At 38.4% G+C, this 144,179-nt stretch overlaps 6 protein-coding genes and 1 long non-coding RNA gene across 8 annotated transcripts in view; 3 read left to right on the forward strand and 4 right to left on the reverse strand.

Annotated features, from left to right (window-relative positions):
* The first annotated feature begins 1,861 nt into the window (after positions 1-1,861).
* Positions 1,862-2,522, forward strand: LOC134667284 (uncharacterized). The gene is made up of 2 exons (XR_010098621.1): positions 1,862-2,008; positions 2,310-2,522. It is a non-coding gene; the product is annotated as an uncharacterized LOC134667284 (long non-coding RNA).
* Positions 2,523-2,582: 60 nt separating this feature from the next.
* On the reverse strand, positions 2,583-77,175 carry LOC134667259 (WASH complex subunit 1-like). 2 transcript variants are annotated; one of them, XM_063524597.1, is made up of 7 exons: positions 77,108-77,175; positions 72,395-72,797; positions 71,888-72,181; positions 71,150-71,514; positions 44,290-44,416; positions 10,642-12,278; positions 2,583-10,382 (listed from the first exon to the last, which is right to left on the reverse strand). In XM_063524597.1, exons 2-6 carry the CDS (start codon positions 72,767-72,769, stop codon positions 12,099-12,101), a joined length of 1,341 nt encoding a protein of 446 aa, XP_063380667.1. In that variant the 5' UTR covers positions 72,770-72,797; positions 77,108-77,175; the 3' UTR covers positions 2,583-10,382; positions 10,642-12,098. The 2 variants fall into 2 exon arrangements, with proteins under 2 accessions (XP_063380667.1, XP_063380666.1); XM_063524596.1 differs by lacking the exon at positions 77,108-77,175 and adding an exon at positions 72,946-73,085.
* On the reverse strand, positions 73,107-77,095 carry LOC134667247 (cytokine receptor). Its single transcript, XM_063524575.1, has one exon. It carries the CDS (start codon positions 76,797-76,799, stop codon positions 73,119-73,121), a length of 3,681 nt encoding a protein of 1,226 aa, XP_063380645.1. The 5' UTR covers positions 76,800-77,095; the 3' UTR covers positions 73,107-73,118.
* Positions 77,176-79,973: 2,798 nt separating the features above from the next.
* LOC134667281 (transmembrane protein 94) lies at positions 79,974-129,574 on the forward strand. Its single transcript, XM_063524620.1, has 30 exons — positions 79,974-80,217; positions 80,752-81,008; positions 81,469-81,576; positions 82,515-82,663; positions 83,430-83,582; positions 84,416-84,529; positions 85,081-85,175; positions 85,672-85,891; positions 87,581-87,772; positions 89,915-90,099; positions 90,739-90,862; positions 91,362-91,496; positions 92,550-92,695; positions 93,489-93,619; positions 96,976-97,052; positions 97,789-97,988; positions 100,323-100,424; positions 102,440-102,572; positions 103,116-103,262; positions 105,948-106,076; positions 114,162-114,241; positions 114,800-114,923; positions 116,565-116,615; positions 122,804-122,926; positions 123,882-124,046; positions 124,291-124,376; positions 125,741-125,931; positions 127,705-127,798; positions 128,226-128,402; positions 129,254-129,574. Exons 1-30 carry the CDS (start codon positions 80,111-80,113, stop codon positions 129,324-129,326), a joined length of 4,068 nt encoding a protein of 1,355 aa, XP_063380690.1. The 5' UTR covers positions 79,974-80,110; the 3' UTR covers positions 129,327-129,574.
* A 384-nt stretch (positions 129,575-129,958) lies between these two features.
* Positions 129,959-136,096, reverse strand: LOC134667235 (dual specificity mitogen-activated protein kinase kinase 6). Its single transcript, XM_063524561.1, has 3 exons — positions 135,748-136,096; positions 135,461-135,626; positions 129,959-130,974 (listed from the first exon to the last, which is right to left on the reverse strand). Exons 1-3 carry the CDS (start codon positions 135,807-135,809, stop codon positions 130,198-130,200), a joined length of 1,005 nt encoding a protein of 334 aa, XP_063380631.1. The 5' UTR covers positions 135,810-136,096; the 3' UTR covers positions 129,959-130,197.
* Positions 136,097-136,575: 479 nt separating this feature from the next.
* LOC134667233 (DNA excision repair protein ERCC-6-like) lies at positions 136,576-139,796 on the reverse strand. Its single transcript, XM_063524559.1, has one exon. It carries the CDS (start codon positions 139,675-139,677, stop codon positions 136,711-136,713), a length of 2,967 nt encoding a protein of 988 aa, XP_063380629.1. The 5' UTR covers positions 139,678-139,796; the 3' UTR covers positions 136,576-136,710.
* Positions 139,797-140,401: 605 nt separating this feature from the next.
* Positions 140,402-144,179, forward strand: part of LOC134667234 (uncharacterized) — a 12,076-nt gene continuing 8,298 nt past the window's right edge. The window contains exons 1-3 of the mRNA XM_063524560.1: positions 140,402-140,750; positions 141,917-142,095; positions 143,455-143,646. Of these exons, the coding sequence (XP_063380630.1) occupies positions 140,578-140,750; positions 141,917-142,095; positions 143,455-143,646 (544 nt within the window). The 5' untranslated portion in view covers positions 140,402-140,577. The remainder of the gene's footprint in view (positions 140,751-141,916; positions 142,096-143,454; positions 143,647-144,179) is intronic.

The following is a 144,179-nucleotide window of genomic DNA, read 5'->3' on the forward strand; positions in this document are numbered from 1 at the left end:
ATAGTTGTTTGGCCGGATACCGGATACCGGATATTCGGCCTGACCATCGGCCGAATATCCGGTATCCGGCCGCCGAGTATTGGGCCAGCGGAACTATACCTAGTTTTCGATTTTTCAGGTGCGCATTCTGCAGATTTTACCTGTTTCCTAGTAAACGTTCGCGCGCACTCATTTCGAACCTAGAAATGAGTCCGCGCGAACGTGGAATGTTCAAAACAGTGGAATGATAAAATTGTTTTAAAATAATAAACAAGTACGATTATGACCGTGTCTGTTTCTTAAATCCAATTTGTTTACTCCGAAATCAAGCAATGTTACTATCCGGCCGGAAACCGGATAGTGACCTACTATCCGGCCGGATACCGGATAGTAACCGGATATCCGGTGCATCTCTACAGTGTCAGATCATTCACTTGGAATTATGGTAGGTACTTTTTCTATCTTCGAAGAACTAGGAACACGATCTATTCCGAGTATTCGTTATTTAAAAAAAAAAAAGTGTTTTAACTGTGACATTATGTACAAACAGCAACACTCCTAGCTGTCTGTCGGTTGACTTTTACCTTTTGTAATAAGGTTTACATTACGAACTATCAGTTAACAGTCTGGGCGATGGTAGAAGAGAATTTTGCAGTCACATCTGTCTTTATACTCGATATTGACCTATAAGTTTCAACTCCCCAGCAAACTAAATACCTACCTACCTTCCTTTTGGACGCCAATGACCGATATATCCACACCGCAGGTTCAACGCTAAAGACTGATTAATCGGTCACAGACCATATGACAACATAGACCTACGTGCATATGCATAAAGTTCAAATTCAGTTTTGACACTTCGGTGACGTGGCGTCCGCGTGACAGCTTTTGTGTTAGACACGGCGTCGAAAAGCTTAAGGTAGGTACTTAGTTTGCTGGGGAGTTGAAACTGTCACGAGGGCAAACTTTCGTACATTATTACTTATAAATTAGTAGGTATAAAGATAGAAACACTGCGTTCGTATTTAGAATCTCATTTTAATTAATGACATAGGTATATTACATACATCATACATAACATTTAAAACCGTTCATACAACGTTGGTATACAATACTATATTAACATGATCAAAACATTAAAATGGGCACCTGAATATTTACACAATTTAAATAAAACTACCAGACGGATTAGCTTAACTTACGATGTTTAAGTTAGGAATTACATGAGATAAGTAGTTTGCTATTACATTTGCGATCATTTAAATATCTGCCTTCAGGATGTCAGCAAAATGGAAACCTAGGACTCGCAAAAGAACCCTGTCAAATTGACAAATACGGTAATTCGCCAGCAACTGGCCACTTTCAGTGACTGGCCGCCCTAAACTAAAAATGATTACTATTCACCTATAAACAAAATTCATTTTAGTATAAGGTTTCAATAACTGGCCACCTTACTGACCTTACACTAAAATGAATTTCATTTATAGGTGAATATAATTAATTTTCGGTTTGGGGTGGCCACAGTTACTAAAAGTGGCCAGTTACTGGCGCGTTGTAATGAGATTGCTTACAATTTTGAATAGCATCCTTAATCTTATAGAGAATCAGGTTTCCATTTTTCTGCGCACGAAGACGTGCTTAACCCTTTAACCACCAAACATTTATAAAGACGCGCAAAATTAGGTACAGTGTAATATAGACCTTCATGCATTCCAAATAAGTTTACGATGGCGAATAATAGGCATGGTGTTCAAAGGGTTAAGTTACCATTGCACCTTTATGGTTTACAATTTATCACTGAAACATGTATTCAAACAGACGAGGAGCTCAAAATATCTTTACACTGTTCTAAAGTAGCTAGTAAGAGTTTGTGTAGATATTATTGAGCTCCCCGGAAACTTAAGTGATCTCTCTCAAGTTTGTTTAACAATCCATTGATATAAAATGCTGCACATAAATAATACTCGTAACTAACCTGGCTCTAATTAATGGAGGAGTAAGTTTCCAAAAGAAATGTTACGTCGGTATAGTGCATATAGTTTTGTAACAGAGCCCGGCGGCTAATCCTATTGTCTATTGTTAAGTAAAACCGCACGTGCTAGTCCAACGCTCAAAAAACCAGTGTAGGTGCGCTCTCCGATAACGCGCCTTTGTTACGCATCTCGATGACACATTTTAGACTGGTTCTGTAGTGTTCGACTCGCCGGCACTCAGTAACCGAATTACGCAGGTTTTTATGCAGGTGGTTGTGGCACGTGGCACGAGCGGTTTTACTTAACAATAGACAATAGGATTAGCTCGGGCTCAGTTACAAAACTAGGAACTATAAGCGAAGGCTTAGACATAGATCAAAAAATCTACAGACATGTTTATTTTTCCCAAAATAAAAACTTTATGTACACTTATGTAGGTATTTCGTTGTATTGTATACTTTAATTTTAACACATTCATGTGCCGAAAACCCGACTATCGGGTAATTTATGATTTCGTTCCCAGGCCGGACGTCTCGATAGTCGAGACCGTGACACTACTGCTTTACATGAGGGAATTGTTGTGGCCTGGCGCAGACGTCTTGTTTGGCTGGGTGGCACTGTATGTGTTAAAAAAACCTTTTGTAAAATTACCCCTCCTTTATTATATAACTACTATATGACGTATTTGACTACATATTCTTGTACATAAATTACGTCAAAATATTGCATTGCGTCGGCCTAAATCGCAAACCTCGTAATTCCATTTCAAATAAATTGGTAATTGCCACCTTGGACAGCAATACTTATAGTCGCAAACCCCGTAACTCCCCCGGAGGAGTTACGAGGTTTGCGATTTAGGCCGACGATTGACTCAAATAGGAAATGCATTGATTATTAACTATTACAGTAGTTCATTTAAACCAAACAGTCAGAACTTAATAAAATTCTACAAAGGCAAGTATCCCTAATTGATAAAACTTAATTTAAAATACGTACAGATTATATTTTACAGCGTGTTATTATACTTATTGCTACTTTATATACATAATTTAATATTAAATTCAATATAATATCAACAAGTCTAAAAACTCCAAATATTTATGCACCCTGCACTTATAAGCTCTACCAGCCACTATTGGTTTCCAACCTTTCAATTCCATTTTACATAAAATTTCTTAACGCAATCTATCCCCTGTAGTGGACAACCGCGACGTTTTTTCATTTAAAGCACAATTATATTTAAAGAATAAGCTTCCTTGTCAAATGACAGAAAAGTTGAACTGCACAAGGGTTTACTCCCAAAAAACTTAACATCGTCCTTTCTGGTTTCTAATCGTAGAAAATAGAATAAACCAGGACGCATAAAGGCAATCTTATCACAATGTTAATTCCAACCCTCTATCACTTCGGAAAATATTTGGAATTCATAGGTAGTTTGAAAGATCTAGATTAAACTATCTCTACATTTATGTAGAACCATCAAAAGCGAGCCACAAATTATATCGGTCGCTTCAGAAACAAATATACTAATGGCCTGTTTTTGAAACAACCGGTTTTATATTAATCCTACATAGTAGATAGTAGGGAAGTAAGTACCTACTTTAGGGCAAATTGATACCCAATAAGAGTGATTAAGGTGGGAGACATCTTTGTTGGTTGCAATGGTTATGGCATTAACATCAAATGTTTGATCGATGGAAACACGAAAACTTGACACAGTTTTCTGTTGTCCAACTATATTTAGAGTAATTAATAATATTAATATGATATTTAAAATCAGTTAAAATTTTAAAAGCTGCATTAGTTGTAATTTAACATGTTGTAGCCCCGAAAGACATGATTAAAGACTTACTACAAACACTAGTTTTAGGGTTTAAACCGAATAAAAAAAGACTACGTCTCCAAAGTACGAAGATTTTCCTTTATGTTTACAACCACTTTAGTGGGTCTCCAAGATTGTTGGAACTAAGAGGCGCCCGATGCTCAAACGGTTGGGAACCGATGTCCAAGTGTCTAACGCAGAACTTGCATCCCTTTAGCATGAGACCGGTTTTAGAAGGACGGCTGTATGCCCACGACAGGCATTTAAGCATCAGTACAAAATATGTAATTTCACTGTGACCTGTTATTTGGTGTCGTTAAACGGGGCTCTCTGGAACTGTTTAATATTCGTAGTAAAAAGTAGTTTTATGATACAGCTGCCGGCAAGAGTTGGCTGTGCCGAGGCAAACAACTACGATGGCGAAAGGAGATTATGATTATGAAGCTCATATTTTATGTAGTTAATTTCCTTCCAGTTGTTTAATTTAATCTACATTATTACCACCAAAATAATTAATTTGCGGCATTTAAGGTCATTTTAGGGACAGCCAAAGTTTTCCATCAGAAACTTACACTTTTTTATGTACGGTTTTGAGACTATACATATGTAGCCATGAACTAAATTGTATACATAACCGGCATTATAAGTAATTAACGTTTATCTTTAATTAGCGTCAAGGAAAATTGACGTATAATAATAGTAAACAAGTGAGCTGCGTACTACATTATCGTAATTTTTTTATTTCGTTGGCAAATAACTACTGCAAATTGTAACAAGCATAATATACAGCCTTTATTTTAGGTGATTCAATACTCGGAGCGCTCAAATGGCATGATTTTTCCGTCTTTCAGCTTCGTCTCCGATTTCAATGAATTATAGTGCAAGGTCTTAATCATAGATTTTGCGTTGACCGAAAAACACGGAAATAAACATGTCTATTACAAGATCTTCTTTGGCGGTAAGGTAAAGCCTAGCTATTTCTTTACATGACATGCGCAGTAGAACTTCAAACAAGAAACAAGTGACTTTTAAGTATCCAAAGCACCAACCGCGCTCAGAATTCGGAATAAAGTCTCACGTTACTAATCCACGTTTCTGTTCAACCGCGCACAGCTATTCGTCGGAACGTAACTGTGCGCACGCGCCGCACCCGAATACAAATGTACTACCGTCCAGTTTAATGGTAGTATACATCTGACCTCTATTACCGTGCTGTCACAACTAATTTTAAGGCCAAACTATGCAAGGTATAAGCTTAGAAACAAACAAAATAGGACGCTGTAAAGACACCGCCGCCGCGGATTTGACTAATACGCCTATAGACTAAGCCCATCACGTTTAAGGCCGGGATCTTTAAGCTAAGCCGTCACTAATTGGTAATGCAGGGAGGTTCTGTCAGTTATTATAATAAGTCAGTTTAGTTGCTTATTTACTGTACTCATGTATTACATCGGCATTGTCAAGCGTAGTTTGAATACTGTGAACGCCCTTATGAACCGCTTTCGGTAAATAACATATGATCTTTTTAAATTGGCGGATTTTAGTATTGTAATAGAAATCAAGCTCCTGTATAGGTACATATTATTCAAATCAAAAACAATTGACGGCGAGCTTAATGTTAAGTTTGGCAATATAACTTCAACGCATTCACTGCCAGGGGGCGTGGCCTAGAAACAAACTTGTATGGCGGTGAACGCACATGTGCGTCGGAGGCAGTGAATGTGTTAAGTTTGAATAGTTTCCCAATCCATTAGGTCAACAAAAAATAGTTTATCCTTTTATCCATTACATTTACAATATGGAAGATTCTCTGTGGATCCCCTCACAGTTAAAAGGTTAATAATATATGTAGTTATTAGACAAATTGGGCATCTCCCGCTTTTTGTAATTTATTAGAAATGGGCCTATTTCGGGACCGCTTGGGGAGTTAAAATAACATGTTTTTTTTTCTTAGCGGGGTGCAAGCCGGGGTTGCGAGGTGATTTGGTGAGCACGTGTGGAGAAGCCTTTGCACATGTTTAAATAGTGAAATTCGTTTTTATATGGTCCTATCGTATATGGAACGAATTTTATTGCCAAGCGATTTTAGCAAATGTGCATGAGACAATGTCACGCCCAAAACTATTAAAATAAGATTTATAGACAGTCACCACACGGGATTGTTATGCCATTTAGGGTTCTTGCTATATTGGGAATTCTATAGCGTAAGTATTGAACAACCAATTAAGATAGGACCTTAAATGGCGTAAATTTCAAATAAAGTAAACAAGACTTTGTTTAATGAACGAACGCGGTAAATCTAGAGCTCCACATAATTACAATATTTGTAGGTATACACCTAATTAGTGTATCGGGTTTCTTCTTTTGCGTAAGTAGATTATGCCATAATAAATAATAGTATGTTCGTAATTGATAATAATAAGATACGAACGGGAAAGCACATAGCCGGGATTCCGGCTATCAGAAGGTAGAGCGAAATAGCATTTTACCACAATATACTAGAGTAGAGACTCCTAATTACATGCCGATGCTATATTTGAAAACTAATTCACTGTTCACTTTGTTTTCCGCCAAATGTAATGCTAATATTTAATTACAACACATGTACTAAGAGTTAGTTATGTATGCTTAGTATTAGGTACAAGTTATTATTGCAATTAGATTTCCTGTTTGATCATTACTCCGTGCTCACTTGCTACAGGAAAATTAACCTTTAAACCTTTCAAGTTTACTTTATCAATTGTAATTCTACAAGTACCATCACAGGTATCCCGAACCTTATTAAATTTCTAGCGGATCTTCACTCCATTAGCATTATCGATGTTAAATGTGCAATAATAACACAAATGGCCACGCAATCGTTCATATAAAAACATTTCAACAAAGAAATATTAACCCAGACTTTTCGGTTCCGGACAACTGGAACCATTTATATAATTTGTGGGTTTTTAACCTCATTGCGAATTCTGTGGTTTAAATTCATAAAGAACTGTTATGTCAGCATAATAAAGATGTGTATGATTTGCGTATTATATCTAACATCGATTTCTCGGAATCCCAGCAGGATGTAACTGTTATTGAACTGGTTTCTCTTGGATTCCGCAAAGCGGCACAGCAAATTTGGCTAAAATTTAAAAACATAATTTGCATAAGTGGGTGGCCATATATAAGTAATTAAAAGTTTATATATTCATTTACGTAACGCCAAATGTAGTGATAAAGTTAAATTATATTTACCTATGGTTACATTCCTAGATGTTTCCTAAAAGTAGTGATAATAAATAAAAAAAATAATGTAAATAAGTTTAAGATAGAAGCTTAGAAGGCTTTAACTTAAGACCGTGAACTACTTTGTAAATAAACTGCGCCAGCCTTTAATAATTGATTAAATCAATTTATGATTATATATTTACAAAAAAATGCAAGCAAGTCGGCCGGCGTAATTATAAGTTTTATAGCACCGTAAGTAGTGCCGTCATATATATACTCGTACATAACATTATCATATATACGTTGTCTACCTTTATTTATGTTATTGAAACAAGATGGTAATTACATACATATTTATGACTCACAGCTAACTCGTAAACAAGCAAACCTATATTTTTTAACGATTCATTCAATCCTCAAGTCTTTCCATCCAAGTCGGCAATATATATATATATATATATTATATTATATATTCAAAATTAATTAAGCAGATGCTATTTAAACTTACCTACACTAAATGGTTCTTGAAATTGATATATACCTATATAATGGTAATTTTTGCAAAGTATCGGTCATATTTTTTTTTCATTGAGATTAGTAAAAAAAAGAAATAGCGCACCGACAAAAATTGCGAATACAAAATATATTTTCGCAAATGACGACATAATCAATAAGCATGTATAAATTATAATGAAGTCAACTTCTCAGATCCCCTCGTTAACCTTACTCGGAATTAGCGTAGGCACTTAAAACATTCACATTAACTATAATCGTGGACAAAATATGTATTGCGCTGTGTAGTAAATTTATAAACAAAAGACATGTATAAAATAGACTGCCAATCTCCCCACAGTAGCGTCAACACCAGTGTTGCATATGGCGTCCTGAAATATTTTGAGTGGCACTTTGACTACTTCTATTTGCTATTTAACTAATGAGTTAGAAACTCATACATTTATTCATCAGGATAAATGGCGAAGTATACATAATATTGTATATTATGACCTAGAACTGAGCAAACGAGCCATCCACAACAGTGATAAGATACTAAAGAATAATTTGAATTACAAACTGAATAACAATTGCGACTCCCTGATAGGAGTGATGGAAATTGTCGACCCGAAAATGTAACTAAGTAACAGCTCTTTTACATCGTGGTTTGTAGCACTTTATGTTTTACGTATGGAGGCAAATGGCTTCGAACGAATAAAAAAACGACGTCAACGTCAAGTCTACGTTATTTACGAGTCTCTAGCTAAATAAACCTTGGTTTTTGTATGTAATCACTAATCGTCCGCGGCGATAGTTCGCGTCCCTTCTCGGAATTAAAAAAGAGATAGCCCCTTAGTGAGAAATGTGATTATTCTAATACGGAGCCTTTTCCGATATCAGCTGGGCAGATTTATGTGCGCGCGCAGCTTCGGGGAAGCTTACGCCATTATACTTGCATTAACGCGGGGAAAGGCAAGGGAGTACACGAACGGAACAGAGTAACGAGTTAACGAACGTGGTGCATAAAGAACTTAGAAATAGTCAATTATAACGCCGTCATTAAATGCTGTTATTTATTTATCTCCGCGTACTTATAATATGTTATGTATTTTAAAAGTAGTGTCTATGCATTTTCTCTGATCGTTTGTCATGTACACGAGCGACAATTTTACAAGCCTAAAACGGCAACACTGAGTGGATGGAGCAGACTATAATGAAGAGAATTTTCTTGAAGAATGCTACCCGTTTAGATTTATAAAACTGTAACGTGTAGCTTCCTGAAACGAGCAACTAAGAGCACGCAAACATGCGCGGCAATTGAGTGGGGTAATAGTCTCAAAAACGTTTGTATGAAAGTGTACTCTTATACGTTCTTTACTCCCGCGTTATGGTGATGTGAAACTCGCGTCGTTGCCACCTTTTATACGGGAAACCAGTTGTTCCCGATCGCTCTGATAATGCTGTATAAGTAGATCTCCGATAACACACTTGTTACAAATACAAATCTCGAAGTCAGACTTAAACTCTGCCCTGTTATGGCAAAACAGCGTATCTAGATTAGAAATATGTAATAAGATACGCTGTAACAGGGCAGAACTGGCTCTGGTCTAGTTAACCTAAAGCAGGGGTTTCCAAACTTGTTTACCCAAGGGCTACAACAAGGCCTCCACTTCGTTTTTGTACGCTGGTTTTTATAGTTATGTAGTAGTTTTTCGCGGGCCGGATTGAATTGTTTTGTCTCCTTTCGTAGACCAAATAGTTTCGGCTCACAGGCTGTACTTTGTAGACCCCTGAAGAAATTAATTTGGTAATAATAATACCACCCCGATCCCTACACGCATGTTTTATAGGGTTCAGTGAAAAAACTGGCAACCAACTGAGCGCGATAATGAGTTTCGGACATTATCGTTGGGAGTTTATTTCTAGTTAATACGTTTTTTACGGGTTAAACTCTACTAAAAAGTCTAAAAAAACATTCCCGGTGGATGCCAGAATAACCCTCCACCCGTTTAAATTTAGATTTAAACAAAAACAAACACACGGTATCAGTTGGAACGAACACGCGCGAGCGCGGTGTTTGGTCAGTGACGCGTTCTTTAGTAAACAGACGTCACCAGCACCACTGCATTGCATCGGTACCAAATCTGGATCGTGAGGGCTTGTATGATAAAGCAAAGCTCTTTTGATAGCAGCTCTATTGGATAACTTCAAAATCTGCTTTCCCTACTGTATAGTAAATAACGAGCAGTCACGGAATTCGATTTTTGTGTCACTTCGTAGGTCTCATGTCGCTGTCACAGTGGCAATCAATATGAAAGCCGCTATGGATCTCATATTGTCACTGTGAGAATGTGTAATCGGGTCAGATATCAAATTTCTTGGCCTTATACCTAATGAAATAATCATTCATCCATACGATTGATCAACGATTGGTTTTGTATGTTAGCAAGGCAGCATCCTTAGAGCCATAATATGACCTGATTTTTAAAGAGTAAACAATAAAGGCGTTAAAAACATCATACTTAAAACGATAATCCGACGGGAACTGGTATTTACCTAGACTAAAAAATCGTCTTTCTTTATGTAACTATGATTGGAAATCCTGTCTCACGACGTATATCCCAGCGACCTTATTATCTTGAACAAATAACTAATAAGTTATGAACCAGCTCATTACGTTACACACGTTTCTCAGTATATCATAGTAAATACTCAATAAATCTCGCGTCAATTCATAAAATAGTTGCTTCTACGAATGTACTGACGTGGAACGGAGTGGAAATAGATTTGCAGTTTCGGCTAGTGTTCGTGTTAAAAAGAACGCGATGGAGAGTTGTCCTTTGAATATGTAACAAGTAATAGTAATCAGTTGATTCAATTATGCAAGTCTCATGATTGATTGTAATCTATATGTCGGCGCCCGATCGTAAGATCAGGCAGATCGTAAAGTTCCTGTGTAATGTTTTGACTATAGTCACATTAAACCAATATATAGGTAGGATAGGTTCGTTAGGTTGCTTCAGATGCCCGAAGGGCAAACTGCCCAGAAATAGGAGCCCCGCGTAGCGGGGCTCCGTCGACTCAGGGAACGAGTCAAAGATTTTCATGTTTCACGATATGCCTAGGAATTTCACGATATGCCTGATCTTACGATCGGCCGCCGACATATACACGTCACAAGATTGATTTCTGCGTCATCCACGCGGTGAATAAGTGAGTGGTCCCCGAGATACGTAACAAGGCATAGTAGTATCCAAGAGAAAAAACATGTGGTGTCATTCATTGGTGGTCTTTCATTGCTTAAAGTTGTCAAGGGTATCGGGGTCACGATACACTGGCGACTTAAAACTTAATTACTCGCACTCGCGTAACCATGAGAGTAGACTACGTATGATAGCAGGAAAACCCCATAAAGTAAATTAAGCGGAGAAATTGGTTGGTGCTTCTAATAGCCGGGTATCCACCGGGCAACTACGTAATGGCAGCGGAAATTGGAATGTTTGCCGAACTGACGCGAGGCCTCGGACCTGTGAGGTTTACGCAAATATTATTTAGCATTCGATTGTATACAATATTTGCATATGACCGCTATTTTCCGCGAATTCCAAAGAAACACTGAATACAAAATCAAAATAATTTAGTAGATGATACTAAGAAAAATTTTGCTTGAGTTATTAGCACAAGTAGATACGATATAATATGCTTTCCAAAACTCCCATTGACCACTTTTGATGTTTTTTTTTACATTAACAATACAAATACTTATTCTTTCGGTATAACTTATATGGGTCACATTTCAGATCTATAATTAACAAACAATTTAATCGTTTTCCTTGAAGCGTTATGTTAGATAAATAGTTAATTTAATGTGTAATTTATAATTTCACTTAAAATTGCCTGTACGTATACATATACTAATCCCACGCGTACAGGTAAGTATGTACTAATTTTATTGAATACCAACGCTTCAATGAAAACGAATAAAAAATTAACGACTTTTGATAAATACGTGACAGAATCTTTGGAAGAATGATATGGAGATTTGATTCAAGCGCCGGAATGTTTGGAAATACGCAACGCATCAAAACGCACGCATGGTGTCGCAATTTGGGAGCGAACGTGTCAAAAAACTTTAAATGTACCATGCCGTTTATAAAAGTAGGCGCCAGAGGCGCTGAATGTCTGTGACAACAGTGTCAGACTCAAGTGTCAGATCGTAGTACAAATCTCAAGGCAGCTGTCGATCTGAAGCTATTAATAATTGGAAACCACAACCAGAAAGCCTGTAAGATTCAACCTACGATGAGAAGTCTATGATGTGGTTCGATTAGAGGACTATATTCGAGCGTGTCACATAAATTCTTAGGTAAATTAATTTTGATGGAACTGCGGGCGCTAGCGATCCTTACTACCCGTAGTCTAGCACTAACTAGCATAAGCCAAGAAGGGATAAGATTTGGTGACAAAGCTATAGTATCGCTCGTTCCGCTCATGACCGCAGGAGTCCTGCTGTGTTGATTCATTGGGTTTCTAGCCAGCGTGTGCACGAGCGAGCCCCCTGATGCTGTAAGTGTTGTTGCCTCGCTCCCACTCGTCGCCTTGACGCTGTAACGATTGTTGTCTTACTCCCACTCGTCGCCGCTAGAGGAGGCCTGCGGCGTGGACTCGCCGGGCTCAGGGATGACGCTAGCCAACGTGTGGAGCACGGAGCCCCCGTGCCGCTCGGCGCCGGAGATGCCGCGCCGGCGCATGGAGAGCTTGGCGTGGAGGTCGGCCATCAGGTCACCGCCGGATGCAGCAGACTGTAACAAGATCAACTACTTAGATGGCATACATCATCAACATTTGTACCTACCTATAGTTAATTATTTGTTTGACAATGATGCTTCGATTCAATGCAAAGAGTGGTGGCTGTGAGGTTGCATTAAAATATTATTACCCGAGTGCTGGGTTAAGTAAATTAAAGTTAAAATACACTCTTATAGTTAAGTACTAATACGAATGTAGGTATAGCTAACTCAAAGCGTTTAATAATTTTAACAGTTTAAGTGAAGTGATTACAGTTAGAGCGTAATTAATAATCAATTTACGACTATAAAAAGAAGCAAGTAATTAAATAATACTGATAAGTACTAAAACCATCACGATTTATAGGCAGTTAAACAACGTAAAGACGGGGCCAACCGGTCGAATCGAGGACTTTTTCCATTACTTATAAATATTGGTTTTACTCAGAATCTAAAACCCGTTTGGAAAGCTCAAGATCCTAACATAAGATTACTTGGAATTATCGAAAACGGGCTATCTCCTAATAGATAATGGAGCTTGTAGAGGGAACATTTAATTGCGTCTCTTTATAGTGCAGTCAGAGATCATTGGCATAAGGTGACGTGATTTATTTTATTAGTCGTCGCTGTTCACTGCGTGGACGCATTGAGATACTGCAATCAAAGTTTTTATATCGTACCACATACTGTAAATAAATTAAAGTAACGAAATCTTAAGACAAACAGGAAGGGATCGGTGTGCTAAAGGAAATTTACGAAGAAGGGCTGCTGACCTAAGCACTACTTATAATAAGTTAGAATAACGCTTATCTACATTGCTTGTAAACGTCTTGTAGAATTACGAACAGACATGTTGCTCATTAACCACTCTCCAAGGATGCATCGTGCAAACTTTGCAAAATGCTTAATGCTTTGTCTGCAAAATGCGAATATCCAATAAAGATCACCTCATCGATTAGAATAGTCAATGCTTCAACGGGGTTAGGTTTTTTGTTTCTAGATCTGTTACTTTTTTCCTACTTGTACCTAACAGGATGAAAATTTTAGAAAATCTCCATATTATAAAGATATGTACTTCACGTAATATGTTTACTATGGTTGTGCAAGACATTTTTGACGCCTTGGACGATAAACGGCGCTCCGCTTATCAAGTCCACAGTCGTAAAATATTAATAAAGATGTTTATGATTCGTCTGTACGCATCCGACGCCTAAGGTTATCTGACACTTACACATGTATACTGAGAACATAACTAGCTTTAAAATACAATCAAAATGAATGCCTATGGGATAAGCATAAAAAGCCAAGCAAGAGCTTAACAAACTCATAAAATATCGAGGGAAAAATGAGATGGCTGGGTTACCTATGGTGCTGATATAACTAAAAATAAAGCCCAGAAACTTAGGGCAATAAATCGTCGGGTGACAAGCAAAAGTCACTAACTAACACCAATGAAATTATTGGACAATAAACCGTGTTATAAGTGTAATAAAGTGCATTGTTACTTTAATTTTTTTATAGTACTTAGTGACTTTTGCTTGTCACCCGACGAAATAAGGATGTACGTTTCAAATATGGAAGCGAAAGTGTCAATCAGGAAAACTTACGGTAGGTCCCTACCTGGAGTACCTAGTATACTCCAATATTCTATGTATGTACAGCCACCTGCAATAATATGTTACACAACGAAGGCCGCAAAAATATCTGACACGATCTTATTTGTAGAGCCGTAAGAGCGTGTCACATATTTTTGCGGCGTTCGTAGAGTAACATATTATTGCAGGTGACTGTACAGTAGCGTTCAAAAGTGCATGGATAGATGTCGACCGTAATGCCTACGTGTCCATGCACTTTTGAACGGCAGTGTGCTTGTAATTTATCTCTAATCTCTAATTTAGCTCATTATTTCATTAACATTGCATATTAAATATATACTTATACTTTGGGGCATCAGCCACCGCGCCATATTATCGTTCGTACCGCATTGTGTTCCATTAAATTATTATTCACGTGTTAATCAACCAAATGGATCGCCCTTGTGAAGGTCGTGCCTGGTTTTATGGCGGTCTACAAAGGATTTGTATTTGTAGTTCTTTGAAAATTTGGTGGTCGCTCTGCTTTTGGACGATTAGAGCTTCATTTCGCCGTTCCTAATTTTTGCAGTTGCAGAAACTAGTTCCTATTCCTACCCATAGCGTATGTATGACTGTATGTAGGTATGTGTAGGTGTATGTATGTAAACACTTTATTGTACATAAGAGAGATTACAGAAACAATAAATAAAATATATACAATAACCTCTAGCCGCCAATACGTCAAACCTTGCCAAGCAAAATGAAATCTTGATTTTGTTAACACAAAGTTCAAATTAGAATGGAACAGGAGACTTTTTTATAGGTCTCTGGGCGGCTAGAGGATATACAAAGGGAGAACTACTTATCCCTATATATAAGTAGTATACAAAATAATTGATTTCGGAGTTACGAATATTGACGTGGGCTTGCAGAGTAAAATTAGCTTTTTGCACGGAGGACAGATAATAAACGGTTTTAACAACTTTAGCAGGCTGAAAGAGAAAAGTTATACATATGTGACAATTGTGACATATGTCAGGGAGAAACAACATGAAACATAAACATTATGTGGAGTAGCTTGATCTGTTCTGTTGTACCTGTATATAAGTATTTATATGATATAAAATATTTCGTACAAGTTGCCAAATAGTACCAATGTGTGCAAAAGTCGAGTGAACCGCCGCAGCCGTGCAAATAATGCGCTTTTGTGTGTCTATATTATCTCTTGTCAGCGTATTATCCAATCAGGGCCGGATGTTAAAGTAATTTCAAGTCATTTGCCGCCTCAAGCACCCTCTAGCTGCCAATGAACGCTTCCTCCTCGATTCCTCTTTATTGTGCTTAAGATAAACGTGCACTGTCTAAAGTAGCTGTCAATACCCTCGGAAGACCCAATGTGCATTACAATGTACACTTCAATCTAATACGAACCTTTTGAAGATGAAATAAAGTAGCATTTCTTTTGTTTCATTGTTTCCTAAAACAAACGAAAGTCACCCTAATGTATATTATACTATACCGGGTGTGGCCTGTAATATGAGCAAAAAATTTAACTGTAGGCTGTACTCCTCATACTGATCAACATTTGTTCAGCGACTTTTAAAAATAACTTGTAGTTTGATTTTTAATACACTTTAAAGGTTATTCAAAGACTCAATGTATTGCGAATTTTGTTATGTTTAAGGCTTGACAAGCAACGTCAATCACAATAATATGGCGTGGCGATGGCGTCCATTGTACATAATATTTATTTTGTATGAAAAATAGGGAGTCTAATAAATACTTTATAATTTTTAATAGTTGTTGAACAAAAGTGTCAACGTTTAAGGAGTACAATTTATGTTTTAATTATTTGCTCATGTTACATGCCACACCCGGTATAACAAGGTTCGAAATAAAAACTGGGAAACCTTGTATGGTGGGCCTTACGAGGATACACTTGCAGGTAGCTAAAAAAAATGGTGACTTGCTTTGTTTAACCATAAACATATTTGTAGACCAAAGTGTTTATTGAATGGTAATTCTTCATAAGGCGCTTGATTAAGGATAAATTATGGCTCCTAAAGTGCCTTAACTATTCACTGACACTGGCAGTTGGCCATACTTCTTATTGCTCGACTATCTGACAATATGAAACAAAACCTGGCCGTTTTTATGGTAGACATTACAATCGCCATTGAGATAACTCAGCGCTAAAGACATTCCTTTTATGCCTGACAGTACAATCGCCATAGAAATAATCCTGAGCTATAAATATCTAAATCCGAAGGCACATACTCCGTTAATGGCGAAAGTATACCTACTTACAAATCTTTGTGAACTGAAGCTTAGGTGAAATTACTACTAGTAGTATTTTCTCAATCATATTATATTAAAGACATTTAAGATTAATGAAGTTGTTGGTAAAGTGACGATTTTGCGTCTGACCCGAGCTTCGAACCTCACAAAGTTAAAATATGCAGTGAATATGATTATCCAAATAACGTAAGCGTTACTTAATCTTGACACGTAGATATGAGATTGTATGAATCGTCACTCTAAAGCAATGTCAAAAATCGCAAATATTGCGTAAGTACAGTCGCTGTCCAAATTGTGTGGTGTGTGTGTGTGTGTATATGGAAGCGGCCAAGGTGCCCAAAAATATCTGAACACGGACTCTAAGGTCTCGCGATGTCTTATGGCGACTGTACGAAGTAGTAATATAAATATAAAACCTGCCTTTTGTTAAGTCAGAGTTATTTTTTACAAAAACTTTACGCGGAAATGTGTACGTAAGGAATGATAAGATACAATCTCGGTCAATAACACACTCGATAAAAACAACTGGTAATGGCACCGTAAAATACCTTTAATTAGACACGCTTTTGTTATTTACACAAATGTACTCTTTATTTGCGTGCCACAAGGTTGATTATAGCAATAAAGTAATCTATGTCAGTTTGAGAATAGGATTGATTCGTGACAGAATGGGATTAGACACGGTTCTGGCGAGCTTTAGTCGCCGCGGGACGTGAACGGCTACGGAATTCCATCCTTTGTCAACGCTGAATGTGCTTAAAGAACAAAAAGAAAATAGATGAAAGGCGGGCCAATCAAAGATCTACGCTCTGTGTGGGCGGGGTGCAAATACCAGTACCAGACTATGATTTTGACTACTGGAACAACCAAGCCTTTATAGCTCAAGCAGCTTACAAATTACAAACACTTTTGGCACCTGCCACCCCTCAAATTTAAGTAATAATAACTATATATATATAAGTAATTCATACTTAATTACGCGTTTAATATATATATATATATATATATATATGTAGTATGAATTACTTAAGATTCATTGTTATTTATATAAAGTATACATGACAAATGTGCAAAACAGGGAATTTACCATCACGTAGCGCAGGAAAAGTAGGAAAAGATTAAAAAAAAACAATGTGCAAGTTCACGAACGAAGAGAAGAAGAAGGGAATGTAATATAATTTAGAGATGGCCTTCAACACTGATCAGCAGAGCAGGGGGCCGATTTTTGAATTTCGATCGCTCGATTTCGCCACTCGAAAATCGGTGGAAAACGGCAAAATGCTAATTTTTGAAATACGAGAGATCTAAATTTGGAATCTAGTGGTATTGACCACTCGATTTCAATTCTATTAGTAGAATTTAAACGCCTAGTAGTGGAGATATCATTTAACGAAATACACGAAATAGAGTGGTCGAATTTCAAAAATCGGTCCCCTGGCCATTTACTCCTCTTAAATTGAGTAATCCGGCCTAATCATATGTGTAACACAATCGAAACATTCCAAGAACTATTTCGTCTTGCAAAATTGTGTTATGACTTGTGACCTAAAACAGTGTCAAGTATACTTAAAACACTGGATGTTTTGAACTTTCGACTAAGTTTAATAATCAAGTATGTACTTAGTTTAAACCTTTGTTAAGGCATTAGAGCTTATTGAACTATAATCACGTGTGACTTAGCAAAACCCAAAGTACAATCTAACATATATTTGTACGGCGCATTTGCCGTAGCTATTGACAAAACGATGTAAAGAACAGTAATGAGTCATGATCACAATTTGACTGTTATCCCCGGCACGATATCCTGGAACGGACGGCTTCCGTAGAAAACCAACAAAGAACAATTCCATGGATGTTAACTGTTACCCACCCACTAAATTGTGTACTGTTGTCCGATACAATAAAACTGGCCTAACATTAGTGCCGGTGGAGGCAGTTTATTTTATAATTTGTGTTCCGAAATACTGCATATTGCGATAGTTCTTAGCTTTGGAAAATATTAGACTGCTTTTTACCCCCAGAATCAATGGTCTTCATGGCTAGAGACGGCGCGTATAATAAAATCAATTCATAAGAAAATTTACGACGGCACGGGGAAATATTACCGTGGTAAATATTTGAAGGGAAAATTATTGTACACTCGTAGGTACTGAATTTAAATAGATGTAAATCATACCATTTATAAACTAATTGCTTTTAAATTAATAGCTGTCACCTTTATTACCTAGGCAATATATAGTTTAATAAAATACATACATATATCAATTGAGTATAGGAATTTTGGTAACACTTTTCTTCTCTTCTTTAGCTATGTCACAACTTGGTCTAGCAAAGAGGTTCGAAAGTCGAAACACACGGTACTGTAATGTAAGTACGAATGATTGTATAGCCAAGCGAAAACCTATAAATAACATTAGTAACATTATATTTCTCAATTTTATCGTCTACAAATATATCTGTGTGGAGCAAACATATTATATTATACATTCGGAACATTATGGCTTTCTCTAGGCGCCGTCTGGACAAATGGGTCTCGTCGGAGTATTTTAGACATAAACAAAAGTATTAACAACCTATTTAACTTGGCAGGCTTTCAAGAAATTATGTTTATGACTACATTAATATTCGCTGAGTTAAATGATAGGTACCAAGTTCGCCATTTTTACACGACTGCCCAAAAAATGGAATGTATTGTTTTCAGGGTTCATGGTTGTAATTTTGTATGTAGGAGTGTAAGTTTCTTTGTTCTGCCGTAACAGCTAAATTAAATGCCTGAACCGATTTAGGTGTTATAGTTAAAGATATCGTTGGAATCTTTATGTTGCATGATTCCTAACAATAAAGTAGGTAAACAAAAATATCGCAAAAATTATACGAAGTGTATGAAATACAAAAAAAATCATAGGAACTGTAAACTTGTAGAATCTGACTCTACAAGTTTACAGTTCATATGAGATTCGAGAGAGATAAGACTACAGGAGCAAGTAATGATTTTCTACACAATGTTGTAAACTGATTACACTACTGAGTCATAAAATTATCTTCAGATAATTTTCTAGCGAGTGCTTAATGCTCCTTACTGGCAAATAAGGAAAACGCACACGAATTATACATTCAGCGTCTACTACACCATTAAACCATTATCTTCCGTTGTTTATGGTATACCATACACGCTAATATGCATAGTGGGCAGTGCCTTGATGAAGCGATATTTAAACACGCCTGCCTCTGCATATGCTAACTTCATTATTGATCCCATGCAGTTCTAGGGAGCGCACAGTAGTACGATATCTTTCTCATTAGCAAACTTTTGGCATTTTTGAAAGTTAGTTATGAAACATTCTAACTTCCTCCACCATTTACAAAAACTATGTGAGCCAATTATCCGACAATGTAACGTCGATTTCGATCGTAATTTCTAAGTATATATCTAGACACAAACAAGGATAATGCCTAATAAACAACTTTGTTTACGAAAGGAACACCTCTGAACACGACGTCCTAAGCGACTAGATATTCCTACTAACATAAACTCTTTTGAAACCCAAGCAAAATAACGTCTATCCACGTGGGCAGTTTGCACAAACGACGTCATAGATATGTTTACTCTTTTGCACCTTATTCAATTGTAATAGGGCGAATAATGAATAGATATTTCTAGCGCGAATTGTACAATGGGAAATGCTGCTACCATTTATCATTGTTACGTTATCAAGGGCCATTATTGCCCTTCCTAGAAGCGGTCAATTATCGCAATTTCCTCGGAGCATGTAATTATATACACTTGAGGTAGGAGATGCGCGATAAGTATAGTTGTAGGAACTATTGCTAGGTTACAGCTGCGCCTCTGATCCCGTCAATGTCGGGTGAGTTGAACCGTTGGACGGAAGTGGGATCTACCTTTAATGATTTATAGCGCCTAAGACCTGATACATAAATAGTAGAAAGACTAGAAAGTAGTTCATTTGTTAAGGCGACCTTCTCAGAGAATACGACACAAAAATCGGATCTGAAGGAACTTAATAAATCAAACTTTTGCTTATACTAAAGGGACAAAAGCCTACGACAAATGACAAAAGTTTGACACTACAAATCAAACGTAAAACTATGTCTTTAAGTAAGAAACCCTACCACGTTTTACGTATTTTTTAGAGTCCGTTACCAAATGAATCCTATAGTTACCCGGACCACTACTAGTCCAATGTTATTTTGCAAGTTTTTGTGGATAAGAAGTACGTATACATGTATGTCACAAATCCATTCTTTCAGATCTCTTATTTCACACGCCTCAACACCTAAATTGTAGAAATTATTTGAGGTGACCAAACAGTCAAAGCTTCAATCTTTTTACTCAGACATTTAGATCGATATTTGAACGGACTGTTTTGTTAAAGACTCCTTGCCTTACAAGTCTCAAGCCATCTGCCTCGGCAGGGTTCACGGCAGGTAAGGAATCGTTATCATTGGGACGTTAATCTGGTATTTAGCACTAATAGTTTCCGGACCATTAAGGTTCATCCATTAAGTGTGTGTCAGCGACCGGCGGGGTTGTGATAGTTTTTTGCCGACAGGTACCTGGGGTCAGGTAACTACGACATTGGTCCATTTTCGGCTTGCGTAATCTTTATTTGTCCTTTTATTGTACAATAATATTGTGCAATAGGAGGGCGGAAGCCATGGAATTCGATTCTGTATTGTATTTTCTGTATAACTAGTAATGTCGCTGAGGTTTTTGTTAAAAAAGTCATGATGTACACGATGTCATCAGTCATCACTCTTGTTACGCCTTAATGTTATGACTGATTACAAAGGAAAACATGTTCAAAAGTGTAGAAAACTAAATTCATTTATACGGTATGTTGCGTGTTTGCGAGAAGTCGGATGATATCTCTGTGAGCAAGAAACCATTTGTTTTATCAATAATGAGAATAATCCCACTGTAGTTATTTATCGCTGGGATAACAGCATCCTGTCTTCCAACTACTCGGCTCGAGGATACGGAAGGCATTATCATGACGATAAATTTAACATGTCACTTGTCAGGTCAACGCGCCGTTGGTATACCGAAGTAAATCTAACTAGGTAGTATAAGATAGTTACTATAGTTACGTTAGGCCACTAATCTAAGACTGGGTCTCACTGCAACATTATGCAGGGTATTAAATATAAAAGAGGAAGTGGGGGTTATTAGAAACTATATAAGAGTCTTTAAAATTACGATATTTCAGAGGACATAAGATTTTGAAAAAGATAACCACAATTTAAACTATTTATTTCATATTATTTGTTTTGAATTGTTCAAATTAAACGGTACTGCGATTTTTTTTTTAATAGCCTAGCTATTTGAGTGTCCCACTGCTGGGCAAAGGCCTCTCCCCTTAATCTCCACGACTCCCGATTTGGTGCTTCCTCCGGCCAGTTGTTCAGGAAGCTGTCCAGGTCATCTCGCCATCTCCGTTTGGGCCTACCGCGGCCACGTCCCTCTACCGGCATCCACTTGGTGGCTAAGCTAGCCCACCACTCCGGATGCATGCGGTAGACGTGACCGGCCCAGTCCCATTTGAGCCTAGCGGTTTTCTCGCCTACGTCAGCAATGCGGGTTTTGAAGCGCAGCGTGGTGTTTCTTATGCGATCAGTTAGTTTGACACCTAGAAAACTGCGCTCCATGGCGCGTTGGCAAACCTTCAGTTTGGACTTCTGAATCTCTGTGAGTGACCAAGTTTGACCGCCGTAGGTTAGAACAGGCAGAATACACATGTCAACGAGTTTGCGCTTCAGTGACATAGGAAGGTCGCCCTTCATCAGCTCCTTCATGGACCAGTAGCTCTTCCAGGCATTTTGAACACGGCGCTCAACTTCCTTGTCTTGCCTGTTACTGAAAGAGACTAGCTGGCCCAAGTAGATGTACTCGTCAACATAGTGTATGATCTGCCCGTCCACCTCGACACTACTACGTTCCTTGCTATTGGTCATCACTTGAGTCTTTGCGCGATTCATTTGAAGTCCAACCTGAAGGCTTGCGTTGCTCAGATCTTGGAGCATTTGCTGTAGTTCTGCTGCAGAAGGGGCAAAGAGAACAATGTCGTCGGCGAAACGAAGATTTGATAGCCTTCTGTCACCGACGACTATTCCCCTAGCCTCCCAGGAACTGCGAAGGTACTGCGATTATCTAACAAAAATGCGTGAACAGCGATTTCTAGAATTTCGGGAAGATATTATAATCTCAGTGAAACCTGTATTTGTACAACCTCGTTCTTAGAAAATTGCGTTAATTAATTCAAACTACTGTAATAAAATTATCAGTACAAATAAAAACTTAAGGCAAACCAGTTTACAAAGACTTTTTTTTCTTTTAACCATTCTAGGAATTTATCAGAAAATGTACCACGCAGGCTGTTATCAAGTTTCAAAATAAACATCCAACTTCTTCGTAGTTTTAAGTAATTACATACTAGATTAGCATTTACTGGAAAACCAAGATGGCATCTTAAGGTTCGTGTTCTGCCGAGTTTTTTTATTTAAACTTTGATAATATGTCATATTTATAGCTTGCTGTAATATTTGTAAGCTGGAAAGGGGCTTGTTAGATCTAAATGAATAAAAGTTGAGACAACGATTCGTTATTTTAATTGTAACACTAAAATTCAATTTAAACTAAATTTAACTGAATTAATTGCAAGGGGTCATATAGGAAATGTTGACAATTTATAAAAGATAATTTGTGGTGATTCATGCCTAAAGGATAAGGGCTCACAGTTGCCATAAAGTTGACTAGACGCCGCCGACGCTTGGGAGACGCTAGAGTGTGGGGTCTATCTTATTGTACAATGTATAAAATTGTTGGTAGCTAAATATTAATAATCTGAGGTGATCTACTTCGGCTTCGATTTTGGCTTCGTATTATACGCTACGGTTATGTATTTGACTTAATAACGAATGGGTAACAGAAAATTAGGGGTTATACGCGGATGGTCTAGAACGCAAAATGACTAGTGTAATATTTTGTCTATATAGCTATTAGTCTACATTGCAAACGGTCTAGAACGCAAAATGCCCACATTATTTATTCTGTGCTGTTTGGCCTTCGGCCATTTGAAGATACCTGACGAACCTAACCTACCTATGTAAAATTTGACAGTGAGTAATTATTTATAAGTATATAATCAAATTTATTATAGGTAGTGTACAAGATAATATATTAAAGCCGATTATATCATCCCCAGATACATTATTACTTCACAGATAACAAGATTGTTATCAATGGCACCTTTACCGAAAAATTACCTCTTTGTTTTCTCAGTTTATTCCTACAAGATTACACTCATATGCAATTACATGAAAATGGCAGCTTTTTGAAAAAGTGACCCGTAATCATTAAGAACTAGTGAGTGAGTGTAAGTACTTTGCTCAGTAGATAAAATCAGTATTGGCGACAGATCTCTCCCCGGAGGCCATTCTTAAATTGAGTAAACGATCACAGTAACTTGAAATATAATCCCCCCCCCCCCTTTCATAAAACTTCTGTCAAATTTTGTTTTATTCCAATAAACACAAATGTGACGTTCCACGGCAAAAGGTACCATATGGCGGCTGGCGCTTACGTCGCATAGCGCCGCAATAATATTGGAGCGGCATTAATAATAGCGTAAGCGCTAACCGCCATAAGGTACCTTTACCCATGGGACGTCACAAATGATGAAATATGATGGATAAAACGATTATCAACGGCTCATTATTGATTTGCCGATGTTTATGAATAACGCCATAAATATTTAAACGTAAATTAGACTACGCTCGCATTTTTGTACAGAATAATTCAATGCAACTAATTGGTGATTAGGAGATTTGAACCTTAAATGATCAACGTTACAGTTCAGTTCTCGTTGGCGCAGGCTATTGCGTGATCTAAAGGGAAGGTCGTGCCATGCAAACTTGAACTTTTACAATTCGTCATTATCATTAATAATAATGATCACTAACTTGCGTTCCAATTGTTAATAATTATTAGAAAATAGTAGATCAAGTTCAATTGTTCTTGTAGAGAACTGTACCGAGAAATTGAGGAAGTAAAAACAATTTCATCGAATTCTGGCTTTAATTGGAATTCTACTAATGCCCTTCTCGGAACTTGTAGTAATCTATCTAAAATAACTATCTGTTTTCATTTCCACTTTTTATGATGGAAATATATCGTGTGACTTAGTGTCTTCTCTGGGTAAGACAGTTCAAGCGGTATACACTTTTCGTTCCTGAACTTAGGACGGAGGCGGGTTTTTTATTATTGTCTCTTAACGGTCAGATTTGACGTTCGTTTTTGAATAGCTGTACCTAGTTATTGCTATGCCAGTAACTACTTATGAACCGTCAGAAGACCAAAATACATATACGGGTCCTACGCACGGGATTCCCGCTTACCCCTTCAACCCCGCTCTCAGTACAGTCGCCATCAGATATATCGGAGCAGCCAAGGTGTTCACAAATATCTGAACACGCCTCTATTTTCAAGGCATTAGAGTGCGCGTTCAGATATTGTGAACACCTTGACCGCTCCGATGTTTCTGATGGCGGCTCTACATGGCGCAACGCGCATCCTTCCACTTCCTCATCTCGAAATTGTACTGAATTCGCGCCCGGACTGTACGGGCACGTGTCGATAATTGACATATCAATTACCGGCCGCATCGGTCGAGCCTCATTAGCGCGCAAAACGTTAATTGCGTCATTAATCCTTCTTCGAAACAGGCTTTAGGGATTAAGATTCACCCATTTGCTTTTTTGTGCGACTAATTAGTCGGTTATAGGGTCTTATTTACAGCGTAAGCCGTAAGTTGCCTATTTAAAAAATTTAAATAAAAGATTTGGTATTTTTTTTAAACTAACGCATCTCACGTTAAGTTTGAAGCTCATCATCACTATCATCAGATAACCAAGTTAAAGTGGCAATATACGGCCATATTCACCTCAGAATTAGCCGTTGGCATAAAACCTCGATTCCCAGTATCCGCTGTAGCATGTTTATCTTTCGCAACTTTTTATTTGTCAATGTTTAATGGCGCTCCTTCTATCTAACATAAGAGTTAGTTAGCTCTTACCAACATCTATAGACAGAAACGGTGGAATGTTTACCGTGGTGGAATCAATGTTTTGTTTGCGCAAAAAATTACATTAAACAGTTTTTTTCTTAGCGTTTTGATTGTATAGTTAACAACTTTAAATTACTCTACCATATTATAAAGTTTTTATTGTTTAGTAAAATTTTTATGAAATAAGGCAAATACCTATATTTTTTTTTTCAAATTCTGATAAATACGTTTAATTAGCTAATCTGGAATTAAATAATAGTAGGTAATAGCTTTTTTTAAATACCGAATATTGTTCCCCGACTAAGAGAATAACATGGGGAATCAATGTGGGACGAACGGACAAAGTCGTGGGTAACGCTAGTTTTAACACAAAAGTATAGTTAACAGATTAACTGAGATTTAACCTCTACATAACCTCTCCATCGGGTCACCTTTACACGTTACGATATCCTAGGTCCCGTCTAGACATAACGGCGCTTTGTGTGATTCTGGTTTCGTGTAGGAGAATATTAAGTAAGGTTAGTTAGATACAAAGTTGTAATATGTGTGGTGCCGGCGTAGAATGTCACCACCCCTTATCCTCCAGTGGGTGTCGTAAGAGGCGACTAATGGATCCTACGTGATATGCCACAATTCACACGTCCACCTGGGCGTTGGCAAGTCACTGCATTCCCTGTCTTTGCCAGTCATATCGGTTACACGGTCCACTGGTGTCAGGAGGCTGGGAACGAGGGAGTGGGCTTGTAGGGGCGCAACTATTAGCCCACTATAATCTAATCACGCGCAGATGACCCTGGCAAAGTTCTCAATGGACATCGAGACAAAAGTCCTCCGGCGATGGAATGTCAGCGGTGGGGTTCCGGACTCCGATGTATCCGGGCCTTAGTTGGCATTCTGCACGTAGGCGGTCAGACGAGAGTGGTCGCTCCTTGGACTCGACAGAGGCGGGAGGACAGGTTCGGCAGCACGTCTGGTGGCAAAGCAGCCCTATTTAGGATCGCTCTGCTTTCCCCAATCAGGGGAAGGGCCTAGAAAAGGTGGCCTAAACATAGTCCGTCTCACCCCTCACCCAGATGCCAAACCGCGGGCATCCGGACATCGAACTAACGCGGTCGAAAAAGGAAACATACATTTAATTGTAAAAATCTGTGCATCGGGGCGTGGAATGTTCGAACGCTCCTGGATGCTGACACCAACTTGTGCCCTGAGAGAAAAACCGCTCTCATCGCCAGGGAATTGGGCCGGTATAGTATTGACATTGCAGCAATTAGCGAGACCCATCTCAGTGACAGTGGAGAGCTTTGTGAGCAACTAGGTGGTTATACTTACTACTGGAACGGTAGACCTGCCTCCGAAAGGGCAGCGAGTGGGGTAGGCTTTGCTATACGCAACCATATAGCGAGATCATTACAGGAATTGCCAGTGGGTATTAGTGATCGCTTGATGACGCTTCGGCTTCAATTATCATCGATGAAGCACCTCCATCTTATCAGCGTATATGCTCCTACGTTGCCCTCTTCGGACGAAGATAAGGCTAGGTTTTATCAGGATCTCCGTCATATCCTCACTAAAATACCATCAAGTGACAGGATCATACTTCTGGGGGATTTTAATGCTCGAGTCGGCGCAGAGTCTGAAGTTTGGAAAGGTATCCTCGGTCGTCACGGTGTCGGAAAGTGCAATGCTAATGGCTTGGACCTTTTGACGTTGTGCGCAGAGTTTGACCTGTGTATTACAAACACTTACTTTAGGCTGCCCGAAAAGTACAAGACCTCGTGGATGCATCCAAGATCCAAGCACTGGCATCTCTTGGACTATGTCATAGTGCGCAAAAGAGACATCCAAGATGTTCTTATTACGAGAGCTATGAGAGGTGCCGAGGGCTGGACCGACCACCGCCTGATTCGGTCAAAACTAAAAATTACTTTAATAGCACCACGCAGAGCATGCCTCAAGACCCCTAGTAGACTCGACACCAACAAACTTGTTCATGACAGGCAACTGGGAAAAGACATTGATGCAGCCTTTGGTAGTCAACCATCGTCATCTGAGCCAGAGTCAGTAGACGTACAGTGGCGTGCCTTTGCCACAAAGCTGTACGAAATCTCCTCCGAGACTATTGGAAAACCGCCCAAACAACATAAGGACTGGTTCGACAACTCTGACCCTGTAATTATGCGTCTTGTAGAAGAATATAGGCTTGCACTCAAATCTACAGCAAATACACAGGTTATAAGGGCTGCTCAACGACTCTTAAAAGCGAAAGTGCGCGAGCAAAAGGATAAATGGTGGAATGAGCAAGCGAATGAATTGCAACACCTTGCTGATACAAACCAAACGGGCAGGTTCTTTCAGGGTATTCAAGCGGTTTTCGGCCCGAAATGTAGGAAAATAGCACCTATTTATTCGCGTGACAAGGAAAGACGTCTCACAGACAAGCATGAGGTGCTAGCTCGTTGGGCAGAACACTTTAAAGACGTCTTAAACCCTGTCACCCAAAGCGTTGATTTAGCCTACATACGTACCTTGAAGAACCAGCCTTTATCAGATAACCTTGCTCTACCTCCGGATTACAACGAGTACGTAGCGGCAGTGAGGAAACTTAAAAATAATAAGACACCAGGATCAGACAGCCTTCCCGCAGAGATCTTTAAGTACACCGGACCAAACGTTAACAACAGGTTGTTTGAACTGATACTGAGGATTTGGGAATCAGAAACTGTTCCTCAAGTTTGGAGAGATGCCTCTATTTGTAAACTGTACAAGGGTAAGGGTCAGATGTCTGACTGCGGTTCTTATCGAGGCATCTCCCTTCTATCCACTGCCGGTAAAATCTTAGCGCATATACTTAACACCCGCCTAGGTTGCCTAGCAGAACAGCTCTTGCCCGAGAGCCAGTGCGGTTTTCGACCTTATAGGGGCACTATTGATGCTATATTTGTTCTAAAACAAATCCAAGAGAAAAGCTTAGAACAAAATTGTCCCCTATATATGTGCTTTGTAGACCTTGAAAAGGCTTTCGACCGCGTGCCGCGCGAAGCTCTCTGGCTTGTTTTGCAAAAAACTGGGTGTCCCGAAAAGTTCGTTAACTTAGTCAAACAGTTTCATGAAAATATGATGGCTACAGTTCGACATGAAAGCGAGTTTTCGGAACATTTTCCAGTCACCAGCGGGGTCAAACAGGGTTGTGTGATGGCTCCAACTCTTTTCGCGTTGTATTTCTCCACAGTACTTGAGGACTCACTTCTTGCGTGCTCTGGACAAATACAACTTAGCGTTCGTTCTGACAGAAGTGTATTCGACCTGTCTCGATTTAAGTCTAAAACGAAAACCAGAAAGCTCTCCGTTCTCGAGATTCTCTATGCCGACGACGTTTGCTTGATGGCCGATAGCATGGAAGCGCTTCAGTCCTACATGGATGCTCTGCAAAGGTCGTGCCTTAGATTTGGTTTAGTAATAAGCATATCCAAGACTCAAGTGCTTAAACAACCAGCCCGTAATTGCGAAGCGGACACTTCCAACCTAACTATAGAAGGGAAACCCCTAATAGCTCAATAGTGGGACCGGATTTTTGCAATAAAAGTTTTGATAATTCTAAAGTTGAAAAAGTGATACTTATCTGATATGGGACATATTTTTAAGCATATTTGCAATATATGATGAAAAGTTAGAACGAGCGTTAGATATAAATTAGGTATTTATATATTTTTAGTAATGATTTTTTAATATTGAATTAAAGTGCAATGTTTAAGTTCCATTGTTTATAATATGTATGACGCTTTATAATGTAAAATTATTAGAAATTTTTTTAACGTGCTTCTTTGTCAAACTACAAATTAGCTTATTATTTTGTCGATATTGAATTAAAGTTTAATAAATCCACAACAACATATCTATTTTTTTAAGTTAATATGCAAGCTAAAAAGCTAGAAGAATAAGATATATGCTTTAGAATTAATATGCGTTTTTTGTCCTATAAGATCTAATATTGAATTAGAGTCTGTAAAAATAAGTCTATTACTATAAAATAATATACGCAGCCATATTATGGAAAGTAAGAAATTTCTGTGTGTAGCTTGCATTGTAATAGTAAAATCTAGTTAAAAAGGCGCGAAATTCATACATACGCCGCGCTGGTCCGTCAGTCACCGGCGCGGCGCTCGAGAGCCTATCATAGCCTACCTATATCTCGCCCCTCGCCCCACCTCCCGCTCAGTAACACTGTCTGTCTTTTCTTATCATTAATTTGTTTGTTTACCTTGCACATATAAAAATAAGATGCGGACATTACGTGAAATTAAAATATCTTATTACGTAAAAATACCTACAGCTGGTCAATCATATCTTGTCAGTAGAAAGAGGCGGCAAATTTGAAAAATGTAGGTGCGAAGGGATATCGTCCCATAGAAAATTTGAATTTCGCGCTTTTTTTTAGTGACAAGATTGGCTTGACCAGCTTATATTTCATTATCTTGACTAATATTGTAATAAAAATGTTTGTCAAAGGACTGTCTCATTTCAAACATAGACAGAGAGAATCATCATACTATCTTTGACTTACACTAGTACTAGCACCCAAAAGAAAAGGATGAATATAGTTTTATGTTTTTATTTACTGACAAATTGGTTTGACCTACTATACCTATTTCTGGTTCCTATTGTCATGTCCTGTCCTATTCAACGTCAATATCATAATATGTATATTATAAACAAACTGCTCAATATTACACGGTATACATCCTGAATACTTATACAATAAGGTAAGTGGCCTCACTTACCTTATTGTATATTCCGTGTGGGCCATATATGCCTATATACAGCCCACCTTAAATTAAAATGTTTTTTTTTTTAATAAACAGGATATGAAGTATGAAAAACTCACTCAAATAGGTTTCTCATTTATTTAAGAGGGCGTAGAGGAGGGTAAATTTTCAGATTCTGTCAAATTACCCCATTTCACGCACAAACGCAGCTCACGCACACTACCTCAATTTACTGGGACAGGTCAGTGACCCCTAATGTTTTTTTAAAGGTGCTGTTTCGAGTTTAGTGTTAACTACTGACCTCCTTTGAGGAATTAAAATTGTCAAACTTTCCTTTGTGAGAAGACAGAGAAAAAACACTTTTTATATATAGCTTTCCTTGTTTGTTCATGTCATGTCATAGGTATGTGACGTATTAGGTAATTATTTATTTTCGTTGTTGACTTTTGTATTAAGATAGGTACAAACGGCGACGCTCTTAACTGTCCATCGGTAGACCTTATGCCTTTTGTAATAAGGTTTATGAACTGTCAGTTAACAGTGTGGTGGTGTGCGATGGTAGGTATGCGGTTTGTAGACATAGACCAAATTAAAACTAGGAGTTTTATTATTAAAGATATAAGAAATCGTCTATTTTACCATGATTTTACCTACTCGAAGTGAACTACTTATATCTAAAATTATCCCTTCATTAGTTATATAATGTCTTGTAACATATTTTTTACAACTTATTATATTTTACTTATAACTTAATTTTTAATGCTCTATTGATAATAAGGCTTTAAAAACATCTAATAGAATGCAGGTACTACGCTTATACTTTTGTAAGTCAGTAAGTGATGCTTACTTAAAACTTATCGGGAAATCAAAAAACTCATAATTACCTATATTAAAATATTTAAATTTACTATTCCATCTCATACGTTCAATAAGGCCCGGGACCGGGCCTTGTCACCTGCACTGACAGAGGGCCTTTTTAGCCCCACATAATATTAAAGAACTGTGTCCCGGATAGTATGGGTTCTGGGCCATGACCATGACGCGTCCCGAAGTAACTTATATAGGGCGTAATCGTTAAGTGTAGCCAGGCTATAATTTCGTAAATATAACAGATATCAGAAAACTTCAAATTGTTATCGAAAGTGCGTTACCCAATGAGTAAAATTACATTAAGGGGTCATCCATTAATTACGTCACACGTTTGGGGGGGGGAGGGGGTCAAGAAAATGTGACATGTTGTGACATGGGGAGGGGGAGTCACAAACACTGTGACGTCACTTTAACTTCATCACTATTCATCAGTAACCGAAAATTAATTTATATTTTTTTATTCGCAGTACATTTAGATAATGAGGTTTTGGAAGTATGTAGGTAATTTTCGTTCCTAATTGGTTTTGTGTTAAAATAAAATTATATATATTAATTTTACCAAAAATATTTTTTTTTTAAATAATGCCGAGTTAGTACTGCCGATTTCGTTGAAAACAAAATTACCTAAAATGTGACGTCACACCAGGTGGGGAGGGAGTTGCAAAATGTGACCAAGTGTGACAAGGAGGGGGGGGGGGAGGGGTCAAAATACCTAGAAATTCATGTGACGTAATTAATGGATGATCCCTAATAACTTTTTTAAATAAAAGCAGAAATATCCCAAACATTAACTTCAAACCCTCCCATACATTTAGTACGACGACTCACCCCTCACTGTAATAAAATAATAAAACTACCGTTTATGAAATAATAGATTTATTATTTCATAAACGGTAGTTACATATACAGGTTACGGTAGGTTACAGGTTACGGTATATTACAGTTTATCATCGCAAATAATGAATCTCAAGCAGTTTTATCTCTTACGACACCAACGTTCCTTGAAGGGTGAGTCGTCGTACTAAATGTATGGGAGGGTTTGTGAGTTAATGTCTTAGAGTAGAGTTAATGTCTGGGATATTTCTGTTTTTATTTAAAAAAAAGTTATTAATGTAATTTTACTCATTGGGTAACGCACTTTCGATATCAATTTGAAGTTTTCTGATATCTGTTATATTTACGGAATTATAGCCTGGCTACACTTAACGATTACACCCTGTATATCATTAGATAGTTCATAGCCTATATCTATAGAATATATCGTTCTTATGAGCGTATTTGGTGGGCATACCTTATAAGTTTCAGTACAGGAAAAAGTACATATGAGCTGTACTTTTAATTGTTAGTACAATCGGTATCAAATAGATAGTGAGGGCCAAAGTGACCAAATATAGCTATAGGATCTAAATGTGAACGAATAGGGTTAGGTGAGGCATATACCTTTATTTTAACTGAAATAATTTTATAAATAATCAGGATATTATTACCAATTCAATATAGATTTCTCATTTGTTCATGTTTCTTCATATACCAAAATAGTTATAAAAATATTCCGGCGCTTTTGAAAAATACACGTTTTATAAAAAAACCATACCATGTTGGTTCAGAACCGGGCCTTGTTACTTGCACTGTCAGTGGGCCTTCTTAGTCATAGTACAAGTTCAAGAATAACAGAGAATATTACCGGGCCTTATTACCTTTTATCATGAATTAATTTCATCTTCAATTTAAATGGTCTAGTAAAATAAGGCCTACATGAGTCATGGAAAAACAAATTGTATTTTATTTAGAAAGTACCTGTATGTTGTTCATAATCTTCAGTAAGCTGACCTCTAAGAGTCTATCTATTATAATAATTAATGTAGATTGACAGTTTACTTAGCAAATTGTACTTTTACCTTTAGGTTTTATGTCGGAAATATCTCACCCAATTTGTACTGAAACATAAGCATTTGAGCGTAATTAATGATGTTTACTGATTGTTAATCTTAAATATACCTACTTAATATTATGAAGGGCACTTATATTATTTTAGCGGACCGAGCGGATGTATATTTTTGTGGACCACTTTTTTATTTAAATAATTAAATTGTAATTCATTTCATAAAAGGTTATTACAATTAGGGATATAAGTAGATACCTCACCTATCTTATTACAAAGCATTACAAAAATGTCCAAAGGCCAAAGCCACGCTGATAAGACATAAGACCTTATAAACGACCTCATAAATATAAACGTTTACTGAAAAAAACCAAAGGCATTTCTAATAATTTTATTTCGTTACTGAGTTATCGTTTTGCACCGAATATCAATGAAATAAAAGCACGTTGTTGTTTGATAGATACATTTATATAAACATCGTCACATAAAACCAATATAGGTACTCGTAAACCAGATCACTGCTGGTATTGGCTTTAAATATCGTTCTTTAAAACTCGCTGAGACTGCAGGTCGAGTCTTGATTTCAATTTCTTGATGATATATCATTGAATTAACTTTCAGAGCTCGTGATAGCTCTTACTGGAGTCAGTTATGTAACGCTGCCATACATGACCCAAAAATTTTTTATTAAGCTATGAGCTTCATCACATCTGATATTTGAGTAATTCTAAGCATTTCTAGCCTGAAGTGGGGGGGAGGGTGGGGTACAAAGACGGCCGCCACCCGTCATCTTTAAAAAAAATCTACTCTGATCCTGGTGGGTACTAGGGCAAGTTTGGTATCATTTTCGTATAAACCAAAGACGTAGAATGCATTGCTGATATTTGTTTTTTTCAATTTCATAGTAATTTTACAAGAAAAACGTAAAAAGGTGAAAAATTTGGTTGGAGATTTTTGCTACGCGGAGCCGAAACTACAAAAGATAGAAAGTTGAAATTTGCACACTAGATTACATTTATAAAGTGTACCAGAGATAAGAAGCGATTTTGTGAAATTCAACCCCTAAGGGGGTTAAAAAGGGGATGAAAGTTTGTATGGGGTTCAAGTTTTATTTTAAGCTAGGAATTTGAAACTTCGTAAAACGATATATTATTAAAATACAAGAAAACTAATTTCAGCGTTTTTGAAAATTCATCCTCTAAGGTGGTGAAAAAGGAGTTGGAAGTTTGTATGGATATCAAAAAAAATTTCGAACGCGAGACTTGAATCTTTGTATTTGGGGATATTATTAAAAGACAGGAAAAGTAATTTCAGCGTTTTGTAAAATTCATCCCCTAACAGGGTTAAAAAGGGGTTGAAAGTTTGAATCCATTACAAATCCGAGTAGACACACATTTCTTATTGCCTCCCAGGCTTGAAATGCTTAGAATTACTCAAGGAACATATGTGATGAAGCTCATAGCTTAATAAAAAATTTTTGGGTCAACTTTATAACTGCTTCCGCTATCTCAGAATAGCAACAGAACTAGTTGAAACTAAGAATTTTATTGCTGAAATTATGTGAACAACATTGCTCTGTCTTCATAAATAAAATTTTAATAATTTATATTGCTAAGGCTAAAATGTGAAGAATTTTGTTGATAAATTGTTTATCTAGTATATTGACATTATGTCATATATGTTTTTAAAATGACGTAACATGAATACCAGCACAATGAAAATTTATTCCAATAAGAAATAACAAATCTTCAAACTTTTTTCATTTTAAGTGAATTAGGAAGCCGCTAATTACACTGATTTGGTTGTATTCATATATTTAATTAAATAATTTGTTATATTTTTTAAGTATTATGACTTGTGAATAAAAAGAAATCGAAATTTTAATGACTGTAGATCTCCGTGTGACGTTATTTATTTACCCTATTTATTTTGAACACAGTTTTTCACTGGTATCATCATTCGTATACGGATATGAATTTCTGTCAATATATATTCAAAAACGAAATGTCAAACTGGGAGATCCTGGTACGCGTCCGCTTCGAACCAAGCCCAGCGGGCATCTGATTGAAAGGAGAATTTGACAGATATGGCGGATGTATGGAAATTTTACGAAAGTTTACGTTTACGATTGAATTTCTCTGTAGCCTTTAAGAGGAAAAATAGGAAAAGCCTGATTCGTTGTAGTCCATTTATCTGGCTTTCGAAATCACTCGATTTTATAGCATGAGCATCGATTTTTTTATACAAATTTTACTAAACGCTGACACTCGTTCATCTCGTTTTAGGTACAACTTTGCATAAGTGTATTTATTATATTGTAAAATATTTCAGATTTTCAAGGGTGATTCGTTGTAAACACACTCTTTGGGATAATAATGACATTTATTATAAATTTTTTTATCAAGAGATGTGAACGCTAGCGACTAAACGGTGACTGCCTTTTTCGCTGATTTTGCTCGATGCAGTCTTAAGTTTCTTCATTATACCAAAATAGTTATAAAAATATTACGATACTCTTGGAAAATATACCTTTTATAAAAGTCCTATTATGGGCCTTATTGAACACTAGCAGTGTATTACTTAATCCCGCAAAAAATAATCATTTTGACAGTAGGTAATAACAGATTTTATTGTTTTTAACTTAAGAGTTATACATTTACAAATAACAATATTTGATACTTCATAACAGGAGGATTTATTTATAATAAGTGAAAATAATTATTTTGGGCCTTAATAACTAAAGATATAAAAATTGTCTAGTTTACGCGAAAATAGTAGGTAACTAAACATAAATCTCTATTAGTTACAGTAGTATCATCTTTTAACATCTGGGGGCACGGCAGTGCCTCTGCCAAGACGAGGAAAGCGCTAGGGCACTATCTACCTTTTCTCGAAGCGCTTCATCGTTTTTTGGAACCCTCATAACTTGGGGTTGGATTATACCAGATAAACAAAGTTCTCGGACTTATTAAGCATATCAATTGCATAGCTCTTATACTTTAGATTTTATTCATATCTAAAAACTTCGATTTCGTCACTGACTCACTCACTTGATGATCATCAATACCGGGTACTTCCTGAAGTCCTCTAAGAAGCTGAAATTTGGTATGTAAGATAGTTTTAGTACACAAACAACAAATAAATTCAAAAACTTGAAATTTTTTATCCTAAGGGGATGAAGAGGGGGTTTAATTTTGTATGGGGAATCCATAATCGCTGAACCGATTTAGTTGTCAAAACGCAGACGTGTCTATTTTCCGCAAAACGGAGTCCATTCGACCTGACTCCTTCTTTCCGGGGTGCATCTGTACCTATTGCCGACAGCCTGGAACTCCTCGGCATGGAGCTGAGTTCAGTCCTCAGCTTCGGCAGCTTCATTGAGTCTAAAGCACAAACTGCGGCCAGAAAGCTGGGCGCCCTAAATAAGGTGAAGCGATACTTCAAACCTGGACAGCTTCTAACACTTTACAAAGCTCAAGTCCGGTCGTGTATGGAGTATTGCAGCCACCTGTGGGATGGCTCAACTAAATACCAACTCGCCGCTTTGGACTCAGTGGAGCGCAGAGCCAGGAGGATGATTGGCGACAAGAAGCTAACGGCTAAGCTTCAGTCTTTGGCCCATCGGCGGAAAGTCGCCAGCCTGTCGGTATTCTACAGGTTGCACTTCGGGGAGTGTGCCCAAGAGGGATTACTAATATGTTGCATAAAATTTATTGTCATATTTTACTTTCGCATAGCAACCCTTGGCAGAATCATCATTTCGCAGAATTACTTTTTGCATAAGTTTCATGGCATACTGTTGTTTCGCACAATTTTGTAAAGCAGAATAATGCAATGGCATAATCTCAATTTGAAGAATAATACTATAATCGAATAATTGTTTTGCCGAAAATTGCGTCGCATAATATGTACTTGGCATACTGTCTTTTCGCACAATTTCCTTAGGCAGAATAATTCATTGGCATACTGTTGATGAGAATAATATTTTGATGGATAGTTAGTTTCTCGCCGAAATAGGTACCCTACTACACCAATGAATACCTACTCCAACAGTACCTATTGAGCAGGGGTCGCAGTTCTAACCTAACCTAACCTACACTTCTGGAAGCAGTTTCTTTTGAGCAGGGGTCGCAGTTCTAACCTAACCTAACCTACACTTCTGGAAGCAGTTTCTTTTGAGTAGGGGTCGCAGTTCTAACCTAACCTAACCTACACTTCTGGAAGCAGTTTCTTTTGAGCAGGGGTCGCAGTTCTAACCTAACCTAACCTACAGTTCTGGAAGCAGTTTCTTTTGAGTAGGGGTCGCAGTTCTAACCTAACCTAACCTACAGTTCTGGAAGCAGTTTCTTTTGAGTAGGGGTCGCAGTTCTAACCTAACCTAACCTACAGTTCTGGAAGCAGTTTCTTTTGAGGGGTGTGTAATGATCCGTATAACAATTTTTGATATATTTTCAAAATATATAACAACTTTTGATATAATTTCATGGTGTATAATCACTTAAGCGGTATAATGAACTTTTGATATAACAACAAAATAACTATTTTCATGGGATATAATGTTTAATCGATATAAAAGCTATTCGAAATAACGTTTACTGGATATAATGAATATTTGTTATAAGTATTTATGGTATAATGTATTCAAATGTATAATAATAAGTTGAGGTTATAATAAAAAAAGTCGGTTCTGGCGCTTCGCCGGCCGCTACCGCGGCACGCTCGCTTCGCTCGCTCGGCTCGCGCGCTGTAGGGTCGCAGTTCTACCTAACACTCCTCCTCGCTTCGCTCGTCGTCGTACCTAACTGAGACCTGCCTTAAGTTCGAATACGTAGGTTGTTATAATAGTAGTAAATATTACAAATTATACCAGTACTACATTATGCCAACTGAGCGTTATATCGAACTTAATTATATACGCTGTTAATGTTAGATTAGAAGTTGTTATATTACAAGTTCATTATACTTGACGATAGTTAGACTCTTTAAGAATATACCATGTATTGTTATAGCAAAAGTGCATTATGTCCCTCAATCGTTATATCGACTAAAAATATATCAAAAGTTGTTATATGGACCGTTACGCACCCTCTTTTGAGTAGGGGTCGCAGTTCTAACCTAACCTAACCTACAGTTCTGGCAACAATTTCTTTTGTGTAGGGGTCGCAATTGTAACCTAACCTAACCTATAGTTCTGGCAGCAATTCCTTTTATGTAGAGGTCGCAGTTCTAACCTAACTTAACCTGTAGTTCTGGCAGCAATTCCTTTTGTGTAGGTTCAGTCAGCGACATGAGTATTATGCGGTAACAATTTCGGCAGAACTTTTATTCTGCTGCATAACATTCTGCGAAATTCAAATCTACAATATGAGCAATATGCCATAAGAAATTCGGTGTAATGTAATTTATGCTACATACAATTCTGCGTATGTAAAATCGACGATAGTAGTATTCTGCTATTCAAAATTCTGCCAAATGAATGTTATGCGACATGACAGTTATGCTAATTATACAATTATGCAAAAGTATCATTCGGTTAAAAATGTTTCTGCGAAACCTGCTATGCGAAGTGTATTTCGGACAATCGATATTATGCAAGATAAAGGGAAGCCGCCCAAGAGCTACACGAGCTTATTCCACCGTCCCCATTCTACCATCGGACTTTTAGACGCACGGCCGGTTTCCATCCTTACTTGGTAGATATTCCACCAATTCGCACGAAGCGCTTTGCTTCTACTTTCCTTATGCGCACTGCCAAGGAATGGAATTCCTTGCCGGCGTCTATATTTCCGTGTTCTTATAACCCGGCAACCTTCAAATCAAGAGTGAACAGGCACCTTCTGGGCGAGCTCGCTCCTTCGTAGGCCACGTCTACGCCTCGGCTAGTCTGTGGCCATGAGTAAGCCCATTCATAATAAATAAAAAAAAAAAGTTGAAATTTGGTATGTAGATAGGTATTGTTATGGGGAAGGATATAGAATAGAATTCAACCTCAAAGTTTACCCTTACGGGCTGAAGGCAGATTTCAACCCCAAAGTTTATCCTTACGGGGTGAAGGGTTTATATGGGGAATCAGTAAGAAGTACATTGTGTAACAGATGCCCCCAGATACTTATTTCAGGATTTTTAATAGTAAATCACCCCCAACCCTTTAAATTAGGGGATGGAAGATTGTCATAAGCAACTTACAAAAAGAAGTGAAATCCCACCAAAAACATTTTGATGTAAAATGTTGCCCAAACGAAACCATAAGGCTCGCACTGTCAAAAAGTTATCAGATCTCTTGCCAAGCTTCTAACTCTACAAGCCCTCTAACTTTACTAGCTCTACACCAAAAGTATGTGGCTTGGCCGTTTCGTTTCTACAAGAACTACTGTATGTAAGTATAATACAAAAACCGCCCAAATGCCAGTCGGACTCTCGTTCCAAGGGTTCCGTACATTACACAATTTTAACAATATATTTTTTTTAGAGAAAAGTGAGTAAAATGTCTTTAAAAAACCCGTAGGGATGGGAAAACTAGGTACTTAAGTCCGACTCACGCTTGACTGCACATTTCTAATAGGTTTTTCTGTCATCTATAGAAAAAGAGCTAATATGTGTATTTTTTTCATAATTTTAGACCCAGTAGTTTTGGAGATAAGGGGGGAGGGGGAATGGTAATTTTTTGCGTATTTTCTTAAATAACTTCTAAACTATTTATTTTAAAATTATGAAAAAATATATCTGAGGTTCTCACAATGAGCCCCTTAATTTGATATATAACAAGATATAGTGCTTTTTTCTTCATATTTTGACTAAGGTGTAGAGTTAGTGAAGTTAGGGCTTGTAGAGTTTGAAGCTTGGCTCGACAAGAGATCTGACAACTTTTTGACAGTGCAAGTCTTATGGTTTCGTCTTAGCAACAATTTACATGAAAATGTGTTTGGTGGGATAATTTTTTACAGTATAAATATTTATTCGTAACAGTAAGTATTATCTTTTAACATAATTTTTACAGTACATCTGGTGCTACATTACGACATCGGTGCTATAATAAGCACATTAAAACACTCCCATTAGCCGTGTTTTAAAATTCGTCACTCGTTGCAAAATATCTATTTTTCGCACTTCCTACCTACTACCTATGTATTAACAAAAAAAAGTCAATAGTTACTTTTAAAGGCAGTAACTATTTAGTTACTGCCTTTAAAAAGTATAAGTGCCTCAATGTTATTAGACTTTTTGATTCTTTAAAACGTCTTTAGGTCAATAAAGCAAGTGAAAAATTATTATAGTTAGACCAAGAAAAGTCTGCAGCAATTTTGACAGCCCACGCAGTGTAAGTGTTATTTATAAGTCATAATTTTATAGAAGTTTCTTCAAATCGACCTTATTAATAAGAGATTAAAAATATTCAAAATTATCTTAAAATATTTTAATCTAATAATTATTTCATCTCATACGGCCCGGGACTGGACCTTTTTACCTGCACTGACAGTGGGCCTTCTTAGCAACAAGTACAAATTCAGAATAATTGGGAATAATAGGGAGCAACTGTTATTTTTTGAATGCTGGGCCTTGTTACCCGCCGGGCCTCATATGCCTGCACTTCACCTACCTTATTTGTTTTACAAGGGGAAAAGTTGTTGATTAACCGCTCGTGCTAATATTGATACCCAAACAAGCGAAACATTTTTTTTTATTAAATAGGAGGCAAACGAGCAGACGGATCACCTGGTGGTTAGCGATTACCGTCGCTCATGGACACACAACACCAGAAGGGTTGCAAGCGCGTTGCCGACCTTTAAGATGGGGGTCTTTGAAGGTTTGAAGGTCGTATCGGACAGTTCATTCCACAGTTTGGCTGTGCGAGGCAGGAAGTACATTCACAAATTCAAAGATTTTAAAATTGAACCACGAGCGTAGCGAGTGGTTCGTAAAATTGAACCTTGAGCGTAGTGAAGGTTTCGAGGGACGAAGGTTAAATAAAATTTTCACCACATCAGCTCGTAAAGGCCCTCTTGATTGTTCGAAACGGATAAGAAAAAAGTGGCATTTAATTTGATGCAAATTTTGAGTTGTTTCCATAGGTAAATTGGATCAGTTGGTTGGTAATATTGACTTTAAAATGATAAATATTGAATAACGTTAGTTTGAAATTGATGTTATGATAAAGTCAATATTATCGGAGATGATCGCTCTTAAAAAATATATGTCGCTAGTCAGTTATAACCTAAAAGCGCCAAATTACGCAAAATTATATTAAATGACACCTGTGTATTGAATTTGAAGAATACTTTAACAAGGGTAGTTGTCTGTATGACAATGCACCTAAAATAATTTTCAAATGTATCTATTATTTCTATACTTAACACGATAACGAATTCTACGTAAACGAAACCGCAGGCAATCCCTAGTACATATAGAAATAAATAAGGGAAGGTAAGTTTCCATTAGTGTACTGTGTAAAATAACTATTTACCATTGATAATAATTTTATAAACGCTTTGCGTATTTTTAAGGGCACCGCGCTAACCGCTAGCCCGCGACCGTCGATCGCTGCCTCCTGCCCCGGCGCACAGCGCGGCGCGCGAAAACGCCGCGCGTTTGAAATGTAACTTAATATAAGCTCGGAATGCATACTTACGTATCAGTATTTAGTGTCGCCGTGATTTTATATTTCTAATCTTTTGAGTGAGAAGTAAGATCTTTATTATGACCGTGTAATATTAACTCTACAAACTTTAATTCAATATTGGCTATACTGCTTAACCAGAAATCAATATCTAGACAAGCACATTGCCTACATTTCTAACTTTTTACATGTATACTAAGTTGATAGGTAATATCGTAATTTTGCAATATCAGTTACTCTAATTCTGTATTTACATAATAATTCGTGTTTTTACGTTCACCAGAAAGCAGCTGTTCCAGATTTCTAAAAACCGAATATTGTGAATAAATTAAAGTGTTATTGAATATGTTAAAGTTTTTTGTAACTTTAATTTTATATTTACCTAGTTATTTAGCAAAAATTGAAATATTTAAATATGGCCGAACGCTCCACCTAAAATTTTCTAACTTTTTACATGAATGTTATTTAACATGCTTACAATAACATATCAAAAAAGAAAAAACTTTAATGTTATCAAAACCCATTTTTGTTCCACCGCTGGTCTATAACCGAAGTGTCCACTTTCAAGTATCTTGGGAGCCAGATCAGAAAGGATAACAGACTAACCTCCGAGATCCCATCTAGGATTGCTAAGGCTGCGTCCACCTTCGGTCGGTTAACGCATCGTGTCTGGGGATCGCATGATCTAAAGCTGCAGACGAAGTTGTCGGTGTACAAAGCCATGGTTCTTCCGATTCTTTTGTATGCTTCGGAAACATGGTGTTTGTACAAAGGCGACATTCGCTTGCTAGACACGTTCCACTTACGTTGTCTACGTTCCATTCTGCATATAAAGTGGCAAGATCGCGTTCCCAACACTGAAGTACTTCGTCGTTGCAAGATGCCTGGCATGGAGGCGCTCTTGATGAAGGGTCAGCTAAGGTGGTGTGGGCATGTTTGGCGTATGAGTGATTGCAGACTACCGAAATCCGTTTTCTACTCCCAGCTATCAGCTGGTAAACGGAAGCAAGGTGGGCAGCACCTACGTTACAAGGATGTGCTTAAGCGCCACCTAACTGCCTGCGGTATACCACCTGACAAATGGGAGGAGCTTGCTTCTCAGCGGCCAGAATGGCGTTCCCGCGTTAAGATGAGCGTAAAGAACTTTGAAGACGCTCGTCTCATTGACCTTGATGCGAAACGTCAGATACGTAAATCCCGGCCGAAACCCTCCTATAATTATACTTACAATAATTCTGGTCAACTTTACTGTCCCACCTGTTCGGCTTTGCTAGCCATATCAGAGCTCACGCTCGTAATTAGCTAGGGTCGCCGTTGCCGATTACGGCATGGATAACTATATGTAATATGTGGAGCGTATCAGTTAACAATTCTTAACATTATGGCATATTCAACATTAGACCTTATTTGAACCTTTTAAAGCTGAAGCGTAACTGTTGTGGAAAAACTGGGTACTTTGCCTACTAATTTTATTACTGGTAGGTATTTCTGGTATCGATAATAGCTAAAAATGAATGTAAATAATTGAAAGCTTTCTTTAAATATGGAATATGATTACTATAAAATTGTGTAATGACTTCTTATTTAATCTATTTAATGAATTTCATGATGACCTCGAACAAGGAGTGAATTATTTTAGACGCTAAACAATGATATCATCACTCACAACAAAGTATTCACAGAAGTCGCTCTGGGAATTATGATTTCACACCACTTTATTAATGGTCCAATAATATTGGAACTATAATTTTTGAAGTTAAAATAATTATAGTTCAAAGCTAACATACAATATCCCAATTCAGCATTTTTACAATATAATGAAATTGGTTTCACTGACACAAAAGAAAACGGACATCGAAAAAGCCACTATGTATGAATGTAATATAAGGCGACCAACCAGCAGTGACACATCGCAAATTACCAATTCGAAAAAAAGCCATCAATATCTTCGACTTCAAACGAAAATCACCATAACAACATAACCCTCGCAAACAAACAGATTCCACACACCCCCCGATGATGATTAAGACATACCCTCGTCTGGTCGTGCGATCCATCATGAGGTTGCTGCTTTTAACAGTTGCGGCGCGTATTCGATGTAGGAAGATCCTTACGAAGATATAGTGAAGTTTAAGAACAGTGGTAGTCAAAATATATGCTGTCACTGTTAAACCCTTCACTGTGGTTACCTAATTGTTTGATCAGAATTTTTTAATACCCGCTGTTTCTATGTCACGACGTAGTCATTAATTCGTTCAAGCAAAATGTACGATTTTCTAGTACCCTAGCTTAGCTCATTATCCTGATTATTATCGCATGACTACATTATCGAACTTAGGTAGCGAAAGCGCCACCGACAAGCAGTCTGGTGTATCTATTGTCACATCACGCACACATCGCGCCATAGTTTGTATCTTCGTCACTATTAGACTACGTGACTGGTGCGCAAATCGGTTCTAATACAATTTTTGCGAGTATGTATTGGCGTTACCTGGAATTACGAGACAGTCAGTAGACACAAGTGACTACGGTACCTTTCCCCTAAGTTGCTAAATACTTTCTGTATATGCCAGGTCAAGTTTTTGTATGGATCGTCTTTAATTTTGAATCTTACAATTTATTTAATTTAATTACACAAACGGGTCTACCGCGATATAATTTCATTGTTTTTACCTTAAATTCCGACGTTTCAGCCGAGTTGCACCATCATCATCATTGAGTTGAATGGGTAGACCCGTTTGTGTAATTAAATATGTGTACAAAACGCGAGAGTTTAAAGTGTTATCTTTTATCTTACAATTTGTTCTCAACTTCTCATAGCAGCAATAGAATTATCTACACTTTGTAAACCTATTTACGGTCTCCCAGATACAGCTCGTTTTTGATTGGTCGCAAGTTCAGGTCACACTATACAGTAATGTGAGATAGCAATAAATTCTTACCTTGGAAGGTGTGGAAGAAGCAGCCGGCCGCAGCTTGGCTCGACCAGCGCCCCCGGCCTGTCGTATAGCGGCCATCAGATTCGAGTGGGCATCCCCAGCCGGCGCAGGGGCTTCTCTGGCTTCAGACCTGTTTGGACAAAACAGATTCACGTTATATTACACTCATTTACATACTTCGTACCTAAGCTAAGATGTCAGGGTGTAAAGTGGGATGTGGTCAATTACATTGCATACCAAAAGAGCTCAGCTTAGTTGCTGAGTATCAACTCTTTCAAGATAGGTATATCGCTGAAATAGAATGCAAATAATGCTACCATACAAAACATTTGAAAAGAATCTTAATAAATGCTTTCCAGGAATACTATTTTGAACATGACCGGTTGAGCCAATAATGTATATTTTCCAAAAATGTTTTTTTATTATAAGGACTTAGGTGCCGCAAAGGTAATACGCCCTGTTGCGTGTATGGTTTAATGAACCCTCTATTAGTTCTATTACGCGTAACCCGACACTCACTTGGCCGGTTGTTTTGTAATAAAAAGAATATATAGCATTTGCCGCGATAATAATAATGGTCCAACTAACTATTGACCTATTTTTGTCCTTCAAATATTTTATTTTGTGAGTAGCTCATATTTCGATATGCGCCGATAAGTTTTATTCAAAGCATCAGAACAACTCCCACGTTGTTTATGTTTACGGCTGGTATCTGTTTATTACTAGCAATCAATTATCAGGCCTCTCTAAAGAGTTATAAAGCTAATTACACGAAACATCTTAAAGGTTTATTTATAGCAATCGACAAATTCGAGGAATGACTCAAGTTGAGGATTCTTTTGAACAGTCGGATATATATCGTATATCATAATACGTTTATATACTGTGTGGTCCGTGTGGAGCGAGTACTAATTCCTACATAGTTATACTTCACTGACTCAGTGACCCAAAAAGCATCTTGCCTCTGACACAAAAGAACGCCACTCTGCCCTATTCTGCGCCACTTCACTCCAATTAGTTACATAGAAGGAATTGTACCTACAACTAGTTAGCCGAAAACGCTAGGCGATGGCCGATATAAGTAGAGTGAAGCAAACATCTTTTACGATGTATTTACCGTCATAACACGAATGAGATTGATGTAAATGTGTTAAAATAGCCTAGAAAGTTATATTCCGTTCTGGGCTATTATATTAGTGTTCAGAGGGCCTACGGCGAACCACGTTCCACGTGTTGCCTCTCCTGTCGCACTTGTAAATTCGTACGTCAGTGTGACAGGGAGGCAACACGTCGAACGTAAAGTCTATTCCAATAGAACTTGCAAACTATGTAAACAAACAACGCAATTTTGATTTATCACTATTTCTCTTTGAATTTTCACACCACCTCATCAAATACCATTGAAACCATACACATATACACTATTGAAACGATCCGTTCCGTAAAATACATAAATATGTAACTGTATCTTGGATATTTAATTAAAAGTTTAAAATGGTTTCATAAGTTAGGTTATTAGGACCTGATGGAATGGCGGTTTTGTTTCTTTTAAATTCTACAATTGTCTATGATGGGTAGTGTTGTGACTAAAGTTTGTAATATAAACCCGCTACACACTACCCAACCCACGCTCTGTACAGTCAGCAGCAGATATACGTGAGCGGGCAAGGTGTCCAAGAAAACATATACACTTCAATCGTCACAAAAATAAGGACATCTAAGATGTCATTTTCACGTAGGCTTTCAGTTCGTCACAAATACCTTAACTTCTGAGTTTTTCTTTAACACATACACCCTTATTTAATCACAATGACAATAACGGTTAAAAAGTCAGTGGTAACTAAGCACTCAAATTCAAGCTGCTGTCATTAATACCTACACGCACTGCCAATCACGTACGTCAGCAGCCAGGGTGCCACCAGTTGCTAAGCAGTTGTTATTTCAATGGTAACTAAGCATCAACATTTTATCTGTTTAACTTTAAAATAAATACTGTAGCACTACGAATTGACACCTCCTTTCTTAAAGAAGTATTTTATCGTTAAGTGTCAAACTTAGACAATAAATAAGTAGGTTCTACTAGAATGATCGGTTTTTTTTATTTTAACTGTCATATGCGGCTGTTCTTCCAAACCGTACATCATATTATATACCTATGTTAATATATTTATTTAGCCCACTTATTGTAGTAAAATATATACAGGATGGCCCATTTAGATCGGCCAGTATGGGAAAATCTGATACTATATAAGATATACACCGATCTCTTTTTAGGAATCATGTCATCGGTTTTAGTAACACGAAAAACTACATTCATACATTTAAAAAAATGTGTACTCAGCTCGGGAATCAAACCCCGAACGTTTTGAAAAATAAAACTAAGACTATTTCTATTTAGATATCGATTGTGTAGGTCTTAAGCAATAAATGTTACTATGAAACATGATGTCTGAAATTAATAAAATGCATTGTTTCCATATCCTTTAATTTAATTTAGTCAGTTTTCGAAGAGACCAGCATTTTTAGGGTTCCGTATCCAAAGGGTAAAATGGGACCCTATTACTAAGACTCTGCTGTCCGTCCGTCCGTCCGTCTGTCACCAGGCTGTATCTCACGAACCGTGATAGCTAGACGGTTGAAATGTTCACAAATGATGTATTTCTGTTGCCGCTATAACAAGAAATACTAAAAACAGAATAAAATAAAGATTTAAGTGGGGCTCCCATACAACACACGTGATTTTTGACCGAAGTTAAGCAACGTCGGGCGGGGACAGTACTTGGACTATATCGTTGTTTTTGCCTTTTTTTGCATTATGGTACGGAACCCTTCGTGCGCGAGTCCGACTCGCACTTGCCCGGTTTTTATTTTTAATACTTACATTTTGCATATTTTTTTTTAATGTATGAATGCAGTTTTTCTTGTTACTAAAATCGATGGCATGGTTCCTAACATGAGATTGGTGTATGTCTTATAGTTTTAGATTTTCCCATACTGACCGATCTAAATTGGCTACCCTGTATGTACTAAAATACGATGCCCCGAATCGATCAAAGAACGAAGGAGAAAATAATTGAATTGAAACGTAACACGTTCACCGTCTCAATCTGACATGTAAACTTTATGGCTTTGTAATAGAGGCTAGCCGTGGCCATACGTGACGAACACGGGCAGTAAAGGTGTTAAACATAATCCAACCTAGCAGTAAATATCAAATGGCATTCCGCACAGGAGTAATCTAAGTAAACCCCACTGCGGGTTCAAACCTACAACGTCCTGATAGAAAGTCGTACATACGCTACATGTGACATTACGAGTATCTTCAAAAATTATATAAACTAATGCGAAATTAACATAAAACCAGAAGACACAAATTAATAATAGAAATGAAACCCAAAAAAAAAAAGCTGTAATCTCTAGGTGCGTACGACTGAGATTTGAACCCGCGGTCTCTGCTTTGAAAAGCAAATGCCTGTTACTGAGACCACAACGTGCATTGACAATTGGCTCTAAATTTGGCTTCAGTTAGCTTTTGCTATGTGTCATTCGTCTTGACGATTCTGTTAAAAGAAATAGTTTGCAGTAAGTTGACCGAGAGGCTCCTGTCAAATGGTTGAAGGGTAAAACGTGAGATAGATGTATGTGATGACAAGACTGTACTGCTTTCGATGATTGTCAAAACGCTTTACCTGAAATTAGCATGGCTATCTTTCATTCAATATTCGACCATACTTGTATGCTTTAAAGTCTATTTTTCCATATTGTTCAGATATATTTGACACTTTGACCGCTTAGATACCATTGGTTTTTTGACAGCTAAGGTATCAATGACTTGTTGTAAGTGTAGAAATTAATGAATAGCGACTGTTAACATATTTGTGACACGTTGAGCGCTCACAAGTAAATACTACCATGACAGTCAACAACTTTTTGACAGTTTAAACGTTTACCTCTCTTTGAGCACCTGGAGTGTATAGCGACTTCTGCTGCTGACTGTACCTACCGCCACGGTTATAAAATACATCAATACATGATTCTTAAGTACTAATTTGTCTCCTGATCGTGATTATACAAATTAAAAATAAGTAACTACTTGTTTTTTACTTTTGGTATTTTATTATTCGATATGGTTTGACATTAGTAAAGTAGTATGTAGGAGTCCTGCCCATCACTAGTAAATTGATCATTCAGAGACAATTTCAATATGGCGGCTTGTTTACATAGTTAGCAAGTTCTATTGAAATAGACTTTAGGACTTAGCAGACAGCAAATGACGTACTATTTTGCGAAATTTAACAATTCCCTTGTCGAAACACGCCTACTTAAGTTAAATAGAGCTGAAGGTGATACAAAGGAGAGACTAATAAAAGATTAAAATATCGCGACTTTTAAAGCCTGACCAGGAATATAATTATGATCACGCGCCATGTTGCGGAATTTCACTGGAACTAATGTTTTCATTAACTTTGATATAACCTCAGGACAGGCTGTCAAAAACGTAACCATATATTCACAATCTTCCAATCATTTCAATACGCAGCATTTTAGCCCTTAAAAGGAACATGGCCTTTATTTACAATTAACGTAGTAGTCTGGTTCAATAGTTGATACTAAATGTAGTATCAATCGATTGTCTTTCTAATTAATTATATCCACATCCACAATTGAACAGATGTTTCAAAGAAGGTCATTATAACATTACTCGCAATAAGCACTACTTATTAAGAAGTGTGTAATGTTACTTAAGAAGGGTATTACGCAAAATGTTAGTATTATGTAACAACAAAGAGTATTATTCGGTATTACAGAAAACAGGAAGCTTTTTCCTACAACGCCGGATCACTTCTGCGAGTTCTGGGTATCCGAGTCGTTTCCGCCCACGCCGTTAACATATACCCGATCCATTTATTCGGTAGATTAAATTATGTATCCCGACCGTACAAATGCATTTAAGAGCTAGCAGTATTTTTTAAAGCTTTTACAGTACATATGGTCCTACTTTCCCGCACAAGTGCGGGAAACAGCACTTGCCGTGCGTATGTCAAATGTTTAAAGGGCCATATGTACTGGAAACCTTCCTATACACGTGCGAATAAGTTATTCGCAACTCTTCGAATTTCCTCTTTTCGGCACTTGTATCGGCAGTTGTTGTATCGTAAATAACTATTATGTGAGTGGACCTAGAAATGGACATTGCAAGGCAACACCTGCTTCCTAGTTAACGAGTGATGGGTTGTGGGTTATCAACGTGAAAGAGCATTCATTATACCTATTACACTTTTTACGCCGTCCAATTGAAAGAGACAGCCACTGTTATTATCACGCTATCACTTTAATAATTGCGACCATTATATGCCTGCAGATCTTTCTAAAACGCGAGAATGTGATGCTAAGTAATCATTCTTTTTAATTACGAATGAGTAGATTATGTTTCAGTGCCTCAGGAAATATCTATAAACTTACGACAAAGTTACTCTGCCGAAGGTGCGTGCGTGTGCTTAATTGAAGAGTATTTTTTTATAAGCCTAAGATAATAGACAAGTTTTGATTAGGTATACAAGCCAACGCGTACGCGTAGGTATCAACGTAAGCTGAACGACCACCGCTGCTATTTTTGAAGAGTACATTATTGTACACATTTACCGGTAAATGTTACAGATGTAATACCGATCGATAACTCGTGTGGGCGATAAGTTAAGCCCGCGTAACCGACCAGGGCGATCCACAGTGTTTCGTCTAGAACAAGCTAGGTGGACAAAAGTCGTTATCAAATTATCTCTAATGAGTCATTAGATATGATAAACAACATGTTGAAACCCCCAAACCCATTAATAGATTATGTCTAACTTTCTAATTTTATGAGCCATAGGGTGCAGAAGTCAGCTAATGAGGTAAGTACAATTGCACAATTTAATCAGTTGCAATTTTGTGATGCGTTCAACGACATCTCTTACAAGTAAAACGTTATTTTATGAAAAGGTTTGGTAATAGATCTTATAACTGAAGGTAAGCACTTTATATTTTTCATAAAAACATGTTCATATCAGTTGTAATAATGCTCGTATAGAGCAATAAATATGCACTTAAAAACGTGGTGAGATTTTCTTCATTTTAGAACTTTGATAGACTAGCAAATACTTGACACCGCTTGACACCGGTCTAGATTTTTGATATTATTTACTTGCATAATTCTATTTTATGATGGTGTATATTTCATTTTGCAGAAATTTGCAGAACATTTTTTTTTAATTTTTTTTGCAGAACACGTTTTCTCTATTTTAAGGAAGGGGTTTTTGAAGAATGGACAAATAAGGGGAAAAACTACGAAAATTTCCACCTTTATCAGTTTATATTGGTAAAATATGAGTTACGAGATTTCAAAGAAGAGTCTGAGAGACGGTTAAAAGATATTTTAACCAGTTATTCATCAAAGCTGAATACCAAGTGGAATAGTGCGTCAAGATTTAAAGAAGCAATTTATGAAAAAGTTTAAAAGTGGTATGGATGGCCAAAATATAGAATTACGAGTGTACATAACTAGACCAAGTGCATCAACGTCGTCTGAAAATGTTAATCCTGCAGGAAGACCCAAATTAAACTTCAAGAGTTCCCCTTTTAAAACGGAAAAAACGCTGAGTTAAAGATCTGGTACAATTACGTACCTATTTTTTAACTGCTGCCGAAATCCCGATTGATTCGTGATCGGCAGCAAATAGAACACGGCAAAAATGTTAAAAAATATTAGAGAAAGTCCACATAAGCCAACGTAGTCTTGTTCTTACGACAGCAGTAGGTACTTCAATGAATTCTAGGCAGCTAAGTGTTAATGAGGCATTAGCATATTATATTGAGTCAAAATCGACAAATACAAACTTACAAGCAGACTAAAATGTGGTCAATGAAGGCTGATTATCATAAATATTCATCATATCATTATTTGTCCAATGCAAAAGGTACAAGCGTGTTATATCCTTCAGAAGAACTTTAAAAAACTTACGCAAAACAAGGAAAACAATTATTATTCTGATATAATACATGAGTTAGAACAGATTATAAGTTATTAATAATTAACAGATTAATTATTAATAATAAGTTAAGTTTTAATTAATTTTCTATATTACATTTTTATTTTTTGTATATTTTAAAGTAAATACTATGAAAATAATGTATCTAATGAACTGTAAAATTTTGTTTATTATTGTGTTAATAATTTATTTGCAAAAAAATATATAATTAATTTAAATATATATTTTATTTTAATTTTTTTACTTTTTTTCATGGTATTTTAAAATTTTTAGTAAATTATATTTAATTAAGCAATACTAACCATAATACTACCCAAAAACACAAAAAAATAATTTTGTCCACCTAGCTTGTTCTAGACGAAACACTGTGCGATCCATTTGCAATTACATACGCATACGTGCTGTAGCTAGGTACAGCGAAAGCTAAATTAGCTTCGGCCGACCTTTACTATCGATCCGTCGCCAGACATGCGAGCCAGGTAGGGCTGTTCTAACAACAATGTTGCAAATATGTTACTGTGTTACACATAACAGATCAAGCCTGTTTTCCAGAGGGATAGACAGAGAATACAGATGTTCTTAATACGTCTTTAAGCCCTATTTTGATTACGTTATTTTATTACAGCTTCTATAATGTCCTTCATTGTTCATTTTTTTTTCATATGTGGTAAAGATATGACTGCTATATTTGGCATGATATCACAGTTTTCAATTCAATAGCATGAATCATTTGGTCAAATGCCCCAATATACACGTAAATATTTCCCTAAAGCCGGCCACTGGCTAACCGCCGGACGATATCGGCCTGTCAGTTAGAACAAAAACTTGACAGTTCCGAACAACTGACCGGCCGATCTCGTCCGGCGAACTGTTAGTCAGTGGTCGGCTTAAGGAAATGTTTACTTTTCTCAGACGAATAATCGGAACTGTTTTTCGTTTCAGTATTACTCAAGAAAGCGCGTGGCACGCGAATAAGGAAATAGTTGCGCAGGAAATGAAAATAGCATAGGTATCAGAATAAACGCTGCAGTGCGCTAAGGGATTTTTCAAACATGTTTTTGTTAAGGAACGCGGGTGCCTTTCTTTACACTGCTTTCAACTTTTCATCGATACCCCTTGAACAAGTCCTAAGTTTTATTGAGTAAAAAAAAATACATTGTTTATTACTAAATACAAATTTTAGTTCACCTTTCTCCAAAATATAGTAACTTAACCACCTACCAGTGGCGGCGCGTCCATAAAAGCCGATTCCCACCGGCTTGCCTGTTTTTGGACGTTTGAGTAAAGTTGTAAAGGAAATATGTAAGCCAAATTAGCCCCGGCTTGCCTATGGATATGTTTGACGCGCCGCCACTGCCGCCTACATAAGTTGTAAGTGACACCAGTGAGTGAATCTTTTAAAAACTTTCCTTAAGTGCCATTTTTACTTACCAATTATTGTGTAATAAGACTAAGGAAATAAATAAAAGGTGACGCAGTATTCCAACCTTGAAACTGCGCATGACGGCCTGACGGGCCGCGGTCAAAATTCTCCGTAATAAAAGTGGAGTCGACTTTCGCTCCCCGCAAGTTACGATGATCCTTGCACAAGGACAGTGTATCTACTTAATTAAACTGGCAAAGGATAGCCTGTAACTAGAATAAGTTCTGAGAAGATGCGGATAAAACTCCTTTTTGTTGATGAAGCAGATAACTTGGTTGGTACTTGGTAGGGGACCGGTTTGGTTAATTTTGCGTTGTTTTTGTAATCGAAAAACATTTCTACCTACTTAAAGCGAAGTAGTTTATGTACACTGTCAGTAATTATAATTAGAACGCATGGCTTTTCAAAGCTTCTTGGTTTGATAAGTAGAAAAAACGGTTTTTTAGCATATTATTTTCCTCTATGTACTACCTTAACAAAGATTTAAAATTATCACCCCTAAAATAAAGTAGAATATGTAAAGTGAGAATTATCCCACTATGTATATGCGAATGGCTACTTTCCTATAAAATGCATATATTGCATATGTTTATATGTTATTACCTACTATGAGTATGAGCACTAGACTTAAGCTAAGTTTGTGCAGCGCTGCAGACGCGATCGATACAGCTATAAATCTGGGTAACGGGTACTCGTTCTGTTGTGCGACGGAGAAATTATTATTGGGCGATTGAATCTGTGGGTTCTGGATTGAATGTCAAAGTTTGGATTGTAGGTTTGCACTGAAAGTGGCTGAAGGTTTAAATTATTGGGAAACTTACCTACCTTTCAGGCTTTGAAATGTATATGAATTGTATATGAAAAACGCGCGCGGGGCCATTTAATTAAATGTTGGTAAGGATTATCAAAATTTGCAAGAAATGCCTACCTAACATTTAACATTAGAGACTCTCAGCTAAGAACTTAAAATATGGTAATTCAAACAAATTAATACAGTACCCACAAGATGGACAGACGATCTTGTTAAGGTCGCCGGAAGACGCTGGATGCGGGTCGCTTCCAACCGGCACGTATGGAGGTCCAAGGGGGAGGCCTATGTTCAGCAGTGGACGTCTTATGGCTGAGATGATGATGATGATGATGATGATGAATACAGTACAATTTCTTTTCGACACTTAAGTACAGTACATGAGAATTTTTTGAAAGAAAAATATTCAACAAATTATTGAACCAAATCATTCTTGTATACAAATGTTGTGTACTCAAAACCATTACAAGCTGTAACAATTATAACGAATCGACTGTAATGGCATTAGTCATTGTTTATTAGAGTTACACATACACACGGCCACTACGGCCAGTGTCCTAAATATCAATTGGCTGGGCGGAGACCAACTAAAAGGGTAACTGGCCTTGAGGCTTGACCTGAAGCGCAGAATGAGACGTAGATCTAGATATGTTGCGATCAATGAGATAATATTTATAAATAAAGATAGAGGCCAAATCAAACATACATTTGGTCAAATCAAAACGATATCTAAATTATATCAGTCGCCCGTGCATTTTGCTCGTACTTGTTCATCTATGACTCTATGTATTCGCGCAAGCAAGACGCACGAGCGACTGGATATCATTTTGATGTCACAATGTACGTTCGAATTGGTCTCATAGAAACGAATTGGCCGACGCCTGCACAACGACAGATGTTCGCGGGAAACCCCTACTGAAATATTAACGCTGCGTTTCTAGGTATAATGTGTTTGAATATACCGCGTGACGTATCTAAAGGCTCCTCTTCACGTTGGGCCAACGCCAACGAGGGACGCAGCCATGCGGTAGAATGAGATAGCAATATCACTTGCTCCCTCTAACGCATAAATGCGTCCCTCGTTGGCGTTGGCGTTGGCCCAACGTGAAGAGGAGCCATAAAACTGCGCCAGGCAATTGGAAAATGCTCTAAATCAGCGGTCGGCAACAGGCGGCCCGCTAGCCTCTTGTCTATTTTGTATGTAATACAGTGAAACCTGGTTAATTGGCACCTGGATAAATGGAAAACCTCAATAATTGCAACCAAAAGTCCGGTCCCGGTCCCTTGAGACCAAAAGGCCTCTATAATTGAAATTTTGGAACCTCTATAATTGCAATTTAGATTTTAGTGCTTTTCGTAATTTTGCCTCTATAATTGACCACATCGCAACTTAAGACCTCTATAATTGACACTGTGCTAAAAAAATCCGTTATTTTTGCTCTTGTTTTTACCTCTATTATTGAAACGAGTCTTACTTATTACCTCTGTAATTGAAATAATGTAGTTGTAGACAGCAGAAACAATATTTTAATAGCAATGATCATTTTATTTATATCTCCATCCAGAATTCAATTTATTTATTGGGTATCTATCACAGCCTGTAGTAGGTGAAATAGTTTTGATCAATAAAAAACAAAGTAGGTATGCTTTTTACATTCTAATAAAACTTTAAACTTTCTTTTACAATTCAAGGGAATTTTTTAAACCCAAATGATAAGAAAATAAAGTGGTAATTAATGTAGTGTAAAAGTGCAAGTATAGACAGAAGCAATATATAGACCAGAAACCCAGAACGTAAGCGTGTAAATCTACTTTAAATGGTTATTTGCACCTCCATAAAAGAAATTTGTCAGAACGCAACCTCTATTAATGAAAACCTCTATAATTGACACAACGATTTTTTGAACCTCGTTAATTGACGCGACCTGCTTAAATGAAAAACCTGGTTAATTGAAATAAAATGGCCGGTCCCTTGAGATTGCAATTATCCAGGTTCCACTGTATTGACAAACGACAATGTCTGCTAAAGTCACAAATATTACCAAAGCGCGGCCCGCGTCAATTTCGTTAACTACTATGTGGCCCTTGGCTGTCTATAGCCAAGTATAGTAAGTATAGTGTGTAGTGTGTTGGTTGGTTGGCTGTGTATAGGTTGCCGACCGCTGGTCTAAATAAAAAACCGGGCAAGTGCGAGTCGGACTCGCGCACGAAGGGTTCCGTACCATAAACCAAAAAAAAAACGGAAAAAAATGCAAAAAGAAAACGGTCACCCATCCAAGTACTGACCACGCCCGACGTTGCTTAACTTTGGTCAAAAATCACATTTGCTGTATAGGAGCCCCACTTAAATCTTTATTTTATTTTGTTTTTAGTATTTGTTGTTATAGCGGCAACAGAAATACATCTGTGAAAATTTCAACTGTCTAGCTATCACGGTTCGTGAGATGTAGCCTGGTGACAGACAGACGGACAGACGGACGGACGGACAGCGAAGTCTTAGTAATAGGGTCCCGCTTTTTACCCTTTGGGTACGGAACCCTAAAAATATTGTAGATTGCCATTTCTATCATTTACCTATTGCTTACTTTCCTTAAAACCTATATTTATTTATTTATTTATTTATTAGTCAAATAAGTAACACAGCATTACAGTAAAACCAAGGCACTGTGAAACTACAAAATAAAATACAATAAGTACAAAGAAACAAATAAAAACCAAAGACAAATTAAAAATATATATTATATCAGCTATTTTATGCCACTGACAAGAAAGATGCGTACGCGCATCCTTTCGTCACTACTCCGGCATAAGTCATGCCATTCAGTTATCCGATGCGTCACAACGCGCGGCCGCCGACCATGGCCATATATGACGTCGCAGGGTAAACAAAAAAGGGACGCGGGGATTGCAATGCTTTAAGGCTTATTTATCTCAAAAGGACTCCTTGACTCGGACCAGAATGTAATCGAATAACAGGTAATGTCATCGTGCAATAGTTGATGCTTTTGGTGTGCTGTGTAAAACTATGACAAAATTGAATAAATATTAGCTTACTTAGGAGTCTGATTATCCGTCGTAGGAGTATAATAAATAATCTATCCGTACAGGTAAGTTTTTTAACGAAGTTATAGGTATACAAAGTTTGAATTAGTTATAGGTTTGTGGATGGGAATTATAACATGGTACCTAATGTTATTTCGCTACACGAAAACAAAGGACCGAATATAGTTTCTTTACATAACATGGCATGATTGTTATATTTTCTAGACTTACAAAACATACCAGTTTATTAATAGCCGGTACGTGCTAAATTGCACTACACCACAAAATTAACAATAAACGCCTTGTGGCTCGTGGGTTTATTATCGACCTTTAGTTATGTACTGAACCTACCTAAAGTAATACATACATGCGGCAATGCGTAGCTCTGCCACTCACCTAATCATACTAAAAATCCATTATCATTACCGTGTGTTAGAAATTTCCTATTATTTGTTCATTTCATAGGTTATGTTGGCGACTGGCTGGCGTGCGACCTCTTCTATCTTTAATTTTTATACTTTTGATTCGAATTCCATGTGACAGTCAGTCTGCCTTTGACACCGTTAAATTTTGTGCTGTATTTTCGTATTGATAATATTATTAAAGTAATTAACCTGTACTAAGTGTTTCCATCATCTCATCCCATTATACAGTATACCCGTTATAGCTATCAGGTATTACATATATCCTGAACTGTATTTTTTTGACTTGCAAGCTATATTTCCAAATACAACATAAATTCGACCATAAGTATTCCGTGTCTTTAATTTCTGGTCCATCAAGTATCATTTATAGTTCATGTCCCAAGTATTCCCTTTGTCCAACAGCCGTTTTGTAAAGAAAGTAACAAAGCATCGCATGGCTTGTGTTCTTCGAAGCGAGGGCGGGACCAAACTGTTTCCTGGATGTTCGTGAAGCGAAGTCGGGAGTTTGTTTAGTAAGTAAATTAATTAGGTTATTCTGAACTGAACACTTATTTGGTGCCTTACTGGGAGACCGAGCTTCGCTCGGAAAACATATAAAAACTCAAAAATGCGCGTTTTCCCAGAGACAGGAGCTAGCTAGATCGATTTTTTGCCCCCTAAAAACTCCATATAGCGAGCCGTTTCCGAGAGTCCCGAAATATAGGTATAAATAAATAAATATACAAGAATTGCTCGTTTAGCAAGGTATTACATATGTTAATTATTTTTATACATAGACAGTTAATTATTTAATTATATTAATTACTCCGGTTTAATTCAAGTTGGTAGGTTTTCGGAGAGTTTTCCTTAGGTTTTCAATGCCCTCCGTTTACAATGAGAAATTTTCTCGATGACGCCGAAAGTTCTCGGGAATAGGCCAACTCAACTAGCAACACTTTTAAATTCTATTAAATGCTTTAATTTATTTAAACAAACACCTTAGCCTACTGGTTTACAATAATCATATATGACGTTTAGATAAAAAAACCGGGCAAGTGCGAGTCGGACTCGCGCACGAAGGGTTCCGTACCATAAAGCAAAAAAAAAAACGGGAAAAAATGCAAAAAGAAAACGGTCACCCATCCAAGTACTGACCACGCCCGACGTTGCTTAACTTTGGTCAAAAATCACGTTTGCTGTATGGGAGCCCCACTTAAATCTTTATTGTATTCTGTTTTTAGTATTTGTTGTTATAGCGGCAACAGAAATACATCATCTGTGAAAATTTCAACTGTCTAGCTATCACGGTTCGTGAGATACAGCCTGGTGACAGACAGACGGACGGACGGACGGACGGACGGACGGACAGCGAAGTCTTAGTAGTAGGGTCCCGTTTTACCCTTTGGGTACGGAACCCTAACAACCTTTGAAATGTATACGAGAAATGATAATACGACAACTAGATCTTCTTGGTTATACAAGGACGGCCAAGGTTCACCTTAACGACCTATATTATATCACATTAGTAAGACATTTTTTTTGCTAACTGTATTTTTATTGCAAATCATGGCAGCTACAAGCGATACGTGGAAAGCAAAACGAATCAAATTACTTGCGTTAATGCAGTCGGTGACTTGCATAATTTGACCCAACTTACTGACAGATTCAATAAAAGAGTGAAAAAATTAAAGCCAGCTGTACACTGTATACTATAGAGGGTGTTTTATTTTAAGTGTTTTCAACAAAATATTTCTCAAATACGACTATTATGAATTTCTCCTGTATCGCGGATCGACTCAGTTTATTATACTTAAGATACGATTTTTTTTGAAGTGAAAACTTCTTTAGCGGCGCTGAGCACTTTTTGAGGTGGGGAAAAAAATATAAACTCGATTCAGCGTAACGCGTAACGTAACGCTGACGTCATGTGTCACGGACAATGTTATTCACCAAAGAACTTTAGTCATAACGTATCATAATCAGGTCAATTATTTAAAACTGGACTTTTATATTATGCAATAAAGCTCAATGTTCTAATATTGTAAGGGCTGAAATACGAGGATCTCACAGTTACATTCTAACTTTATATCACTCAAATATAATTCAATAAAGCTACATCTTGATGAAATCGCTAATAAAAGTGAACTCTAGTACTGGTGAATAAAACTCAAAACCAAATCATGACCAAATATATTTAGATGCGAGGTCTGCAAGGTAACTTTACAATTTTTATTCGAATATTAAACAATTAACGCTACAAATTTAAGCTCACTGGCCAGCAATATCGAAACTAAAGTTTTTCAATAGAAAGGAGGATGGGTCAATTATACATAGTGCTGCAGACATTTTGGACTAGTCATTGAGTTTTCACTTCTATCGGCACTCCCGGAGTGCAACCCGTTGTTTTTTTTCATATACCTAATAGGTATATCCGGGAGACCGAGCTTTGCTCGGAAAACATATAAAAACTCAAAAATGCCCGTTTTCCCAGAGATAAGACCTAGGTAGTAGGTAGATCGATTTTTCGCCCCCGAAAACCCCCATATAGCAAATTTCATCCAAATCGTTAGAACTGTTTCCGAGATTCCTATACATAAACAAATAAATAAATAAACAAGATTTGCTCGTTTAACAATGATAATACGATAATGACAATATTTTTTCATTATATATAATAAAAAAATAGGAAGAACATTTACATAGTTTGTCAAATTAAAAGGCAAACTTTAAAAAATAACTACTCTGTATCCAGCCCGCGTTCTATTTTTATTGCCAAAAGGACATAACTGATACTGTTTCTGCATTTAAATAAGCCTTTACATGTTCTGTTTATTATTATAGTCTGTATTGACTCACAGCTAAAACCCATTACGCATACAATTATCCAACTCGTGGGTCAATCAATGCAATCCAGTGCAATCTATCTAGCCTGAGCTATTTTAATAAGTTTAATAAATAAAGATAAGAGATGACGCCGCCTTCTACCGCGAAAAAGAAAAATTGATATTTCTACATCAGCCTCTCTATCGCTCGAATATGCAAGAGCGATAGTGGCAGATAAAGAAATTCGCGGTAGGTCCTCCGGCTCCATAATATAAAACTTCGTATGCTATATTACCATTTTTTTTCTTCAACTATAAGTCTACCTTACCGAAATCATGATCAAAATACATATGTTGATTTGGTTCATATGTATATAACTTATAACAATAAATGGGTATTTTACGTATTACTGGTTAAAATTTAAATATTTATCAAAATTTAATTATTTATATACAGGGTGGAAAGGCACGACGATCCTTTCCGCAAAAGGGGGATTGTTTAGCCTAAGCTCTATATTTTCTCCATAGAAACTATGTTAATATGGGAAACCGTTTCTAAATTATGGCCTTTTAAACATCCATGCAAAAAACTACTTTGTTCTAACCCTAACAGGTGACAGGGTCAATGAACTTACTTGTAAACAATCAGTATACTACAGGAAATTATGCTAATTTGTTGCTCTGTAACGATTCTTAGGTCTGCTTACAACACGGTAAGAATCGTTGCAGGATTTTCGCTTTCTTAGTGGTTCCACTTCTTCAATACTTGAATGAAGTAGTTATGTTATTCCTTAATATTAATAATACTAACCACAACATTGTTTACAAAGACAGTTCAAATTGTGACATTGACAACCACTTAAAAGTACGCAATCGTCTTATAAATATCTCTGGTTTCCCTGACTGATAAAAAGGTTTTAGTTTCTTAACAGGTTTCACAAAATTATTTTCGAATTATTGGAAACTATCTAAAATAATAAAAAAATACAAGTATGTTGTGTTTGATGCACTAAATGAACTTGCAAAAATGAAATACTAAGAATAAATCAAGAATAAATACTTCTTAAATACCTAACTAACAAACCTTCTTGCGTGGTAGGAAATAGGTAGACAAGACGACTGATGTTTGAAATTAAATTGTCATTGAACTTTACTTATCTAATGTCATATTCTTCAAATAAAAATGCCGTTGTTAGTTGCTCGTGGTTATTTAAATTTGTGGAGGTGTGTAAAAGATATGGTGTACCAAACGGAATGCGAAACTGCGGACGAAATGAGACATTAAAGGCTAATTGCTGCTTTTGATAATCTGCGGAGGAAAAATGACGAAGAGCATACATTATAACATGGGCAATGTACGCGGGCTCGGGTGCGGGCTGCGGCGTACATTATAAGACACGGAGGTACATTTGAACACCGTATGTGAAGAGAAGATAAGTGTTAAATATTGGCAAAAAGTAATTATCTAAGAAAGTAATAAAATTGTTTGTAATATTTTTGCATTCATTTGATTTATTTGTCATTTATGCGTCATTCATACATCATTGCGATTCTGTCAACGATCGGAAAAAAGCGTAAAGTCCCGAGCTTTCCCGACGGAGATCCTTAATCTAGCCGTCATGTGCACATGCTATAGGGTTATCACCACAGATAAAAAGTAGATAATTTGGTATTTTTATTTTTTACTCAATTAACGATTCTTACCATTACCAATCTGCTCTGTATCACTTAAACGACCTAATACTTCCGGGAAGGATCGTCGTGCCTTTCCACCCTGTATATAAAATTCAGGTTGCTCTGGCTCTTACACTACACTATCCTAGTGTAGTGTAAGAGCCAGAGCAACCTGAATTTTATATTTCTCAGCCAATATACCTACATAAGGTTTACTCGGATAATTCCGAATGTCGAAATTGTCGAAAACTGTCGGATAATTCCGAAAAGAGACTTTTATTATAATGGAATTCAGGCTGATTTTCATCTGAATTTCGGAATTATCCGACATTCGGTATTACCCGAATACACCTTATTGTCAACTGTAGGTATATATTATTTAGGGATTTTGTTTGCTTAATAACCCTGTAATCGACTTCATGTACCTACCTAAAATACATTTTTGAGGTTTTTTCAAGTTTAATAAACGCCGTACCTACTCTTAGTTTATTTTGCGTTGCAGTCCGAATTATGTATTCAGTTTTTATGGCAAGGTCAATTTTCATGCACACCGCAAAAGGAATCGCCCTCAACCGGTCGGCAGGACAATACATCAATTTGCATGAATTAAATATGTGTATGTATCACCTATATGCTAATTGTAACGTATTGTTAGACATTAGTCTTTAGATATATGTAATAAGCGCCGGCATGTGTCAATGAAGTATTGTTCTATTAATCTTATTACCTATATATCAAATTAATTATTAGTATCTTGATTTATTAATTAGATATTGAGTAGGGGAGGTTTCTTAAGAAGTTAAGACGATCTGGTAGCTGTACTCACTAGCCAATTTAAAAAAAACAACGCTGTATACTTATAACTTACAGTCTTATTAAAATATTAAATTTTCACTCCAACAGTGAAAACGGTCTACCTCAGAATAATATAATTGGTAAGATCAAAACCATCGTAATGTTTCTAAATACATGTTCTGATAGTTATGCAAACAGTGTTTTATCCTTAGCGATAAAGATAAATGACAAATGACATAATCACGACAATCATTCTGCTTCTGATACACGGGTCACCGGTATTATTTTCAATCTATCGATACGCGGTACAGACCACGAACGTTCGCCGGAACCGACCCTTCGAAGAAACCGGCGTCAATCGTCAATTGTCGATAAACAGTCGTTCATTTGTTTGAGTATTTGTTAGCAATAGGCTTTATAAGGCGTGGAAATAAACACTCGCCCAGACCTAAGCTTGACAGTCTTGCCCAAAACAAGATTCAATCACAATTTCTCTATACACTATTTACGTACGTGTCTACAAAAATATTCCGAAGAAACCGAAAAAAAAACACGGTAAGTACCTAGTACCTAGTTTCTGTCATGTCGAACATGCAAAAATAACATCAACTATTCTCTATAAACTATAAAATAAACGCCAAGTAAGTACTCGTATAACGTTAACGACCATTCCAGGAAAAAGCTTTTCTGTAAAAAATAATCTCTTCTCCGAATAAGGATAGCGAGGTTAGTATTCGAAATTTTAAACAGCTCAATTAAAACAAATGAATGTCGAATCTCATGTTGTTACCTTGTATGACGAATGTCGGGCGCCATATTAGGAGAGTCGAAATTCGAATTGAAACAATAGTTTCGCACGAGCGACGGTTTACAAAATGAGCCTATTTATAATTCCAATCGTATGGTTATCAAAATAAAGTTCAGTTTTGATCGGAGGTTTTCTTCAAGTTACAGTTTTGGTTACGTTTATGGATTGCACAAAAACGGGTGGCGCTTGTCGCTTGCGATGCTAAAGTGGTAACTCTAAAACGCGTAAAGAATACATGTGTTGCTTAACTTCAAATTCAGGTAAATCCATTCGACCCTCGCAGTAAATATCTACCCTATTACCTTTTTATTTGTTCCGGATATTCTTAATACCAAACTCGTATTATCTGACAGATGGATTTACCAGAGTTTGGAGTTAAGCGACTTACATACAACCATGCAAGTCATACAACCCTATCTTTGCCGTACAAACGAGCAAAATACATAAGTATAATATAGCATATGTGCTACGTCGCTGAGTAAGCTGTTAGGAATAACCGATTAAGAATTTGGCAGGTTACATATTAGACGGAGGGCTAGCTATTTCTATTGCAAAGCTTTTTATATTTCCATAACTAGCTCTTAGACCATGTTATTACTTAGGGCTCCTGGTCAAGGCATATAGATGTATGTTATGTAGGTACAGGTACTTTAAGTTATTATAATCGGCATCGTATTACAAAGCCACTTCCGTGTCCGATGACACGATAAACGTTTTCAAGAAGGTTCAAAACACTTTGGCACTAGGAAAATACGAAGGCAATAATTATAGGTTATGTTAGTATAATAGTGGGCTCACGTTACTGAGAAGAGAATCTATGAGAGGTTCTACGTATCGTGAAGAAATGAAAATCAAATAGCTGTTACACAGAAAATGGGTAATTTACTAAATTGTTAAGGTTAATGATGAGTAATGGTTAATGGTGCTGCTAATTAGTTGAATTAGTAGAAAGATTGCGCAGGTGTTACTTTAACGAGTTAGATATATTAATGGAGTAATTAATTAAAACCAAATCAAAGATCGCCAAGCGTGGTGTCGCCTAAATGCGAAAGCTTAATAAATGGAAAGTTTCAACTACTTTTAACTAATCGTAATTATTTATTTGTAACTACTTTACAAATTAAAACATCATATTTATGAAATGAGACTATTTCAGATTATATAAATATAGAATAACTATCACATTAATTGATGACATTAAAATCACAATATTTCTTGAAAGGTAATAATATAAATTTCGGAAATAACAATTTAACGATGAAATAAACGTATTTCATGATTCAACTATGGACAACATGGACATAATCAGATTGTTTTGATGCCTAGGGCTAAAAGGCCTGGCTTCAGCCGCGAATGCTAAAGATATCACCTTATCAGGGTCGGTCACAGGACCTGATCACCGTTTCATCTTATGCTATCATATGATAGAAAATACATTTTCAGTGAAGGAATACATCGACCGACTAATCCCAATAATCTCAATAGTTTCCCCTCTGGGTTCGAAGATCAGATGGCAGTCGCTTTCGTAAAAACCAGTGCCTACGCTACGTCAATTCTTGGGATAAGTTGACAAGCGGACTCCAAGCTCCCAGCATAAGCCATGGAAAAATGCCGGGATAACGCGAGGAAGATGATAGAAAATAAATACAACCGCTGTTTTGACAAACTAGAATCATTATTTTGGAAACATCATTATAAAAGAGGTAAAATTCAAGCGAATCCTCCGACAACCAGTTAGCTTGTTTCAGCCTACCTACAGAACGAAAGAATGAATGCTAAGAGGCTCTGTTTGCGAAGTAGAGTATATGTTTACAAACCCCCGGCTTCCCCGTACTCGGCTAACTAGAAACATGCGTGAAAACAAAGTGTTGCTTGACTGCCTCTTGAAACGGTTTCGTTACAAGTACCTACATACTACAATCAAGATTAGGCCAAATAATTTTGTGGCTCTAGTGAAGTTGGCCCCCTTGCACAAGTGTTATAAGTAAGTAAGTAAACACATTATTGTGCGAAAAGAGGAATATTGGTTACATCATCTTATTTATACCCTTTTACTGGAATCAAAGAAGTAATACAGGGTATTATTATACCCTCGATTGCCACCGAGGGTTCCGTACAAATTTAATTCTACAAAATATTATAGTTTTCCGATTCTTCCTTGTACTTGTAGTATAAGACGATATTACTAGCGAAATTCCATAGTTCTAGCTATAGGTCAACGGAGAGTACCCTATAAATTTTTATTCCCTTTCGAGTATCGAAATATACGTTTTTTGCAGCATAAACGACCGTATCTCTTTCTACGCTACCTTAGAAGTTTGGTCTTTTCACAGCTTCAAGGACCTGAGTAGGTATATGCTTTTAATATCAACTCGATGCCTCCACGCGTTTCCGAGATTAAAGGCTCCGTCACACAGGCGCGTTTTGCGGGCGGCGCGGGAGCGGGGCGCGCCGGTTTTACATATAAAACGCTCACGCCCCGCCCGGAAAACGCGCATGTGTAACGGAACCTTTAGGGTCTTGGCAGACAGACGGACAACAATGTGAGACTATAAGGGTTTCGTATTTCTTTTTGAGGTACGGTACGGAACCCTACAAAAAAGTTCGCACTTTTTTCTAGAAATGATCAGAAAGGTCAGGATTATCATACGTTTAATTTTATGATAAGATACACATGGGATCGTCCAGAAATCATAACAAAAATAGGCCAATTATAATCACATGATTTCTGGACGACCCCCATATAGTGCACACATCACTCACTACTTGGTGACTTAATCTACTGCAAAAGAAAGTAGTATTTATTTCCATCCGTTGACCTTTAAATGTTATCGGGGCCCTACCTGATTTTTTATGAACAACAAGTCGCCATATGCGTCAGGTTTTTTGTTATGGTCAGTTATCTATTGGTTCAGCTGACTCGCTGCGAGTTGTTCTAGCCAAACATTCTTGTGGATTGACTTACAATTAGTTACGGAGAAAAGGACATTTTGTACAGATTAGACCTTAAGTAGTTTTTTTAACTTTCGGAGATGCATGCGGTCCGCCTGGTGGTAGGTAAGATGGCCCATGGAGGCTTTGATCTCTAGGGGTGTAACATACCCGTTGCCGACCCCTTAAAAATGTCTACACTCCTTTCTTGAACTAGTCCACTAACACCACTAGAATGGGGAGTTATATTCAGTCGAAACGATCGCACAGTTATTTTGTAAATCATAAGGGTTCTTCACAAGTTTATTTTTATGCAGAAGTTAGTTATGTGTTGAAAATCCGTGTTTATATTTTAAGTAGGTACTTCTTTGAGGGATAGGCCAGAAAATAAGGAAGAATTGAGTCAAATTCGATTGTAAACATTTTAGTAGGTACACAACAGACAAAAATCCCGACGCGCTATGAGATGAGACCGCCACAACTCTCAGATCTCTTAATTAAGCTAATGAAAAGGAATGCGTTTGTATAATAAAGTACAGTCAACGGTAAAAATATGGGTGTACAAATCATTTCAAAAATATGTCCCATAACTCTTATGTCAGTGAATTAAGAACTATGGGACATATTTTTGAGTAAGTTGTCTACACCCATATTTTTACCGTTGACTGTACCTACCGCAGTCACTCAATGTAATATTTTGTAAAGTAAGTAGGTTTTTTTTTTGATATTTTCATGCGAGTTGTTTTGCTACCGGCGTTTATTATTGCGCTATAGTCAGATTTCTCATCAACATGGCAGTATACCTAATTTTAAACCAATTTCCAAGGTTATAATGCTGTTATTAAAAAAATATATATACCTATGTACTTAAAACTACTCGGTGACAATGAACGGACTGCTCTGTGAACAGTTTATTTTCATCAAACCGACACGTTTTTTTAAGACGAAAGTAAAACCCATTATAAAGTAAACACTAAAAACCTGCCACAACTACAAAGCATCCTAGTAAACAAGTAAACAATCCACCGTATAGACGTCTCCGGAATCCTAATTGGTCGTGTTGTAGCTTCCTTGAAGTCCAGAGAGTTACGGCTGGCGGGCGCGGCATATTAATCAGGATAAACGAGGTATAAATCCTACTAAGTGCGGCTTAAGTCAGTGCCGTCCAGCGAAATGATATACATGGAAGTATTCTGTCCGCTCAATTATGACCCAACGCAAACTACCCCGCGATAGGCGGTACTTACAAACTGCTCGATTGGCAATCTCAGTACGCGACCGAGATGACAGTCAGTGACAAATGGCTAAATTGATTTATAAAAACAACGTTTTTGTAATAAAAATATATTCATGTGTCGTGAAGTGGTGCAGAAGTTATTTTAGTTCATACCAAGGACAATGGAATCACTTTTCACTTGTAGTAAACAGATAACTTCAGTAAAATTTGGAAAAAACATGAAGATTTGTTTTCAATACTACCGTGCTAAGCTAAAACGTAACAACTGCATACGACTTTCATAACAACATACGACTTTTTAAATTGCGAGGATAATAGGGATGGTGTTATGCCAAATGAAGTAGACTATTTTATTAACTTGTGTTTGGTTTAGGTATTTTCTATATAATTATAAATAAATTCCTTCTTACAGATTTGTATTTTCCTTTTTTATTTCATGAGATGGAGCTATAAAAAACTACCTAGTTCTTTCAAATTAATAATCAAATTTGGTATTGCCATTTTACATTACTTTCCATTCAGATTCCCACAAGATGCTATTCGCAGAGAACTATGGAAAAAAGCGTCCAATTAGAGAGACATGAAATTGAGTGGATGCCTGGCAAGATATCTAGAATGGTGTACTTTCGTTTGGGCCAAATACATTTCGCCAAATTTCACTTCCCAACAAACTTATCGCAATAATTTCATTTCCCAAAGAAACCTTTAGCAAAGTTACACTTCGCATATAATTTATTTGGTCAAATTATCATTCGGCATGATTTTACTTTGTCAAATGTTATTAGGACAAAAACTTATTTAGCAAACGTTTTTTATTGTCTAATATTATATTCCAAAAAGACATGCTGCGCCGACCCCAAGTGAATGGAACAAGGGCAAGAGAATGATGATTATATTACAATGAAGTATTTGAACAAATTAAATTATAATTATAATTATTTATTATTTTTCAGTTGATGATTATATTCCAAAAAGATGTTTGGTCAAAATTGTCACTTCGCAAATTTGACAAATAAGCATATCTATTTAAAGTAATTTTTGTTATGTTAATATAGGTACGTTAAATTCTACGTAATTTGGGTGGGTTGGGTTAGGTTTGAACTGCGATCCTCACAAAACGGAACCACTATCAGAAAAGTGGGTTAGGTTAGGTTAGAACTGTGACCCTCACAGAATCGAAATGCTATTAGAAAAGTGGGTTAGGTTAGAACTGCCGTCCATACAGAAACGAAATACTGTGTACTAGAAAAAGGTCATCGAAGTGGATTAATTAATTTAATAGAATAACGAGATGTAAAAAAAAATTGCATGTTATTTTAGACTAAAATGTGGTTTAAAAATTGGTAGTTATTTACAATTTTTGGGTTACAATTATTACTTTGGTGTTATTTGCTTTAATAGAATAGCAAGATGTAGCAAATTTGGTTATCATTTTATATTAAAATGGAGTTTTAATTTTAGTGATCATTTACTACATATTTTTGAGGAATGTTTTTTTTGACGTTACATTTTACTATGTACATATATGTAATGATCAGCTAAATACCAGACAAATAAATTCCGCAGCCTCCTATCTATTGGTACCTATGTAAATTGTATGCCGTGCAATATTTTGGGACATGTAAGTTATGCTTAATGATACATTTGACTAAATAATATTTGGTAAAATGAAACTTGTCCAAGTAATTATTTGCTAAACAATAACTTGCCAAAAAAGACTATTGCTAACTGAAAATATGCGATAAGTTGTTTTGCCGAACATTTTTTTGGGAAATGATAATTTGGGAAACATAGTTTGGGATGTGATACTTTGGGAAACGTTTTTGGGCCATTCGTTAGTAAACCATCTAGAATATGTTCTATTCATGAGATATAACCCGTGAGATAAACATACCCGGTCTCCTATATGTAGATACATTTTTCCTATCATGCTTTCACTGAATTAATTTAACAAATGCACACAGAAAAGAGCGGCAAATTTAGAAAATGTAAGCGCGCAAACGGCTGTGGTCCCATACAAAATTTTCATTTTGCACCTTTTTCTACTGACAAACTTGCTTGACCGGCTATATACATATAAAATATTCTGAACTGAAAGTGGGGATTTATTGTGACTCCGCCTGTTCAAATATTTTTGACCCGATTCTTGTACCCATGTAAATTTTGCAGACTGTATAGCCAGTCCGATTTCTAAGCTCAAGTTCGCCATACATTTACTGTGGCGTACTTGATCTTAGAAAAACGGACAGACTATACCTGAACGTGACTTCGCACTGCCATACAGATACATAATAAAATATACAAAATACTTATTATAGCGGAATACATTTATACAACAATGATATATATTTACTTATGTTGAGTTAGTCTGTCATGTCATAACAACATTTTAACTAGTTATTTTTAATCTGCATTAAATTATTATACGTGAATTATTTGACTGGTTCTTCAATGTATCGCATAAACCTATCCCTGTCCAAGTCATATTCTAATCAAATATGAACCGCGAACTCTAAGCGGCCAGTACGTACAGCAAGAAGGTTATTAGCGGATTAATGTCGCTGATTGGTAGTTATTGACATTATATGCATTTCATCTACACTTAGCTATGTACCATTAGAGTAATAAAGATGACTCTTATTTTGTTTACCAGCTTTGATTACAGGCTCTGTAAACGCGTCGTTCTATTTGAATGTAGGCGTAATTGTGTGTGTGTGCTAATTTGGCCCGAGAATTTGAACGGTAATGTTCCTAAAGGCGGTTTCCATACTAAATATATGCGTTCACTGGTGCCGTCAGTGGACAGTTGTAAAAGCTAAGCATTGGTTCAGTATATAAACCACTATAAATAAGGCCTTATTTATGGTCCGAGTTTTATTTTGATTTCGATTTTTTCCGTTTCATTTGGATAACTATGTATAGAGCCAAAGCTCGTTTGAAAAGCTCTTCATTGTGGGTGGAATAAATGCGAAATTCCAACTTGGGACAAAAATGTATGTAAAAAATTATAAATGTAAGTACCCGCATAATCTCATAAACTGTCAGTTTGCTCTATTTAATTTTGGATACGAGTTTAACCCACTTTGCGTCGTATCTAATGACATTACCGCGTTAGGGCTCTTACGAATGAATTTGCTTTATATTTTTATGAAATGCTTGTAACATGAAATATTTTTCTGTTAAATCAGACTACAACGCCTATGCGCTGAAGCGTTTTCGGTCTCAAATCAAATTCACACTATTACACTAAGTTCTGAGGCGATGTGGCTGATAGATAGTAAGAATAACTCCTGCTCGGCAAGGCACAAGATTATCAACAACTTTAATACCAGCACCAGCAAGACTGAGCTTCAATTACATACAAACGCCACGGACCTGGATGTCAAATTATACTTGAGACGAACTCCTAGTTCAAATGCTTTGAAAACAGGTGATGGATTTAAGGGTGCTGACCCAGTCGGTGGATTGATTTAAGCTCTCGTTGTCGTTCCTAGAAACATAGGTCATTGCTTGTCTTAGATGTGCCGCCGTATATAATATATCGTAGATTGCCGTTGCGATTGCTTCCATTTAGTCGCTAGAGCTTTATATAAGTTTAGTTAGTGGTATATATACTGACGCGTGGAGAGGCTACACATATGACAATAGTCGTGTATAGTCGAAGTAAAAACTATGTCACCACTGGTTCCAAATGGAAGATATACCAATGCCGAATTTACCTGGACGAATGTTAATATGTTATGAACATATGAGCGAATGCTATTGACGCCTACTTCGCTTATCGTCGAATATGCGTACACTTTTCCTTACAATACTACTCATAACAGAGATAACTATATCTCAACTGCAACTGTAGGGTAGTAGCTCTATTTTAAATGATAAAAAGGAACCAACCTTTTGCTAGGAGTCTCCTTCGGTGTCGGCGGCTCCATCGGCGGCGGCGGAGGAGGCGGCGGAGGCGGAGGCGGCAAGTCTCTCGCTCCCAACTCCACCGCCGGCAGATTCGGCACTGACACATCCGGCAGATCTTTTATATCCGGCAGATCTTTTATATCAGGCAGATCTTTTATGTCAGGCAGATCTTTCACATCCGGTAGATCTAGATTTGGTAAATCGGGATCTATTATTTCTTTAACGGGCGCCACAGGGGAGGTAACGGCGGAAGGTGCTATAGAGCCGTCTTGGGCTATGGAGAATTGGACATCGCCAGCTATGCCCGGTAGATCCGGTAGATCTGTTGGCATTTCCAGTTCAGGGACCTGTTTAAACAGAGTTGTGTGAGATCTGTAGGAAATTGATAAAAGGCCTTAAGGCTATTAATTAGTTTAGATTTTGAGCTGCCGATTTGGAATCCGCTGGTCTCCCTAATTTCAATCCCCATTAACGAGGTGTATTAAATGACCGGGTGTCATGAAAATTTACGGCTGTCAATAAAAAAAGGATGAATTGAACTTGTAGGAAACTGGCATTTTATATCGAGACAAAACAGTATTAGGTTACGTTTATTACTGGGTGAAAATGAATCTCCAAATTCTGCGTTGTTCTACGAACTCGCATTTAAGTAAATTTACCTGTGTCTCACTCATTTTTGCGAAACGAATTACTAATTTAAGTCAAGTTATTAAAACTTACCATCCCCATTCCGGGCGCGTACATGTATTCGTCGATTTCTCTCTTCAAGTGCTCTCTTTTCATGATAGAGGAAGGCGCTTCTTCCAACAAACTCCTATTTTCGGCACTGGCAACATTCGGCACGTAGGCTGGCGCCTTGGTTTTGCTCCCGAGGTAGGGGCTCTCATCTGTGTTGAAGACGAGTAACTCGCCGACGGTAGTTAACGTATCGACTACGGTTTTCAAATCGAAATCCGGTTTCGGTTCAGGGTTTTTAGGCTTGCCCACTTTGACGTGGAAGAAGTGGAGCCTTTCCTGAAATAAATATTGATATGTAGTTATCTGAATACATCGTTATAAAAGGGTCTATTGTTTTTATGATTGCAGTATAAGGGATTGTTGAATGAACTATTTAATATTGGGTAGCATGTATCTAATTAAGTAATTAGTGTAATTACTTATGAACGACCACCTTTAGCAAGCTACTGAATGAAATAGAATTTTTGACGCGCAAGTTTTGTAACTTACCTGTGCTTGTTTGTCATTGGCCATCCCCTGAGATTTCCTGCTCAGAGTAACCTTTTGAGGCTTATGCTTGTATCCGTTCAGGTCAAATATGGATTGGTAGTGTTCATGCGTGATTGACGCGGGATACTTGGCGCTCGAGAACACTTTGATCGCCGTCTGAATGCCCGTCAATTTCTCAACCTTAGCTTTTGACGATTCTACTCTCTGAGAAAGCTTCAACGCTTTTTCTTTATTCTGTTCTATTCTGAGATTCAGACGCGCGAACACATCTTCGACTATCCCGTTCAGATTGTCAAGGGTGTCTGCTATTTGCAGTATCGTCTCTTCTGTACTCAGATCGCACGGTATCAAATTAATTTTATATAAGCCCTCCATTTTAACTGAATAAGCCAACTAAGCTAATCTGAAACAATGGAAACCGATATCGTATTTATTCTGTTAATTAAAGTCGCATTTCTAAATGGTTTATATTTATGCAATCAAGCGATCGTTAATACCTAATATAATTAGGCGTTAATTAGCGTTAAATGTAAGATTGAATTTGTCCTTACCGACTATGTAATCTCCTTTTTAAAAATTCTAAAATAAATTAATAAGGCACGACAATTATCACTAAACAACACAACTAGATTTTTTAAACGGACAATGTTCAATAATCCTATAGCACATTCAATAATATCTACAGTTCGGTCACTCAGTCTATTAAATCAGTCACTACGTGCACTCAGTTTTTGGGAGTGGTCAAACTTGAATCAACGAGTATTGAATTAAAATTGTCAATGGAAGGGTCTTTGCTCCAGGAGAAGCGGCAATAGGCATCGGGACTCATGTCTGGATCGAGTAGAATAGGCGTGTCCGGAACTGGCGCGCGAGCCGCCATCATGTTGGTTAGGTGCTTGTTCAGCACGGCGTCTTCTGGGCTCACGTATCCACTCGCCGCCGGCTTTGGCTGCTCGCGGACCTTTAAGTTCGGCAGCGACTCTAAGCACTGCAGTTGAATATAGCTAGAATCTTCGCCTTTTTTAGGTGAAGGCAAGGGTAGTGTCGGCAAGCTCTCCGGACCGAAGAGTTTCGTCGGCGACGGGCCGAGTTTTGGCAAGTTCATTAGCCTAGCCTGGGGGTCGTCCGCGCGCACGTAGCCCGCGGGCGGCGGGCTCGACGGCAATAGACCCGTCGTGAAGATCGGCGGCGGCAGGCCCGCCATTACGTAGCTCGAGCTCGCTGCCACGGGCGACTTCACTGGCTCCTGCGGACTCTTGATTGGTGAGCTCAGATCGGTATTTGGATTCACTACAGACTGCACGTACCCACTGTTTGGGTTCTTCTTGAACGCCAGGTCGTTCAAGTACGGAGAACTCTCGCGCGAGCTTTCAGTTTCCGACGCGGAAGCCTCCCCTTGGCTTGCGTTTTCATCCCTCCCTTGTTCTATATCTCGTAATGAAGAATCCGAGGCGGTATCTGATATTGAGGACTGTCTGTCGATATGGCCTTCAGAATTATTGGATAGTGCGGTACTATCCGTATGATCGCTTGAATCGCAGTTGTCGATACTCTGTTTGACATTGGGCGATACGGGAGATATGCTACTTTTACTATTAGGCAGAAGCAGCATTTCATCTGATGATGGTTTCTCGTCTTTGTTGGTTTGGGTCCAGCCGCCGAAACCGTATTTCGTTAAATCTTTTTCGGGGACATTTAAGCCGTTGGGGAATACGGGTTTTATGTCTTCCATTTGTTTCATTTTCTTATAGAGTTTCAGTGATCCATAGCCAACGCCGACAACTAAAAATACTCCCAGAATTATGAGTGTTAATGTGAGACCTCCAGATTGGCCACAAGGCATGTTGTATGTTTGACTCCATTCACCTACATACTCATCTATACCTTTGGTAGTTCTTACAGGTAGTTCTACATAATCTGGATCACCCATCACTCCATGATATTCATCTGCATCATAATTTATTGCTCTTACTTGATAAGACATTTCATCACCCTGACAAGCAACTGTATCAATGTACAGATCTGTTGTGTTACTAATTTCATATTCTCTTTTATTTTTCAGTATCATGACTTGATAGAGATCAACATGGCCTGGAGCGAACCAATTAATGGTTCCCAATGAGTAATTATAAAGGGGTGCACTGTTTATTCTCCCTGGAGGCCCAATTCTTGTTCTTACATGAATCCCATCTTTGGGAGCAATGTTGGAGCAGCGATTTATAGCATAGTTGCAGGCTTTCACTGCAAATGTATAATTAGTGAGACCTTGCAGCCCAGTGATCTGACGATGTGTGAGGGTATCCACTATCACATAATCTGTGGTTTCATCAGACAATGTTTTTGTAATATTGTAATAAATACTTTTTCCATTCTTGTGCTCTGGCGGCCCCCACGTGATATTCACAGAATCATGTGTGATGCCCTTTATCCTGATATTTGTAGGACTTGATGGGGTGTCTTCTAAAGTGGTCACACGATCTGTATTGTTATGTTGCCTGATACCAGAAGCTGTGTCAAGGGCAATAGTAAACTGATAAGTTGTGTAAGGCAAGAGGTTTTCTACTAAGACACTTTTTTGGTCTGGATTATCAATATGTTTAGTATAATTTCTGTTATCATAGCAGGATGTACTGGTCTCAATAACTGGGCAATAATAGATGATGTATCCTCTTAAAAATCCAGCAGAGAATGTGCACTGAACCGCCCAAGTCAGGTTAATATGTGTGGTATGCACTGATGTACTATCATGTGACAATGACACAGGAATCTGATACCACTCCATTCCTTTTTTAGGGATATCACAGTAGGCCCATGTCATACCACTACTCTTGAAGCCTTTATTAGCAGAGATGGCAAATTGGTACAATGTTGAGGGCAAATTTATTGAATGTTTGCTGATGTATGGTGATAAAGTTGTGAAGTTCATACGCCCCGTACAAGTTTGTGTAGTTTTCAGCTCACACCAAAATAAAGTGTAGTTGTCAATTTTGTTATGATTTATTTTTTGCCAAGACAACTCATTAGTGCCATTTTCATGTGTTAGTTTGGTGAATGATTCTACATGTAAATCTTGAGTGTTATCCTCTGAAGGAATGTAAAGAGAGCTGTAGTCTTCAGAGAGCCCCTTATCATTCTCTGACCACACCATCACCTGCAGGGGATCATCAGTTGCATTAAGGCTGACATAGCTCAAACTCTTGTTATCGGGAGATAAAGTTTTATGTTTGTTTCCTTGCCAGACAACCACTCTATATGTAAAATTTGCACCGGCTTCTTCAACATCTGACAACTGGGACCAATAAATTTTTAGGAGGCGGTGATTTAAATATGGCTGCTGGTGGAAAGAGCCTGCAGCTATTTTGGGTGGGCGTGGTGGTTTCTCACTAGTTGTATTGATCATAATAAATGCATAGTCAGACCAGTATTGGTCCAGTTTAGCTTTCTTGGGTTTAATGTAGATTCTCACTTCATACTCCCAATGTGCAAATGGCAAACTTAATTCATATTTGTATGTCCTATTTTTAGGTGGCAAGTCAGAGGCATCAACCTTGTGAAAGTATGTTGTATTATCAATTTCAGATATCTGATATTCAATTCTGTGGTCTACCCCTCCTTTTAACAAATCCACCATGTTATTCGATATTTTCCACTGTATGGTGACACTGCGAGAGTCATTTTGTACAACCTCTAAGGCTGTAGGAGGGTCAGGTTTCACTATCGAGAAGTGGTCAATGGCAAAGTTTTGGGAAATGCTTCCAAAACTATTGTAGGAGGTCAAGTTGAAATAGTACATATCTAACTGTTGCCTGTAAAGGGGCACTCCTGGTCCGGTTTTCGTAGTCCACACACACCAGCTCACATTTACTTCATCGTGTACTTTGCATGGTAACACTGCTCTATCATTTACCAAGAAGGTTAAGTTGTAGTTAACTACCAACTGATTACCTTTAGGCGGTACCCAGGAACAATTGAGCTCGTTAAGGTTCTTGGACAGACATGTGAACTCTTCTACCTCCTGCGGGTATCCATCCACAACCACCTTACTGGAACATTTTTTATTTGTTCTTTTATTGTTACAATAAAAGGTTGTACTCTGTTTTTCTGGTCTCTCCTCATACCATCTGATAGTAGTCTCATTCACTATCGTAGTATTCAGTGGAACATGATTCACCAACAACTCTAGATCTTCAGCAACATCCCCACCTTCAGCCACACAGAAAATTTCCAAAGGATTCCCGTAAAATATCCTTCTGTCCCCAGGCGGCTGCACAGATAACGTGATATTGTTTCCGAAACATTCCGAAAATATACACGGCAAGCAGAAAACTTTGATAAACATGCACCATATCCAAGAGCTCAAGTGTGGGCCCTTGCGCAAACCACTGTTTTTAGTTCTTCTTTCCATAACGAATGTTTTGTACTTGTCAGACCATCACGATACACAGCACAGAGTCGTCTGGACTAAATCGAGCCCAGCGATGTACGCATTCCTTGTTTTTTTATCTCACGATAAATGGCGCACTGCCTACACTCGCGGCGCGGTGACACAGACTGAACTGAACACAGACCACTCGAATGAAGCCACAACACAACACCGTCGCGCACCACTCTCACAGTTCTAAAGTTTCTTGTCGGGGCATGGTTCTACACTAATTAGCCCTGAATTAAGAAGGTTTAAATGAAATTTTAGTTCCCCTATTAGTAAGTACTTACATAAAATAGAAAGAAACACTTTAGTATATTCTTGGAATCGCCAACTTCACTTCAGTCTCGGAAGTATGTGTCAAAAAACAAATCAATAGATAATAATGTCGCCACATTCAAAAAATATATCTGATAAAAAAACATATCAATAGTCAATATATAACAAATAATAAAACTATAATTTTACAATTAGTAGTAGTGGTTACTGCCCTAGAATGATTAAATCTGGTATAGTTATTTAGCTGAATTTTTTCACATTAAATCTGTGGCCTATTTTATAAAGCTACAAGTTACAATTTACAAGCGGAAGTCTCGTTCTAACACATAGGGTTAGAAAGAGACTTCCGCTTGTAAATTGTAACTTGTAGCTTTATAAAATAGGCCACTGGTTAGCATTACAAATTAATAACAAACGTTATATAGACGGTCAAGCAAATCTTGTCAGTAGAAAAAGGCGCGAAATTCAAATTTTCTATGAGATGATATCCCTTCGCGCCTACATTTTTCAAATTTGCCGCCTTTTTCTACTGACAAGATCAGCTTGACCAAGTATAGTTACATTAGTCAAAGACCTGTTTAATTTCAAACATAGTCAGAGATAATCATATTATCTTTGCCTTACACTAGTACTAGAATAGCATCCAAAAGAAAAGTATGAGTATAGTTTTTTTGTTCTTATTTACTGACAAATTTGTTTCGGCAGACTATTAGCCTAAGCGCGCACCACGATTTTAATTTTTGCGACACGATTTTAGAATCGCGCTGTAATTGATCGCAGAAAATTCACTGCGCGCACTGCGATGAAAAGCCCCCTCCAGACTATGCGCGTGAATCGCGGGCGAAGCCGCGAACGCGAGTGTGGAGTCTAGTTCGCTGATATGCGAAATCGACTCCAGACTCGCGTTCGCGGCTTCGCGTCGCGATTCGCGCACGAGTGTGGAGCGGGCTAAAAGTCGACGATTTGTTCATTCTCGACTCGGAGTAATTAACAATGGAGCCGCCATTGACAGGCGTTCCCCTCTGTCGAAAATAGGCGGCCAATGGTCAACCTCATGTCAACCATATGTATGGACTGACGTTTATCTGACATGACGTACCTATACATTTGACGTGCCCCTCCCCCGCAAAAAACGGCAGACTATTTTGTACCGAAAATTTTAGACATGGCGTCTCCGTTGGTTATTTCCTCCAAGATTCTCGACATGGATTTCGTACCAGTCGCTTGTCGTGAAACAATATGCAATCACTGTATGACTTTGAGTATTTATACCACAAAGGATTTATTTTATACCTTCTATTTCTATAATTAAACGGTCAACATCTAGCGTCTCATCTTGTAACTCCATTGGAGAAGCAGGTTCCGATATGTTGACGCTTGGAGAGCGAAATGCCGACTGAGGTCCGGGGTGCGATTTTATTATCGCACTCGCAGTGCGCGCGGGGCCATACAACTCCGTATGCTGCAATTCACTTTGCGACAATCGCGTCGCGAGCAGTCGCGGAAAAATGTGACAAATCACAATTTTAAAATCGCTGCGATTTTTTTGTCGCATATGCGTGCACTGCCATATAAACACATACGTTACATTTCTGCGACTAAATTATCGCGCGACAAAAAGTCGTGGTGCGTGCTTGGCCTTATATTTTAATATATCTCTAAATTTTTCGAATATTTCTGAACGAATTGGTCTGATGTTGTGCTTCAGCCCAAGGGCCCAACCTTTTCTGTTCTCTTTCACGACGCAGCAACTAGTATCATTTCTTTCTCCTCGCTCTTTTAAAATGCCGTTTGTCAAAAAAGGACAACCATACTGTTGACAAGGTGGACTTCAAATCAAGTGTTGCCTTTCTTGACATAGACTTACAATATATAGAGACGGGGTCTCAGCGAGCTGTCACTGTTGCCACTTTTGTTTAGTGTACGATTCAAGGGCCCAACCTTTTCTGTTCTCTTTCACGACGCAGCAACTAGTATCATTTCTCTCACCTCGCTCTTTTAAAATGCCGTTTGTCAAAAAAGGACAACGATACTGTTGACAAGGCGGACTTCAAATCAAGTGTTGCCTTTCTTGATGCGCCCACCCTGTGTATGTGTGCGTAAAAGCGTATATGTGTGCTCTTTTAGGGATGTGAAAAGTCGATTTTAATCATGTTATATATCGATAAACGCTACACAGCGGAACGAAATAGCGATTAATTGAAGCTTCAATATCTTCGTTAAACATAAACATTATTGAAATGCTAATGGATAATGAATATATTATAATATAATAATATAATTCAATTATTGCGGAACACCTATTTTAGGAGGTATTTATGTATTTTAATGAAATATCTGAACTTTCCCTTGGTTTCCTGCTGGGGCGTGACTATAAAATTGTGATCTGATAACCACAATAAAGAATAAAAGCGTTTTTGGTCATTTTAGGTATCGTTAAGCCTTTGAAGTAAAATTAAAATTGCAAGAAATGTCGATAGTTTATCGATATGACTTTATCGACATGGCTACAGCAACGTGGGCCTCATTGTTAATCGTACATAAATCGTACACTAAACAAAAGTGGCAACAGTGACAGCTCGCTGAGACACCGTCTATATATATATATTATGTCTATGCTTCAGCCAGAATCACGTTTAAATATTTGAATTCAGTCATGGCATGAACTTAATTTGTTTCTTGATTTAATAGAAAAACGCTGTGTAACGATATTTATTCAAGTCTAAATAAAACAAAAACTGTTCTTTTCATGCATGTTGCATTATATTACATCATTTTATAAATTAAATTTTAACACTATAAAATTACAAAAACTTGACATTAACACTAAGAAAAGTTTCAGAACGTAACATTATCAGTCAGCTGAGATTTATTTGTATCTCAATCGCAGTACCTATAAATAATCTAATTTTAATTATATGGATTATGGCACTTAATGATTATAACTAAATTAGTAATATGTTAATTACTAGAGTGATAGTAAAGATGTGAATTCGTAACAATATAATAGTAACATGGATACCCGGCAAGCATTAGGGTACTCAACCAAAGCGGCTCTCATTCAACTCCGAGATGGAATCCGTAGTGTTATCGAGGAGCACAAACAGAATAATCAGACCGGGTACGTGTTTACATAACATCTATAACACCCAACACTCATAGTCGCTGCGTAGTAACCCTCAAGTTTCTATATTAATTAACAGGTTAACTTTGAAATTGTTTTGTTACAAAAATAGAATACTCTGCCTTATCAAAACAGCGGCAGATCCCAAACGGTTTTGGATATTTGCTAGTGGCCATTTGTTGATAGCATAATTCATCTATCATTGTGTGTTTGAGATTCTTGTGAAGTTATCATTATCAACACTCTGTTATTAATATTATGTATACATAATCAAAGTTACTTTTATCAATTTATTTATGTGTTATAAAACAAATATATAAAGAAGTACCTGGACTCACTCTTTAATTGCCGTGTATCTACATACAGACTGTTCAGAAGTATTAAAATCGTACTTCAGTAATTTCTCAGTTGAATGAGACTTTGTACATAGGTTAGAAATACCGTAATAGACACATCATATTCATCTATGTCCATAGGGTAGAGACACGTTACATTGAAATTCTAATAAAATATAAACTTTTTTTATTTCAGATATGGATTTATCAAAAATATTATATCATTTTCTTCGGAGAAGGTGTTGTTGTCTGGCGTAGCATACACAATCACATTATTATATATAATCTGCCTTATTTTGACATTTTTTCTTGGTGACTATGTGAAAGCAGATGGCTATTTACTATTGGAGGCTCTGTTCCTTTTTGTGATACTGATAATTAACTTTTTGGTAGCACTTAATGAAGAATATTTATACAGAAATGAAATACCTCATAGAGTTAAGAAAGTTCTAGGTGAGTATTTATTTTACACCAATTTAAAGTTATGTATTGAATGTTAGCGGAAAAGTTTAGGATAATTTTCAAATGTGTATCTTTTTAATCAGACTGACAATAAAGAAAAATGTCCGTAAAATCAACTATAACACAGTACTTTTGTTATCAATGAGTAGATTAAAGTCAATGGTAAGAGATAAGTTTTTCTTATCAACAAAGGTTATCAAACATATCTTGATTTTAGGTAATATTAAATTTTTATCAAAATGGACATATTGATTTGTTAAAATTGTTCAATAAAACTAATACATTAAATACATTCATCATTTTTAAGTACAAAGAAATTATCTGTACATTAAATACATTCATCATTTTTAAGTACAAAGAAAAGATGTTATCTTCAGGTGAAGGGAAAAGGAACCTTTTTTTCCCCGAAAAACACAATGCAAACACAAACAATTTTTTTTTATGTTAACAGAAACACTGGATGATGCCATCGATAGGTCAATATGGAAGGAAGGGCATTACCCCCACTTGTGTGCCCCATTCTCTCCGTGCGTCATACTGCAGTGGACTTACAGAGATGGTAAATACTAGTACAGTCGCCATCAGATATATTGGAGCGGCCAAGGTGCTCACAAATATCTGAGCACGCCTCTATTGTCAAGGCGTTAGAGTGCGTGTTCAGATATTGTGGACACCTTGGCCGCTCCAATATATCTGATGGCGACTGTACTTGGCAGTGTAAAATCAGTATAATATCAGTATTTTTTACATTTTCTGTCTTTGTGATCTGGCGAGAGCGGTTTCCGTTCCTTCACCTACGCACCAATTCGAAAAAGATACTGCTTATACTGGTAATGACGTACCAGAGTATTGCAAGTAGTAAAAGGGTAAAGTATGGCCACGGACTGGATCCACGCGGGCGTCGCCACCCCGCTCGCCGCGCCGCGCGCCACGTGCGTCCAATCCGCAGCCTAAAGGCACATTTACTTATGTCTGCACAGTTCCATTGGTACGATTGGCACAGGATGACTAAAACAAGACTTAATCGTGAATGACGTGAATATTTAACACAAGCCATAGGTTGGAGCGAGACACAGCGATCGGATCTTTCGTTCTATGGTTTTCGCCTTAGCCAAAGCCAGTCGCGTAAGGTCGTGGCCAGGACGTTAGGCCGCGGGCTAGACGCAAATGTTGCGCGGTGCGGCGAGAGGTGAATCTAGGCCATTCATAGAGGCCTGTGCACACCGGCTGCGTGTGCGTGACGTGCACGTGCGCGTGCAGCGTTGTAGTATACAGATCCATATGAGAGACTGCACACCGCTTGCGTGACGTGTGCGTCTGCTGCTCCAACATTTTAGCGCACGCGCACGTGCATGTCACGCATACGCAAGCCGTTGTGCCCAGGCCTCAAGACTGGCCTTGATTTGCCGCTCATGAGACGCTTGCGTCCAGTCTGCGGCCTCGCGATCAGACCGCCTTCAGATCAAATGAACCACCATTCTTCCATGATTTACAAAGGCATGGTGGTGAATCTCCCATGGTCGCTGCTGGTGGAGGGCGATGTTGTGATGCTAAGGCCCGGGCAGGAGGTGCCGGGGCACTGCCGCGGGCTGGACCCCGATGACCCGGAGCTGTTCTTTGGACAGACCTTTCAGCCTAGCTCACAGGTAAAATCTGTTCAAAAACTCACCGTTTAACTAGTGTAACTAAATACCTATAGTTGGTCAAGCAAATCTTGTCAGTAGAAAAAGGCGCGAAATTCAAATTTTCTATGGGACGATAACCCTTTGCGCCTACATTTTTTAAATTTGTCGCCTTTTTCTACTGACTAGATTTGCTTGACCAAGTATAGATGCTTGTAACATGAAGTTTGCGTACCGTCACGAGTTCATGATTATAGTGTTGAGGCCCACCATTCAAAATTTTCCTATTTTTATTTGAACCGTGTTGTATAGTAAATTGGGATGAATTTTGTAGTTATGTTTGAAAAAGCAATGAAACATAATAATTGCTACTTTATTTGGTTTATGAAAGGTTCTAATTAAGTACATGTTATTTTTCACGTTTAATACGATTTCCCATTTAAAACAGTTTTTTTTGCTAGGTCCCCTCAGAATCGTCTTAAACGGGTTGTACTGTAGGAACTTGAAACGGAGTGTACGTGGGCCATACTAAGAACTATTATATAATCTGTGGCCATACTGAAAGTTTCTGGTTTCTGATATATGAGACGATTTATTTTTTCTAAGTGGCCAGTTCCAGGAATTTTCAGTATGCCCTAAGTACATTGTAATGCACACTGGGCCTTATGAGGCTACTCCTTATACCACAACTATCGTGACTTCTCTTCCTTCATTCCAATAGCAAAGTAATTAACAATACCCAGTACTCAATTTGATCTCTAATACGATATTAATAAAGTCTGTATTCCAGTACAAGGAGAACTTCAGCACGCCGCGCGTACGCGAGCCGCACCAGAATCGCTCGTACCGAATGTGCGAGACGCCCTTCCTGAAGAACCTTCGCCTGGCTTTGGAGCAGGCCACGTGCCGGCCACGCACCGTCTTTGAGAAACAGAGGTACCTGGTACGTTATTGATGCATTATTTATGTAAAGTATTGTTAATTCCAAGGTCCAATTCAATTAGGTCCAAGACCACCGGTGGACGGGAAGCAGCGTCCCTCAAATTCGGTGTACTCGACTGCGATCGCCAACCCGCCTGCCAAGCGTGGCGATTATGGCATTCACCCCCCATCATACAGATAAGGGGGAGGCCTATGTTCAGCAGTGGACGTCTTATGGCTGAGATGATGATGATGATTGTCAATTACGCTATATGAATTGAATGTTCATTGTAGTAGTTTTATAGTTTCGACGCCAAATTGGAACTTAATACACCTTTTTTTAACTCCGTTAACTTCGGGGTATGGCTAAGTACATTTAAGGAAACTAAAATACCTACTACTTACTAAAAAACTAAGTAAAATCAAAACTAAGTAAAAACTTAACCTTTCGAACGCCACGCCTATTTTGTGCAGCGCGTCATCGTGAAAATTGACAAAATGCACGAAGGTTGATATTAGGTTGTAGCCGCGCGCGTCAGTTGACGTCTTCTGATGTCAATGGGTTAAAATATCTAGGTGGCATAAAACGGAAATCTTGATGTTTGCTTTTATTTATAGCATAGGCTAATAGAATAACACTCACAGTTTCACAGATACCGCTTTATGAAGCGTTCATGAAGACTGTGAGGTCACTATGCATAAGCGCTCTTTGCTGGTAAAATATATACTACCTACACCGGGACTCAAATACTTATTTGCATCCATTGCATCTTATTTATACTACTGCCACAACAGCCAATGTTAACCCTTATAACTCAGTTAAAAGTTGTAATTTATGAATTACTGATTTTCCAGTGCACAGTGAAAATAATGGAAGGCATAGCACTGCCCCTAGTAATACTGCTGGTCGTGGTGGCGTCCTTCGTGCGTCACGTGTACCAGCTGCCCGGCGTCACGCACTGGACAGAGGTGAATAATAACAATAGGGAATATTACGCAAATCACCGCCTCAATTTCGGGCAGGCTGAAAACCAGCGCTGAAACCACGCAGTAATGGCGGGGCTTCCAGCACATTAGCTGAGACTGTCCTATTGTTACATAACTCACGTAGATGTAATTGAGCTTATTTATACATAATTATATTGTCTAGGTTAAGTATAGCTTAAGAGTGTAAAACCAATTGTAATTTATAACCTTTGTTGTGGCAATAAATGATTTATCTATCTATCTATCTATCAAATATCTGCGTAGGGTGCGCCACTAGCACAAATCTTAACGAACTATGTTTTTCAATTATTTCTATTGTTGGAGTATTGTACAAGGTACAATCTTCATTATATCCCTAATTAATGCATTTAAACAGGTCACTCACTTTTTTGAGTCGAACAGAAAGCTATAAATGTTTCGCGCCAAAACGAGGAATTTCAACAGGAGCACATGTAAGACTGGCGCAGATACCTATTTAATATATCTGTGTCTCACGGAAGGTCTACAATTAATTATGTTCTTTTTCCCTTCAGGTTTATTTCCTGCAGACTGTGGCCGCGTCGCTGCCGCTCCTGCAGATTATTTTCCCTGTCGTGTGGGTCGCTCTCAACTGCTACGGAATGGCGCGGTCGGTACCGATTTTTACAAGCTTTTATTTAACTTGCCCAGTAAGTATGTATGTTGGTGTGGATCGAATCTTAAATACATTTAAACAGGTGAAAAACTTGTAAAAAGCTAAATTTGACCCACTTCCCGATTGCCGATTGATGAAATTATTGCCAAAAACTTTGATCGAAACAGTATTTTGAAGTCATATAAGACAGAATAATAATGTTGCTAGTGCTGTAACAAAAATATGGGACGCTATCTAGTTAATTTGTTATTGTGACTGTAATTGCCACAACGCCGCGCAAGTGCGAAGAGTCTCCATTTCAGCTTGAGAAAAACTGTTTTTGTACATGTTTGGCTTTTCTCGTCGCATTATTCAATCGATTCTCTTGAAATGTTATGAGCATTTTCATCAATTATATGAACATTGTATAGCGATTATTTGCTAAATAGCGACATCTATGACTCACAAAGTCGTGAGAGCCACTAGTTTATTAGTTAAAATTCGCTTTCAGGTTCAAACTCCTTTCTGAAACCCGCCAAAAGTACGTCCGTACGAAATCCTGCTCGATATCAGAGGATGCCAGTGACCCCCTCATTAAAGCGCTCAGCGAATCCAACTTAAAGCCAGAGAGTCTCAAGTCTCTGTGGAAGACGTTCTATAATATCCTGACGGGGAAAGAGGACATGGTTGTTCGTACAGCGAATATTGTGCATGTGTTGGGGTCTTTGTCGGTAAGTGTGATTCTAACGCCCACTTGCACCATATCACTAACCCGGGGTTAAGCGGTTAAACCGTTAACCTAGTGTCAAATTGTACCGGTAACCATGGCAACTCCAGGTTTAACCGGTTAACCCCAGGTTAGTGGAATGGTGCAAGTGGGCCTAAACAGTCTAAACTCTTAGGGGAAAATATTCATAATTCATAATTCTTTATTGCGACCATCGTACAGTATAAGTAGATGTCAAGTATAATATATTTACAATGTCTCACATGGACCTTGTAAGGGCACAGCATAGCTTACTTATAACATATTATTATTAATTTGTTTCTATTGGATGTAACATAATTATTAATTGTATTGTATGTGGAATTATAGTGTGGAAACCCCCTTAATAAATAAGTCAGCTACCCTTTCGCTGGATTCTTTAGCACCTTCTATTTTTTTAATTGAGCGGATACTGCTCAGGACCTAGCAAAGTGGCGTGCTCTTGTGTCGGAGGCCAAGACTCACTTTGGGTCATTGCGCCAGCCAAGTAAGCAAGTAAGATATAATCTTCGTACCGTGAAATTTGACGCTTCACTGTGGTATTACTAGGTACCTATGAGTTAGTTAACTTCCTAAGCCGACTGTGGAAGGATGTCAGAGTCCAGCAAATCTGAATCTCAATTAGCTTCTTCGTCCTCATCATTTTTGTCATTCGGATTTAAACTTCGCACCTGATGATAAATAATAATTAACATAACGTATTGCGGGACAAGTTAGTAAATCACCACTGGAAGATATTGCTCAACGGCATTATATCGTGTAATAGACATGGGAGTTAGGACATTTTGCTAAAAAATAAAATAAAAATAGTACATTATTGCAGAGGCCGGGAAAGGGCAATTCGTGGATGAGTTTCGATTTTGTCGGACGACGCGAAGCGGAGTCCGACAAAGAAGACGAATCCACGAATTGCTATTCCTGCCGAGGCATATATAGTGCTTTTCTCCAAACATGCGAGTAAATAAGCTAAAATAATTATTATTTAAGCATCAAGCATCACTCAAATCAAACCTTCACATCCAAAATGTCAAAAACAATTTCCCTCTTTAATTAATTTTTAAAAGTTAAAAGCACTAACTTATTCTGCCATTCAGTACCATTCAATATTCGTTCATTCAATATAATTGCGCAATATAGTTTGTCAAACCAACTTTTCAGTCAGTAAGAACCAGGAAAACTATACCCATCCTTTTCTTTTGGGTGCTAGTACTAGTGTAAGACAAAGATAGTATGATTCTCTTTGTCTATGTTTGAAATGAGAAAGTCCTTTGACAAACTATGTAAGCTTTATGAACACGGATGAGATTTAAAAAAAATATAAAAATAATCTTTGATTTTATTAAGCAGTATTCGCACGATCATACACGTGAAATGATAGCTGATCGGGTCGTGTAGAAGCGGCTCGCGGCAATAATAATTGGCTGTTTGCGTTTTTTATTATTAAAAAGTAAAAAACACTACAGTAATAAGTTATTACTGTAGTGTTTTTTTACTTCCCGTCCGCTAGAACAGGACAGCTATAGTTTGATGTTTTTTAGTTAGAGTTTGACATTAACGAAGAACTTCCCGTACTATTTTTGCTACAGTAAGGTGAACATTTCCGAGCATATTGGAGAAAATAATATTTACTTATAAAGATATTTTTTAATTGCAGGCCCTATGCTGCGTGGACAAGAAAGGCATTCTATCCTGGCCTAATCCCACAGCGGAAAAGGTGTTCTTCCTGCGCAACTCAAATTCCGCGTCCGCCGCGTCCAGCAAGACCAGTCTGGCCGGCTCCATGCGACAAAGCCAGACCAACCTCGAGCAGGAGCCGAAACCGAACGAACCGTCTACTATCGTTGAGGTGATTTCATTATATATGTATTTTCATAGATATCTATGAAGATACGTTATTGAACTTCTTTGTGGTCACAGACCAACCCCTATAGACCGAGCTTATAGGACGACTCGCGGTCACCGCACGTATGGTGTATAGGTCAAATATAAGATTGCTCGCGCGCCACTCCGATCAGTTGCGCCCAAGATTACGACTTATTAGCAGTGTGCACGAGTCTCAGAAAATAAATCGTAAACTATTGAATTCATTGGGAAATCATGGGATATTGCAGCATAAAATGGTGTGGCAAGTCATCTAAGACTTCTACTTACAAAACAGATGGAATAACATCCCACTGGAAAGTAAAATTCATTATTTCATTGAATAATGTTTCTTGTCCGCGGGGTTCATTTTATACTGGTCACTAAGCAGAGGCGCAGTAGTCCGTCCCTTTTCGTCAACTTGAAAATGCAATGTGCTATCCCTTTCCCTTTCGACTAGTGATGTGACGATGATGGTTTCGTCAGTTGCGGAAACTTCGTGCTTCGTCATGCATGCCGTATTGTACCATTTTAGACATAATATGTAGGTAATATGTTTTTAGAATCCTCTAGGCCAGCGGAGCCGCATGTTATAAGTTGGACCTGATGATGAAAGACGTGCGAGGGAACTCTGTGTTGGTTTGTAATAGACATATGTTGTATGGGTTTTTTAGAATCCTCTAGGTGAGCAGTTAGGTCTCATGTCACGAGATTGACCTGATGATGAACTTCAAAGAAGTGCGAGGGAACTCGGTGTTGGTTTGTGATAGACATATGTTGTATGGGTTTTTTAGAATCCTCTAGGTGAGCAGTTAGGTCTCATGTCACGAGATTGACCTGATGATGAACTTCAAAGAAGTGCGAGGGAACTCGGTGTTGGTTTGTGATAGACATATGTTGTATGGGTTTTTTAGAATCCTCTAGGTGAGCAGTTAGGTCTCATGTCACCAGATTGACCTGATGATGAACTTCAACGAAGTGCGAGGGAACTCGGTGTTGGTTTGTGATAGACATATGTTGTATGGGTTTTTTAGAATCCTCTAGGTGAGCAGTTAGGTCTCATGTCACGAGATGGACCTGGTGATGAACTTCAAAGAAGTGCGAGAGAACTCGGAGTTGATTTGTAATAGGCATATGTTATTGGTCCATTTGAATATGTTTTCAATACAATCTTCTATGACCTTAATAAAAGGGACAAAAAAAAATTTATGATATTTTGGCGACACTTTTTTTCTCGTATCGAAAGAGATTGCGATTCTGAGTGGAAATAATATAAAATTTCTAAACTTTAAAATTCAAGTTCTGGGTACTTTAAACAGAAATGCCCTAATATGTTAAGTAAAATTTTCAGGTACTTTGTTAAATTACTTAATGAAATATTAAATTATTCAATATAATTATTAAGTAAGTTTACTCTAAGTATACTAAATTGGTAACAATTTTACCACAATAAATTTCGGTATCACTAGTAGCAGTACCCACTAACTGTAATGAACATGTCCCATCCCTACGCTTACACCAGTATCAGCGCGCCATGTTTGAAACGACCAATCGCAACGCCGTGAGCACCCCTCCCGCACCTCACAGTTTGGTGATTTGCGTCGGGAACAAAATGAGCAATATTAGGTTTCTAGAGGCGGTGTTCTGTGTTTGTGGTACAATAGCGTTTGATTAAGCGGTTGCGTTAAACAAACGGGTTTACTGCGATATAATTTCATTGTTTTTACCTTAAATTCCGACCCGCTTGTTTGTTGTTGTTGTGTTGTTTCTTTGTCGTTTGTAGACCGGTTTGTGTAATTAAATATTGTGTACAAAACGCGATTGCGTCACGTTTTGGTTACATCCTAAAATTACGCAAGCTAAAACATTAATACTAATTTTTGTTTGTATGTCATGAATGTTATGGCTTAATGCAGCTTGACTAGCTTTATTGGGGGTTATGCCAAATATTAGTGAATCAATCTCACAATCACTGAGAAATCACTTACATATTAAGTGTGTCCTTTTAGCCACGGGATAGTTAGACATCAAGGTTTATAGAAATTTTCTTTACATGTGTCTCGGTTATTTCTTAATATGTAATTGGAAAAACTCATTCTTGAATAACGTATCAATATTTTGTTCCCAGGTTCTAGACCTAACCCACGACCAGAACGCGCCGTTCTGCGTGGAGTTCGACGACCAGCGCTGGCGGCAGCACCTGGCGCGGCTCAAGCCGCTGGGGCTGGCCGCGCTGCTCAACACCTGCGCGCCCGCGCCCCGCCACACCTACGCGCACTTCTGCGCGCATCTCACGTGCGAGGCGCAGTACAGGTGTGTACCATTACACCCTATCAACGAGTATGCTTTTAATTACACTGTAATCGGTAGATTTCCGATCAACTTTAAAAAGTAATGATGTGTCATCGGCAAAAAGAACAATTTCACAAAGATTTTCTACTACACATGTGAAATTATTTATATAAACCAAAAACAGGAATGGACCCAAAATAGAACCTTGTGGCACTCCTAATTGGACTACAGTACCGCTAGACCGGGTTTTGTTTACAACAACTGTTTGTGTTCTGTTGGTAAGGTAAGAAGACATAAAGTTTAGGGCATTTTCTGACAGACCATAGTGTTCTAATTTCAAAATGAGCGTTCCATGATCCACACAATCAAATGCTTTAGAAAGATCACAAAATATGCCAATTGCATCACAAGAATTTTCCCAAATATCATAAATATGTTTAATAAGTACCGAAGCAGCATCGGTTGTGGAACGGCCCTTTGTGAAACCATTTCAAACTTTGGACCACCATTTTCTGAACATGTTTGTGGCGATCGGCAAAATATTATTAGCGTGTGACGACAGCTACACATACGTTTGCGCACGCGCTGGTCTAAATTAAGGATGTGTCACTCTATTATCTATTGTAATGAATCTTATTATAAATGGCCATTTTCTTCCAGCGAGGATCTAGTACCGGTAACTAACCGCCGTTGTCTCTGCGAATTGGCGAAGCAAATAGGATTCACTGAGTCTGTGGAAGATTCCTACACCATCCAAGAGTGTCTACCAATTTTCAGGCATTTAGTAAGTGTTTAAAGATTTGGACTTGGTTTAAGCGTTTGACACAGAAGATACTATACTTACGCAAATACTATACTTTCATTAAATCAATAAATGAATTGGACTAAGAAGCATTTTTTATACCTCTTGTTAGGAGCCGCGTTATTCATTTCTGAAGCAATGATAAGATTGGTAACGTAAAAAAAGTTGATAGATTAGTTACCAAAAGCAAGAAAAATGTTGGAGTTCCACAAGGAAGCATATTTGATCATTTACTTTAAAATCCATTATTATTCAATGTTAGGTATGTTCCATTCAAGTCTAGCTGAAGTTTAGATTTAGACCTGTGCCGGGTTTATCAAAAGCTTGTAACTTGTAATACAAATGGAAGTCCCTTTTTGACAGCTTTTGTTAGAAAGGGACTTCCATTTGTATTACAAGTTACAAGCTTTTGATAAACAGGGCACTGGTCATTTATGAAATGTTGACTTGTAATTATTTACTCTGGTATTCGTTTTCACAGCAAGCGGACACGATACGTCGTGAGACGCGTTTCGTACGTTCCCTACACCTGAGCACACGCGTCAAGGTGCCCCTTCCACACATGCTCGCAGTCGTCGTCAAGGATCAGGCCAACCAGCTGCAGATGCTTACACAAGTGAGTGCAGCGTATTTTTTGCCAATTTAAATTTTAAAACATGCGAACAATTAAAAATATATGAGGATATTAAAACCGTTTAGACGACAACGGTTTCACACACTTGAATTTTTAGTCGCTCATGGCGACATGTTTCGCATGGTTGGCATGTTTGAATCGGATATTAAAATCATTGCCGATGGAGTAATAAAACCGTCCGATATTGCATGCTGCGCTAAAATTACTGCGTAGGCGATAATGACTAATGATAAATGATAATGTGGTCAACATTAGTATTTTATCGTCCTGCTGCCTACCGTCCACAAGGTTACAAGGTGTTGCGGTCAAATCTGCCAGCCAAAGAAACCAGGCTCTATTATATTATTTATATTTAGGTAGTAAACAGCAACCTCATCAATATCCACATCAAAAAATGTTATAACGAAAGTGATCCGTAACAAACTGACCAACAATGACATCTTCTCTGTCGTATCGCTCATGACAGAGCGACCGTGGTCACGTTGAGGCGTCCGCATCGATAGTAGAGGCGGAGGCGGAGGCTCTTGGCACGATCTCCCGCCATCTCTCCCTGTTAGCAGACTGTCTGGCACAATCAGATACGCGGTTTCACTTTTGTTTGGTCAGTCCAACGCATAGCTGATCTGCCGCGCGATCTGGTTCCTTCCACTCTTCCTTGTACGACCAGTCGCTCTATGGAGTCGTTATCTCGTCTAGAGACATGTCTACTGCAGTATAGGCGACTGTACCAGGGGTGCGAAACTCCTGACTTCGGCCAAACTCGCTCCGCTCGGCTCAGCATCGCTCCGAGCAATTATTAGGGTGGGCACCACTTGACTTCCTTTTGCGTGCACGACCACACATAAGATAATCACTTGAATTTTGACAACCCTAACTAGCCGAAAGGGATAGTGCCATATATTAGAAAGGGATAGCGTGATTCGACCCTGAACCGCTGTCAAACTTCGGTTTTGTAGGAAGTTTCCTTTCTGTACGGCAGTTCTATTATTTGTTCTGTGACTGTTCTACAACAATGATATATCTGTCTCTTTTCAGGGCACAGCAGACATTATACTAGACTCGTGCGTAGATTACTGGAATGGGCGTGACTTGACGCCAATCTCGCCGTCTGACCGCAAGAAGATCATCGATTTCTACCAGCGCAATTCGCTCACGGCATACTGTACTGCTTTTGCTTACAAGTAAATAAAACATGTAATGTATTTCACCTGCATTAAAGTATGACCATATCTGGCCAGCGCGACACCTAGCGTGGCATTGGTGAACCATTTGCGAAAATTACTTTGGTTGCTCGTATAGAAAATAGTGTACTAACTAACTCAGTACAGTCAGCAGCAGAAGTTGCTAAGCAGACCAGGTGTTCTAAATGATCTTGACGAATAAGAGCGTGTCAAGGTAATTTTGAACACCTCGCCCGCTTAGTAACTTTTGTTGCTGACTGTACGACCGTTTACTATGCGAGCAGTTCGCAAATGGCGCACTAATCACCTATTATATCTGTGGCACTATCGGCGCATTCGACACATCTGGATAGACGTATAATGTATAAGGGCCCCCCCACATCTGCAACGGCGTCTTTCGAGCGTCGGCGTCTACAATTCTATGGCCGCTGCTCGACGCAACGTCGTCGCAGCGTCGACGGAACTGCGCAGCGACGTCATTTTCCATAGCGCTGACCAGACGCCAACAGACGCCGACGCTCGAAAGACGCTAGATGTGGAGGGGCCCTTAACACATTCAGTGCCAGCGCGAGCTACGCGCTACGAGCGTAGCCGATAACACGGGAAAAACCGTATGTAGCGAAAAGCGCCTACGAACAGTGAACTCCCCTAGGGAGTCGCTGGCAGTTAAAGTGTTAAGAGCTTTCTGAAACCTAAAAAGTCAATCAGTTTTCATTGTGACCTTGAGGTATTACGCCTTCACAAAAGATGTTTAAAAAAAATATACTGATACTATCTCTTTCATGAACACCAGACCGTTGACCCGCGGCATCTCGCCGTCCTTGTCACGCATGTACCTGGAACTGCCGGCAGATAGTCGGCAGTTGTATGCGCCCCATTCCCAACAGTGGGCAGATGCTCCCGCCTTACATTTTCACTCCACCGGTGAGTAGAATATTTTAAGGACCTAGTCAGTGGTAGCAGGCGTGGCTCACTCCGCGATTTCTTCGCTTTGCAACAGGTAGCTACAAGTACATCCGTTCCACACCAATTTTGGTGGCTAGCCATAAACCGCGCGTGGCGCTGTCGCTACCTGATCGCAACAGACGCTTTTTGTTAGAGAGTGAGTCTTCTACTAGTACTATTATTTATTCTGTGGTAGTAGGTATAGTTTGGCAAACCTTTATATTAGTAGTATAAGTCTCTTGTTTTAATTTTTAACTAGCAGAAACGTCTGCGAACGATGCTAAACTCTCATGATGTATCTTGTGATGACTCGCCTATTTTGGAAACAGTTAGACTTATCATTTTTCAAAACACTTCCTACATTTTGACGACCAGTCTGGCCTAGTGGGTAGTGACCCTGCCTGTGAAGCCGATGGTCCTGGGTTCGAATCCCAGTAAGGGCATTTATTTGTGTGATGTCACAGATATTTGTTCCTGAGCAGTGCCGGATTTAGACATTTGCCGCCCGTAGGCTATGCTGATTTTGCCGCCCCTATCCGCCTCGCTTATAGGTTTTTTAAAGTACTTTCCTGTCAGAGGCGTTTAATTTTATAGTACAACACACCATAGCCATATTAAAATGCATATAAGGTGACGTCACAAATGTCACATTCTAGATACAGATTTATATGGGCCATTTTTGTCACTCATTGACGATGCAACCTCTTTATATTTGCCTGATCTGATCGGTGACCGGTGGGTACCGCTGGGTTTTTGGCCATTGAGAATCAAGGTGAGGCATTGGCAGTCAGGCTGGATATAGCTAAGGAGTTCGGTCGGGTCTGGCATTGAGTCTGCTCGAAAGACTATGCAATACAAATGGATCGCTAGCTTTTTATCCGGTAGACGCATATGAGCCGTATAGTAGACGGAAGCTACTCCGATAGCGTGGACATTACCGCTGGCGTTCGACTAGGTTCTGTGATATCATTCAATAATATGGTCAGATGGGTCACAATAAAATGTAGTTAGTTAAAAGAAAACGCGAGCGTAGCCAGCGCGAAATTTTTTCGAGAAAATAGTACGTAGGTAAATTTTTAGGGTCCCGTACTTCAAAAGGAAAAAAACGGAACCCACACTACCCCGAAGATACAAGAATCGACGACCATCCCAAATTTACAATGTAGTCAGATGGGTCACAAACAATGTAGTTACTAAAATGAAAACGCGAGCGTAGCGAGCGCGAAATTTTTTCAAGAAAATTGTAGGAACATTTTTAGGGTTCCGTACTTCAAAAAGGTCTTGACATGACAGAGGGCGGCAAAATCGACAAATTATGCTTGTTATTTAAATTTTACAAATAAATTCTGGTCTACCCTATCTGAACAGCACATAAAATATTTTTTGACCCAAATTTGCCGCCCCCTAAAATCTGCCGCCCTAGGCTTCAGCCTACTCAGCCTAGTGGTAAATCCGGCACTGTTCCTGAGTCATGGTAGTGTTCTATATGTATTTAAGTATTATATATTATATATGTCGTTGTCTGAGTACCCACAACACAAGCCTTCTTGAGCTTACTGTGGGGCTTGGTTAATCTGTGTAAGAATGTCCTATAACATTTATTTATTTACTAGCTGTTGCCCGCGACTTCGTCCGCGTGGACTCTTGAACATTTTACATCTTGTGTACAGTCAACGGTAAAAATATGGGTGTACAAATCATTTCAAAAATATGTCACATAACTCTTATGTCAGTGAAATAAGAACTATGGGACATATTTTTGAGTAAGTTGTCTACACCCATATTTTTACCGTTGACTGTACCTATAATTTTCATCGATGCAAACTTTATAATACAAACTTTTAATATAATGTTAATGCCCTTTTACCAAGTTTGAAGTTCCTAACTTGAAAGCTTGAAAAAAAAATGTTTGGTATTCATACAAACTTTCAACTCCTTTTACACCACGTTAGGGGATGAATTTTCAAAAACGCGGAAATGAGTTTTCTTGTAATTTAATTTAATACTTTTTTGCAAAGTTTCAAGTTCCTGGCTTAAAATAAAATTTGCACGAACACGACGAACTTTCATCCCTCTTTTAACCCCCTTAGGGGTAGAATATCCAAAAACGTTGCAATTACTTTTTTTTGTAATCATCTATTACGCCTTTCTAAAAAGTTTCAAAGCATTTGTAATGGATTCTAACTTTCGACCCCTTTTTAATCCTGTTAGAGTATGAATTTTACAAAACGCTGAAATTACTTTTCCTGTCTTTTAATAATATCTCCAAACACAAAGATTCAAGTCTCGCGTTCGAAAAAAAATTTGATATCCATACAATCTTTTAACCCCTTTTTCACCACCTTAGGGGATGAATTTTCAAAAACGCTGAAATTAGTTTTCTTGTATTTTAATAATATATCGTTTAACAAAGTTTCAAATTCCTAGCTCAAAGGAAAACTTTAACCCCATACAAACTTTCATCCCCTATTTAACCCTGTTAGGGGATGAATTTTACAAAACGCTGAAATTACTTTTATGGTCTTCTAATGATATCCCCAAATACAAAGATTCAAGTCCCGCGCTCGAAAAAAATTTTAATATCCATACAAACTTTCAACCCCTTTTTCACCACCTTAGGGGATGAATTTTCGAAAACGCTGAAATTAGTTTTCTTGTATTTGAATTTGATACGTTTTTACAAAGTGTCAAGTTCCTAGCTTGAAATAAAATTTGCACCCGAAGACGAACTTTCATCCCCTTTTTAACCCCCTTAGGGGTTGAATTTCCAAAAACGTTGCAATCACTTTTTTTTGTAATCGGCTATTATGCCTTTCTAGGAAGTTTCAAAGCATTTCTAATGGATTTAAATTTTCAACCCCTTTTTAACCCTGTTAGGGGATGAATTTTACAAAACGCTGAAATTACTTTTCCTGTCTTCTAATAATATCCCTAAATACACAGATTCAACTCCATCACTCGAAAAAATTTTTGATATCCATACAAACTTTCAACCCCTTTTTCACCACCTTAAGGGATGAATTTTCAAAAACGCTGAAATTAGTTTTCTTGTATTTTAATAATATATCTTTTTACGAAGTTTCAAATTCCTAGCTTAAAAGAAAACTTTAACCCCATACAAACTTTCATCCCCTTTTTAACCCCCTTAGGGGTTGAATTTCTCAAAATCGCTTCTTATCTCTTGTACACTTTATAAATGCAATCTGGTGTGCAAATTTCAACTTTCTGGCTTTTGTAGTTTCGGCTCTGCGTTGATGAATCAGTCAGTCAGTCAGTCAGTCAGTCAGGACACTTGCATTTATATATATAGATAATATTTATTTATTTTATTGCAGATTCGTTATTATTCAACGAGGTGACAGATGACGACGTAATTGATGCTGATGGATATTTCGACATGCAATGCAATCAGGTAGGCTCCATAATTATGTTCATAAAGTTTAGTTTAACTCATATTCTTATACCATTCTATTATTCTATTCACCCGTGTGATAAGGAATGAATTCGAGTATACTCTTCCTAGTGAAACTTCTATTTATATATTATTTTCCTTTCTCATGATGGTCATTAAAACCTGACCGGGAATATATATATATTTTTTTTTAATCTTCGTATTTTAAAGGGAACCTTTATCAAACGGGACATGTCGGCTCCGTTGGGCCTCTACATTACCTACATGAATATATGATCACGCGCCATGTTGCGGAATTTCACTGGAACTATTTTTTTCATACTATACTTAACTGTCACGCTATACATGAGAATAACAGCGCCCTCTTGACAATATCATATTATATTACTGGTAGTCGTGCTCTGACGTCTCAACTTCGACGATATTGATAATTTTTAGTGTTCAAAAGTCAAACTCAAAAGCAAGCTTACTCTTGTTTTTCCTCGTGTTTTCTAAATTGGATTTGCTGCGTAACAATTTATTAAGTAAATCTGTCCGGATCAAACCAATTCGATCTCTTTAGGGCTGATTCAGACGATATGAGAACTCGCATGCGAGTCTCATACCGTTGCGGGTTTTGATCGGTCGGTTGAATTGGACTTAACCAATAGTCCGCAATGTAGTTACATTACAACTAAAATCGCATGCGAGTTCGCGCGCCGTCTAAATCAGTCCTAATTCTATATGTACTTCACAGGTATTCATAGGCATGGTAACGATGCAATACCAGGCCCAATCCGACATGGTGGAACTGATAGAGCGGCTCGAACGAGCCTGCATCCGCTTCGTCCACTTCAGTAAAGAGAACGAACTGCGTTCCAGAGTATTTAGCGAGAAGATGGGCCTGGAATCCGGGTGGAATTGCCACATATCGCTCATCAGCGGGGAGACGCCGAGGTAAAATAGACTTTAAGAGTTCATGATAGAGTTCTTATTGGAATCACTGCATACGTGTTTATGATTAAGTTTTTATTAGATCATACAATATCTCGTCGTTAATTTTTAGCAAAAAGGAGACGCGAAGATAGAGAATATTTGGAATGATTGAACTATAGCTGGAATAGAATCACTAAAGCGGACTTTGGGTTGTTTTGAGACCAGCGAGTACCTTAATTCATAAGCAAGACTAACTAAGGGGTTTAACTATTAGGGACTTTGCATTTTGGACTCTCATGAGATTGTAATATGTATTAGTGTCAAAACATAGGCTACGATGACTGCCCATCAGGCGGGCCGTATGCTTATTTGTTGTACCACCGATTGGTATTAAAAAAATCGTAATCCTCGTTCATTGGTGCATCATTCTCCAACAGAGAGCAGGGTTATATAGTTTTTACAGTCAAAGAAATATGTCTAGTGATACTAATGTCATAAAAAACTTTTTCTATCTCAAAAGAGGCTTACAGGGAAATATGCTTAAACATATGATCAAGTTTGTGCTCTAACAAATGGGCTTTCAATGAATAACTGTCATTCTTCATCCAACACACAACAGACAATTTTAGACCGTATTACCCCTTCATTTGGTTCAATTTACTAGTTAAACTTTCTACGTGTGTTATTTTTTAGTGTGTACTTATTGTATATTAATCGTTGTTGTTTTTCATAAATTATTTTATTTGGCTTTGATCCTCTATCTATATGCCATATAAAATCTCTCAATATTAGGGCTGATTTAGATGGCGCGCGAACTCGTATGCGATTTTAGTTACATTGAGGACTATTGGTTACATCCAATTCAGCCGTCCAATCAAATACCGCAATGTAATTAAACTCGCATGAGAGTTCTCGCACCATGTAAATAGGCCTTTACTGACTCTCTTCTTAGAGTACCTCGATTTGATCAAAATCTGCAAGTACTAAGCTTTTTGTTAATGACAATAAATTAAAACCAAAATATTACTTTGCTAATCCGCGTAAAAAGATAACGTGCTAGTCAATCAGTGCTAACCCGTTATACTTACTTGCGTATTTTTTGCATGCAATTAATTTTCCCACCCTCCCACCGCAAAAATAAATACGCAAATAAATATAACAAACCACCACCAAAAGAATAATACTCGACACGTGTTTCGCCTCTCTACGAGGCATCCTCAGGAGCCGTTGACGGTCTGACGTCCGGCAACGGAAACGGATTCCGTTGCCGGACGTTATTTGCGTATTTATTTTTGCGGTGGGAGGGTGGGAAAATTAATTGCATGCAAAAAATACGCAAGTAAGTATAACGGGTTAGCACTGATTGACTAGCACGTTATCTTTTTACGCGGATTAGCAAAGTAATATTTTGGTTTTAATTAATATGGATTTCCGCAAAGTAACGCCTGATTCTATTAACTAATGACAATAAAACCATACAAAAAGTTCACGCTTTCCTATTATTGATTGTAAACAATTTAGATCAAAGCCAAATAAAATGATAATCTTTTTCTACAGGTGTTAAATCCTAATGTTTAGCGTGTTGCTTACTTGGCGATGCAAGCTATATGCAAACTGCAAAAACCTTCGATACCATAACATCGACATGATTCTTACAGTTTACAGTAAGTGTCTGTAGAGGCAGCGGGATTTTGGGACCAATCATGACAGTAAAACATTTAAAATTAACCCTGGATTGGGCAAAGGGAATATATTTCCTACATTATTTTGAACATTATCTCTTTTACATAAGGTTTAAAATCTATGAAAAAACTAATGACCATAAAAGGGGATGTGTGTGTAACTCTTGACAATTACAATAAAACGGTATTGTTTGTGGGATGCAGATTGTACTAAAAATATAAGTTTGCGTCCAATTATTGCCAAGAATAATTTGGACTCCTAAAAATTAACGGAGAAAAACTTAAGTCAATAAGTCAGACACTAAAGCTGCACTAAAATTCCTTCTATTAAAATACGTCCAAGGCATTAAGTCTGCTATTTGTACAATTGAATGAAGTTTAAAAACATAAGTTAAACAACAGAAGAAAACAAACAACTTACAAGAAACAAGTTTGAAGGAAAATATTGTGAGGAAAGCTGCATACATCTGCGAAGAAATTCAAAGGTGTATGTAAAGTCCCCAATTCGCGTTAGGCTAGCGTGGGGACTATAGCCCAAGCCCTCTCGCGCATGAGAGGAGGTCTGTGCCCAGCAGTGGGAGGTATATAGGCTGAATTATTATTTTATTATTATTAACATGGTTGGTCCTTAAATCGCCCTGTCCATGGAAGTTGACCGCGCCGCGTGTTGCAGCCGAACCGCGTCTCCGCTGTCGTCGCAGACCCTCGTCCGCCCGAGGCCCCTCCAAAGGGCCGTCGACACTTGTGACGCGGTCAGGCTCGGCTTTTATAATAGGTTTGTTTTATGATGATGACCGTTGACTGTCAGTACTCCTTTCCTTTCTAAAATATTACACTGCTTTTCCCACTATAATTAAGTTTACATACAAATAACGAAGTTACGTAATGTGACTTGTAAATAAAAGAACACCAACTTATCTCAATTGGAGCTGAACAACCACCTTCATTGGTTACATTTCGCTGGCCCAGTATTACAGGGTTCTATGTTTCACTTTTATCGAACTGAAATTTGAACATTGTCCTAGTGACGTTAAGTCAAATTTCGACTATCTTGAAAATTTAACATAGAACCTTGTAATAATATATTAGGCCAGCGATTTGTCGCAGTGACTAAAATATTTTTTATGAAGGCCTTTACTGAAAAAGAAAACGAAGTTAATTTGACCTATTCTGTAACAGTAGTAGAAGAAGATTTTAGTCATCCTAGTTAAATCCGAATCTTGATCACGAAACGCAGTACTCAGTCAATTGTCAACATCTTTAATTAATTTCTCTATTAATTTTCTAAATTGTTCATATTTGGGTATCGTCTTGGGTCGTACCATTCGTTTTTCGTCAAGTTCTTAAATTAGTCCTATTCTGCTTTCGTTACGCATTCTACATTGAAAGCCACCGACGATTGTGACGAATGTAGAATGAGTGACGAAAGCAGAATAGGACTAATTTAAGAACTTGATGAAAAACGAATGGGACGACCCAACACGATACCTACCCATATTTGTTCTGAGTCCGATTAACTAAAGTAGGTATTACCTATTATTAGATTGTACACTCTCTCAATTTAGCACTGCACGGCATGACTAGACTGTTTTTGATGCCTAATCCCAACACTTGCGCCATTCGAAACCAAAACTGATCTTATAATATGTGTGTAGAATTAGTAAATTACCCAACTATTGTCCCTACACATATTAATTTATCTGTAGACTATTTACTATTACCTTTTATGTTACCCTCTCAGTAGATGATGTAGTCGGACTATTGACGCATGCATCATTTTTTTTTGTCCAACTGTATGGCATTTTAACACGACTAACTTACACGACATTCATAGAATTAACCGAGCAATGACTAATAGCATTGTACACCGTATTACGTAGATAATAAAGATCAAAATCGATATTTGCGTAGGTACATCTGTTCGTGCATTTTTTTAAACAATATTTAAATAGGATATTTAATAAAATATAATTTACATACATAAATTAAATAACTAAAAATTAATTTATAAGACTATATAGCACGTACAAACACTCGCTCTGAATTCCATAGGTGCAATAATTTTATTTGTTTTTCATTCAAGATAACATAGGTAGTTTAGATATTTTCATAACTTATATTTCAGAGCCAGTGTTTATAATGTACTTAATTTATATAATGTCGGAACGCTACTGCCGGAAGATATTGGGTATATAAGAGCAATGGCGCATAAAATTATCATTAACCATAATATAATAATACAAATATTATTTTGAGATTTTGTTAAAAATTGAAAAGTATATTTTGATAACGCAATAATTATCTAAAGAAAAATATTGAATTAATATACATATATCCAATATCTACTGTTTGTACTACGACATACACTTAAGTTTACCATTCTTTAACCTTTTGACCGCCAAGAAAGTCATGCCAAGGACGCCAACGACGGCTAGAGCCATCAGCTTCGCCGATGCAATAGGGACTTACGCAGGACTCCGTAAAGTTCAATTTTGCTTAACCTCTAGCCGCCCAGAGACCTATAAAAAGGTCTCCTGTTCCATTGTAATTTGAACTTTGTGTTGACAAAATAAAAATTTAATTTTGCTTGGCTAGGTTTGACGTATGGGCGGCTAGAGGTTAAAAATAATCGTGATCGCATGGGCTCCGGGGTACGGCATATTTCTTTGCCGTCTGGCGTTCAAAAGGTTAAACCTTAATATTGCAAAGAAATAAAGACTATACTCCTGGACATTTCATATGATTAAAATATTTGCTTAAATAAAATCTAATCTATATCAATGTTACTAGCACTAACATGGCAGCTTCAAAGGCACTATCCATGTCGGCCCCTGGAGCTATAAACCTAGACCATAGCACCGTCAAATTCGACAGCGAAATCAAAAAAGCCAGGCATTCTATCACCACTCACACTGGGCTCAAGGTATGTCAAAGCAATTTTATAAAAACTGTATAAAACGTTGAACCTTTTAAAAGCTTAAGTTCCAAAACTTACCTATAAACATACGATTCAGAACATAATCCCAGCTTAAAAGTTACATAATATCTGAACCATATAACGAATATATTTAATTCCAAAAGCTACCTCTGCATATATTACATGCATTATATCGGGCCTGTAGTGTGAGAGATTTGAGGCCACAAAAAAGAACATTGTATATTTATCATTCATTGTTATTACTATTACCAAAACAATCGATCTGTTATTAAACTTATTATACTCAAACATCAATCTAATTTAGTGTGACTCTGATTGATGCTTATTTAACGCCACCCAGAAAAGTATGAATAGCTCCATTTTGATTCCTGAATGTACTTTGAGATCGCCAAGAGTTTGCCACTAGACGTTAATTCAAATATATATCTTGTAAATCAATTGCAGATCTCTTTAATGACAGATCTATTATTTTGCCATCAGACCATACTAACCACACGAACCCCAATAATCACGTTCCCTCGCAAACAGTTCCAACGCAGCAGTATAGCGACATCGCACCCGTCAGCAGACTCGCTTCTCGACTCGGACTCGCCGGCCGACGCGTGCCGCTCGCTGTCCTGCCTCACCGACTCCACCGACCACTCGGCGCCCGTCAACTTCGACATGAGCAACCGTGTGAGTACATCACACCAGCAGTATAGCGAGCACCCGTCAGCAGACTCGCTTCTCGACTCGGACTCGCCGGCCGACGCGTGCCGCTCGCTGTCCTGCCTCACCGACTCCACCGACCACTCGGCGCCCGTCAACTTCGACATGAGCAACCGTGTGAGTACATCACACCAGCAGTATAGCGAGCACCCGTCAGCAGACTCGCTTCTCGACTCGGACTCGCCGGCCGACGCGTGCCGCTCGCTGTCCTGCCTCACCGACTCCACCGACCACTCGGCGCCCGTCAACTTCGACATGAGCAACCGTGTGAGTACATCACACCAGCAGTATAGCGAGCACCCGTCAGCAGACACGCTGCTCGACTCGGCCTCGCCGGCCGACGCGTGCCGCTCGCTGTCCTGCCTCACCGACTCCACCGACCACTCGGCGCCCGTCAACTTCGACATGAGCAACCGTGTGAGTACATCACACCAGCAGTATAGCGAGCACCCGTCAGCAGACACGCTGCTCGACTCGGCCTCGCCGGCCGACGCGTGCCGCTCGCTGTCCTGCCTCACCGACTCCACCGACCACTCGGCGCCCGTCAACTTCGACATGAGCAACCGTGTGAGTACATCACACCAGCAGTATAGCGAGCACCCGTCAGCAGACTCGCTTCTCGACTCGGACTCGCCGGCCGACGCGTGCCGCTCGCTGTCCTGCCTCACCGACTCCACCGACCACTCGGCGCCCGTCAACTTCGACATGAGCAACCGTGTGAGTACATCACTCCAGCAGTATAGCGAGCACCCCAGACTCGCTGCTCGACTCGGACTCGCCGGCCGACGCGTGCCGCTCGCTGTCCTGCCTCACCGACTCCACCGACCACTCGGCGCCCGTCAACTTCGACATGAGCAACCGTGTGAGTACATCACACCAGCAGTATAGCGAGCACCCCAGACTCGCTGCTCGACTCGGACTCGCCGGCCGATGCGTGCCGCTCGCTGTCCTGCCTCACAGACTCCACCGACCACTCGGCGCCCGTCAACTTCAATATGAGTACAGTAGAGTCCGGTTAGTACGACTCCGCATATAACAACCAACCGCATATAGCGACGTAAGTATAGGCACTTGTTTGGTTTTAGTACAAGCTACTATGAAAGCACAACCGTTTATAACGACTCCGCTTATAATGACCGATCGCTTTTAACGACGTAAATTGATTCAAAATCCGTCCGTCAAGTCCGGTTACAACGACGAGCGACGTAGTTTTTACAAATAAATTGTTGGTAAGAAGCTTACTCCGTCCCGCGCACCCAACTCTCCTCCCCCTTTTGCATATAGGGAGCAAGATGAAATAGATAGTCATGCGACTTTTCGTAATCTTGCAAACTAAATAAAACAATTCCCATTATTCGATTGAGCTTAAACTTCACACACATAATAAAAAAAAAGATAAATAAGATATAATTATGTAAGTTGGGTGACAATGCAATATTTTGGTAGGTACCTTCGAGCCGATCTGTCGATGGACACAGGAACTATGTGATAAAACAACGTCATCTTGATTAGATCCCCAAGAATTACGACTTTTTATTTTACGGGATTCGAGTAATTTGCGGATGACGAGTGAGTACGCGTACCTTGATGAAAAGTGGCTTCTGCTAAACGTAATACTAACGTAAATATATATTTAAAAAAAAATGTTTTATTTCTTTGATTGTCGCATAAGTATTAATAAATACAAAATGATGTAATTATTTTGATTAAAAAATATATTAAAATTGGCGGCTCGTTTTGTACGACGTCCGGTTAGTACGACGTAATATCAGCGGTCCCTTGAGTGTCGTTATAACCGGAGTCTACTGTACTTCGATTGTATAAAGTTTCATAGTAGTAGCAAGTGTAATTGGTATAAGTATTACTGTAACCGTACTTGTGATATTATAAAATAAATGAGCAACCGCGTGTGAGTACATCACACCAGCCGTATAGCGAGCACCCGTCAGCAGACTCGCTGCTCGACTCGGACTCGCCGGCCAACGGGTGCTTGATGCCCTGCTTCACCAACTCTACCTATTTAAGTTACTTCTTCTTACTTTCTGTAAGTACTTGTAGACTGTGGAATACACAATCGTCTGAAAATAAAAGTAGTTATTCATCCTGTCTGTTGAAACTACTGCACTCATGCTGTATAATACACCGGCATGAACTTGAACTACCCCCCCTTTCATGATAATGATGACTTATGTATATTTATGTGTATTATACTTAGTTACAGTTTTTGTAGTAAATATACTTTGCGTAATCTGTTCGAAGTCCAATTGGGTGATGTGAAAATCCTTTTAATTTCCTTATAAAATCCGTTTGCAAATTGAAAACTTGATAGCGTATAGAAAATAGTGTCTGACCGATGTTTCGGTTTCGGCATAAAAATCATGTTTCGGCCGAAGGTTCGGTTTCGGAAACGTACCTACAAGATTATATTTTCGGTGGTGTCTGACCGACATTTCGGTTTCGGTATGTTTCGGCTTAAACAATCGGTTTCGGTCGGTCGGACTAATAAAAAACAATATTTTACAATGTGAACGATACTATCTGGTAGGTATAGTAATTTTACTCCTTATCGTATATAAATAAACCATATACCAACAACTTAAGTCACTTTTAAGAATGGGTATATAATAAGATTTACATTAAATATTGTTTCAGGCAAAACTCCCTCGCGGCATCGACGCCATCCGCCCCCACATAGAGCAAGTAGACAACGTACCGCTTCTCGTATCGCTGTTCACGGACTGCTCAGCGCGCTCCGTACAAATGATGATACAGATCATGCAGGTGAATGCATACCCTTATACAGTCTGTAAACTTACTAAAACCATTTACTCAAGCCCGTTCATGAATGTGTCACACTGAGCAACTTGTACTATGGCACCGACCCCTAATCGATAAAAAATTTTTTGTTGTTTCATACATTTTGCTGGAAATTTGAAATTTTCTATGGGAGAGTCAATTTTTTTTTGCGCGATTTTGGTGTTGGTGCCAAAGTAAAAGTTGCTCAATGTGACCCATTCATAACCAGAGCTCGGATAGGGTGAGCTATTTGCCTTATATATGACATAAGACATGTCAAATTATAAGGCAAATAGCTCACCCTATCCGAGCTCTGTTCATAACAAAAGCTGTAGTATTTAATTTATCTCTCTTTCTAAAAGATCAGTATTACGTAAATATATAAGCTAAAATAATGAATAACAAGTTTTACATGTCTTATGCAGTGCCTATGTGTAAAAGAACAACAATCAAGACCCTAGAGTATAAAATAATTTTTAAGAAAAAAAAACCGACTTCCATGGGGGCCGATGAAAGATTATTGTAGATGGTACACTATGTAGAAAAGGAGGTAAAACCACCCACTTTTTTACTAGCATTTCGCTTCTGTATAATGGCTCCTCTACAGGATGGGCCAACGCCGGCCACTCCAAGGGACGCAGCCATGCACTATCACTTGCTCCCTCTAACGCATAAATGCGTCCCTTGGAGTGGCCGGCGTTGGCCCACCGTGAAGAGGAGCCATGAGGGTCGTAGTTCTAGCCTAACCTAAGAACCTAACCCACTCCTCAGTTCGAACCTAATCAAACCCACTTTTCAAGTAGCATTTCGTTTCTGTAAGGCTCGCAGTTCTAACCTAACCTAATCCTTGTTCGGTTCTGTGAGGATCGCAGTTCAAACCTAACCTAACCCACTTAATGGCGCATGCCGTGCGGTGTACGGGGGTTTAAGCGGGAGGGGCTAGTAAGATTGGCATCATCGTACTTTATACCTACATTAATTTTATGGTAGGTAATCATAGTTGTTTATTTAGTTAAGGTATCATAGTGGTTTTCTGGGTCAAGGTCCGGGTCCGAGTCCGGGTCAGAGTCCGGGTCCGTGTCCGGGTCCGAGACCGGGTCCGAGTCCGGATCCGAGTCCGGGTCCGAATCCGGATCCGAGTCCAGGTCCGGGTCCGAACCGGATCCGGGTCCGAACCGGATCCGGGTATGAGTCCGAGTCCGGGTCCCAGTCCAAGTCAAAATCGAAATTCGTAATCACCAAACGTGTACCATGCGTCATTGAAGAGTTCTGTTCTGGTCATCATCAGCAGTTCCACTTCATCAAATGCGACAGTTTTGAATGTAAATGCTTGATTTTATGATGACAATACAAAAAAATCTATACGTATGCCTTTAATATTTGAGGAGGTCCCTCGATTCCTTATGGATCCCATCATCAGAATTCGAGCTTGACAAAAATGTGGCTTAAAAACTTAACTTGCTTAACGAACATAACGAAAAGGAAAAATCGCCAAACGTGAACTATGCGTCGTTGAAGAGTTCTGTTCTGATCATCATCAGCAGTTCCACTTCATCAAATGCAACAGTTTTAATGAAAATGCTTGATTTTCTGATGTAAATACAAAAATCTCTATACGCATGCCTTTAAGATTTGAGGAGTTCCCTTGATTCCTCATGGATCCCATCATCAGAACTCGAGCTTGACAAAAATGTGGCTTAAAAACTTAACTTGCTTAACAAACATAACGACGAGGACAAATCGCCAGCCGTGAACTATGCGTCGTTGAAGAGTTCTGTTCTGATCATCATCAGCAGTTCCACTTCATCAAATGCAACAGTTTTTAATGAAAATGCTTGATTTTCTGATGTAAATACAAAAATCTCTATACGCATGCCTTTAAGATTTGAGGAGTTCCCTTGATTCCTCATGGATCCCATCATCAGAACTCGAGCTTGACAAAAATGTGGCTTAAAAATTTAACTTGCTTAAGACGAAACGGGAGCTGAGCTAAAAGTCAATTTTGAGATTTCAAGCTGAATATACCCGTCGCTCTGACGGGGCGTAACCGCGCCGTGAGAGACTGTATTTGTGTGTGTAATGCACGCACACAGACGCGTGCGGTGCGCGCGTACTCGCGCTGGCGCGCGTACTCGCGCTGGCGCGCACCTCACTGATTGCAATTTGCATTGCCACTTTTTGTTACTGCTACTACTAAGTAGGGTAATTCGCCAGTAACTGGCCACTTTTAATAACTGGCCGCCCTAAACTAAAAATGAATCCTATTCACCTATAAACAGAATTCATTTTAGTATAAGGTTTCAATAACTTCAATAACTGGCCACTTTATACTAAAATTAATTTTATTTATAGGTGAATATAATTAATTTTTGGTTTGGGGTGGCCACTGACGAATTACCCTATTGCGATTGAACTTTTTTACTTACCCGGCTTACGTTTACGGAACTCGATATCGAATAGGGTAATTCGCCAGTAACTGGCCGCCCTAAACTAAAAACCGGGCAAGTGCGAGTCGGACTCGCGCACGAAGGGTTCCGTACCATAATGCAAAAATAAAACAAAAAAAAAGCAAAAAAGAAAACGGTCACCCATCCAAGTACTGACCCCTCCCGACGTTGCTTAACTTTGGTCAAAAATCACGTTTGTTGTATGGGAGCCCCATTTAAATCTTTATTTGATTCTGTTTTTAGTATTTGTTGTTATAGCGGCAACAGAAATACATCATCTGTGAAAATTTCAACTGTCTAGCTATCACGGTTCGTGAGATACAGCCTGGTGACAGACGGACGGACGGACGGACGGACGGACGGACGGACGGACAGACGGACGGACGGACGGACGGACGGACAGCGAAGTCTTAGTAATAGGGTCCCGTTTTACCCTTTGGGTACGGAACCCTAAAAATGAATTCTATTCACCTCTATACAGAATTCATTTTAGTAGGTATAAGGTTTCAATAACTGGCCACCTTATACTAAAATGAATTCTATTTATAGGTGAATAGAATTCATTTTTGGTTTGGCGTGGCCAGTTACTAATAGTGGCCTGTTACTGGCGAATTACCCTATTTATGTACTTAGCTTAGTGGTTAATACTAGTATCAAGTAAGTATTTTTTTTTTCAATAATGCTCAGAAACGAAGTATAGACATGACAAATATAAATATTAACGTCTTTGTAAGGCAGGATTGGACATTCTATAGAGTAAGAGTAAGTGTATGAAACAACCAATTCAGCTAGGACTAGGGAATGCTATCTAGATCTCGCAATTTCGAGATCTCGCTAGATCTCGCACGTATTTTCGAAATTTAACCTAGTTGACAGGAAATCTCGATATATGCAATCTTGGTCGAGATCTCGATTAATATATTCGAGATCTCGAACAAGACTGAAAGTGAAATACTTTGTTTTAAGTAATATATGACCTTAAATTCATGTTGTTCAGGTAGTGCTATTATGTGTCCGGCTTTAGCTCTATTATTGTTACGCAGTTTCTAAGTAAAGGTAAATAGTGGTTTAACATCGATAGTTTTTCATAGAAGTAAAGTAAAAATTTAAATTGATTTTATGTTAAATGTCAATTTAATTTGTTGTTGTTATTTTCAAAATATAACATGAGGTACCTTAAATAAGTAGTATGTCGGCGGCATATCGAAAAATCGTAATCCTTGGCGTATCATGAAACGCCACCATTTCCTGATCTAATATTAACCCAGGCATATCACGATCTTCCTTATGAAAGAGACGGCAGATCCATCAGAGCAATGCATTCTTTAATATTCCTAGCTTCATAGCGGGCGCATTGTAAAATAATTGATCGAGAAATCATATACATATTTTCAATGATTTTGTAAATGACTACAGTTATGACTACGGTTATTAGAAACCAATTATAGTTTGTTTAATATTCTTTCTAATGGTATGCATCACCAATTGATCAGTAAAATAGAACCCGAGAAATAATGATCAGTTGAGGTCGGTCGCCCGCCATTTACGTGACGGAACAAAATTCATCATTACTTTGTTATATAATATCATACAGCAATAAAACTTCTGTTTTTGGAAAGCTAATGAAATTTTTCGTATATTTTATATTAACATTAATTGCGGTAAAGTTATAATTTATTGAGTTAGACGCATGTTTTGTCAGTACTTATGCCATCCATGCACGGTAAAAAATCATATATTTTAAATGTTTTGTAAATGACTACAGTTATGACTACGGTTATTATAAAACAATAATTGCACGTTTAATACTCTTTCAATCGACATCTCACACGAACCGATCGGTCCCATAGGACTAAAGACGTGAACAAATATCAATGCTGGTCGGCCGCCCACTTTTTCCTTCCTTTTTTTCGACACGTCCCCCCCCCCCCTCCATAAAATAAAAACCGGTTTATTCATATTCTGGAGACCACGAGGAACACGTCCATACCAGTTTTAGGTATTTAGAAGAGATGTCGACGAAAATCGTGAAGGAGACGACTTTTGTTTAATTTGCGTATAGACTATAGGAATATGCCGTCACGGTGAGGTGAGGTCCAATTAGGTAGGTCCAACTTCGAGAAAGAGGTCAACCGCCGAATCCAACTCGGTTGGGCAGCGTTCGGGAAACTACGTAATGTCTTTTCGTCCGTCATACCTCAGTGCCTCAAGACGAAAGTCTTTAATCAATGTGTGTTACCAGTGATGACTTACGGCTCCGAAACGTGGTCTTTCACTATCGGCCTCATCTCAAAACTCAAAGTCGCTCAACGAGCTATGGAGAGGGCTATGCTCGGAGTTTCTCTACGTGATCGAATCAGAAATGAGGAGATCCGTAGACGAACTAAAGTCACCGACATAGCCCACCGGATTAGCAAGCTGAAGTGGCAATGGGCAGGCCACATTGCACGCAGAGAAGATGGCCGATGGGGTCGAAAAGTGCTCGAGTGGAGACCACGGACTAGCAAGCGCAGCGTAGGACGTCCACCCACAAGATGGACAGACGATCTTGTTAAGGTCGCCGGAAGACGCTGGATGCGGGTCGCTTCCAACCGGCACGTATGGAGGTCCAAGGGGGAGGCCTATGTTCAGCAGTGGACGTCTTATGGCTGAGATGATGATGATGATGATATAGGAATATCAGAATATCACACCTTGAGAGGTTTGCGCAAAATGGCTGGTGTTCGCTAGGCAGATCATGAAATGTCGGCGTTTCATTATATTCCTAGGAATATCTCGATACGCCCGATTTTACGATGTCTATATATCTATGGAATTCTTAGAGATTATTGATTAAAATAACACATTTTTAGTTACTTTGTCAAATTCGATCTCGTCGAGATATTAAGCTCGATCCCGAAAATCTGACTGTCGAGATCTCGAAACACCCAATCTCGATTCGGATTTTTCGTGCGAGATCTCGAATCGCCAATCTTGGAGCGAGATTGCATTCCCTAGCTAGGACCTTAAATTGCTCGACAATTACAGAGCGTGACTGTACCTAAAAATTTTGTAAACCCATAACCATGCAATAAAATATTTTTGATTTTGATTTCTAATTTGAAATATTAGAATCAAAAAGTTCAAAATAGTTTGTACCTATGTAACTACAAAAATGTGTTCCCTCTCAACGGAAAACCCCTCGTGTCTTAGGAGGATCTAGATATTTTCACACAAGACGGTTTATCGATAACTTCTTACATCACTAGATTATCGACATTAAATGTCGACTATTGCCCATCACTTTTCTGGCTGTGTACGTATTTAGAAACTTGACTCCGCCCCTAAAATTAGTGCGATAGGGACAACTGCAGCTGAGGCGAAAAATCCTGCGTAAAAATGACAAAAATCGAGGTTTCGTAGTCCTCTTTTTCCTCCTCCAAAACTTAACCAATCGTAACCAAATTTGGAAATCTAAATGATTATGAAATTATCTGTGTCGGACCGTTTTGCTTTTTTGGCTACTTGATATCAGTTTTGAATACCACGCCTCTCATTGCGGCATAATCAATTAGGCCATTTTGGCCATTTTGGAAGGGCTCTAGCGCCTTAAAAAACAAAAATATCAAAAAAAGCAAAACGGTGCGACACAGATATTGACAATATTAATCTGTGTTGAAAAAATCATTGCTCTAGCTTCAAAAACCACGGAGGAAAACGAGGACTACGTTTGTATGGAGAAATGACCACTCCTGTTGGCTCTTAACAAACATAACGAAGAGGACAAATCGCCGACCGTGAACTATGCGTCATTGAAGAGTTCCGTTCTGATCGTCATCAGCAGTTCCACTTCATCAAATGTCACTTTTTTGGATGTATATGCTTGATTCGTTGATAAAAAACCAAAAATCACTATGTATATGCCTTTAAGATTTGAGGAGTTCCCTCGATTCCTCATGGATCCCATCATCAGAACTGGATTTTGACAAAAACGGGACCAATCTGTATGCATATACATTCAATCAAAAAAAGAATTTTCAAAATCGGTCCAGTAATGACGGAGTTATGGAGTAACAAACATAAAAAAAAATAAAAAAAAAAATAAAAAAAAACATACAACCGAATTGAGAACCTCCTTCTTTGAGATTTGGAAGTCGGTTAACAAATATTTGTTACATGATACTTACGTTGCAGTTACGGATTATGACTTGAATGATATTGTTACTTGCGAACTATACTTGGTCAAGCAGATCTTGTCAGTAGAAAAAGGCGGCAAATTTGAAAAATGTAGGCGCGAAGGGATAACGTCTCATAGAAAATTTGAATTTCGCGCCTTTTTCTACTGACAAGATTTGCTTGACCATCTATCGGGGGGCACGGCAGTGCCCCCGCCAAGTCGAGCGCGAAGCAAACACTGCCGTACCATCCTTTACAGGAACCATTTCGCCGCATTTTCAGGCCCCTATTTGAGAACCTCTGGATAAGACCAGAACGCAGAAATTTTGGTCATCCAGTAAGCTATAATCACATACTTAAAATCCAAAATTTCAAGTCTGTAGGTCATTTAGTTCCGAAGTTAAGCGAAAGCAAAGTTTCGCATTTATGAAACTCACTCATGATCATCAGAATAGAACTAGTACTTCCCATAAACTCAGAGAGCTGAAATTTGGTACAGAGTTAGGGTTTAATGGAGCTTGGAGCACCTGGTTTTGTACCCTTGTGTACCCTTCAACGGCCAAGTCACACAACATTAACTATAATAATAAAGAAATCGCAGTAAGGAACCTTAGACTTGGCACGACTTTGTCTAGATTTCATTACTTTTTAGAGATAAACAAGCAGCTCCATCGAGACTTGGCTAGTTTTTTACAGAATGTTTTTGGTGGGATATATGTATACATATTACGTTCAGCGATGATAAAACCATTTCAAAAATGAATCACAATAACTGATTTCACACAAAAACTTACAGTTACAATTTAAAATGAATTATTATGATACAACTAAAATTTGTGAGTGCAAATATTGTGGGCGCAGATATAACTTTTTAAATTTTATTTTTTTTTGCTTCTGACAGCCAACATGGCGATGATAGTTCCATTCAGCCAAATAATTAAAAAGATTTTGGTGAAATATCATATTATATAACATTTTATTTATTTAATAACAAATAAATATATATTTTTATATCATGTAATAATATTTTTTGTACGTAATAAATGTCTATTGTCGAAATAAAAAATACATACAGTTTTTGAACATCCAAACTCTTTGGCGGTGTCGTATGGATTACGGTCAGGTTTGACGACTAGTCTGTGGTGATTCTCATGTCATGACGTCACGCGCTCCGATTGGCGTTTGCAGTCACGTGATACTGGGCATTAATTTAAATACTTTTGATTATTTTTAATTAATTTATTACGCATATTTACACTTGCAAAATATGATTTTCATCATTCTAATGTTCCCTGCTATGGTAAAAACATAACATGTTATATATTTGTGATTCATGTCAACATGCCTATTCTAATGCAGGGATGTTAATTTAGGGAATATTGTTGTCAACCTTGTCAAACGCTTTAGAAATGTCTATGTAAATTGGATCAGCTCGAGTTCGCATATTTATAATTTTGTTTTGTTGCAGGATTACGGCGAAGTTGTTTGCGTTATGGGTTCCGCGGCCAACTGTCTAAACATGGAAATTTTCATGCAAGCGGATGCCAGGTACTTTCTTGCTATACTTTTTTTTTACTTACAAACTTACTATAAAACAATGAAGAGAAAAAAAAAGATGTATTACGTATTTTTTTAAATTCTTTAATTCATAATTTATAAGAACATAATTTAGCCATATCCTCCTAAGGCCCAGCCATTCAAATTTTAAAACCAATTTGCCACTGAAATTTGAACCCACAGAGTAGGAAATAGAGTTGATTTTGCGTTGTTTGAAAATTGAAAGAAACAATGCAAAAGCGACTCTTCCAATTGAATATGATTGAAATTTTATCAAACTGAAGAAGCAATATAAGACCTTGGGCCTTAGAAGAATATAATTAAGTATTATTAGGGTCGGTTGCACCAAACTGTTCGTATCGTTAAAGAGTTCGCAAAATTTTTATGTATGGAAAGTTTCATAGTTAAGCGCCGGGGCGCGCCGGCTGACGTTGACCAGTCTGTCAAATGTGGTTGGTGCAACTGGCCCTTAGTAATTAAGTAGATACTTCCGAGACTACAGTAGTATCATGGAAGTGACTTATCCGAACTACACTTGTTGCTTGACAGTATCGCTGTGGAACCACTGTATCCAGTGCTGTGTCAGAAGATGCCTCCGTACCAAGTGCCAGAGAACTGCATAGGACCTATCGACCTGGCGCGGGCCCTCAACTCCGTCCCCTGCTCTTTGTCGGTGAGCATTGTATTGTTACAACATTCCCTTTTTTATTATAAAAGAATACCTAAAAACATAGCTTTTACTATAATATTCCTATAATTAAATCTACTTACAAAATTAAACTAACATTAAAATTAACCTACTTAAAAATTAATTGTTACATATTGATTGTTCGTATTCCTCTTTAAACGTATGTATATAGTCCGATAGCAAAGTTTCATATTTTAATTTCTAGTCGTTATTGTCGGACTTTATGAAGTTATGTATGAAACATTTCGGATTTTTTTTGTAAACAAGTATATGTTTTCCAGGGAGTTCTAAGTCTAAGAGATCGAATCTCATAAATATTAATAGTGAAGGAAAACTTTATTAATACTTAAAATATTCTGACATAGATTCGAATGTCATAAGGTATCTAATTTGAAATGAACAAAATTAAGATCAGTTTTCACTATGTAATTGTCGTACCTAGTATGATAAAAAGATAAATTTAATCCTACCTGTACGGATATGATGGTCGTATTTGTCTACGTGACAGCGCGATAAAACGGTGTCCGTCTCTTTCTATCCCGCAGAGTTAAACAATGACAGTTGTTTTGTCACGTGGATAAATGTGGATAAAGCGATCCATAATAGGCTTGCTGAAACTTGTTGATATTAAATTGATCGTATGTGGCTGACTAAACCTCTACAAAGCGATACTAAGACGCGTATAGTAGTACAGTAAAATTCAAAATGTATTCTTTAAGTAGGCCTCAAGGGCTCTGCCACAGTTCAATACAACATTTACAGTGACATCTTAATATGATTTCATGTTACTATATTATAATGATATGAAAAATACATATCAACACTTCCAAATACAACACCCAGCCTGGGTAAACATTAAATTATAATAAACTTAAAATAAACAAACAATGTATGTCAGTAGGTACGTGGTAACTAGGTCGTCAAGCGCAAACGTATGGCAATCCAGTTATAGTTGACGATATATAAAGTGAGCCGATCTTGTTCAAACTTGTTCGAGAGATCGGCTCACTTTATATTTCAGGGCTGTGCACACCGGCTGCGTGTGCGTGACGTGCACGTGTGCGTGCGGCGTTGTAGTATACAGATCCTAATGAGAGACGGCACACCGCTTGCGTGACGTGTGCGTGAGCGGCTCCAACATTTTAGTACACGTCACCCACACGGAAGCCGGTGTGCACGGGCCTTTCGTCAACCTTACCACAAAACGTACAGCCTGGCAAAAAAGAGTAGAAATTAAAAAATGGCAACACTGTAGTGTCGTCCCGTTCTCTTATATAAATTGATTTGAAAGGGACGACATTACAGTGTTGCCACTTTTTAATTTCTACTATTTTTTGCCAGGCTGTAAGACACCGTACAGCCGGCCTAGCCAAGGTTACAATCGCTATCGCTTCGACAACGAAAAGCTTTATGTCTCTCTATCGCTCTTCCATATTAGTGCGACAGTGACAGTTGCGTTTCGATCGCTACTGAGCGTGAGCGATTGGCGTCTTGGCTACGCGGCCTGATTTACTTAAACTGTCAAATTTGCAGCTACTATAATTTGCACACCTATACGCATCTTAGTATTCCTTTGCCTAGGATATTGCTTTAAAATGTGTATTATTTTGCACGCTGCCGGTAAAGTTACAAAACAAATGGCAAAACCAGCCGTTTAACAAGTACTGCAGCAAACAGGTGGGTTTTATTTCCTTGCTAATATGGTTTCAAGTCCAGATAGATTAGGGATTTTTTTTAAATTTAATTATGTATATAGATTATGATTATTATTTGTTACCTGCCGTGACTTTTCACCTGTCGCCAGCAGCAGAAGAAGAGACCATTTCGTGGCATTACCTAGTGCTCTTTCGTATGTTTATCTTTTAAAATAATTTTCTTTTCTGTATTTGTGCTTACGAATAGGTTATATTACATCTATTATTTTCTATTTAAAATGTCCGATAGACACATCTACGTACCTACTGTAATTTCCTGTTTTTTTTGTTGAAAATTTTATTTCAAAAACGTCGTGTGATACTAGACACACATGACGTTTTTCGAAATAAATGTATGTCGTCAAACATATGCAATTCTATGTAAATAATTACTTAATGATACTGAATTAAGTTCAATGAAATTTATTTATGTTTGAAACTTATTTCCGCGGAATAGGACGCGATTTTGAATATTGTTTTTAAACTTTACCTACTGAACCTACCACTTGAGTACATACCTAAGTACTAAATATTGAGGTAATTTCTGTAATAATATTGGTGTCAGTTAACAATATGGCTTTGACAATGCTAAACGGTTTTCTGCTTCTATTATTCATAACAGAATCCCTAGCGACACTGAATGTCTTAAATGCAGTGGCTGATCTAACGTCGCGCCCTCTCGAGGGTCTCATCACTAACATCAAAGATTTTAATCAACTGGCCTCTGAGAACGGTTACAACGCTGAGACACACCAAGTTATAACCAACGATAGATACGTACTGACCATGTTCAGGATACCGGCCGGGAGTAAATGTGCTAAGAAAACCCCGATACTCTTAATGCATGATCTCCTGGAAGCATCCGAAAATTTCATACTCTCCGGACCCGATTCTCCAGGTTTCCTCCTAGCCAAAGAATGCTGCGACGTCTGGTTCGGAAATGCACGCGGCAACCATAACTCTCGGAAGCATCTGGAATTAAATCCCGCCAAAGACTTGGAATTCTGGAAGTTCTCAGTCGACGAAATGGGAATTTACGACGTCCCTGCTATGGTAGACTATATCTTAAACGCCACGAACACACAAAAGCTGATTTATATCGGATTCTCGCAAGGCGCTGGAGCTTTCTTCATCATGAACTCAGAAAGGTCCGGATACGCTGACAAAATTAGTCTCTTCATCGGTTTAGCGCCAGCCACAAGACAATATTACACCAAATCTGTACTTTATAGAATGGGAGCGATTGCCGTAAACACTGCACAAAAGCTTTTAGAGACTGCAGGTATATGGGAGGTTTTATCAAGAGGCATGCCTATCCAAACAGGCGCAAGTACATTTTGCCAAGTAAAAGCCCTGGCTGCGGTTCTTTGTAGCAAGGGATTGTCTTTAGTAGATTCGTCCCATCCGGGCTCCATTACACCGGAGACTTATAAAGAGGTATTTCAGCATGATCCAGCAGGGACGTCGATCCAAAACCTGGCGAAGTACGGCCAGGCCATGAACAACCTGAAATTCGTTAAATTTGATTACGGATCTGAACATAACGCGGAAGTTTACGGGGCTCCTGAGCCGCCGGAATTCGATCTTGGAGCAACGACGGTGCCGACCGTAATTTTCATCGGCAAGTCGGACCATCTAGTAGACACCCGGGACTTGGATTGGGCTGTGGAGCAGCTGCCTAACGTGTTGGAGTACGTCAAGATTGAGGATCCCCTGTGGAACCACTTCGATATGGCTTACAGCCAATATTGGAAGGGCACCATATTTGATAAAATGAAGACTTATTTAAATCAGTACCGTGATGATTATTGAGAATCTCAAAATGAATTAATTCGCCTAATTCAATGCTTACCTATAGTTCGTTTTTTTTAGCATTAAAGACTGTATCGTTTATTATAAATACAACTTTACTTAGCCGTTTTTTCTGGTATTATGTTTTTATTAAAAAATTACACATATAGTTTAATTAGTGCTTTAATAATAAGTAACATTTCGTCCTGGGAGATCACGTAAAGCATATGGTTTGGACAATATTTACCCAATCCTCCCGAGTAACTACAACGATTTCGGACAAATCATCATCATCATCAATATTTAAGAGCTATGCTCTTGTCGGACAAATACTACAAGAAAATTTACGGTTTGCGAACAAGATAAGTATTACACAAAAAAAATCGTACTATGTAAACAGCAATTACATATGATTCGTAAAGCGAAACATCTGGGCATAGTCTAATCATTTCTTTTAGTTGGAAAAAAAGTTTTGGATCTGTGCTTGGTGGCCTTTTTGAAAATATGGCATGTTACTTACGACAACCCCGACTTTGGTATACAATATAACCATCATGGAGCGTTTCTATCGACCTGTTCTAGCCATGGTTCAACGCCATGAATGTCCGTTAGGCTTTGGATTTCGGTAGATTCTTTTAGCTGTTTCCGTCATTTCCCTGGCGTCAGAAATTGACGGGAATCCAAAATGTTGCATAAAAAGTCGTTTTCATGTAAAGATAAAATACACCACATTTATTCTGTGGATGTTCAATTGAGCAATCATGAAAAGGACACTTAGATGGCATATTTTGGCAGCATATTAACCTTTTGTTTCTTTAAATCGTACTAAGGAATCGGTGAAATAGTCTCAAATTAAGCTCGATAGGCTTGTCCGAATTACATTTGCTAGAAGGTATTAAAATCATCATAAAGTCCCTAAAATAAAATAAATGTAAAACATTCTTATATCAGATATGTCTTAAAAATACCCCCAGATTATACCTTAAGAACATAGTAATACAAAATAATACACACGTCAACAGTTAGACCAGGTTTTATCTGTATTTATAATAAACGATACAGTCCTTAGAAAGAACTTGCAAGAAGGTAAGCGATCTTAACATGTCTTTTAATTGAAAAATGCTTTTTAAAAACCAAAAACTATTACTTATTGAAGCAGAAGAACATAAAGATCGTATTAAATTCATAATTGTTACATATTTGCCCTAACTTATTTTTAAAATGTGTTTTTCAATTAAAAGACACATCAAGATTGTTTACCTTTTTTCTAATGCTAAAAAACGAGGTATAATAATTCGAAATAAGCCTACTTAAAGTCTATTTCAATAGAACTTGCTAACTATGTAAACAAACCGCCATATTGAAATTGTCTCTGAATGATCAATTTACTAGTGATGGGCAAGACCCCTACTTACTACTTTACTAATGTCAAACCATATCAAATAATAAAATACCAAAAGTAAAAAACAAGTATTTACTTATTTTTAATTTGTTTAATCACGATCAGAAGACAAATTAGTACTTAAGAATGATGTATTGATGTATTTTATATCCGTGACGGTAGATACAGTGCCTGGGTTGGGTAGTGTGTAGCGGGTTTATATTACAAACTTTACTCACACTCACACTACCCATCATAGACAATTGTAGAATTTAAAAGAAACAAAATCGCCATTCCATCAGGTCCTAATAACCTAACTTATGGAACCATTTTAAACTTTTAATTAAATATCCAAGATACAGTTACATATTTATGTATTTTACGGAACGGACCGTTTCAATAGTGTGTATGTGTATGGTTTCAATGGTATTTGATGAGATAGTGTGAAAATTCAAAGAGAAACAGTGATAAAACAAAATTACGTTGTTTGTTTACAAAGTTAGCAAGTTCTATTGGAATAGACTTTACCTACAGAACGATAACTATGCATTGTCTAACTACTAAATGCATACCGATCTCTTAAAGCTACTTATTTTTAACCGACTTCCAAATCTCAAAGAAGGAGGTTATCAATTCGGTTGTATGTTTTTTTTTATTTTTTTTATTTTTTTTTATTTTTTTTTATGTTTGTTACTCCATATCTCCGTCATTACTAGATCGATTTTGAAAATTCTTTTTTTGATTGAATGTATATGCATACAGATTGGTCCCGTTTTTGTCAAAACCCAGTTCTGATGATGGGATCCATGAGGAATCGAGGGAACTCCTCAAATCTTAAAGGCATACATATAGTGATTTTTGGGTTTTTATCAACAAATCAAGCATATACACCCAAAAAAGTGACATTTGATGAAGTGGAACTGCTGATGATGATCAGAACGGAACTCTTTAACGACGCATAGGTCACGGTTGGCGATTTGTCCTCTTCGTTATGTTTGTTAAGCAAGTTAAGTTTTTAAGCCACATTTTTGTCAAGCTCGAGTTCTGATGATGGGATCCATGAGGAATCAAGGGAACTCCTCAAATCTTAAAGGCATGCGTATAGAGATTTTTGTATTTACATCAGAAAATCAAGCATTTTCATTAAAAACTGTTGCATTTGATGAAGTGGAACTGCTGATGATGATCAGAACAGAACTCTTCAACGACGCATAGTTCACGGTTGGCGATTTGTCCTCGTCGTTATGTTTGTTAAGCTAGTTAAGTTTTTAAGCCACATTTTTGTCAAGCTCGAGTTCTGATGATGGGATCCATGAGGAATCAAGGGAACTCCTCAAATCTTAAAGGCATGCGTATAGAGATTTTTGTAGTTACATTAGAAAATCAAGCATTTTCATAAAAAACTGTTGCATTTGATGAAGTGGAACTGCTGATGATGATCAGAACAGAACTCTTAAACGACGCATAGTTCACGTTTGGCGATTTTTCCTTTTCGTTATGCAAGTTAAGTTTTTAAGCCACATTTTTGTCAAGCTCGAGTTCTGATGATGGGATCCATAAGGAATCGAGGGAACTCCTCAAATATTAAAGGCATACGTATAGATTTTTTTGTATTTTCATCATAAAATCAAGCATTTACATTAAAAACTGTCGCATTTGATGAAGTGGAACTGCTGATGATCACCAGAACAGAACTCTTCAATGACGCATGGTACACGTTTGGTGATTACGAATTTCGATTTTGACTTGGACTGGGACCCGGACTCGGACTCATTCCCGGATCCGGTTCGGACCCGGATCCGGTTTGGACCCGGACCTGAACTCGGACCCGGATTCGGACTCGGACTCGGACCCGGACCCGGACTCGGACCCGGTCTCGGACCCGGACACGGACCCGGACTCGGACCCGGACTCGGACCCGGACCCGGACTCGGACCCGGACTCGGACCCGGACTCGGACCCGGACCTTGATCCAGAAAACCACTATGATACCTTAACTAAATAAACAACTATGATTACCTACCATAAAATTAATGTAGGTATAAAGTACGATGATGCCAATCTTACTAGCCCCTCCCGCTTAAACCCCCGTACACCGCACGGCATGCGCCATTAAGTGGGTTAGGTTAGGTTTGAACTGCGATCCTCACAGAACCGAACAAGGATTAGGTTAGGTTAGAACTGCGAGCCTTACAGAAACGAAATGTTACTTGAAAAGTGGGTTTGATTAGGTTCGAACTGCGATCCGCACAGAACCGAACTGCTATCTGAGGAGTGGGTTAGGTTAGGCTAGAACTACGACCTTCATGGCTCCTCTTCACGATGGGCCAACGCCGGCCACTCCAAGGGACGCATTTATGCGTTAGAGGGAGCAAGTGATATTGCTATCTCATTTTACCGCATGGCTGCGTCCCTTGGAGTGGCCGGCGTTGGCCCATCCTGTAGAGGAGCCATTATACAGAAGCGAAATGCTAGTAGAAAAGTGGGTGGTTTTACCTCCTTTTCTACATAGTGTACCATCTACAGTAATCTTTCATCGGCCCCCATGGAAGTCGGTTTTTTTTTCTTAAAAATTATTATTACAAATATCACTAATACGAGTAAGCCTATAGGTATTTACATATTTAAATGAGTATAGTGAATTAGTCGTCGTGGTGCCCGCGGTTGTAATATTTACAAAGTGTAAGGTACTCCTTTCAAAATAAAATAAAAAAATACCTGCGTGTTTTACTTTAAAATGTACTTATTTCGCTTTAATCTGTAAATATATATTTACGCTTCGGAAAAACTATATTGCGCTTAATATATGTATATAATCTACGACTACTTCTTTCATTATCTAAAGCCCCGTCTCCATATCGTGCGGCGGCTGCCGCGCGAGCCAATGTTCTATGGTTTGCCGCGCGATATGGAGACGAGGCTTAACAGTACTTAAGATTTTATTTACAAATCGCAACCATCTCGAATGGAAATAAAAACGTGTTGGTTGACGTTACCAGATGACGCGTGACGCAGACGTATCCCTCTTCACGTTGATCACGATGTCGCGCCACTTCACCTCTTGCCTATGGAACTCCACGCAGTTCTGGATGTGCGCCGTGTGCTTCATTTCTGTCCTACAGGTAAGATATTAAGGCCGTTATTGGGCTGCTTGCCACTTGTATTTGGTTGACGTTGCCGCGACGCGGACGTTTTCCTCTTCACGCTGATCACGATGTCGCGACACTTCACCTCTTGCCTATGGAACTCCACGCAGTTCTGGATGTGCGCCGTGTGCTTCATTTCTGTCCTACAGGTAAGATATTAAGGCCGTTATTGGGCTGCTTGCCACTTGTATTTGGTTGACGTTGCCGCGACGCGGACGTTTTCCTCTTCACGCTGATCACGATGTCGCGCCACTTCACCTCTTGCCTATGGAACTCCACGCAGTTCTGGATGTGCGCCGTGTGCTTCATTTCTGTCCTACAGGTAAGATATTAAGGCCGTTATTGGGCTGCTTGCCACTTGTATTTGGTTGACGTTGCCGCGACGCGGACGTTTTCCTCTTCACGCTGATCACGATGTCGCGCCACTTCACCTCTTGCCTATGGAACTCCACGCAGTTCTGGATGTGCGCCGTGTGCTTCATTTCTGTCCTACAGGTAAGATATTAAGGCCGTTATTGGGCTGCTTGCCACTTGTATTTGGTTGACGTTGCCGCGACGCGGACGTTTCCCTCTTCACGTTGATCACGGTGTCGCGCCACTTCACGATGCGATTGGTGTATATTCGACATAGACTAGGAATCCTCTAGACCGAGTTAAGAGCAATTATTTCATGCAACCTATGATGCCAAAAATGCGGGGGTGCGCGGGACGAGGTGAGCGAAATCCCGTGCCGTGATTGGTCCGTTCAAAGACACGGACGTCACACAAAGACACTTTCGACTCGAACATGGAGTAAAATTACCGTATGCGTGGCAGAGGAGGTCGCGCGACTATGCTCAGTCTGGAGGATATCTTGTCTGTGATATTCGATTTCGTCACTGTACCTAGGTACCTATATCACTTGATGTCACGTCGTTGTGTATGTGTCCAGGTGGGGTCCCTGTACGCGTTCCTGCCGCTAGCGCTGAGCGCGGGCGGCGCGGCGCTGAGCAGCGCGGCGGCGGCGCTGCTGGGCACGGCGCTGGCGTTCGCGCCCGTCGACGCCGCGGTGATGCAGCGCGCCGCCACCCGGCCGCAGCTCGCGGCGCACAAGCGGGTGAGGTTCTATAGTTCGTTTTATTAGGCTGTATCTCATAAACCGTGATAGCTAGACAGTTGAAATTTTCACAGATGATTTATTTCTGTTGCCACAACAAATACTAAAAAGTATTTGTTGTGGCATTTGTTTTTTGCATTAGATAAAGACTACGCGATCTTGACAGGTCTTCTAATTGAAAAACGCTTTTTTAAAATCGTAAAGATAAACAAAGGGTTATCTTAGAGAATTGTTTTGTCCCCAGATGATCCTGTTCGTATTCTGGTGCTACGCGTGCAAATTCCTCCCCTCCGTTATCTCCATACTAGTACTCTACGGATTCACACTGAGGTACCTGTTTAAAAGCCGTAACACACTTCCGCACCGCACCAAAGTCACGGTGCGCAGAAAGAAATATCTCTTCCTCGCTCTCATTTATGGGTGTGACGCACCGTGACCTTGGTGGGGTGCGGAAGTATGCTACGGCTTCAATATTTGGTAGAGATGCGCCGGATATTCGGGCACGATCCGGTATCCGGCCTACCTGGCCATGATTTTAATATCTAGTGTATTACTATCCGGCCGGATACCGGATAGTAACATTGCTTGATTTCGGAGTAAACTAATTTGGATTTAAGAAACAGTCACGGGCATAATCGTACTTGTATATTATTTTAAAACACTTTAAACATTCCACTGACTTGCACGCGCACTTATTTCGAACCTAGAAATGTGTCCGCGCGAACGTTTACTAGGAAACAGGTCAGACCTGCAGAATGCGCACCTGAAAAACCGAAATGTAGGTATAGTTCCGCTGGACGGATATTTGGCGGCCGGATACTGGATATTCGGCCGATGGTCAGGCCGAATATCCGGTATCCGGCCAAAAAACTATCCGTTGCATCTCTAATATTTGCACAACCAACAAATAAATGAAAACGATTTTTTTACGCATTTTGGGGACGGCAATAGAGTCCATTGTAGAGTTAGACCAAACTAAGGTGGCAGCGATTTTGATAGCATTAGGCTGTGCAAGTGTTATTTAAATGTCATAATTTCATAGAAGTTTGAAGTTAAAAAAAACACTTGCACAATAGGCTTACATTCCTAATAGTCAAATCAGCTTCTTTTTTAGAACTGCCAAAACGATTTGCTAACATGGAATTTATATGAAAACGAATATAGTGTCGTCATGGTAAACTCACCTACTTTTTATATTTCAATCCGATTGATTAAAAATAGCTTTTTTTGTTTAAAAATAGCTGCGATCTATGTTTTTCTAATAATTATCTGGTGCTTTATTTCGTGCACGGTTTGAAATAATTTATTTAAGTACAGGAAACATCCCTATCTGGGCTAGAGTTAGACCAAGAAAAGTCCGCAACGATTTTGATAGTATATGCAGTGCAAGTGTTATTTATACGTCATAATTTCATAGAAGTTTGACTTTTAAAATAACACTTGCACTGCGTGTGCTATCAGAATCGTTGTAGACTTATCTTGGTCTAGCTCTATCAAAGTCTCTGCCAATTTAGCTTGAACTAATTCTAGTAATTTATAAATGAAAATATTGATGCGTTTAAAATGGCTACTCTACTAAACATTACTTTGTTATTAATTAACAAACACATTATGACCTTTATGTGTTGTGATAATTGGCCCAATGAGACGCGAACTCAAATAAATACCAAACTTACCTAAGTCCACTGTTCCAGATCGTTCTGTGAGCAAATATCCGAAGCAACCAACGCGACTGCATGCTGGATCGTGTATCCAATCAACGTGGGAAACTATTCTGAGGCCCACGACTTGGCCAGGAAGAGCTGGCACGGCTGGGGCGACGACTTCTACGACGGGTTCTATCTGGCGCAGCACATCACACTAGCATTGCTCACCTTGCATTTAAGTAAGTTTACACATTCACTACTCATAACAATAGTCGACGTGGCAACTATTCTGGAGCCCACGACTTGGCCAGGAAGAGCTGGCACGGCTGGGGCGACGACTTCTACGACGGGTTCTATCTGGCGCAGCACATCACACTAGCACTGCTCACCTTGCATTTAAGTAAGTTAACACATTCACTACTCATAACAATAGTCGACGTGGCAACTATTCTCAAGCCCACGACTTGGCCAGGAAGAGCTGGCACGGCTGGGGCGACGACTTCTACGACGAGTTCTATCTGGCGCAGCACATCACACTAGCACTGCTCACCTTGCATTTAAGTAAGTTAACACATTCACTGCTCATAACAATAGTCGACGTGGCAACTATTCTGAAGCCCACGACTTGGCCAGGAAGAGCTGGCACGGCTGGGGCGACGACTTCTACGACGGGTTCTATCTGGCGCAGCACATCACACTAGCACTGCTCACTTTGCATTTAAGTAAGTTAACACATTCACTACTCATAACAATAGTCGACGTGGCAACTATTCTGAGGCCCACGACTTGGCCAGGAAGAGCTGGCACGGCTGGGGCGACGACTTCTACGACGGGTTCTATCTGGCGCAGCACATCACACTAGCACTGCTCACTTTGCATTTAAGTAAGTTAACACATTCACTACTCATAACAATAGTCGACGTGGCAACTATTCTGAAGCCCACGACTTGGCCAGGAAGAGCTGGCACGGCTGGGGCGACGACTTCTACGACGGGTTCTATCTGGCGCAGCACATCACACTAGCATTGCTCACCTTGCATTTAAGTAAGTTGACACATTCACTACTCGTAACAATAGTCGACGTGGCAACTATTCTGAAGCCCACGACTTGGCCAGGAAGAGCTGGCACGGCTGGGGCGACGACTTCTACGACGGGTTCTATCTGGCGCAGCACATCACACTAGCACTGCTCACCTTGCATTTAAGTAAGTTAACACATTCACTGCTCATAACAATAGTCGACGTGGCAACTATTCTGAAGCCCACGACTTGGCCAGGAAGAGCTGGCACGGCTGGGGCGACGACTTCTACGACGGGTTCTATCTGGCGCAGCACATCACACTAGCATTGCTCACCTTGCATTTAAGTAAGTTGACACATTCACTACTCGTAACAATAGTCGACGTGGCAACTATTCTGAAGCCCACGACTTGGCCAGGAAGAGCTGGCACGGCTGGGGCGACGACTTCTACGACGGGTTCTATCTGGCGCAGCACATCACACTAGCACTGCTCACCTTGCATTTAAGTAAGTTGACATGACACTTTCCAAATAGGTACTTATACCTAGTTGCAACAGGCCCCTAGACAACATGCCAATCGCTAACGCTACGTAGCGATCGAAACGCAACTGTCGCTGTCGCACTAATAAGAAAGAGTGATAGAGACACAAAGCGTTTCGTTGTCGTAGCGATTGTAACCTTGGCTAGGCTGGCTATTCTTGGAATCTAACACAATTTTAATATTAAGTAAGAGCTTTCATGTAAGCTTTTCCTGCTTGTATTTCAAGTGTCTCTTTTTATACCGATTAACGCAGGTATCAAACTGATGCGGACCCGCATGGCGCTCCGTTGTGTGAACGAGACAGCACCATGTACATAAATAGCGACGACCCGCTCGCTCACAGGAACGGCGTGAGCATCCACACCCACTGTTAAGACCGCCTAAAATAATTCCGCTTGAATATACCTAGTAGCAATTAATTTATATTGAATATTTTTTCTTTGTCCTCAGTTGTCATATCGTTGTCTTTCATACATCGACAATCTTCAATTTGGCAGCGTTGCTTTTGGAGCAACAAGGTGTGGTCCGTCGCCGTGCTCGTTCTGTAAGTGAAGTTTTATATATCTAATACGCTTACCCCCTTTGAGTTAAATTAGGTTTTATCCCCTTCTTACAAATACATAAGTCAAAATGACAGAAAAAGACAAACGATTCATAGGTCATTCAGGCCAGTAACGCGTTTATATGACGCCATTATTAATTACCGTCTATTTAGTGGATGGATAAGTGGACCGCTTCTCCATACAAAGTACTCCCTATTATTTAGTCTCAATCAATAAGGGTCAATAAGGGTCTCCTCACATATATCGACGCGGAAACGCTAGAAAAAAGCTTGATGTCCGCGCAACAACAGCGAAAAAGTCATCGACGCGACGCGTCTTTTCGCTACTACTTATTTTACTACTAGGTACCGTATGTTGCGAGTCGTTAAAGTAGCAATAATGCCAATAATACAATACATAACGTTTCAGAATACTCCTCCAAGCTGCCATAAGTCTGTTCATGCTGCGACACAACTACGGTTCCTGTGAGAACTGGGAGCTATGCTCGCTGCGCTACCACGTTCCTTGGCGGTTGGCGCTTGGCTACGGCGGCTCGATTCTCGCTGTGTTCGCGCTCAACGAGTTCATCAAGTGGCAGGAAATCAAGTGAGTATCATCTCAAATACAAAAGTAACCGACTTTAAAATTGCGTTGAATACAGCGCCATCTATCAATACGTGGTAACTCCAAGGAGTTTAATTCATGTTACGACACAAGTACTGTTCCTGTGAGAACTGGGAGCTGTGCTCCTACCACGGTTCCTAGTAGTTGGAATTATAGGTACCTAAATCATTAACCTTTTGAACGCCACGCCAATCGTGCGCGGCGCGTCATCGCGAACCTTTTCGCAATGCACGAAGGTTAATATTGGGCTGTAACTGCGCGAGTGGACATCTTTGGTGGCCAGATTACCTAAACATTTTTAATATGCTTGCCTTACGACCTAAGCTGTAATTTTTATAGAGGTCATCTACCTAAGCTGTAATTTTTATAAAAAGCAAAATGCATAAAAAACAGCTAAATATGGAGATGATGCAGTACCGTCTTTACCATAAGGACACACGGGGCCTTTGGCCAGGGCCCCCAACCTCAGGGGGCCCCGAAGGACAGACACTAAGGGCTGACTTAGACGGCGTGCGAACTCGCATGCGATTTTAGTTACATTGCGGGCTGTTGGTTACGTCCAATTCAACCGACCGATCAAAAACAGCAATGTAATGAAACTCGTATGCGAGTTCTCGCATCGTCTAATTAGGGTTTAACAGTATATCTGATTACTCATATTAAATAGAAGATCATAGTATAAAAATGTTAGTCTAATTTGATTTCATTAGAAGGGCCCCAAATTCTTATGTGCCCAAGGGCTCCAACATAGTTTAAGAGGGCCCTGAGATTATGTCAATGCTTTCAATTTAAACATGATTTTGAATAGTCTTAATTTATTGTTTTGTTTGCAGGGCCGACGTGCGAAATCAAAGACGAGCCCGATTGGACTTCGGGACGAAACTGGGCATGAACTCGCCTTTCTAGTCAATTTTACTAACATTTTTTAACGTTTTTCGTGGTTTTGCTCGGTCAACCAACCAACCACCGGTCGGTTAGCTGATACCCGGGCACTGACGAGGCCTAAGCGGCTGAAACTACCGTTTTAAGTTAAGGAAAAGTGACATAGTACTTATTTCATTATTTATATTGCGCTCTATTTTGTACTTACTGTTTTACAGTACGCTGTTTTTGATAAACATACAAATTATTATATTAAATATTTCAAAAATAAACATATTTTAATGATAATTATTCCTCCCTCTGCAATATATTTTTGCACTGTGTTTGGTTTAAGAAGCGGCATTTTACAGGCAGCAAACGATGTTCTCGGGGACCTGTCTGGTATCCTCTTCAAGGAATTTGGGAAGGGTATTTCGTATGGATTTGCTTACCAAAGCCGTTGCTACTCAAAACCCTTTCATTTGGCTTTTTATTAAGGGTAAGCAGTTCTCTTTTCGAATGTCTGATACCCGTTGCTAACCTCTTGAATGGGTATTCCATATAACGCTTAGGGCCACCCCACACTAGCGTCTTTTGAGCGCCGGCGTCTAGTCAGCGCTACAGACTCCAGTTGCGTCGAGCAGCAGCAGCATATTTTATTGAATAAAACAAGGCCATCGAAACAAATACATCGTTTATTTAGACTAAGTAGGTAATTTGTGATGTACATTATACACAGCAGTCATCGGCGATCGTTTCGTTCGACGTCCTCGTTAACTATGCTAATTACATGATTAATACAAATCAACACTAGTTACATTTGTTAATAACAATTTTTAATTGCATTTTCCGTTCCTACGCTAATGTTAGTAACTAAACACTTGTACTTAGAGGTAAGAAAATATTTTCGCCGGTACTAGGAGTCTTCGGGCAAGTCTAATATCTCTATGACGAAAGAGCAGACGTCTGTCTCTTTCTGACTGTGCTCTTGACAGAACGGGTGAGCGAGCAAGGCGTCATAGTTGGGCCTCAGCTTGTAGTCTTTCTTCAGGCACTGTGTGATCATGTCATCAAACTCTGCTGAAAATTGATCTTTTGGAAGACTGGGCGGGTCATCTTTGACCACTTGTTTCAACTGCTCAAATGGCGTGCCCCAGGTATTATACGGGAATTTACCAGTAGCTAGTTCTATCATTGATATTCCTAAAGACCAAACATCGCTACGTATATCATATTGGCCGGGATTGCCCGTAGGATCAATCCTCTCGGGAGCCATGTATGGTTTGCATCCTGCATCAATAGTTTTAGCAACAGAATCAACTAAATAACCCGATATACCGAAGTCGCACATTTTGACTTCTCCCTTTCTATTGATCAATATATTAGAAGGCTTCACATCTCTGTGGATTACCTTGAGTTTTGAGTGGAGGTAGTGCAAGGCGCTGACAACAGAGAAAGCTATTTTACCAAGTATGTTCTCAGGTATAGTCCGGTTGTTCTTGTAGACTTTAGCATAGAACTTGTCGAGGCTCATGTCCATGACTTCCATGCAGATCCAGACGTCCCCCTCGCGGAACATGGCTCCGTAGAAGTGCACGGTGTAGGGGCACGCGCTGGCGCGCATGGAGACGTCCAGGTCCATTAGCAGCCGCTTCAGCTCTTGGGACTGTGTGTTAAATGTTGCTGTGATTCGCTGAAACAAGAATAAAGTCTTGAATAAGTAAAATTTTTGTTATTATAATCTTTGGAATTAAAAAAGGTGTATTTTTTTTGTGGTGTATGTAAAGCGGAAATTCGAAGGGCTGAGGGGTGGCACTTTTCAGCCTTGTATTTCTAGTAGCCTAGGAACACAACTTGAAATGAAACTTGAGTAAATAAAACTAAATGAAATTGTATGTTATATTCATTTCAACTAACTCTGCACCAACTTTGCTATGAGAAAAAGAAATAAGGTCAATGAGGGGAAGACCGCATATAATATTTATTTGCAAGGTCATCCTTGGTCCTATGGTCATCCATAGGGCAAGAACTCTAGTGTATGTATATGTATGTTGCTCATTCAGTCAGAAAGGCAGAGCTTCACTGCTTCTGCTCTACCTACTATCAACGTTATGTAAGTGGAGAGGAAAAAAGAGCATGTACATGGTCTTCCCTTATAGATGGTCTTCTCAACATATTGGCCTTAGTGTCAGCATTATGGGTTCTTCCTCATTATAGCACATCAAAGTTCGTGAGTTGGCCTGCTCCGGCTATAGTAATAGGTTTTAGGTTATTTTTATTTTGAATAGAAGTGAAAACTAGTAGCTGGGGGTCTAAGGTCCACCACCTTGCATTTTGGAGACAAAGCAAACCGCTTGGAACAGGTGTTCCTGGGGGTGATCTGAGCCGATTAAGCCCGGTTGCCAAGAGGTTCCACCCAGCAGGTGGGCAGGGGAGGGGGGGTAAAAGTGGCTCCGGCGCGCCTCACTCTAAGCTATATATCTGCATACATCTAGCAACTATATCAAGTTTGGTGTCTTTTTCCTGTAATTCGAGGATGAAGAATTCATTTCTGTGACTAAATTTTCACTGTTCCATACAAAAAAATCGAGAAATTAAAAATTCCAAAAAAATCTTTTCACTTTTTTTTTCGAAAATCCTCTACAAAATTAAAACTATGAGGATTTGCTCTAGAAAAAAAATACCTGTGAATAGCCCAGTTATCCTACTATATAGAATAGTAAACATGTTAAACATTTTTTTTTCATAACTCTGATAAAAAAAATGTTTTGTGTCACGCGGCGTACCTGCATTGTAAGAGCGGTATGCAGCGTTTAGGATTTTTAAGTATGTTTCGATGGTTTCTGATAAGTTGTTATTCTTCTGGTTGTAGAAAATTACTTCTGGACGTGATATATATACAAATATAAATTAAATGTATAAATATAGATGTTGGGAAAACTTTCGCCAATAGAGTTATTATAAATGTGATAAAATTAACAAAGCAGATGTTTGATTACAATGCGGGTTAAAATACGAGTAAGATATATATTGTTCGCAATTGCCACTACATGCCCATGGGTCCGTGCATTTTAGTTTTTTCTTAACGCAGTTGCACCTCCCTGCGCATTTTGTTTTGCAGCGGCAACGAATAAGCTCTAAACAAGCAGCAGCCGCCGCAGGTAGGCTTGTACATATGGGCTCCCAGTAACCATTTTGTTTGGACCAGCTCCAGTCAGCAGGACATGGTAGCTGTTGCTGAGGGGCTATAATCTGTCCCCAAACATAGCCTCCTTGGTAAACTGCACGGAGAATATGTTTACGTAGGTAGCGCATCTTCCATTGGAGGCAGATTCTCTAACTGAAGATTTCTTTTTGTAAAAAGTACTTTTCGGCACTCTTTTACACTTGTACTTGTACCTGATCCGAACACTGTAACACAATACATAGTATCAAAATAATGTCTAAGGACCAATTCACATCTCGTAATTCAAATCTGTTCAGATTTAATATTGTAAGACTCTTACTTGTCATACAAGACAATACATTTTTTTTCCAAAATTGGCTGCTCTATGTTGTTTTGTTTACCGTATTAATCCCTCCGGAACATTACAAGGACCACTAAAACCAGGATTGTCAGATCCCTCATATTTCCCACTTTTCTGTATGCTGTATGTCTCACATGGACACTAAGGGCATCCGAAAAACAGAAAGTGAATGCACTAGAGATAGAGATGTGATGCTGGAGACGAATGCTGGGCATAGCATGGACTGAGCATCAATTATTGAGGAGCTTGGCATTAAAGAGCGGTTGCTTTCTACGGGCAAAACTCGGTACTCAACTTCTTTTGTGTGTCTCGTAGAGACGGAACATCTACAGAACGTCTAGTTGTGCAAGAAAGAGTAGGAGGTGACAGGGCTAGAGGAAGATCTCTAATGAGATGGACTGATCAAACCAAATCGGTGTGTCGGTCACAGTAAGCGAATGCTTACGGAAAGCAGTTCTACGGGAGGAATGGCGACGTGTCGTTAAATGAGTCGCTCAAAAATTTTCGTAATGGCCACGACCACTCTATCAAGAGTGTAACGAAGAAGAAGGCCCTCCGTTACAGCAGGATATGCGCTTTAAGCTTGAAATACGCTTTTTTTCCCTTTCCACACACAAAAGAAACTGTGTTGTAACCTGAAAAGGCGTGGAAAAATGGCAAGACTACTATCCTTTCTGGTCCTGTAAAATAAATCATATATCTATGAGTTACAAATAAAATCATATATTTAAAGAAAGTTTGCAGCACGTGACTATTAGCCCAGTTGACCTGTCTCTTATTGCGGTGACATATTTATTTATTTTATTTTCAATTAATGGAAGAACTACAAACGTTACCTTAAGAAAATGCAATAGCATGGCTCGAGAGGAACAGGTGATTCTTTCCTGTGCCAATCCTCCATTCATTGTAAATAAAATAAATATGTCACCGCAGTATACGAGACAGCTCACCAGGGCAATTGGTCAAGTGCTGCAAACTTTCTTTAAATATATGATTTTATTTGTAACGCATAGATATATAATTTATTTTACAGGACCAGAAAGGTCAGAAGTCTTGTCATTCTTCCACACCTTTTCAGGTTGCGACACTGTTTCTTTTTTGTATGGACAGGGAAAAAAGCGTATTTCAAGCTTGGAGCGCATATCCTGCCGTAACGGAGAGGTTTAAATACGACAAACAAGGCAATATTGAGCAGGCATTGCCAATATTGATAAAAATTGTTATTGTCTTGTATGGCAAGTAAGAGTCTTACAATAGTAAGTATGGACAGATTTGAATTACGAGGTGTGAATTGGCCCCTAGACGTTATTTTAACAAAATGCATAGTATTTTGTTACTGATTTTACGAGTAGATCAGGTACAAGTACGAGTGCAAAAGAGTGCCGAAAAGTACTTTTTACAAAAAAAATCTTCAGTTAGAGAATCTGCCTCCAATGGAAGATGCCCTACCTACGTAAACATATTTCTCCGTGCAGTTTACCAAGGAGGCTATGTTTGGGGACAGATTATAGCCCCTCAGCAACAGCTACCATGTCCTGCTGACTGGAGCTGGTCCAAACAAAATGGTTATTGGGAGCCCATATGTACAAGCCTACCTGCGGCGGCTGCTGCTTGTTTAGAGCTTATTCGTTGCCGCTGCAAAACAAAATGCGCAGGGAGGTGCAACTGCGTTAAGAAAAAACTAAAATGCACGGACCCATGGGCATGTAGTGGCAATTGCGAACAATGGAACAATATATATCTTACTCGTATTTTAACCCGCATTTTAATCAAACATCTGCTTTGTTAATTTTATCACATTTATAATAACTCTATTGGCGAAAGTTTTCCCAACATCTATATTTATACATTTAATTTATATTTGTATATATATCACGTCCAGAAGTAATTTTCTACAACCAGAAGAATAACAACTTATCAGAAACCATCGAAACATACTTAAAAATCCTAAACGCTGCATACCGCTCTTACAATGCAGGTACGCCGCGCGACACAAAAAATTTTTTTTATCAGAGTTATGAAAAAAAATGTTTAACAAGTTTTTCTATTCTATATAGTAGGATAACTGGGCTATTCACAGGTATTTTTTTTCTAGAGCAAATCCTCATAGTTTTTAATTTTGTAGAGGATTTTCGAAAAAAAAGTGAAAAGATTTTTTTGGAATTTTTAATTTCTCGATTTTTTTGTATGGAAGAGTGAAAATTTAGTCACAGAAATGAATTCTTCATCCTCGAATTACACGAAAAAGACACCAAACTTGATATAGTTGCTAGATGTATGCAGATATATAGCTTAGAGTGAGGCGCGCCGGAGCCACTTTTACCCCCCCTCCCCTGCCCACCTGCTGGGTGGAACCTCTTGGCAACCGGGCTTAATCGGCTCAGATCACCCCCAGGAACACCTGTTCCAAGCGGTTTGCTTTGTCTCCGAAATGCAAGGTCCCCTTAGAAAACGGGACCTTAGAACTTCTGCTATAGGTACTACCTCCAATGTAAACTGGAAGAACTTAAGCATTATTAACTATTTGTAGAAAAACTGGCAGAAAATACTTCTTACATGCATTCTTATTACTGGCAAGTGGCACTTAGGTATTTAAAAAATATCGAATGGGAAACAAACAAAAAACATAACCTTTTGACCTTGGGGTTTTACCTTGACAGCCATGGTGGTGTTGCTGGGCCGGTGCAGCATTTTCTCGACGATGCCGTACGCGCCGCGGCCTAAGTCGCAGATCTTGACTAGATCATCAGCATGCACCGTAAATGTTTTATCGTCCACAGTTATAGTAGTCTGCTTGTCCAAGTTACGAGGAGGCGTACTAAAAATACATAAACATAATCGAATAACATATCTATAACACAGTATACGTAACTGATAAGTCAAATTAAGTTTATTTTAGTAGTTTTGAACGGAAATGTAACAAGTCAAGAATTACTTACACCGTCACTTCCTCCTCCTTCTTGAAGTTGAAGCCGGGTGGCTTTCTTTTCCCGCCAGACATATTAGTTACTTTTTCAATAAGTTAACTAACGTAAATTAGCTTATACACGGCTAAAATTGACGAATACACAGCCTAGCGTCCTCGGTGGTAGCAGGCGGTGGATCTACCGTATTACGCTAATAATTCAACTATTTACATGTCAATTATAACTCCACTTCATTATTTCTGCGACAACTTTGTTAATACGCATGAATTTAAGCAATTTTCATAGTCAAATATAAAAATATCTCAAAATATTCCAGTAGAGCACATACCTACGGATTTGACATTAGTGGGCAAGTGTTGCTACATCCACCCACTCATTCATCCATAAAAAAGTTACCAGCTTCATATATTGAATGACCTTACTGAAAAATGGGTTCACTGGGGAAAAAAAATTGTTCCAACTTAGGCAGTCAGACTACAATAATTGTTTATTTATTTATGCTTACTTGTTAAACGTGTTGGCAAAGAGAATAGATGTTGGTGTTGGTTTTAGGCCGGAGCCCCACTCTGCGCACGCTATGTACACGACCCACGTTTCCATACAAAATTTCGTGGGCTTGCCCACGGTTTGTATTAAAATGTGGGCCGTGGATGTAGCATGCACAGCAGTGGGGCTCCGGCCTTAGGGATTTATTCTTTGGTCACAACATGGGGTAGACACAGTGGGGAGTTGGGGACGATTACTTTCCGTCTGTGCTCGCCCACGGAAGAAAGAAAGAGCACGCCGTGGCGCGGTGATCATGCTAGCTAGCTACTCTAATATTAATAAAACATACTAATAACCGTTTTACTTTATATTTTTATCATATATAAAAGCAAAATCGAGCCCAATGAGATATTAAACATAAGTAATATAAAAAAATATAGAAAACAATGAACATGTTCCTTAAACTACATACAATTGATATAATTGAGATTATGTAGAGAACTTTACAGCTCTAACTGCGCGTCTTGCTTTTTTTGTAGCTTCTTCTTTCAACCTATGTCTCTTCTCTTTTTCAGCTAAACCTACAACTACATCATGTTGTAATGCATTCTTTACTCCAGCTTTTGCGAACAACTTGCTCAAAACGTAGTCGTCGTCATTGTGATGCTTTTCTTTCTCTTTTTTACTTTTCTTCCTCTTGACCTTTTTCACAGCTATCAGGTTCTCTATTTCTGGTTCAGAAATGTCTGAGGAATGTTTTCTTTTGCGTTTTGATTTGTGATGCTTTCGAGAAGGTTTGCTATCTTCAATATTAGGTACATTTTCTCGTGGATTTGAATGATCATTAATTTCACTGTGAATCTCATTCTCTACTTTACTATCAGGTACAATTTCTGGTTTACTAGAATTGTTCATAATATCTACATTTTGCATAATATCATCATCTCCATCACCAGACACTTCACCCTCCTCTAATTCGGTCTCTTTGGTTTTAAGTGCCTCTTTGAGTAAATTTTCTTCATAATCCTTCTTGGAGTGCATGTTAATAATATCTAACTCTGATAAAACACTGTCAAATGGAACATTGGTTACTTTATCATCAATTAAATTTATTTCTGGTGGATGGACTACAGGAGGATTTAAAAGGAGGTCTCTTTTTTTCTTGTACTTTTCTCGAGGATCTTCTGCATCTGTTGACGTTTTTAGTTTAACATTACTTGCAATTTTTCTGCTTATTTCCCTAGCTCTTCTTCTCATTTCTTCTAATTTCTTTTTTGATATAGAATCTCTACTATTTTTAGGTACTTGGTTATTTGTTTCTTGTTTTCTATGATTCACATTGACCTTTGTATGTTTAAAAAGAGCTGCAGTTTCAGTATCTCCTTCGCAATTTGGTTCATCAAAAGTGAAAAGACCTTGTAATGTGCTAGTTGTTAGAACATTCTTCTGATTTGGATCTATTAGTATTTTATTGCTTAGAAAATGTTTGAATATTTGCCTTTGGTATATTTTTTCTTCAATAGTTCCTCCAGATAAAAGTCTATACACAGTTACGTTTCTCTGCTGACCAATTCTCCATGCTCTTTCTTTGGCTTGGCTGTCTGTGGCTGGATTCCAATCAGGGTCATAAATAATTACTCTATCAGCCCCCGTCAGATTTACTCCTAAGCCTCCCACTCGTGTTGTTGCCAGGAATACCAGATATTCTGGATTTTCATTAAAGGTCTTAATTAGACTTTGTCTAATACCAACACTCACAGTGCCATCCATTTTTAAGTATTTATAATCTTGGTTTTGTAAATACTGTTCCAGTAAACATAACATTGCTCTCGATTGTGAAAATATCAAGGCTCTGTGGCCTTGCTTCTGCCATATCTTTAAAAGTGAATGTACTACTGTCATTTTACCAGACCTTTTCCAAGAACCAAAAGATTGTTCATCAATTTTTTCACATTCCTCTTGTGCTTCATATAAGTATAGATCAGGATGATTGCAGATTTTTCTTAAAGTTGATAGAGCAACTAATACTCTGGCTCTCAGTGGATCACCATATCTGCTTTCTTTATCTAAAATACTCCTTACAGTTGAACTCATGAGATAACCCATATACAGGTCCCTCTGTTCCTGGCTCAATGCACAGAAAAGTACTTGTTCATTTTTCTCAGGCAGTTTTATATGCTCCTGCACTTCTGCTTTGGTTCTACGCAACATGTATGGTGTGATCATATTTTTAAGTGCTTTTGCAATTTCGAAAGCTGTCGCTTCTTGGAATTCAGTGGCATTGGCATATCCTCCTTGGGTTATTGGTTGAGCAAAATGTTCCATAAATGCATTATAAGTACCAAGAAGGCCAGGCCTCATGAAGTCAAATAATGACCAAAGTTCTTGTAGGCTATTCTGCATAGGAGATCCAGTAATTAGTATTTTGTGAGGTGTCTGAAATTTCTTAACAAGCTTACTAACTTGAGTTTCAGGATTCCTGATCTTGTGGCCTTCATCCAATATCATGTAATGCCATTTTCTGGCCATTAGGTCTTTGCTGTATTTGACAACACCAGCATATGTTATGAGTAAGATGCCATGAGAATCATGCAGATCCCGAATAAGTCTGTTGTGATTTCCAGAGTGAGAGCCAGAGTGGTGGAGCACAGCAACTCTGATGTAAGGGCACCAGTAGTGAAAGTGTGTTACCCACTGGAAAATAACAGTGGCCGGTGCCACAATTATGGAAGGGCCTAGTCCACCCCAGCTGCCTAGGTGGGTCTTGGACAGTCCGGCTAGGAATGCTATAATTTGTACAGTTTTTCCTAATCCCATCTCATCTCCAAGTAAACCTCCAGACTGCACCTGATGCAACTCCCATAACCACTTGACACCAATCTTTTGATACTTGTACAATTGCTTCCAAATGTAAGTAGGGACATTAAGACCATTTTGCAATTCATGTAATTCATCCACATCCTTATTGCCATCTAGAACATGGTTGATATCTGCAGACATTGACTCTCCTTCATAATTTCCAGCGCATGCTGCAGCTAGGTTTTTTTTCCAGATGTCTAACCTTTCATTGTAGAGATGTGTGTCCCCGTCATCTATTATTTTCTTTAAATTTTGTCTGCTGCGCGACGTAGTGGGAAATGCAGGGATGTTAATGTTAGGAATCTTCGCGTCTTCTTCGTCTTCGCCAGAAGGTAAATATTCACTGCCTTCATCAGAGTCCCGCGCCGCAGACGTACTAGGAGTAGGAGCATGTGATACCACTATATTATCCCTCAGTTCATGTTTAGAGTTAGAACATTTTTTATTCACCAAAGTTTTGTCCTGTTTCTTAGATATTAATTCGGCGGCCACTTTACTTTTCTCTGACACCGAAGACTTTTTGGAGTTCGTTTTTATGTCACATTTTTGCTTGGCAAGCGCCAGTTGACTTTCGAGGTATTTATTTATATCAACCATTATTTACATTCAACTTTCTGGCGAAATAATAAATGTTAACATGGTGCTATAACAATAACATAAACATGTGATGTGAAAACAACTGCAGCAACATCTCAAAACACTGTGATCAAAACAAAATTTCGTCAACCCTTGCTACCTACAATTCTAGTAGTATTTTGCTATTTAAAAAATCATAAAATTGCTATGATTTGATGTAGCTATTTTTCCCGAAGCCAATTTCATTTTGAATACTTTTAGTAGTAGTTAATTCTGTATGAGAAAAGAAAAATAAAAATAAATTATTTATATTTTTAAAACATGAACCAAAATATGAACTGCCTAGTTTTTAACAGAGAAGAGAAAGATATCTTTATACTGTCAAATGACTCTTTCTACGTTTTCTTGACAATTTACGTTCCGGTTTCTTATCACGGTTTCTAAATCTTCAACCTAGCGCTTTTACTTCTCTTCCATATGGTTTCTACATGATTGTCAAAAATTAAAGATTCAATTGAATAACATTGTTTTAAGAACTAATAATTTTTAAACTAATTATTTCGTTTTATAATCTTGCATATACTTTATCAAATTGTTCTAATTTGTGTATACATACGTAAGTTGAAGCATGTCTAAAGACAGAATTGACAGATTGAAAGTGGAAATAGAACACTTTTGACAACATCTGTGATTCGTAAGCATCTTTGTTTTACATGAAGAAATCTCAGTAAGCTATCCTGTTGTCAATCACCATTATTTCTTTGCATTTGAATTGCATCATTAAAAGAACATATTGTTTTTGTTTGATCAATAAGGGATAATTCATTCTTTAGTAGCCTTGTTTTAAGTTCTTTCCATCTGGCAAAGTGATAAGGTTGTAATTTTATCGGTGTTACTTATTCTTGTTCATACTGAGTGAATATGGGAGACATGGAAGTAGAATATGCCACTGCGCAAAACGACGTGATATTCGAGGCCCACGAGAATGCTCCGTTCGGAATCGAAACGGTGGCTGAGGCTGCCCCTGAGCCGCTTTCACCGGTTCAAATACAGCAAGAATACTTTGAGAATCTGCCTGATTGTGACTGGGTGAAGTAAGTAAACATTGTTAACCTTTAGACCGCCAAAGAATTCCAGAGGCGCACATGGATACCGTTAAATGTTAACCATCTTACATTCCAATTATGTTTACTATGGAGTGGTATACAAAACAGCTGTGTTGGTCAAGGGGTATCCCTAATAATGAATAATGCCTTAAATTATTTGCCTTTTCTTTAGTCTCGTGGACAATAGCTTTGCAAAAATCCAAAGTCCAAAGTGAAGGTCAAAAGATTTTCACATGGATCTATTAACGCCATGTTTATTAAATATTTGATATCAATTTATAGTAAACCTAAATAGATAGTAAACCTTTTGCCTTGAGGGTAATTGTATTAAGACCAAATTATACATGGTGTAACATGAGTAAACCGAATAATTTTAACAGCGTATTCCTGATCATATTTAGAGACAAAAATGTCCTATAAAAGGCTTTTTTGATGGTAATGTTGCTGCTATGGGACATAGTCTAAATTATCCTTATTGATAGACATCAAAAAGTGACAAGTAACACTTTGCAGAAAGAAGGTTTTACGATAAAAAAATGTAAAAATCAATTTTAAGTAACAAGTTTACCAAGAACATTTATTTTTTATGTACAAATACATTAAAAAAATTGAAAAAACAAAACAAAAAAAAAATTTTTTTTTTGCGAAATTGACCTAAACTCATACTACAATTTTTCCTTCTTTTGACCGCAGAAATGCGTGGTTCAAATTATTCGGTTTCCTCATGTTACACCGTGTATTTGTTTTGGTTTATTGCCAAACAAAGCATTAAGGGTTACTTAGTATTATAAACCTACAAGTTATTTGCAAAGGCACCAAAGAATTTTAAACAACACCTGTATATTCATTTTGTGTTTTTGCTAAATGGGGTTGGTCTGTCGAAGTGTTTAGCAGATGGTGCCAGCATAGCTTGCCCTGTCGATCCTTAGAATTGTGTCAAATTTTTGTTTTTTTAATGCAATTCTGTGCTGGGTGCCAGCCCTTTTAAGCCAAATCTCATAGAAAAAGGGGCGTGCTATGATGGCGCCATCTATGTAAACCTTAGAAAATTGCCAACCCCATTGGAAAAATTGTTCTACCTTTACAAAATTATTAAATATTTACTTACTAATTTACATTAATTATTTAGTAAAACAATGCCTACTTCTTTTCAGGTATGAACTGCACAATAGAAACTATTTGCTCCAAAACATGGCATTTGCCTTATTTGGTAGTCCAAGCACAGAAGGCGAGCTCAGTGAAGTGAAGAATGAAGGCGATGTCCATCTCGAGGGCTATACACCCCGGCAAAAGGAACAGGTCATGAGGGTCTACGAGAAGGTGTGTGAACAAAGTACGTATATAATCATTTGTCTTTATCTGTCATTTTGAGTTATGTATTTGTAAGAAAGTGATCATAATTTAATTAAATCAGGTCTGTAGCATTTAAGAATAAGGGGGTAAGAGTGTAACTTCGATTGTATGGAAGTAGATTTTTGGCAGCTGGTTTGTGTGACCCTTAAGGCGGGATTCCACCAGTGTGCGGCACTGTATGGCACAAGCTTTTTGGTACTAAATATGCTTGTGTCGCACAGTGCCTCACACTGGTGGAATCAAGCCTTTAAGATGATCCATTTAGGCATATCAGATCAGACTCATTTCAATCTAAATGTACCTTGTAGGTAGAAATCACTTATATTAATTTTCAACAATCCAGACAAGATAAGATTAAAACCTAACAGGATTTATGTATTTTATACAAGCCTATCTAAATTGATTGTTTAGTAGCTAGTGATAGATAACTTCATCGTGAATTATTTTTATGTTATTTTAAAATTAAGTCTAATGTACTTTATATTAAGGTTCATATTCATATTACATGTATAAATAATCATACACCCAGCTGTAAAAGTGCGTGGTCTCTTTTATGAATGAATTCCATTCATAATGAGTCTATGCAATTTTGCAGCTTACTGGCGGGCTTTACATTGGATCCGTATCCGCAAGCCAGTGAGATTATTTTATTATAGAGAGTGGGAGCAAGATATCGCTACATTACTTACACACCGGATCGCCGAGCGGATTTACACCAGAGTGATAATGAAATGTTATCATGAAATGTTGCCAGAGAGATAATAAACATGTTAAATTATTGTTGATTGATTATATGGTACTGGTGACACAGTGAGCCAAGAAGCTTATATCAAAAATGTTTACAATTCCCCACCCAAACTATTTTCCAATGTTTCCTAAGGCATGTTTTCAATAGCGGAGCCACAAACAGCTGTCTGACAAGGATAATGCTATAAAGTTAGCTGCAATAGCAGAACTTTTTATATGTATTTACGTCGTAAATCCAAAAATTCTAGTACCATGAGTCGTCGATCGAAATCGTTCGTCGTCAAAGATATGTTTACACTTTTGCACCTTACTCTTTTGTAATAAGGCGCAAAATGTAAACATATAACAAGCCGGGGTCCGGTCCGATCGAGCATACACGCACAAAACGGCCAGTGTAGACGTGGCTCGGCCGAGGCGGAGCGCGCGAGGCACGTCTACACTGGCCGTTTTATGCGCGAGGAAATTGGCTCGCGCGTAGGCTCGCTCTGTGTGGACCCGGCTATTGACAGCATTTACACTGGAACATATGACAACTATGCTTACTATTTTAGATATCTTTACAGTATGTACAATAGATATTTCCTCTTTTCAGGCAAATACACTCAAAATGATGAAGATATTATGATATCAGTACTTCTAATAGTATGTGCCAGACCGAAACCAGTGAAGTTCTACCAGATGACACCATCTAACCACTGGTTAGATCTGCATCAGAAGACCGACAGTGAAATATGGTGCACTGCTGTGTTTAGAGTAAGGAAATGTATTCCACAAACTGTTGGTGGTATGTGCTTTTATTAAATATATTTAATAACTTTTCACTTCTAATCAATTTTGAGTTTTTGAGTAGTAAATCAAACCCAATATAGGTAATATAGTCTGTCAAGTAATTTCCGTCAGTAAAAAAACCGGGCAAGTGCGAGTCGGACTCGCGCACGAAGGTTCCGTACCATAATGCAAAAAAAAAACGAAAAAGAAAGCGAAAAGAAAACGGTCACCCATCCAAGTACTGACCACTCCCGACGTTGCTTAACTTTGGTCAAAAATCACGTTTGTTGTATGGGAGCTCCATTTAAATCTTTATTTTATTCTGTTTTTAGTATTTGTTGTTATAGCGGTAACAGAAATACATCATCTGTGAAAATTTCAACTGTCTAGCTATCACGGTTCGTGAGATACAGCCTGGTGACAGACGGACGGACGGACGGACGGACGGACGGACAGCGAAGTCTTAGTAATAGGGTCCCGTTTTACCCTTTGGGTACGGAACCCTAAAAAGGGACAAATTTAAAAAGGGTTTTCGTCCCAAATTTGAAT

This window comes from Cydia fagiglandana, chromosome 9, assembly GCF_963556715.1.
Source record: "Cydia fagiglandana chromosome 9, ilCydFagi1.1, whole genome shotgun sequence".
Lineage (NCBI taxonomy): Eukaryota > Metazoa > Arthropoda > Insecta > Lepidoptera > Tortricidae > Cydia > Cydia fagiglandana.

Bases quoted from the DNA above. Each gene is read 5' to 3' on its own strand.
- LOC134667259 (XM_063524597.1), bottom strand. From the start codon at position 72,769: ATGGAGGGCTTATATAAAATTAATTTGATACCGTGCGATCTGAGTACA. The intron at 72,182-72,394 runs GTAAGTTACAAA...TATTTATTTCAG, and splicing joins CCAATGACAAACAAGCACAG to GAAAGGCTCCACTTCTTCCA. The intron at 71,515-71,887 runs GTAAGTTTTAAT...CTGTTTAAACAG, and splicing joins ACGCGCCCGGAATGGGGATG to GTCCCTGAACTGGAAATGCC.
- LOC134667247 (XM_063524575.1), bottom strand. From the start codon at position 76,799: ATGGAAAGAAGAACTAAAAACAGTGGTTTGCGCAAGGGCCCACACTTG.
- LOC134667281 (XM_063524620.1), top strand. From the start codon at position 80,111: ATGGATACCCGGCAAGCATTAGGGTACTCAACCAAAGCGGCTCTCATT. The intron at 81,577-82,514 runs GTAAATACTAGT...TGATTTACAAAG, and splicing joins GCAGTGGACTTACAGAGATG to GCATGGTGGTGAATCTCCCA. The intron at 87,773-89,914 runs GTGATTTCATTA...TTTTGTTCCCAG, and splicing joins AACCGTCTACTATCGTTGAG to GTTCTAGACCTAACCCACGA.
- LOC134667235 (XM_063524561.1), bottom strand. From the start codon at position 135,809: ATGTCTGGCGGGAAAAGAAAGCCACCCGGCTTCAACTTCAAGAAGGAG. The intron at 135,627-135,747 runs GTAAGTAATTCT...ATGTATTTTTAG, and splicing joins AAGGAGGAGGAAGTGACGGT to TACGCCTCCTCGTAACTTGG. The intron at 130,975-135,460 runs GTAAAACCCCAA...TTCTTGTTTCAG, and splicing joins ACACCACCATGGCTGTCAAG to CGAATCACAGCAACATTTAA.
- LOC134667233 (XM_063524559.1), bottom strand. From the start codon at position 139,677: ATGGTTGATATAAATAAATACCTCGAAAGTCAACTGGCGCTTGCCAAG.